Consider the following 137,866-nt stretch of genomic DNA (forward strand, 5'->3'; position numbering starts at 1 on the left):
CATATCGTGCATAGCACAGCCCTGATGTCGTGAGGAGGAAGAGGAGAGAATGTACTTGCCAGTAAGAGATTAGTGGATAAATTCTCCTGGCTTTGGGGAAACTTTCCCATCTGCAGTGTGAAATGCAGCTCACAGGAGGTTACTAGAGTTTGTTTGCTGGTGACGTGTTCTGTGACTCACCCTCCATCACGAGCCTGTGTCTGTCTGGGGAGAGAGAGAAAGCAAGGTACAAACCCCAGCCTTTGTCCCATTTTTGGCCCTCTGGAGCAGCCTTTGTCCCAGTTTTTGTGCCTGTGGAGCACAGCTGGGACTAAAAGGAGAGGTCTCCACCCAAGCCTGTTCTCAGCTCCCCCAAACTGAGCTGAACTCCCACTCGCCAGGGCAACATTTGTGAGGGAGAACACCCCCTCGACACAAACACCACTTCTTGGGGGGTGACTCAAATTGGGGGGCACTCCATTTTTACTCCCCTGTAAAAATGCCTACCCTGTCTACCGTTTGGAAGAACCTCAGGGGGTAGGACACACATTTGTGCAGAGCCTGGGTGCTGGGGGAAGCACTTGTTGAACAACCTGTGTGTTCCCATGAAGGACGAGGACAGATAACACCACTGGGACCTCCCAGCCTTGACTTCAGTGTCCTCCCGGTTCCTTTAAATAAATTTTCCTTGTGCCTGGAGTGTGGGGAATGGAGGGGGGGCCCTCAGGGTGAGGACAGGCCCTGCCCATGGGGGTGACTGAGCCCAGCTGGACCTTGGGCTGGGTGGTCACAGCTGGGATCGACACCCTGGAACCAGGACTGACATTCCCTCAGCTGGATTGAGGCCAGAACCAGTGATCTCTTTTTCTTTCTTTTTCTCTCTCTTTCTTTCTCTGTTTCTCTCTCTCTCTTTAATTAATCTCTTTCTCTCTCTCTTCCCTTTACCCCATATACCCCTTTATCCAAAACCCACTCCCAACTGCTTTATCCAGAACCCACTGTTCCTATAGCAGGTCAGGTACCAGCATACCAATTTCCATGCCAACTGTGTAGCTTACTGATACAACTTTGATTACTCGCGGCCCCTCTGACTTCCGAGCTTTTACCAGCCTTGGGTGTTCCCTCACCCTTAACGCAGGGTCACCCCATTTTTGGCGTCTCTTTTCTCTCACACAGACTTCCCGCCTCAGGAGCGCCGGGAGCAGGCGGCAATACCTGAGGGGGTGGGGGGGGCGGAGAAGGCGGGAAACTGAGGGGAAGGGGGGGGGGCGCGCCCGCGCCCCACGTGCCCCTCACGTGCCGCCCCCCCAGTACTCCCCCCCCTCCGGCGCGCGCCTCTGGCCCCGCCTCCGCAGCCAATGGGCGGTGCCGCCGCTCGCCCCGCCCCCTGCGCCGTGACGTGCGCGAGCCCCGGGAAGAGGCGGTGGCGGCGCGCGCGGCAGCGAGCGGGGACGAGCGGAGCGGCGGAGGAGGCAGCGGAGGCAGCGGCTCGGCCGCCCCTGAGGTGACGCTCCGCGGGCTGGCGGCCGCCCCGACCGCGGCACCGGCCACGGGAACGTGTCCGCGCCGTCCCGCCCCACCCCCGGGGAAAGCGGCTCCCGCAGCCGCTCGGGGCTGGGGTTCGGCGGAGGCGCGGGGGTGTGCGGGGAGGTAGCGGGGCAGGGGCTGGTTCGGAGCCTCGGCAGCGCTTTGGGCAGCTCCCAGCGGTGTCCTCGGATAAAAACCCTTTTCCTGCCGGCTGTCGTGCGCGTTGCGGATGAGCTGTGGAGTGACCTTAACTTTGTTTTGGTCGCTGTCCGGTTCGCTCTGCAGGTACCGAGGGTCCAGGTCTGCGAGATGCGGCTATGCCCGAGGGCCAGGAATTTTCGAAGGAAAACTTTAGAGAGATGAAACTCTTTGGGATAAGGTTGTTGTCTAGTTTGATTGGTATTGGAGGCAGGGGTTGGGAATTCGGTGATCTTGAAGGTCCCTTCCAGCCTAAACCATTTCATGATTCTTAGCTGTTCCTCACCGAGCTTTTTGAAATGCAAAGATGAACTGTAAAGTGTTGCTTTTCTCCCAAGGCATCTTCTGATTAATTATCAGTTTGTCCAAAGGGAAGGCGGAGAAGGTCAAGGTCTCTGAGCCCTTTGCGAGTACCGTAAATCAGGCGCCAGTGAAATCAGGGAGTTTCTGCTAGGAAATGTTAATGGGTTTGTAGCTCTACAAACTTCATCTGCACTTGTGGATGTCCTCAGAGTGGGGTGAAAGGAGTGTTTACTATTGTGAGGAGCGATTTCCTCTTGTGAGGGGGGTGGTGAACATCTTGGAGTTATCCTGGCATTGTGTCATGAATGTTTCGGTTCTAGTAGAGATGGGCGGGAAGGGCTGATGCCCTCGTTAGGTTCTGATGTGCTGATAATGGCTTAGGTACTGTAATGCTGCACCTCTGTTCATATGGGAACTAGACTAGGAAAATGTTTATTTTCATTGATTTCCCCTAGCAGACTTCGCGTTGCGGTGTGAAAAAAAGGCTGTGCTGTGATAACTTAGCCTATCTGAATTATTAACTCTTTAAGTTAATTGTTTTAAAGTTTATGCCACACATGACTTTTCCTTCCCCCCATTCCAAGATTGGTTATTTTTAGCTCCTTTCTGTTAAGCTTTCAGTTTGATACTGTAACCAATCTGCACCGGTGAGGAAGGAATGACTTCCTAAACTCTTGAAGAAGGTGAAAAGTGTCCTGAGACAAGAGTTAAACTTCTGGTCCTCTGTTTGAGCTGGAAAACTCACCCAGTTATTGATTTGTTGTTTGGTGGTGGCTGGTGTTTCTCCCCTGTATGCTGTGTAGCCTGAAAGGAGAACAGGAGACTCTCCTATTGGAGGGACAAACACAGGAAGTTGAGTTCTGAAAAGCTCTGGTCATAGTTTTATTTCCCTTTTGCAGATGTGCCAACCTCCTTATTCTGAGGTAATCCATCCTTAATTTGTTTTTTCACCAGTTCCTGAGTTTTCCTGGCCTGTCTGTAACAGCTCATATGTGCTGGTGCACGTATGCTGTTCACTAGCAGCTAAACACATCTGCTGCAGAGTTTGTGCCAAGATGAAAAATATATCAAGTTTGAAAATGTGGTTACATGCATGCCTGTGAGATCTTCTGGAAAAAATCTGCAAATTGTCCTTGATTGTAGCTACACTGCCAAGAGGTCCTTGAGATGAATTTTATGGAGAGTGTTCTGGGATAGCACTTTGTGACCAAATTAGAGTCTTTTTGTCCACTTCTCATTAGCTGAAAATTCTGTTTTCATCCTGCATGTGGTGCTTCAGGTGTTCCCTGCTGGCCACTCTGTCCTCAGCAGTGACCTTTGTCATTGGAACTGGTGTAGTTCAAACCTGATTCTCTTCCTGTTTTTCCTTGGTTTGTAACACAACCATTGTCTGGCCAAGCAGAACAGAAGGATCCATTGAGGAAGCTGCTCCTGCAGCAGCAGCTGAGAACTTGACAAGGAAGAGGCTTGGCTCAGGTCAAATATTGCTGGTGATTCCACAAAGTAATCCTGCCACAGCTCATGGAAGACAAGTTTTGGTGTCCACCTGGCTGTCAGAAAGAATTGCAAGGGCTTTTTGTAATTTTAAAGATTTTGAAAAAGCTTAAGTTATTTTAGGTAGTTATAAAATCTGTAGGGAAAAGAGGGTGGTGTAAGGAGATGTTTTGAGATGGTCGTAGGAACAAGTTTGGTAGGGAAACTTACTTGGTTACTTTGTTCCTGTACTGGTTGTGGTAAGGGAAAGGAAGTGTGTGTGATCAACAGTAAATGACTAATTGAAGTGTGTGCTGAATTTCCTTTATCCTCGCTCTGAATTCACAACGAAAGTCCAACTTTATGTAAATATATTATTGAACAATAAATGAGATTTTTGTCATCATTATTTCTCTCCTTTTCTGATCTAGCTAGGTCACCATGGCAGGTGATGATTGTGTAAGGAAGCGCCAGGCTGGCTCCACTGCAACCTCCAAGACCCCTGAGAATGAAGAAACACAGAGAAGACCTGAGAGTGAGAGGTCCTTTCAAAACTCAAGCAATGGTGAGACTCAGTGGCTCAGCACTGGTTGCATCTCTGGCATGTGATTTCCTTTCAGGTGCCCTTTTTACTCATGGCTGTGCCTCTTTGCTCCTTCATTTCTGTTTTTGTCTCTGGGAGGGCTGAAGGTGTCCCAGCTGTACCTCTTCAGCAGCAGGTGTGGGTTGTTTGGGGTGCTGTCCTGCAGAGCTTTCCCTCAGGAGCTGTGCACTGCAGTGCTTGCAGGGATCTAAAACAGTGATTAACTGTCACAGGAGGAAGAGATTCATTAGTGCTGCAAATGGTGCAAATGCCTCCTGGCAACACTTTTGAGTAATCCTGGTAAATGCTGGTTTTGGGACTTCATCTCATTTCCTTTACAACCTTTAAGTATGTGACTTCTCAAGATGGAAGAAAATGGTCTTTAACACAGCAGGCTAAGGTTCTGTGTCCACCTGACAGACAGACAGGTGGAGGTAGGGTGCACACAGAATGATGCTCTGGGATTCTGTTCATGTCAGGACAGCTGCCTTTCATTCAGACTAAATCTTGGCTACCAGAAAACTGAACAATGCACAGTTGTGTCTGTTAATTTGTTTTGTGATCACCTTAGAAGTTATGGGGTTAAAGTTGGCTTTGTGGAAGGATCAGTGCTGCCATGCCCTGCCCCTTGGGTTGCAGGGACAGTTGCATGGCACTATGAGTGGTTTTGCCTGTGACTCTCTGTAATTCCTGGTTTATGCTGTAGCACATTCCAGCCCGTGATAAGGAGGTTAGAGATGAAACTGCAGCTTGTTTCCTTTCTCTTTGTGAGGTAGATTAAGCAAAAAGCTAAAGTAGGTTATCACAATGTGCCATGTGAGTACAAGATCCAAAATCCTGGTGCCAGGGACTCAAGGAGATAATTCTCACTGATATGCTTCTGGATCTCATCACAATTTCAATAGTACTTCTTTCTACTGAAATGGAAGTTGGAGCACGTTTAAGTTTAGGACAAGTCAGATTTCTTATTGAAAATAAGATGCATTGGAGAGAAAGCCATCCCTCAAACTGCTTGGAGAACTGGGATTTTAAGATTTTGGTGGCACATAATTTTAATTGGATCAAATGGGACTGTATTAGAAAATTGCAGGGAGTTGGTCTCTACTGGAATACAGTGATGCTGCTACCACTTTAACCTTTTCATATGTGGAAACTCCTTAATTGTAATAAATGAAGGGTAAGTAATAAACAGAGCAGTGATAATTAGGACTTGATGGGTGGGTGTGTCTGTCTTTACAGGCCGTTCATTTTAACACCTCTGAGATGTGACAAAACCTCACTGCAGGTGAGATACTGTGAGTGTGGAGCAAACCAACATCTCGGGGTAGATCTCTTGAAAGTGTCCATGTGCCTGGTGGGTTGGCTTGGAACAGTGCAGTATGCTTTAAATCCCAGACAAACTGCAGTGAAGGACAGCAGGGAGAAATCCTGGTTAGCCAAGACCTGAGTGCATCTTACCTGCCAAGGTTGTTGCTGCCAGTTGAGCTGAGGTGTCACAAAGTGTTTCTTAGCTCAGTGACAACAGGAATAACACAGGGAGGTAGGAGGAATGAATCTGATGCCTCGAGGCATGGGAGAAAGATGGATCCCTCTGGTCAGGAATTCCTCTGTACAGGGGAGTTAAATCAGCAGCTCTGTGACCCAAAGGTTGAAGATTTATGAAGCTGAAGTGTTCCTGAGTTGCAGACAGTGGCCTCTTCAGGTACTCCAGGGTGCCTGTGTAACTAGGTAGGACTTTCATGACTGAGGTGGGAGAATTTCTCAGAAGCAGCAGGCATAGATGTTTTTTCTTTCTTTTGTCCTGGCCATTCTCTCCTGAATAGCTGTTTCTAAGGCATTAGTGCCGATGTGCACAAAGGCAGTGTGAGGCTAATGGTCTGCTGTCTGGCAACAGCTTTTTTGTATTGTAACAACTGAATGCTGGGTCTTGTGAGGAATTCTAGACAAAATCCATGTTTGTTGCAGTCAAGGGATTCTAGCCAAGCCAAGAATGTACAGAAGTAAATATTGTAGCATGTTTGTGGCAGTTATTGCCATAGAAAAACTAAATCTTTAACGTGATTACCCACCCTTGATCCTCTCTGATTATAGCAAACACAATCTGCTTTCTACAGTAACAGTGGAGGTGTCAAGGGCCAGCTGACTTGTTTCCAGAAGTGTGTGAACTTTCTACAGGAACTTTTGGGCCCTTAATCCTTTCTTTATTAAAACTCAAATCCATTGGCTGATCTGAAATTGCTTAGAGGAATAATTTTAATACATGTATTGGCTTTAGAGCTACAGTAGGTCTGACTCTTCCTTTTGTACAGTTGAGGTGATTTTGATTTTTTTTTCTTGGTTCTGCAGTGCTTCTGAACACTGTCTCATTGTTTGGGTTCTAAGAGTCAAATAGTTTTTACTCAGGTATGCCAAATTTTATAGAAGTGTGGAAAATACTCATAACTTGGAGATTGCCAGAAGATTTCTTCTGTGCCTTGATTTGTTTCTATCTTGTAATTATTCAGCCTGCAATTTCACTTTGACAGAGTAGCTGAACTTGAGTCTTCTACATCATTTCTCTTCCTTGAATTAGCTCCAGAGTTGTAATTAAGCAACTAATTTGGTCCTGGCTTAGAGTCAGCAGATGATCTAGGTGGCAATAATCCCCTGTCAAAAGCCAGGCTTCCTTAATAAGATTAGTCTTATATGTTTTCAGCAGGAAATACATAAAGAAATAGAAAACTGCTCTGCCTAATGGGATATTGGTATCAGACTGTACCAGTCACCTGGAATGAGCATAACAGAAACTGCATGGACAGATCTTAAAAGGCTAGAGAGGACATGGATCATGAGTGTGCACATGAGTGCCTCTAAAACGCTCAGATAGTGTGTTCAGAGCAGTAAAAAGGTGGGTTTGGAGTCTGTTCTTGTTTGCCCAGATATCAGGCAAGGACTGGAAGTGTCTCTGGAGGCTGATCTGCAAACAAGCTGTGTGGCATATCTGTTTGGTGTGAGCAAGCCTGACTGGTAATGCTGATCTTAGAAAAGGGCTGTTATCTTCCAGTGAGGTTACTATCGATCATCCCTGGTGCAAAAGTTCATGGTGATGCACAAACTGTGTGCCTACAGAGGGATGGAGGAGGAGAGAGCTCTCCAAGGGGGAGCAATTTGGAAAGATTTAGCCTTTGCTGTATGACTCACAGCAGTGAGTGTTCAGTGTTTCAACAGGCTGCTTCTTGTGGATTCAGCTGCTTGAATTGAGTATCTGGGATGTTTCTGAGAGATAGATCAAAAAGCTGTTTTGTCTAGGTGGATTCTGATAATTCTAGGGGCTGTCATGTTTTGGAAGCTGTGGTTTGGGTGAAGGCTCAGCAAGTTTCTTGTGAAGAGCCTGTGGACATGGTAGCATAATGTAGAGAATGCTGATTTTCCTTCCTGCTAGTGAACAGCCTGTTTGGGTTCCATGTCCCTGCAGAACTGAATTTTTAAGCTAAATGCTTGCCTCGCAGTGCAGTGACCTATGGCCTGTGAATTCTTTAAACAGATCATCTGAGTCTACTCATAACTTGCCTCTAATTGCTGAGTGGCCAAATAAATTACCATAAGTAAGAATAAGGGCTCATTAGCTCAAATTATTAATGTGTGTTGTATTGTAGCATTATGGAACTCCTCCCCTCTTTACAGTAGCCCTGCACTAGATTGGCTTTAATATTGCTTTGTTTCTGATAACATCTTCAGTGTTTTTGGAGAGGGAGCCTTTAAATCCAGGTGACTGACAATAATGAAATCCTTCTTTCTGCCTGTGTTGCTTTAACCTCTTGAATGGGAAGTTGTCTTATCAAGAAATGACAAAGCTGGGTTTTTATGGATCCCAAGCTGCAGCCCCAACATCATGTGAGTGATTCTCTGCTCTACCCATTTCAAATGTCACTTATCTGTAAAATGTGCAAGAGTGGGTTGAAAAAAGGACAACAAGATCCTTTAGAAGAGGTACTTTGTCAATCTTGTGAAATTTTAGTTGCTCAACTTCTCAACAATTAAGAAGCTTTCTCAATCTTCAGGTGATTTTTTTTTATTGGCTTGGTTTTCAGAGAGAAACAAAGCTTACAATTAAATTGTCTCTGTGATTCTTTTCTCCTGACTTTGGAACCTGCTTGGAATTCGGTCTGTATGGTGGACTCACATTCTAAAAGGATCAAGCTCAAGACCAGTGGGCCTCTAAAGATCTTGTTAATGTCCTTGCTGATGGCAAGGGAGCCCAAGACCATTAAATAAAAAACTTCTCCCTGTGAACAAAGCTCTTCCAAAGCAAGCCCTGCGTAAGCCTCCTGAAATTGGCCACTATTTCATACCAGTCTTCAAGACACCTTTCTCATGACTTTAAATATATTTTCTGTCTTCTTAAGGCATATCTCAACTTCTTTTAAATGCAAAGATGTGCTTCCTTGTATAGTGCTTCCTTGAGTCAATTTTTCTATAATGCTGTTGCAATCCCAAAGTGATACAGAGGGATCCAGGCTTCATTTGCAGGGTCAAAGGAAAGTGAAGATTTGGACTTCTCAGCAATGCACATTTCCTTTTAGACTCAAAATCATGTGATGAATCTCTTCTCCAGTGACCTGACAGGCCATAAGTGGTGTCTTGTGCAAGGGAAGTTGAGTGATTAAAGATGATGTGCTTTTTCTCTGGTATCTGCCTTGTGACACAGCTGGGTTTATGGGGTGATGCAATACAGCAGAATGGGTTGGTTTGGGGTGAGTTTTCTTCTACAGATGATTTTGTGTTGAGAAAGACAAGCTCACAGGTGAGTTTACTTTGTCATATGAGTTGTTGCTTAGACTGAAGCCATGGAGATCTTGATTTTAAAACCTATTAAAAGGTGCTGTGTTTCTAATCTTTTCTGTGCATGCACACTAGTATGAGGCCAACTAAACTGACAGGAGGACGCTTTAAATTCCAATTTAGCATTTACAGCATCAGCAGGTCAGAGATTATCCTCATTTCTTGTACAACCATTAAAGCTGGACATTTGGTATATGTAAAGCTATACCCAGTTTTAAGGCCTTGTAGTCTACAAGGGTGTTTTATTTCCAAAGTGAGCCATGTCTGGGTAGTTTTTAATGTGATCTTTAATTACTGAGGCTTCAAAGGCAAGATCTGACAGGACATATATGGTCAAAGAACTGGTTATTTGATTTTTAGCTTATCTTTAAAAGGAGATAATGCAATTCCTTAAGTCCCGTGTGTCCTGTTCTCTTTGGCTGTTGTTGGGTGGCTTCAAGCAAACTTGATATGATCTGGAAGATTGGCAGCTGAGTAAGGGACACAAATTCTTAGGTTTTTTGAAGGGAAAGGTTAGTTGTTCTTTGAGCTCAGCAGCTCTGTTCTGCTTTCTAGCAGGTCAGCACAAGGTGGTTCTTCCCGTGGTAGTAATAGAAGGAGTGGGCCAGGAATACAGTTGTGGAGTGGCACAGTGAGGGAGTAGAGCCCCTGAGAACATCTGAAGGGGATACAGTTCTGCTGCTTGTGAAACAGTTTATTTTTATTTTTTTTTAATATATTGAGGGAGAACCTATTTGAGACCAGCAAAGTGCATGAGGTGAGTGGGTCAAGGGTATCTTACATTCTTCTCAAATTGTTTTCCAAACTGCTGTTGTTCTGCAAATATAACAGCACAGTGAGCTTAAATGCTGAGGTGTTTGGTTGTTTTTTATTTTTGTCTTGGAGGTGAGATGCTTAGCAACAAGGAGTTCTGTTTTTGCAAAAATGGGTCTTGAATGCAGCCAAAATCAATGGTGTTAAGCAGTTTCCTTGTTTGTTGTTACATCAGAAGTCTGCTAAGTGATAGGCAGTTGTTGTTGGTCTGTCCTTAAATCTACAGCTTGTGTAGCAGATAGGAAAAAACATAATTCCTGCAGACAGACAAAAGTCCAAATTCCTGGTTGATCGGTGGGAAGGGGAATAAATGCTAACAACTGATCATAGCTGCACTGAAGATAAAGTTCCTTGTGTTGTTGTACTTTTTTCCAGTACTGGAATTGGAGTCACCTCTCAAGCAGGCCTACCTAAAATGCTTAAAGCCAGTTGCTCAAACAGGCTGACTGAGGCTCTTGAGCAGCACAGAAGCATTTCCTGCTCTGAAAATGAAACTGCTTTTTGTGTAGAGGCTGTGCTCATACAAGGCGGCCACGTTATGCATGGTGGTAGTGTTCTCACTCTGTTTTCTTGTCTCACAGCAGCACAACTTTGGCACCTCTACAGCAAATCTGTTAGCTCATGCTGCTCTGGAATCTTATTAGGGAATCACTTCAGTACCTTCTTTTTCTAAAAGTGGTAATGTTGTCTTAGAAACCAAACATGCAAGTTGTAATGCTGGCTGTGTGTTGGTGTGTAAGGTGGTGCTGCAGCTATAAATGCCAAAGGATAAGAACAAGGCAAGGTTTGCTGCTATCTTTTCACTCTGACTGGTATTTTAGGGGGATGGATGCTGCTGCTTCAATCTTGATTTTCCTTCATGTGCAAGACTCTCTGTTTTAAGTAACTTTATCTTCTGTGTTGTTGTTATTGGAGAAGTGAAACACCAGCTGGTGCTTGTCCTAAAACACAACTAGTCTGAAATGTCTGACCTGTGGGTGTTGTTCCTCTTGATGTCACAGAGGCATCTCTGTGTAGTTTTTAATGTGATGTGTAGTTTTTAATGTGAAAGAAAGGTGGCATTTGAGGGTTTACCTATTGGCCAATGGTGTTAGTAATGACAAAAGTTATATTGATGGCACAATGACATTATATTGATGGCATGTTAGACCTGACTGTTTACTTAAACAGTCAAACATATTAAGGAGTACAGTCACACTGATATCTGGCACTTCCCCTGGGGGATAAAAAGAGTGGGAATAGCCAGGTTTGAGCACAGGATAACTGTCCAACTTGCCATTCAGCCTGTCTTAGAGCTGATCATGGTATTTTACTAATAGCTGTGGCTGACTGCCTTGTCTGTTGGCACTGTAGAGGCCTCCAGACAAACTAAGCTTATGTCTGCTTAAGATAAAACCCTGATAAAAAAATCAGCACACTTGGAAATGACCTTCTAAGGGTCATTCTGATTGCTGCTTCAAGGCTGAATATGTTTAGGGACCTTGGAAAAATTTGCAGAGTTGCTAATGAAAAATAAAATCCAGCATGTTCTCAGCTGTTGACTGCCTTACAGTGCTGTGATCCTAAAATATGTGATTGTAGTTTATGAACTTCCTGCAGCTTTGATTTGACTTTAGTGGAACCCTATTAGAAGTCAGAAATGCTGTTGAAAAAATGGTGTCTGAACTACTGTATGCTGTGCTTTTTGTGTTTTCAGACATGCAACAAAAAATATTAAATATTTGCTTTCCTTCCTTAGGCTGGGTTGATGTGGACCACGTGGTAACAAGGAAAATGCAGCTCATAGCAGAAGCTGAGGTAAACACAATACTTGCTTGTGGTGGGGAGCAGGACAATTGACCCTGGAAGTCTTTTGGAGAGTCACTAGCCCTGGAACACAAATAGCCCTATTCAGTCCTAGATTGAGTGCAGTGACTTTTCCCCAGCCCTCTTTCTCTGTCCCACTTAGCACAAGAGGGGTGATCTTATGTAATGGGATTCTGTCTTACTTGACCCAATAGGTTGAAGTCCAAAGATAAGAATGAACTTTGAAACCTGTCAATAAAATGGAAATTGCCTTACCACTAACTTTTTGCAGTGTGATGATTAGCCAGCCTGCTTGCATATTGAGCCTTTAAAATGCTCTGTGTCCTGCTATCCATTGAATAAAGGGCAGCATGGAGCCTGCACCCCTCAGCTTCTGCTGCCCTGGCTGTGGAGATGACCTTCCTGAGCTTTGGTCTCATTCTTTTTGTCAGTGAACAATATCCTCATAGAAAATAGCACTGGGTGTTTCTGGCACCATCTGCATCTGTGTGGGCTGCCTTTGTCTTAGGTTATATTAAGGTGATTTATGCCCAAATTAAATGAAATTGGCTAACGATGAACTGCACCCTCCTTGTTAACCATTGTTTGTGGCACCTGTGTTCTTCAGGGCAAATTGCCCTGCACTCTTGCATAATTTTATTGCAGAAAATTCTGTGGTAAATCTGAAGTAATCTAATTGTGCCAGCTTGACGTGAATAGTAGGGAGTGGATACTTAGAGAAAAATACCTTGGACCTTTGAAATATTTTCCTGTTTCACTTTTTTTTTCCTTTTTCTCCCTACCTTTATAGGTGGTGTGTCATTTATAAGAGACATAACTAAGGTTGTATTTAAATAGTCTTTTCCAAAAGGCGTGCTGCTTTTTTTGCTGAAACTCCTTAAATTCAGCCCTTTAGAGGGGTAGTCAGCTCAGAATTTTATTTTGGACGTTGTCTTATCCTGTTTCTCCTTACTGAGAACAGGAGATCAAGCCTGGTAACTTCTCTGCAGACAGAACAGTTGTTGTTAATCACTGTTGGCAGTGGGTGTTTGCAGGAGAAGGCTTTCACTGTAAAGCACACAAGTAGCTTTGGAAGTTCCAGGAGCACTAGCTGGTTGCAAACGGACAACTTGACCTTGGATTTCTTTCTTCAGGAGTGTCTCTTGTTCCTTTTTTTTTTTTTTTCTGTTTACCACCTTTGAGACACGATTCACAGAAAGAGTTTTCTTACCCACAAAGAGAATCCTAGAAAACCAGTGGTGTTTTAATTGCTGAAGTTTCTCCCGAAACACAGGGAGTTCAGATTTAAAGCTTTGAGTTATGCAGCTTGCAGATTTATTTCAGGTGCCTTAAGGCTGAGGGAAAAAAAAAACAAAACCAAAAACACCCTACTGCAAAATACCTGAGAATGCCTGGAGTGCTGGGCCCTTTTGTTGTGGGAACCACTGAACAGAGGCTTGGATTGCAGTTTACCTTTTCTGTGATGGGTATCTAAATTCTGGGCAGATGCTTGACTTGTGAAAAGCCTGGTCAAGGTATAAATGGGATTTGTAGGAGCTGGGTGTTACTCATGTATAGGAGGTGTTCAAGCATCTGCAGTCTAAAAGTCCAGTCTTTAATTCATTCTAAAGGGAGCTGAGAATGGTGTGTTCTTCACGAGGTCAGGGCTGGCAGGTGACAAAATTTACTAAATCTGTTGGAATGAGTATAGTTCTGGGGAGCTGTTGCAACTTTATAAGTAAAGGGTTACTTCCCTCAACTTTCTGACTTGCCATCAATTTTTTTATTATTGGCCATCTTCTGCTTTTGATGGCATAGCATTCTTTCAAGGGTTTTTGGATTGTAATTACAGTTAGTTACAATTACTGTAGGGTCTGTACTCTGGTTTGTATTTGATTTAATCTTTTAAGAACTCATGTCCTACTCTCCCAATCCAAACACATGCACATGTTGAAATCAGGCCTGGAGGGCTGTGTTAGGAGGAGGCGATCTCAGCAGAGTGCCAGTCAAATGGAAGAGGTACTTTAAGAAAATATCATCTCTAAAACCTCACTTGAGGAGAGATGAGGCTCAAAATGGGGAAACACTACTAAAAAAATACCTATTTTTTGATGGGAGTGAATAGTGCTTTGTTTAGCATGGAAACTTGACCCTCCAACAGAAGTAGGAATTTCTGTTTGACTTTTTGTAGGGATTTGTGCATGTATGCTGTAAAATTAGGCTGTACCAGAGAGCACCAGTGTCTTCTGTTACAGGTTATTTCACAAGTACCCAATATTTGTTTATATTTTTTCTCCTGTTTTGAAAGGAACAAGTTCATATCTCTTGCAGAGACAATCCTCTGCCTCCCAGGAAAGCAATATCTAAAAGTAGCCAGATCCTAAGAACTTTCTGAAGCACTGGGGAAGCTTATTTAGTCTATTCTGGAAGATGCCAAATAGGAGAAAAATGTTTTTTAAAGTTAAATATTAATCTGCTCCTTCTCCTACTCCAGCTTTTGTTTCAAGAGATCCTTCTGCATCTGACCACTATAAAATGGGAGGAATGTAGAATTCTGATCCACTGTGACCTCAGGGTCTTCTGCTTGTATGTGGTCTCCTTTCAGATTGTCTTGTGTTTTCTGCCAGAGAGTAAAACTTACTTGGCTCTTGTCACATTAAATAAGAGCATTTTGTAAGAATACATCATCTGTTAATGTATTTTATAGGATGGTGGAATAGTTTGGGTTGAAAAGGACCTTAAAGATCATCCTGTTCCACCTCCTGCCATGGGCAGGGACACCTTCCACTACCCCAGATTGCTCCAAGCCAAATCCAGCCTGGTCTTGGACACTTCAGGGATCCAGGGGCAGCCACAGCTTCTCTGGGCACCCTGTGCCAGGGCCTCATCATCCTCACAGGGAAGAATTTTTTCCTAACATCTGATTTAAACTTACCCTCTGCCAGTTTGAAGTCATCACCTCTTGTCCTGTCACTGCAGTTCCTCATGAAGAGTCCTTCTCCAACTTCCCTATAGGTCCCCTTCAGACCCTGGCAGGTGCTGTGAGGTCTCCACACAACCCTCACACAACCCTCTTTCCTCCAGAAAGCTCCTTGAAAACAGTTTTGTTTTTTTCTTTTCAACCATCAAGATGAGTAGATAGGAGTTGGGAATTCGTATCTGGGATATCATGTAGGAAGACTTGCACCTTGAATCTGGAGGCAAACTGGAAAAATCCCAGGCAAAGGATGGTCAGACAAACATGGCTAATAAACACTTGCATTAAGGAAACAAAATATAATGTGCAATTAGATTTTAAATAATTTCTTGAAACTTGCCTTTTGCCTGTGCTGAAGGTAATGGCTGGCAGAGTGTTCAGGAGCTCAGGGGCTGGCTCTCAGCTCTGCTTCATCACTTGGCTCCATCACATTTAGTGTTTGAGGACCAAACATTAAGGAACTAAATTCTCAGAACTCTGATAAGTCTTCTGAAAGGCCAGAGCAATTCTGTGTTGAATCTGATGGAGAAAATAAATGTTGTTCAAAGTCCTCTGGCCTGAGGTGTGTGAACTGACCAGGCTAAGCCCCAGGTTATCCAAGTAGGCTCCAACTGTTGGTACATGGTACAGAAATGTTTTCTTGATGCCTTGCTCTGTCCTGCTCCAGGATAAAAAGGAATATAAATATTTTATGAAAATGTATCCAGCAAGGTAAACAGTTTGCTGCTGTGTTTTTACTCTGGCAGCAACTGAAGCCAGCTTTCATGAAGGAGGTGGACAGTCACTTCACAGAGTTTGTGAACAGTTTGGTGGCAAAATCAGCACTCCTGGATTCCTCATCTCCAGCCTCCCTTTTCCCAGCTTCCTGTGCAGAGAAGGAACTGCACAAAGCCAAGTAAGTTCCTTTTAAGCTGTTGCTATAACAAGGTTATGTTTCCTGGAAGCTTTATTTCCTTTTTTGGCTCAAATGTCAAACAAATATTCTTTGCTTGCAGGAATTCAAGGGCCCCTCCAGAACACGGGAAAATCTTTACTGCCAGGAGGTCCCTCTTGGAGTGAGTAACTTAATGTCATCAAAATAATTTCATCAAATTCACCGAAAATACCCTTGATAGCAAACTAATGAGCCTTTGCTTTGAGGTGCTTTCCCTGCCCACAGTCTTATGTTCAAATCCATGGGGATTAATCTGTTCAAGCTTCTCTCTTCCTGAAATATCTGTACTACATCTTGCAAATATAAACCTTAATTACAGCCATCTCAGTACCACTGGGATCATGGCTAATTATCCTTTGTCTGAGGATAAGCTGAGCAAGTGTGTCTGTGGCACCCCAGCTGTGCCTTAACTCTGGTGTCTCCCTCAGTGAGCTGTTTGAAGTGAGTCACATCAGGACAATCTACCACATGTTCATCGCCCTTCTCATCGTCTTCATCCTCAGTACACTTCTAGTAGACTTCATTGATGAAGGAAGGTAAGAATGCCTTGGAAAGGCAGGGGTAAGGGCTGGGAATAGCTCTTCCAGCACGCCAGATGCACATGAAACTGCAGAATGGTGCAGAAAGAAGGGGGAATTGTTCTTGGGGTGTTGCTGCAAGTGTGGGTTTCAACTTGGCATACTTAGAATATGTGCTGGAGTTCTTGTTGAGAGAGTATGACCATTCCAAATTGGAACTTTGGATATTAGGAAAACACTGCTAACTGTTGTGTTACAGGAGAGTTGTGGCCACGCAGTTCAGCCTAACGTGCTTAGTTCATCACGAGGCTGGCAAAAGGGAATGTGGAATGCTTTGGTTGAGTATCTTTAATGAAACAGCAGCTTTCAACTGCTTGTGTTGCTTGAAGAAGGACTCTGCTTAGAAAAACTTTAAATACTTCAGCAGTCCTTCCTCTGTGTGAAAATGACAGTTCTGGAACATTGTACTTGTACTCAAATAAAAATAGAACTTTGTTTTTCCTGGGGAAAAATCTCAAGGATGTTGGCAGAGCCTCTGCTAAGATAGTGCTTTGCAGGTAGCCAGTTGTGAATAAGATTGTGAAAGACTCCTTTTAGTATTTTGGCAAGCTGTATCTCATGTACACAAGTAGGATTACATGTTTATCTTGCTGATTATCTGCTCTTCAGTTTACAAAAAACCAAGAGCTGTATCTTGATTATAATCATTGTCCCTTTAGTCTAAGAACAGGCTTGTGTGCTATTGAATGTTGTTTAGCTGCTCCTTACTAGTGTATGGACATTGGGGGACAATGGGTATTTACCTTAAAATCAACTACGGCTGGATACCCTTACTACTTTAAAAATAATATCTATGGTTTTAGCTAGATCTGATAATTTGGATCCAGTTTGCAATTGAGCCTCCACCTGAGAAGGAATAACTTTTGTTGGTGTATTCTGTTCTATTATCTTCTCTGGTCTTAGTTTAGAAGAGCTTATGGTTGGAGTAAGCTCTGATGAGTGTGAGGCAGTAAAGTTGATCAACCTTTTGTTTATGTCCTTATGTTTTAAGCTTGATTAATGGACTAAAGCACCTGGTGCACACCAGTTGGTTTTATTTGGACTGACCTTCTAATGACCCTGAACCTTCTGGATAACTTCTAAACTGAATCTGTGTGGAATGCCCACAGAAAAGGATTAGACTAGCTTTGAGTGCTGCATGTTTAAATACCTCATGCCTATAGAGGCAGGGAAAAAGCCTCTTTAGGCTCAAACCCCTGGGAAGAGCTGAGTTTCAGTGCAGTGGTGATAATGTCCTGGGAGTGTTCCCCAAAAGCTCTCATGGACCCTTGTCCAGCAGTGGATTGTTCAGTCACGTGCTTGTTCTTGGGAGGATGAGCTTGAGCCTGCTCTTAAAGCACGTGCTGATCTTAGAGATATGCTTAAGCCCTGTGGGATTTGAAGGTAAGCTGTGCCTGCCAGCACTGATGGCATCAGTCCCTCTCTTCATTTCTGGGATACTTGAGTGTGGCCACTTGAAGCTGCCACAGACAGCCCTGAGCTGAAATTGCCACGGTTACTTCTATCCAGACTGTCAAACAGTTATGATGTGGAAGCTTTGTGTTTTGTGGCCACTTAGTGGAGTAGAAGTATTTCTAATCAAAGAATGGACACTCAAAAATTGTCTCTTTCCTTGTGCCTTCTAGGCTGGTCCTTGGATTTGATCTCCTGGTCTTTGTTTTTGGAAAGTTCCCAGTTGTCTTCTGTACTTGGCTGTGCATGTTCAGTGCCACAGTAGTTGTTCCATACAACCTTTTTGTGTGGTGGGCCCAAGGCTATTCCAGTTCCTCCCATCGTGCAATCCACTCTTTCTTCTATGGGATGCTGTTCACGCTCTTCCAAATAGCTGGGCTTGGGTTTGGACCAACCTATGTTGCTGTAGCCTATGCCCTGCCTCCAGCTTCCCGCTTCATTGTAATCCTGGAACAGGTAAGTCCCTACCCTGCATCCTCTGGATCCTAGGATACATTGAATTGCATTTTATTTTCAAAGTGGAAAGGGTCCTTTTTCCTAAAGAACTCAAATGTTGTTTTTATTCATTAAATTAAGCCAAGGCTGTGAATGCAGCCTCTGTGACTTGAGGACAGTTACATGCAGCAAATCTAATAAGAAAGAGTAGAGAATAAACTTCATTTTGACCTTGAAACCACTTATGGGTTTTTACCCAGTATTTAAGATTTTACTGTGGGTTTTACTGACATTCCATTTAATTCTGGTTGTCTTGTGGATAGTTAAGTGCTTAAAACCAATTTTAAGAACATGTTGTGCCATAGTCTACAAGGAAGCTGTCATGTTCCTCTTTAAAAAAACAAAACTCAAAAAAGCAAGTATATGGTCAAGAAGCGGTTCCTGTTGGCATTTCTGTTCTCAAGAAGTAAATTTCTTGGCTCTGTAATCAGGACTTGTTTGGAAGTGGAATTTTTTTGGTGAGGGGAACTGAAAAGTGCAGGAATGATCGTCTGTTCAGTCCATCAGGTTAAAACAAGGTTGGTTAAAACAAGGGATGAGTTTAAAGAATTAACTTTGGACTGGCCCTACTTTTGGTTCTTAAGTATTAGAACAAAATTAAAAGAAAAACCTGCTTGACAGCTGTGGACTGTTTATGTCGGGCACCACCTTATACCCAGGTAATGATAATTGCTGTTCAACACAGGTAACTTCAAGGACACACCTAGACTCTGAAACATCCTGGCCTGCTGAAATGGAGAGGGGTTTCTCTTCAATTTTAAATTAATGTTAGCTGATGAGTGACTTGCTGGTGTTATTCAGTCCTTGTGAATGTGGTGGTCCTGCAAGTGTAGATGAGATGTGTTTTGATTCTCCTGAGCCATAGTTGCTGCTGCATGTTTCCCCTTGCAGAGTTTGGAATTCATGTCAGTTAAACAGGCTTGTGGGTGGAGGAAGCAGTGCTTTGCTTGTAAAAGGGCTAAATGGGAAAGAAACGAAGATGTTGAAGGTGTTGCTGTAAAGTGCTTGATCCAATCTTCCCTGGAAGGTTGTGAAAATGAGAGCACTGAGCTGCTCTTGTCTTGGCCTTTCAGGTTCGTCTTGTTATGAAGGCTCATTCCTTCATCCGGGAGAACGTACCCAGAGTCCTGTCCTCAGTGAAGGACAAGTCTGGTGAGTAACTTGCCCTGCTCCATTTTATATAGCCAGCTCTAGCTCTCCTTCCATTGCTTTGAGCTGCTCTTATGAGCTGGAGAGGTGGGATTTGAATTGGTGACGTTGGATGGGGAAATTGAACGTTTTGCATCATAATTTCAGCCTGAACCTTTTCATTTGTTTTCAGTTATATTAGACAGTGAGCTAGACTGTAGTTCAGGTCTGAGTCCTCTCTGCATCTGAAGTCTTTGTTGTCCAGGATTCCCTATTTCTGCTTTTAGGAGTAAAAGTTGTCTAGATGTTGCCTGCAGACCTCCAGCTCAGTGCTCTAGTTGAAGTGACAGCAATCATAGAACAAAAGGCCTTTTAAGCAAGGCATGCTAGAGCTGATTGGACTGAACTCATGTCCTCATAGGACAGGAAATGTGATACCAAGGTGTTAGCAGATAATTTGGTTACCCTCACTTGCTAACTGTCCTTCATGCACACCATCTGAAAGGTCGAGTTTGTTTTATTCTCTGCAAATCCCATACCTTTAGCTCCAGACTGAGGTTTCTGAGGTGAGAAGGGTTCTGTTTTTTGAAAGGTTTCTGAGGTGAGAAGGGTTCTGTTTTTTGAAAGGTTTCTGAGGTGAGAAGGGTTCCGTTTTTTGAAAGGTTTCTGAGGTGAGAAGGGTTCTGTTTTTTGGGGGAAACTGAACTGTCAGTAAAAAGATTGCTTTTGCTTTTTATTTCCCCCTCTCTCCAGGCACAGTACATATTCCCAGAATCTCTCAGTACCTGTACTTCCTCTTTGCTCCAACCCTCATCTACAGAGACAACTATCCCAGGTAATGTGAGCAACCTCAGAACACTAAAGCAGTCTGAAAACTGAAGCCAACATTAGGCATCCCTCTGTGTGATCAATTTATAAGTTAGAGCTTTCACAAAGATGTGGTTAACCTGGCAAGGGCAGGACTGCTTATGGAGTTCTGCTTTTATTTCTTTGGGAAATTCACTTAAGTCAAACTAATTAAGAACTTGCTACAGATCATGTAGTGATAGACAGTTCCTGCAATAGGAACCTGTGTGTTTTATGTGGTGCTAATAAGCAGCCCTGTCTCTGAGTTTGAGGCTGAAGTCTTTGAGTGGGAACTCCCAGACTCTTCTGTGCATTGCTGGGTGGCACTTTGGCTGTGTGAAGTCAGCAGTCCTTCAAACAACTGTCTGCAGATCCCCACCTCCTACAGAACTGTACAGTGTTGCCCTCCAGATACCTTCCCATTTATGGAATTGCTGGAGTTCTGATGTAGTTGAAAGTGAGGAACCAGCAATTTGGGCAGACATACCTTGGATATCTGAAGATTAAGAATTCTGGAATTCAGAAGCCATTTTTTTTCAGAGAATACATCAGTAAAATTGTAAAATCCTTCAGGTAATTGAAGGGAGGGATTTGCTGCTTTGAGGTCCTATTTAGCTATGCTATCCTGTTCTTTTTCCTAGGAATCCCACAATAAGATGGGGCTATGTAGCTACCAAATTTGCACAGGTGAGTGGTGCAGTTTTCTGCAGAATACACTCTTGGAGATCATCTAAGATGTGTTGCTCAACAGCTCTCTTTGGCATTAAATCACTCTACTTGGCATGGCCTTACCAATAAAGAATACTTTTCAGTGACTAACAAACTGTGATCTTGCTGCCAAAGAAAGAAAAAAAAATTAAATCTTTGCTTAAACAAGCTTTCAGATTAAAAAAACTCTGTGTGTGTGTAGAGCAATACCTATGCCCTCTTTCTTCACCCTGATTGTAGTGCAGGGGCACAACTTCTTCTCTGCAGTTATTCAAAGCAATTTTGAAATAATGAGGCCTGAGGTCCAAATCCCCAGTGCTTATTTAGTTCAAGATTGAGTGGTTCTCCACATTTGTGGCCATGAGGTCCAGTAGCTTCTTGTGGATGTGTTTCCAAGTAATGGATTTGTGTGACTGAAACTTTTGCTGTAACACAATGCATTTATGGTTTAAAAAGCAAAACAATTAAGAAAAAAAAGGCATCATGAACAGGCCTTTGGCTGCTTGCTGTTGGACAAAGAGGACAGAGCACATACCTGCCTTACATCCAAGTATTTCAACATTGGCATTTTGACTTCAACATCCACAACATCAGTTCATGAGTCAGAGAAAGCCTGAGGTGCTTTGGCCTGCAAACGTCAACTTTGGAATAAAATAAAAATTAGCTTTAATATTGAATTTAACTACAGTAAGTATTTTTCAATTATTTCTGCCCTTGCCTTGGATGAAGATCAAGGGTATTTTCCCCACTTTGGCAGTGGCATGGATTTTTTGTGTCAAAACGTGTGAGTTGATAGGACTGGGCAAAACTGACAGCTGCTGTAGTAGAATAGAGAAGTTGATTTTGCTGCTGCCTGTTCAGTGTGCTCCAGCAATTGCTGTGGCTTTCTTTCTGCCTGGATCCTTGGGGAGGTTTATTGGCAGCTATGTAAAATAAATTATTTGGGCTTGTGTTGGCAGCTGCCGTTCTCTCCTAGAGCTGGCAGGTGGTGATGTGTTAATTGTGTGTTCCAGTTATGAAGTCAGGTTTTTGGGGTATTTTTATTCCAGGTGCTTGGCTCACTTTTCTATGCCTACTACATCTTTGTGAGACTCTGCATTCCTCAGTTTCGCAACAGTAGTCAGGAAACCTTCAACCTTCGAGGGCTGGTCCTCTGTATCTTCAACTCCATCCTGCCAGGTAAGGCCCAGATCCCTGAGTGACTCTCATCTTTGTGGAAGGCAGAAGTGCTTCATTTGAGATGCATTCATGACAGGCAGAGATCAACAAAGGAGATCTTGTGAGCAGACTGCAGCATTAAGGGGTAAAACTTCAAAATCAGCAGTACAAAATAAAAGCTGGGTTTGAATTTAACTAGCTTCAAATCGAGCTGCAGGCTCTGGGACAGCCTTGCTTCACCCTCTGGGGCAAGCAGGGCCTGGTGTGGTGAGAAACTGAAATATTGTTGTGCTACCTGTACAAAAGAGTAGAGCCCATCTGTGTCAGTGCCTATAAAGAACAGTTTTTGGCTGTGTTAGGTGCTCTTGCTTGTGGCTGAGAGCAAACACTGCCAAACTGGTGTGGCTGTTCCTTGTTTCCAGGTGTCCTGATTCTCTTCCTGGTGTTCTTTGCGTTCCTTCACTGTTGGCTGAACGCGTTTGCCGAGATGCTGCGCTTTGCAGACAGGATGTTCTACAAGGTGAGAAGCAGGAGCTGTAGTTTATAAAGCTTCTGAACGTCATTGTCATAATGAAAAAAAAAAGGAGGAAACTGAAGATTGTTTTACCAAACAAAGCAACCATGGGATTTTGCTTGGTTTATGTTGTTAAGGCTTAAGTTTGTTGCTGTGCTGTCGAACAGATTTGGTTTCTGTTGGCAGTCTGAGTTGCTTTAAAGTGAAACACCCTGTGCACAAACAGAAGCAGCCACCAGACCTACCCAATAGCTCCATTAGCTTTCTTTTTGTTCTTTTATCAAGTCAGCCACTGCAGTTTGGGATAAAACCAGGCCTTGATACTCCAAGTAGAATGTTGGAAGCGTGATGGAAAGCTTGGTCAAATTATGTTAGCTTGGTATTATTTTGCTGAATATTTTTCAATTTGATATCCTAGAAAAGCCCTCTAGAATGTTTTATAGTTAATTAGATTTATAGTCTTTCCATTGTGCTTTCAGGACTGGTGGAATTCCACATCCTATGCAAACTACTACAGAACCTGGAATGTGGTAGTACATGACTGGCTCTATTACTATGCCTACAGGGACTTCCTTTGGGTGAGTAACAAGCTGATGTATTCTTTTGTTAATTAAACATTCAATTACTGGGCAAAATGGTACATTTGTCAAGATGCAGCATCCCTTTCTGTTTAGAAGCATAAAAATGTTTTGTGTCACCTGTTGTGGGGAGCCGCTGTGCTTTTAGAGAGATCCATTGCTCATTTCCAAGTCCTTAATGTGTGCAAAACGTGGGGCTGAGATGTAGGAATGCAGAGACTGCCTCAGCAGTCAGAACCCATGTTGCACTGTTTCCATGAGCTCTGGTAGGTATTTAATGAGTGGGCTCAGCACAAGTGCTAATGCAGAAATGTACCTGAAGAGAAATCCCTAAAGCCCAAGGTGCTCTGCAAGGTACTTTGCATTTCACACATGCCTCTTGGCTGGAGGAGAACCTTCTTAGCTCAGGGAAGAACATTCACTGTGTTGCAACAACCAAACAAAAACCACAGCAGAGTAGCTCCTAATACTTGGCATTCTTGTCTCTCCCAGTTTTTTGGGAAGAAGTTCAGAGCAGCAGCCATGCTGTCTGTCTTCACCGTGTCAGCTGCTGTGCACGAGTATGTCCTCAGCATCTGCTTTGGCTTCTTCTATCCAGTTCTCTTCTGCCTGTTTTCATGCTTTGGAGGTAAGCTCCAAGGAAGAGAGTGTGGGAGTGGCTGTGGGGTGTGTGGCTTTTTTTAGAGAAGCATGCTTTGTGCTTTTGATAATGATGCCAGCTGTTCCCTCAGCACTAACACAGTGTTGTTGCCCAAGGGTTGCAATTGTGAGTCCAAGCTTTGTGAATGGATTTTTGCAGCTCAGGAGATACACACCTATATACACACAGAGGGTTTGGAAGCCTGGGGCTTAGATGATCAAGGTCTTGGTGATGAGGAAGAGGGATCTATGTTATACACTGCTGTTCCTGTGGCACTGCACAGAGTTTAACAGCACTGCTTCCTCTTTGCCAAGCTGTAGTTGAATCACTGTGTCAGCAGCTTGTCAGTCTTCCTCTATTCACAGTATAAGGAAACTATTAGTTCACTACTGCAGTGAGGAAGAGTGTGGGAAATGGATTTATGATGGCATGAATTATAGTATCTGTTTTGTCTCACCCTTCTCATGAGACTGAAAATAGAATAAAAGTTTTTAAAACACCTCTGTTACCTCACCTCTGGGTCAGAAAAGAGTATAATCTAACAGAAGAGCCCATTTAGAAGTCAGAGCTCTTGGATTTCTTTTTGTGTTTTAGAGGGCTCTAATAACAGAAATAATGTTGATTCCCCCCAGAGGCACACAGCTTCTTGGCAAAGTTATTGGAAGTAAATGTGAGAATCAGCTCAGAAGTAAATGTGAGAATCAGCTCAGAGTATTTGCTCTATTGCCAAGGATAATCAGATTTTCATGCAGCAGCCTTGTTGTTCCAGAGATGAAGTGAAAGGAGGGGAAGATCCAGTAAAATCAGTTGATCTTTGATTCTTGAATCTTGAGTTTGTTTCTGAATAATTCTTCTCATTCCTCCCCTTTTCAGTGGTCTTCAACTTCACCCTGAATGACCGTCGGAAAGGGCCTTTCTGGAATGTGATCATGTGGACCTCCCTGTTCCTGGGCCAAGGTGTCATCATCTGCCTCTACAGCCAGGAGTGGTACGCCCGCCAGTACTGCCCCACGGAAAATGTGAGTGCCTGCTTATTCCCCTGGGATAACCAGCTCTGGGAGTGGCTGTCCTGTCTTGCTGTGCACGAAGAGTGGAAGTTAAAGGGCATGAACCTTTCTGGCAGTGTGCTACATCCATTCTTTAGGAGTTATTTAGCCTAGAGGCTGCCTAACAGAAGTGTGTTCAGTAATGCTCCTTCTGTGATTGGTAGGATTTCACTGCTTGAAACTGAGGGTGGTGTTAGCCCATTTCTGAGGATATGCTAGAACTCATTTAGGCTGTGGCAATGGAACTGCAGCACTTGGCCAGTGAAATCAGGAGAAACTTTTGTAGAAGGCCCACAGAAACTGTGCCAGTTGTGCCTCTCCCAGGCTAGAGTGGGTGGTGGTGAGAAGTGGTTACCTGTAGATAGTTTGGGGTTTGGGTGCTGTTTTCTCTGACTCATTCTCTTGGTATCAGGTGCTGTTCTAGACAAAACTTCCCACTGTCCCAGCTGATTTCAGTTTTAACCAAAGGTATCCTTTGGCAGCCTCTATTTTAAGTTTGATTCTCCTCAATTAAGAGTTTGCCATCATTAATTACTTGGCTTCTTGATACAGCAGGCTACTAGGCACAGTGTTTACCTGATGTAACAGAACTTGTGGCTGCGCTTACACTTCCAGACACCTGCTTAGTGAAGGCAAGAACAGGGTTTTAGGGTGCAGAAATGTGGTTTGGTCTTTCCTGTTAGAGAAGTTTGATTTCAGCAGCTTGTACCACAGCTGGAGCTGTTGGCTTGTGACTAATTTACTGCCTCTCCATGTTTTGCAGCCCACATTCTTGGACTATTTAAAGCCACGCTCATGGTCCTGCCATGTGAAGATGTGAAAATGGGGTGCTCTGGCCATGACATCACAGAAAAACAGAGGTGTCCTCCAAGTATTTGGACCAATGATCTAACTTACTACAGACTTTTTCTAAGGGAAGTTGGGCCTCCTCATTATTGGGGAGAAACTGTAATTTTTTTAAACATTGCTGGAGCAAACCAGTTGACCTGGATTGCAACAGACTTCAAAGGCAGCATCTCTAACATGCTGTCCCACTTTGAGCCATTTCCATGCCAGTAAAACATTGAGCTGAAGGTGGAGTCTACTGGAATCCTACTCATCCAGGGATCCCCCTCAAGTTGCTGCTTTTCTGGACAAGAGGCAAGCTAGTCAGATTTGCTGGTAGCTCATTGTTGGTATCCGTCCATCTTTCTTAGCCATCATTTGCAATTATTTTTTTCTCCTTTTTGGTAATGGGATGTCTACAAAACTTCTGTTCTTCATGATCCTGCCTGCCACTGTGACATGGACAAGTGGCAGAGCAACAGGGTGTTTACCTCCTTGCTCTGAAGATGGCCAAAGTTTTCCTGGCTGGCTTCAAACTGCATCCTGTGTATGCCAACAGATATAAAATGGGCAGAGGAAGAGGGATTGTCGCTGTGCTGAGTCAGGTTCAGAAGCAGGGCATGGTGTGTGCAGTCTTTATTTGACTTTTTACACCAAAAATTTGTTTCTCTGTATTCATTTAGTTCCCAACTGCCTTACAGCATTTTTGTTCTCTGAAGGCCCTTGTGACTTGAGGAGTACTTTTTCTTCTTGTTCTTCCTTTCTCCTGTTCTAGGTAATCAGTTCTTTTAACATGATTAACTTGTAAAAGAGCTTTTCCTTTAATTTGGCAGGTGCTTTAAGGTACACAGGTTCTTAAGGGTTTCTTTACTAAAAAAACTTGAAATAATATGACCAAACTCTAAGAAAATGGGATGAATTTTACAGGTACAGAGCATGATCTTGTTTGAAATGCCATGTGCAGTTCAGTGTGCCAGCACACCTTGCCCATTGGAGAAGTACTGGAGAAGTTTTAGTGCTGCTGGGGATTGGCCCAGAGCTGCTTTGTCACCTTCCTGTGTCTGCCCTGACATCAGAGGGGGCTTCAGGTGGAGATCAGCCACCTGGGTACTGCCCTCTTGGTGAAGAGGTAGGACATCCTCCCACACACACCAATAAAGACAGGGGCCCTGTGTGAGTTTGGTGTTTCCATAGCAATGGATCAGAGTTCCTTCAGCTCCCTTGTTCTGTCAGGTGCTAAACAGAACAGGGAACTTGCAGAGTGTCTGGGTACAGATGACTCCAGTTTAACTGGAACTGTAGTTCCCATTACTGGAGACTGGGTCACCTGATGGACATATTTTAACTGTGGTGAAAAGGGTCACCTGATAGAGATACCAGAACTTTGGTGACAAATATGTTAGAATTACTCAAATGTTATCAGAAACTGCCAATGAAGAACAGCATATCCTTACTACCTACAGCCCTGGGGATTTCATACCAGCAGTATTGGGACCATTGGTGGACTTGTCTCCCAAGCCTCTTCAGCCTCTCCTTTGGGCTTCTGTTTTCACTAACCTCAGTCAGAAGTAATTTCATGAAAGCTAGGGAATACTTCAACTCCTTCAAGTCTTCAGTAAGAAGGAATCATGCTCTTGAGAAAGGACATTTTACCAGGTCAAATTTGCCAAATAGTGTTTCTGTGTGAGGTTCTCATCTGACAACACTTCCTGCTAAAAATTGTTTGAAACTGAAGTAATTTCAGAGGAGCTATATGCTCAAATTTGGCAGTATTCATACATAAAATCCTGAGAATTAAATGGATTACTTTATCATCATTCAGATTGAGTAATCTGAAATCTTTCACCATACCTTTTGTGGGAGGAGAGAATAGAAGTTCTGGAACAACTAAGCTTCCTTATTGAGAAAACGGTCAAAAATACAAAAAAAAAACCCACCTTTTGGCCAAACAGCTTTTTCACCTGTACAGGATGAGATTCAGTCCAATTCTTTTTTGTTTGGTGCTCAGAACACTTACAGAGGTAACTGCACTCAGAGGGTGGGATGGATTAGGGACTTGATTTGCTATCTTGAAACCTGTGGCAGGTCTTGATACAGTTTCAGTGTTTTCAAAAAGAGACCAAAGGATGGCACTTTGTGCCCTGTTTTGGTGTTTCCCTCACACCTGGCACTGTTGTGTGCCCAGAAGGAATATCAGCATTTACGGTGTCAGCATCATCACTGTTTGAAGCCTGAGGGCTTGAGCATCTGGCAAGCTAAAGGCAACCAGAAAGGGATGCTCAGCTGTTGGAACTAGTCTTAGTTTTTGACAAGTTGAGGTTTTCAGCCTTGTAGATCAAGGCATCTGGCAACCATGCTGTCAGGGCATTAACAATTTGGATTACTTTCAATTTTGTGGGGTTTTTTAATTGCTTTTGAATGTGGGCTTATTTTCATTTTTCTCAAGAGTGCTGGAGGGGAAATACTAAGTCTTTTGCACGTTGCTTATTTAATTAAAAGTCAATTGCACCACGTTTGAGTTTCTTAGACTGCAAATGCCAGAGCACTTGACCAGAACAGTGCAATGTTCTGGTCAGTGGTGAGGATGTGAAGGTTCCCAACCTGCCCTTTACAAGCTCTTAATATAATGTAATATAATATATACTGTTTTCTGTGGTTCTTTCCAACACAAGAACTGTGCAGCTTGCTTCCATGGTAACTCCCTGAGTTGTGAGGTGGGAAACCTCCAGCTTTGGAATGGCAGCCAGTACAGCTGCAGCTTCTTGCTCAATAACCTCATGAAAATCAATGTTACTCCATCAAAATGCGTCCTGGGGTTTTCATGCAGAAAACTGTTTGTTCCTGGGAAGACCAAAGCTCTGTGGAGTGCTCATGCCTAGTTTGTTCTTTCTGTTGGGGTGTGTGGCTGCCAGCTGTGGGGGTGAAGCAGTCCTGGGTCTGAGCTGTAAACTGCTGTCACAGGAGAATACAGAGTGCAGTGTGTGCTGTGCTGGGAGCTGGGGGAGTTCCTGCTGGCTTTGTTCAGTATGATGTTGTGTGGATTGCACCTGGCCTACCTGCTGAAGGCAAACTCAACTGGTTGAGCTCCTGCTTCTGAATGCACACATGCCAGAGGGACAGCAGATTCCAGGAGTTCATGTGCTCTGCAGCCTCAGAACCAGCTCCCCACAGACCTCCCAGCCAGCCTGGCCTTTGTCCCTTCTCCAGGTGCCCCCAGCCACGGTGGCCCATCCCTGGCTGTGGCAGGGGACACCCCAGCCTTGGCCCTGGCGCTGGCACCAGCTATTCCATGATGTAATCTGTACATGTTCTGTCACATACAAGAGCTGTTTATAATCTACTGTATTACAGCAGTTAAAAAAATATTTTGTTATTAGGGGAAGAAAGGAAATGGCTTTGGCCTGGTTTTTTTTTTTCTCTGAGGGGTCTGGTTTGGGGGGAGTTACAAGAGGGCACAGAGGATGGGATTGGGAGCAGTGTAAGACAGGTGAGGTTTCTCTCCTGGGAAAGGTGGCTGCTGTGGGGAGATGAAGGAAGGGAAGCCTGAAGCTGCCTGTGCCTACAGCTGTGTCCTGGGTGGGGCTGTAAGTGTCTGTTACTTTCCAAGTACAGGGAGGGGAGGGGGATGGAGACATTAATGCCATAGCAGACCCAGGCTTAGAGCCACCAGGCATGATCACAGGATGGTAGAGGAGAGATCTTGGTTGGGTGTGTGGGGAGAAACTTTTACACAAGCCCTTCTTGAGGTCTTGGAAACCAGTATGAAATGTCCAAGGTAAAACACCAGGTGAGAAGGGAAGTTAGGGTTTTCTAAACTTTGTATCATCACTGAGAGGGGAAAGGATATCCTTGATGTGCAGGACAGGAGCACAGGGAAGGAAGGAGTCAATAGCTCCAGGAACAGACCAGAGTTTCTCACCTTTCCTGATCAAATTGGAGCAGCTGCCAAATGTGTATCATGTTGGTGACTTCTGCCTTTACTTTGGGCCTGAAAAGAGTTTGTGAGCCAAGAACTTAATGTGATATTTTTCCAGCTGTGTACCACATGCTCCAAAGTCCTGTCTGTGTCCTTAAACTGTAACAGCTACAGAACAAGGCCATTAATCTTCCCATTCTTTGGTGGGAATATCAAGTATTGCCAAAGAGGCACGAGATGGAAAACAAAACTTCTGTCAAGATTTTTTTTTTTTTGCAATTTTTTGTATTTTCTTTCCAAGGAACCATTTGCACAACAAGACAAGAAACTACCTGTCAGGGCTACTCCTAGATCTTACCTACACCCACAAACATGTATCTGAAAGCAAAGAAATGTAATTACTGTAATTAAAACCTACAGTACAGGGATGGAGCTGATAAGGAGAATGCTTATAAATGCTTCATAGCAGAAGCATTTATAAAAACTTACACAATTGACAAGGCTGGTGGGGGAGAAAGGCTTCAGAAGAGAATTCATGGGGATTATGAGACCAATGGAAATATATTTCTTTTTCATTAGTAAGATACACCTCCAAGAAGAAAAAGTGGTGAGATTAATAATTGGTGACAAATACCATTAAATCTCTGGCCCAGTAAGATCTATGAAAGAAGCAGTGGTGCTTTAGGCAGCTTGTAGGTGGAAACCAAGTAAGTGCCCCTTGGGAGGGTACAGCAAAGCACTGGGGGCTCCTGAACAGATGCACAGTGTCTGGTGTAAGGGGGGTTTCCACAATAAATAAGAGCAAAAAAAACCCCAACCCTATGAAGTACAAATGTGGGTTTAATTCTGCTACTGGATTCATTACTGCAAATTTTCTTGGCTAAGCATTAAAAAAAAAAAAAAAATCCATTCACCATGCCTACACATGGAATGCCTGTTCCTGGACCAAAAGGCAATGGATAGAAGATGAGAGGAACCATAAGGTGAGGACTTGTCAGGTAGCTCTGGGCTGGAGGCTGTGGGGTTCTGCATTTGTCTCTCCATCCCTCCAGCTTCCATTTAGTAATGGGATCTTTCCCTGCATTACATTTTGTATTTTTGTATGCAATTGCTGGTGTTTTAGGGCACTCCCAACTCTGCAGGAAACTGACTGCTAGCAGTCCACCAGAAGGAAAATGGCTTTACAGACACACAGACTGAAGTTGATTTAGAGCATCCCTTAGTGTCCATGCACCTGGAGCTTTATCTCCCACAGGTAACTTGTCCTAGGCTTCACCAAAGACCTAACAACCACTAAACATGGGATTAGCTGCCTGTGGTTTAGATTGCCTGTGGTTTAGATGCTGCTTTGGGGTAAGGGACTGCCAGGAAGTTTGCCACAGCTTTTCTCAGGCCTATGTTTGATCATCAGTTTTGCTCTCTCTTCTGACCAGCAGAGTAAATGCTGTTGAAGTGGTTCTGATGTGTTATTCTCCAGAAATCCCCAAGCTGAGGGATACCTCCAGGGTGCTTAACCACATCAGGCATTTTCTTTCTCTCTGGCAACTCATTTTGTTCCAGAGGAGGTTTCCAAAGCCTGACCTGTACTCGTGCTTCTCTCCACAGCCCAGGGTACTTACAGTCCCCACAAACCACCAGAGCCCCCAGGGGGTTTTGGGGTGAGTGTTTCCATCTCCTGTCTTTTTTCTGTGTAGAATAGTCTTCTCTAGGGCATGTGTTTGTTCCCTGGGCAAAAAGTTTGCTGACCTCCTAAGATAAATTTCTCCTATATTGCATCACTTTGCTGACCACACTATTTGACTCAGATTTGAAGTGCTACCTTCCACTCCCTGCAAACATGCTCAGAAACGCCCTGTGCTGTGTCATTCCCTTGCTGAGGTTTTGTCCACACTGGTTTCTTTAGCCTCAAGAAGTAACAACACAGAGCTTGTTTAGATGGTCACCCTGACCTCTCCCACTCCCTGACACGTTTCTTGCTCAATAGTGACAGCCACGTGTGCCTTGTCTGCAGAGCTGCCTGCAAATGCGAGATCGGCTTTGGCATTATCCTAATCGCTGGAGCAAATTCAGGTACCTGACAGACCATCCTGTCAGTTTGATGGGTGCTGGAAGGTTGGCAAAGAAGGGATAAGGAGCCCAGGGCAGTGGAAAGACAGAACTGGGAACACACAGCAAGGTCTCTCCCCTGGTCTCTTCTGGTAGGTGGCTGGTGCTGCTGATGTGGCTGGATGAATGGACCAGCTGTCTCCTGTTGGGCCAAGAGATCTGAGGGAAAGACATTTTGGGATTAATAAACAAAAGAGTTGCTAAATTACAACTTCTTAGAACCATCTTTCCAAAGGATGCCAGGCTGGCAGGGATGCTCTGTGATCCATGATTAAGAAAAGAAGCTCTCCTGGCTTTAATTGACTTAGCAGGGACTAGCTTTACACTTCTTTGTACATAAGAGAAGTTTAACAGCGCTAGGAGGGGAGGAATGTTTTGGTTTGTAGGCAATAGGGTATTGGCAGCAGACTGAAAAATGCTCTTTGGCCAAGCACAGGCAGTGCAAGCTTAATCTGCCTAAAAAACATGATCTCATCCATCTTTCTTGACCCAAGGGAGGGAGCTCAGGCTGAGTGCAGACTGGTGCATGGTTTAGGTTGCAGTAAGGGAGTGCTGGGCTGCTGCAGAGTCACACTCCCATCAGTGCTGTATTCAGCTGTTTCTCTGGGTCTATCACTAGCTGGGAGAAGGAACAGCCTCATACATGTGTCCCAGTGTTACCCTGATCCTAAAACTCATCAGCCTCCCTAGCACAGTTCAGAGCTGGCTGTTTCCATCTGCTTTCAGATGTAGATTGTTTCTGTCAGGTTCTGAATCATGTAGTGGGAGAGATAAAAGCAGAGTGAAAAACACTATATGAGCTTCCCTCCCCCAGCTGCCAAACCTGTGTCCTCTTTGGGAGAGAACCAGGAGTATGTGCACATCTTTCATGTTTCTCCAAGGGTATCAAGTGACAGGACAAGGGGGAATGGCTTCAAACTGAAAGACAGTAGGTTCAGGTTAGATATTAGAAAGAAGCTCTTCCCTGCGAGGGTGGTGAGGCACTGGCACAGGTTGCCCAGAGAAGCTGTAGCTGCCCCATTCTTGGAAGAGTCCTTGACTCTAACAGAGTTTTTCCTCAGCTCTCATCCCTTCTTTCCCTCTGCTTTAGCTACTCTCTGATGATGAAAAGGCACTGGATGAAATCCTACAAGACTTCAAGGAGTTGATAAATGCAAGATTTTGGGGGTTGAACATATTATCAAACAGTGTTTGAACTGTGTAAGCTGAGTCCCAGGGGGCATCTAAGTTTACCAGTTCAGTTTCGTTCACCAGTCTGAACAAAACCACTTCAGCTCAAACCTTTTGTGCTGAAGCTCAAGAGTCTCCACATGAGAAGTTATGATTGACCAACGCCATAGTTCAGGCAGTGCATTAAACTCAGTCCCATTTGAGCACTATCTGATCAAAAGCTCTGGTGACTGATAAATTACATTAATCTGTAGAAATGCTCAGAACTGTCACCAGCAGATTTCAATTTATTGTGCTTCCTACTCACTGTAGCATCTTTATGCTCATGGATTCCTCATACTTCTCTTACCTGATTTCCATCACCTTTCTGTCACAGCCAAAGGCTGGTCCAGCTTTTAGGGGCACAGCAGGCTTGAGCTCTTCTTTCAGATGCTAAAAGCAGACCTAGAGCAGTAGGGAGGCATTGTCTCCATGGCAGCCTACCCTGGAAGAAACAAACCAAAGGGCATGTAAATTACTGAGAATCCAGTAGAAGGAAAAGTGGGGGGAATGGTAAGGCATGACCAGTTTTGCAGCTCAGTCTTTACTTGGCCTTGTCAGGAAAGTAGCAGGTAATAAAGGACCAGTTGTGTACTGGCCTTTTCCAAAGCTAAAGTATGATCCCCAGATATGTGCTGGGAATCAAGAGCATTCCAATGATAAACTCCAAGAAACCTGATCTGCAGTCACAGGTGAAAAGAATTCCTGTAATTTTAAATGTAATACAGTGCAAAGAACATGCAATGCAGATATAACACGGGGAAGTCATATGTTCAGTGGGAGAGTGTGTGGTTTGTGATTATGTAGATGATTTATGGAAAAGAAACTAAAAGGAAAGGATGGATATTTAAAATGTAGAGTAAAACATCTCTTTGAAGATCATTAACCAAGCAGCACTCTCTGAGAGTAATATTTTTTTTACCTTATCAGTAATGCAAAGTTATCTTCATTTAGATACTGAATTGTCCTGATAATAAAGTATGTCAATAAATGTTTTCTTTGTTTATCATCTTTATCATCTACTTATCTTTATCAAATTTATCATCTACTGTGTAAGATAACAAACAATTGTTGAGTAATTTGCAACTAACCTTCTCAACCTTTGCCTCTGCAAGACCTTGACTTGTTCCTGATTTCCAAACTGTTTCATTTCTGCTGGTTTATTTTAATCATCTTATTTCCTTTATTCAGACTAAAACTAAATTGCACATGTGTTACTCAGGTTTGCTGAGCTGCTTCTCATATTGTCATCTTATTCTTTCACTCAGGGTTATCCTGTCCTTTTCCCTGCATTAGCTTATGCTACATGCCATATTTCAGCCTACAACAGGAGATGAGACAGCTAAAGGAAAGAAATAAGTTGTTGTCCTAAGAAAGGGAGAGCAAGATGAAGGAATGGGGCCAGAATTGGCCAGACAGCAGCATAGCAAAAGGTTAACAGCAGATTGTCATAGTTAGCCATGGTCTGAGCACAGGCACAGCATGGATATCTGATCCAAAATTGCTTCAGCTAGTGGAGCCCAGAAAAAGAAATCTTAGCTCATTTTCACAAAGACTTTGGGAGCTGGGCCACAGGCAAGGTATTCTCTTGATCCATACAAGGCAAGGAGTTTTGAATGGCCTGGGTTCATTTTTGCATTGTAATGTAATGAATGGCCTTTCAGCAGAAAACACAAGGTATCCTTTCTCTTTACATGGCTCTTTGGTGAGAAACAGTGAAAATGAGAGAGATTATAAAGAATAGGTAAGAGACAATACTGAGAACATGGTAATTTTGTCCTGTAAGGCAAGAGCACTCAGTTACCTGAAGTATTTATTACCTTCTATGATCCAATTACCTGGTCTCAAGCAGAATGTGACAGAAATACAAATGTTTTGATGACAAGGATGGGAGAGGGAGAGAGAACAATGACAGATGAGATTGTTTTAGAAAGGACATGTAAGAAAGTACTTACAGGAAATTTAAAAGGTTTGTCTTGAGGTCTGAGCTTTTGTTCAGTCTTCCTTGATCACTTCTTAAAGCCTTCACAGAGTACCCTCATTGTGAGAACAAGGTGTGGTTTTACCCTGAAATTTGCGCTTGGGACTAGAGTGACTTCTCCAGTGAACTTCATTTAGGTCTCTCTTTTCTTGGGCTTTAATGAAGTGCTAAGATCAATGTAATGACACAAAGAGCCTTCTGAAAGTTAGCTGCTATTTAGTAAGGATGACAAAATACTTGTAAGGGGTAATATAGCCAAACCCCATGCAAGTGTTCCCAAGTGACTGTCCTCCCTCATCCCATGCCCTCATGGCACCTGCCTTATCTTTCCTGCTGCACAGCAGGAAAACTTAAACAAAAATCACTCCTACTGCTTCTCTTTGGCCTCCTGATAATTCAAAAGTAATGCCTGGTTGTGGAGCTCCCATTGTGCATTCTAAAGAGTTTCATCCTACAGAGGGTAAATGACTCCATTTCTTACCAGTCTGGACATCCCAACTCTGCTTCATTGCATTTCTCCTAAACCAGAGAATTTAACCTGCCCTACTCCACAGCTGTGCAGAGGGGGAACCAAGCCATGCATTAAAATCATGCATGGGTCATCAAAATCACTGAAACACAAAAGGATTGTCCTTCCCACCATGTGCTTAATGTGCCAACTTTGCTACAAGATGTCACAGAGACCAAGACCTCCCCAGGACTTTAACTAAGGTTAAACATTGGCTATCAAGAGCAGGCATTGTTACATCTCAAGCATATTCCCCAAGAAACAGGGAATATTCATCAGCATGGCTAGATAAGTGAATGAACAAGTAATTTACTGCCTCATCCAGGCATTTTGCACATCTGCATCACCTGCATCATTGAAGAATGTGATTGTGACTGCAAGGCTCTTTTAAAAAGAATTATATTAAGTCTTTGTGCAATGAGGGAGCCAAATCTGCCAAGACAAGAAGTCGGGGCTTTGCATCAAGCCTATTTTCTTCCAGCAGCTTTGTATCCAGTGTTTATTAAACAGCTCATTCTTAATCCTGAGTGTAACCAGCTCCCACATAGGCTGTTCATCCCTCTTGGCATCCCTCACAGAATCCAGTTTTATTTTTGTTGGCTGAAGGAATTACAATTAAAGGTTGTATTTTCTTCCCCTGCAGGCACAGCTAGGTTTTTAACAGCACTGGGAAGAAATATTCAAGGTGTGAAAGTTGAAGTGAGGTTTTGGCATGCACAAAGCCAAGCTCCCAGTATTTTATCACAAGATTCCTGCCTGACTGGCCCAGGTGGATGCAGTGAGGAGCTGTACAGGCTCCAGCCCATTGCAGGAAGCTGAGAGTGATGATAAACCACACTTCTTGTAAGACAGAGGTGTTAATTGGATCTGGGCTGGCCTTGTACAGAAAACTGCACCTGCAAAATGTCCTTTTGTGAGGCTTCTGGTGCAGTGGGATAAACGTGATCAGCTGAAGTGTTAAAGTGATTGGTGACTGCCTTTCATTTGCTTTGGTTTGGCAACCCCTGTGGAAACAGTTGGAGATTTCAATATCCTTCCTGGAACACCCCCATCTCCCTCAGAACTGCCACCTGCTTTGGAAATCTTGACATTTGAAAAAAAACCCACCAAAATGAGTGATTCATACAGAGTCAGATATGTGGGGGCATATTCTTCTCCGTGGTGCTCCATTGTCTTTGGTAAATATCATCAAGAAATAAATAATTTGCAGAGCACATCCATAATGTGTATGTGCAAGATTCCTTGTGAGTGCCAGGTTTGCCCACAACCAGAGCATTAACAAAAAAGCCTGTGTCAGGTTTCCAGCATATGGTGTGCTTAAATATACTGGGGGGTTTTGAGCTGGGAAGCAAAAGATATCTTTGAGACAGGAGATCCTTCAGGTCTGGAGGTCATTTTGCTTCTGGGTTTAGGGCTTTCTTTGGTGGTACCTGGGGATTTTTTGTCAGATCCAACAGTGCGTTCTATTTTTGAATTAATGATGTTCTTCCCGAAAAAGGAAGCACAAGACTCCAGTTGCTAGGGATAAGAGCCTTCTATCTAGAATCCAGTCTTTCCTTTGGTCTCCCTCTGGCCAGAGCACAGTTGTGAAGACACTTGTTTCTATTTCGATACTTTCTTTCCTGTTTGAGTTGTGGTTTTTGTCTGCCAGCCAAAGGAGCAGAGGAGAGCTCCTCTAAAAGTAGCTGCAAGGTCTGCTGTACAGTGCATGAGCACAAATTTATTGTTTCACCCTTAGTAAGAATTTCCTCTGGAATAACACTGATGTTTCCTGTTCAGAGAGCAGCAGGGCCTGCTGGCTCTCTGTGGTTTAATTTCCTTCTCCTAAGGCTGTAGATTCCTAGGAAGTGTTTCTCTAGGGTTGCAGTGTAGTGTGTGACTTTTGGTTTGTTGCTGAATTCTGGATATGAGAACATGGCTGATAAACAGCATATGATCCTAAACAAGAGCTGGGAGAAGGGTAGATCCATAGCTGGAAAATATGTGTTTTTAATGAATATGGAAGAAAAAAATGGTACAAATAAACATTTCTGTCATTGGACCAGTTTGCAAATTGAATGAGGTAGGACATTGATTTATGTGAAATACACTGACTTCAGATTACTTAGCAAGACCAGTTGTTCATTAGTGGTTTTAGGTTTGCTCTGATGCTCTGTGCAGGTGATTGAGCTGCACAGAAAACTGGTCCTGTGGCTGGTGGGTTTGCTGTGATGTGACAGCAGACTGCTTGTCCTCTGAGTGTCTCAGTTTTACCACCCTCCTAGATCAGCTCCCCATGATGCATGATGGCTTTTCCTTCACCATTGAGGTGGATTTTTGCTGCAGTCCTGGAGCTTGCCTTGCCCAGGAGATCAGGCTGAGCTGATTTAATTCCTTATGTGGAAGGATGTTTGAGACTGCCTATGACAATGGGCTGCATTACATAGATGGCTGGCCTGGCATTAGTCTGCTTTCATGAAAAATCAGGTTGCTTTCAGATGACAAGGAAATGGAATTAGATTTATTGTCTAGGATAATTTGTTCCCATTGATTCTGAACTCAGTCCCAAGGCAGAGTGATGTTGTTCTTGACTCCAGTGTACAGCCAGTGCTGCAGCTTTCATGCTGCTTCTCTTTTTCCTGCTGCTGATGTAATGTTAAGTAATTGGCCTTTTCATTTGTGTTTAGAAATATCTACAGCCAGGACTCCCTAGGTGGCTGGAGTTTAAGTCTAGATAGATGCAAGAGAAAGTCAGACACCAGCTGGCTTTGCCTAGGTTGTTTGCATGGACAAATGGAGGACATCACTAACCTGATCCTGACGGTGCCTTACAGGAATTGCAACTAAAGCTGAACTTCAGGGACTTTAAGGACTATAATTTCTTCAACTCAAGAACAGTTTGCAGGTGAAGATGCCAACAACAATAGGAAATCCATAACAGAGAAAGAAAGATTAGAAGTAGAAGAGGAAGATGCTATTATGCAGGTGACTGTAGTAGATGCAATGTGCTACTTTCCAGCAGGACCTTTTTGTTTATTACTCACAGTATGTGATGTGACATGTGGCCCTACAACTGCCCTGAATGCCACTAGGCCAGTGGTATTTCCTACTTTTTTCTTTTTTCCTTTTCTCTTATTTCCTTTTCTCTTATTTCCTTTTCTCTTTCAGCAGCAGCCAGGTGCTGGTATGAATTTTCTGACCAAGGGCAGCAGTTCTGCATGCCAGTGGAAGATGCAGGAGCATTTCTTTATGGATTTGATTTGTTTTACAGATATAAGTCCCTGGAAATCACAATTACCTTCCAAGGCTTAGAGCAGGAGCCTCTCAAGAGTTACTTTTACTGAAAAATCATAGTTGAAAGCTGACTTATGCCTGTTGGACCCTGTAAGGAGCTGCTTCTTTCTGTTCTCCAAATATTTTGGTAAGTGTTTTGAGGTTTCTTTTGCTCCTGGTCGAGCTACAGCCTTCTCCAACCTCTGTAACCCAGTGATTACACCAGCAATCCAAGACTATGAGGCAGTGAGATTTTCATATCTGCATCAGAAAAGGATTTTAGTCTGTTTTTAATGCCAAGATTCATTCAGTGCCTGACCTGGCCTCTGGTTTTCCATGTTTTGCTGACACAGAGCTCTAGCCTGGGTTGGGACTGTGAGCTGAGATACTGGCATGAAACCAGGCACACACTGCTGATGAAATGTGGCATTGTTGGTTTCACATTCACTTAAACAAAGGTTTTTCCCTTTCCAGCCAGAGGGAGGTGGCTGCCAACAAGTCCTCCACTTCCTTTTCTCAGGAAGACTTTGAAGTCCTGGCAGCCCTGGAACATCTGCAAGTGCAGCTGCTCTGAGTACTGGTCCTGTGCTGGAGGCCTGAGCAGGGCAGGGTTTCATTTCAGGCAGGTGCTTATTTTGTCTGAGAGCTTGCATTAACCAGGGAAACCCCATCTCATTAGCCCTGTTAATAGAACTGACTCTGCTCTGTTTTTATCCTCTCACAGTGAAGATCAGCATCTCACCCTCTGCTAGCAAACACTGAGTTTTATAATTAATTAAATTTGCAAGGTTTACATAGATGTGCCATAAAATCCTTTGTAAATCTTTTAATAATGCCCTTCTCTGAAATCATAAACATGTTTTATAGAGTCAGCCAGTCCCACTGGACTCTTCAGCTCTCCAGATCTTTCTCTTGGGTCTCCTGACAGCAGCTCCTTAGATTTCATGTTTTTGCATTGACTTTGCCTCTGTGTTTCAAAGAAACAGAGATCCGTGCTCAGAATACAGAGGAAAGATTTGAAGGTCTTGAAGAGAAGCAGGAAGAAGCTCTGCAGGGAATCAAGAGCTAGAGAGCAAGCTGGAGAAAGACAAGGAAGGCATCCAAAAAGCAACAAACAAGAAAAGGCAAAGTCAATATAATCAATATTCTGAACCTTTTTCCAGATTTGGAAACTGAAGCAATCTTTGAGGACACTTCACTTATCTAACCCTAATGCAGAACCTTCTCCTGCTGGACACATCCTGGGGTTTTGTCTCAACTCTGTCAGTGGTCAAGCAAAGAGGCTTTTAACGTGATTCTAGATCAGGGCAGAAAAAAACTGCTGAACATGGTCTGGTTTGGAGAGAAACTAATTTTGATTTTGACATGTAACGTAGGGTCTATATCTAGGAGATGACTGTAATTGGCATAATGCTCCTTGTGAGTGAGTACTCCCTGTGACAGTCAAGAAGATCTGTTTAGGATCACTGATTTTGGATTAGAAAGAAATTATGTTCCAGAGGCCTCAGATCTTTTGTGTTTATAGCATGACACTCTTGCTTTCTCTAGGAGGTATTTGAACAGTGCTTACCTACTGCTTACCTACTGTTCTTGCCCATATGGTGTGGCAGTGAGTTCCTTAGGTCACAAGCCTATTAGGCATGAAAGCATTTCCTTGTGTTCTTTCTTAACTATATCCACAAGATTTAAATGTGGAGAAGGAGAAAGAGTGGTAATTAAAATTTCTTCCCTTAGTCCTTTAGTGTATCTTGTCCCTTTGACTTCAGAATGAGAGGAAGGCTGACTTGTTTATTAAGGATGTGATATCTTGAGCATATTTTAAGTCTGTGGTATTTTTAATGGCTTTGGCTTGCTGTTTTTCCTTTCTGAAAAATTTCCAAGAAAATATCTCAGAAGTCATGGCCTGCTCAAGTCCCAAAGCTTCTACCTCTGGCCAGCCCAAGAGATCCATAAAAAGCAAACACTGAAGAACAGCAATGACTGAGTAGTGTCTTAGTGCTCATTCCTAGTGGCATTTCACCCTGATCCATTGCTGTTACTCCTTACCTACTACCCTGACATGTCTCTGCCATTTCAGCATTTATGCTGTTCTTCTTCCTGCCTCTGCCATTTCCACAAGTGTCTTGCTTGTCCTCTGCCTCCTCCCACAGTTCTGTAGTTTGTCATCCTTGTAAAACAATTGCTACTTCAAACTTCTACTAAACACACCTCTCTTGCTTGTGACCCTCCTGTTGGCACTCATCAATCTCTTCTTGCTGCTTTATTTCATTCTGTCTCATCCGTGTTGGATCATGCAAGCAAGTTGTTTGCAGCTCTTCCCTCTCATATCAAGAGGGTTTTTTACCTCAGTGCCAGCATGGCCTGGTTATGTATCTGATAGTGAGTACCCTCTTCATCCTCTGAGCTTCAGATGATTCAGCTACCAGCTGTCTGACTGATTAGGAGGAAAATGTACAAGAATTGGGATGACTGCAATTTGACCCATTCTCAGCTTGGAAGAGCAGGCAGTGAAAGTCTCAGGAATCACACTGCCGCAGACAACACCTGCTAACTCCCTCAGAGTAAATTCTCCCTTGGAAACTTCTTCTATCACTAATCCTTAAGTACATTTTTAAACTAGGTTTTCCTTCTGAGAGGCTTTTGAGCATAGTATCTCCAGGTGGTAAAATGACAAGTTTTTGCTGGCTCTGTACATGTAAAAGAGAGAAGATCCTGCTGGAACAAGGCATGCTTTTTGGAACTGAGGATGCTCTTAGCTATAATTTGCCTTTCTGTAAGAAAGTTTGAAAAACCCATGCCTGGCTTCTGCAGATTCAAGTGCAAACAGGGTGATGGGTGTGCCCTGACATAGTGCTGTGTGTCTCGTGACATCAGTTCTTGGGCCAAGTGTTGTTCCTTTGAGACTTTATCTGTAAAGCTGTTGGTCCTTCCTGTGCCAATGATCTTGGTGGGGATGGATCATTTTACACGGAGTTAGAAATGCAGCCAAAGAAATGTCCAGAGAAAGGATCAGCTGTAGCTCACTCTGTAATGTTAGGCCCTTTTGCCCTTATGTCCTTGAGGTTGGGAAAGAAGGGCCTATTCCAGCAGCATGAGAAATAAGCAGAACCAGCTTTAGAGGAGTAACTGCACAGCTCATGTTCCCCAGTGGAAGATGACAGAGCCGTTCAACTTCCCGGAGCTAATTTTCTGTGAGCAGATCACTCCTGAGATGTATCACAGCCACACCAGCAGGAGCCACAGTGATCCTGCTGCCCCCTCCCCTGGGAGGGTTACAGTGGCAAACGATGTAACTGGGAGGTTACACTTGCAGGTCAGGTGCTTGTGTGGTCACTTCCGAGTTCAGAGGGGGATTTTTCTCACTCCCACCCACTTGTAAGAGGGCTGGTTGGCCAGCTGTCCTTGTAAAAATGCTGGCAAATATTTGTAGACTGTGGAGCAGTCATGGGAGCAGTTAGAGTTACCAGCAGGCAAAGAGCTGTGAATAAATGAAAATTCAAGAGTGAGCGACTGGCTGAGTATCCCCTGCTAGGCACCGGCATCATGACCAGCAATGTGGGCCAATTAAAAGAAAGGCAACAAAGCGCCCTCTATCTTGACCTGTACAGGACACCAACAGCAGAACAGTGGTGCTGGGAATGGCTGTGCAGGGAGATCTGCTTTGAAGCAAGGGGAGATACTGTAGGTCAAGTAAAAGGGCAGGAGCAGAGCTGACACCCACATAAAGGGCACCAGGATCAGAAAACCTGAGTGCAGGGATATTTCCTTTGACAGTGCGTCAGATTTTTGCCAAGGGAAAGGACTGTAGGTTCCTGTAGGTTCCTGGCCATTTCAAACAGCTGTAGGCAGGAAAGATGGAGTTTTGTGGCTTCTAGGATTTTTGAGAACTCTCTCTGCTTTCTGTGTGTGAAAATTACCAAGGCAGCTGCCTGCGGGCAAAGGTGTTTCGGTTCCCGAGACTCTCAGCCAGTGGTGCGGGATTCCCCTTGTCAGCCCAGGGGGCGTTGGTTAAACTGGTCACCTCACACTAACGTTTTTAAGTGCCCACGAGCTCAGACGTTGTCCTGCCTCACCACCCTGTGGAAGCGAGCAGCAGCACAGCCTTTCCCCTGCACAGCAGATGTGCCCGGCAGGGAAGCACCAAGCTTTAAAAGCTGCCCTCTCACCTTCTTCCTTTTCGTCCTACTTCAGAACTAGGGCTAAACGCCTAGTTATGGGGATGTACGTGGTGGTAAATGAAATCCCATATCCAGGACACCACAAGGACCTTTCCCTCCTTACAGGATGGCAGCACCCAGCATCCTGCCTGGATGCTGTTCCCCCACGGATTGTCATGCTCCCACTCCCACCTGTCTGCTTTGTGGATGGGGCACATGTAAGGACATAGGGGAAGGTCTGTCCTTCCTTGCAAGGTGATGGGGCAAGATGGATCACACCCCATGATGTGAGCCAGGCTGTAACATGTCAAGGTGCATCTGGCTCTGTGGAGGGGAAGGGAGACACCCCACTTCCCTCAATCCCCTGCTCACACACTTGCCAGGCCTGCTCCTGGCACACCACATTTGTTCTTTTCCAAAACAAGTAGAGGCTTTTTCCATGTACAATCCACTTTATATTGCAGGCCTGGGCTGCTTTCCCTCCTGCCTCTAGGTCAGAACCTGATGGTTGGCCAGCCTTCTTGCTCCTTTCCGAGCAGGAGCAAGGTGGGAACCATTTCTCTCAGAGCATGGGTGAGTCCTTCTTGTCTTTTGGATTTTCTGGGAGCTTTGTGGTGTCTGTAAGGAGGCTGCTCACAGCTGGAGAGCTGTGGGTAGCTGGAGAGACCAGGTTCATGGCATCCAGAGGCAAGGGCAAGATGAAAGCAGCAGGTTTCTCTGTGGTAAGGGAGTGCAGTGCATGGAGATAACGGAGCTGAGCAGCAGCTGGAGCACTGGACAGGATCTCAGCTGCCATCCGCAGGGACTCGGAAGCAGCCTTTTCCCCCTCTGCAGCGATCACCTACCAAGCAGGGGAAGAAGGAAGGCTCTGTGAGGCTGGGAGTGAGGGGGCACAGACTGCTTGGTACAGAGGAAGATTTCCTTGATGAAATTTTCGGGGTCAGTGTGATTATAACATTCCTGCTCCTTGAAGATCACAGCATGTACTAACCTCTTGGCATTGCCAGAAGTCTGGAAGCTCATGTCTAGATGTTTTTACCAGGCCCCTCAGAGCTCACAACTGAGCTCCCCTTGTTAGATAGACTCAGCTCTTGTTCAGGAATTAAAGGAAACACCTCAACCCAGAGCTGTGTGCCTGTGTGGCACACACAGGACCCTCAAACCAGAGGTGGGAAAGGGAGGAGGAATGCTTTGGAAGGAGATGAGAAGATTCAGATGTTGGCATACCCGCACTTTGGCCTGTCTCTGGGCCTCTGCTTCCACAGCCAGGGACTGCCGGAGTTCAGCAGGCAGCTGCACGTTGTTGCTGTGGTAGTAAAGACAGGCATTAGCTGGGCTCTTGGCTCTCCTGGCAGCACTGGATGGTCAGTCTGAGGCTTGGGATGGGCTCACTCAGTCTCTGCAGAGCAGCTCATTCCTATTCTTTGTCCCTGGGTGTCCCTCTTTGCGTGTCTCACTTCAGCCTTCTATCTCCATTCCCAACCTTCTCTTTCAGCCTGGTTTTCTAGTGACCAGGCATGATCACCAGCCAGCAGGGAGATCTCTTTGTGTCTCTGAGGCTCATAGTTTAAGCTCACTCTTTGTGAGGCAGCAGAGACTCCACTAGGAGACAGCTTTCAAGACAGGCACAGGAATGTTCTGTTCACAGATTTATTCATTCACTGCTTGGCTCTCTCTTCCATGTCCCTCTCTGTGATCAGTGTGTCCCACCCTTCTGCACAGACTTGAGTGATGAGCCCATCCCTACCAGGGCTGAGCCCCCAGGGCCTTTGATCTAGAGTGGGACATGGAGAGTTCAGTGCCTTGCTGGGCCTTTTGGGCTACCAGAATTGGGTGCAAACTCTGCCTGCAGCAGCAGTGAAAGGCTGATGAGATCCCAGCTAAGGATCCTGCTCTGGCTGTCAGGGCAGGAGAAAGAACAGATATGGAAATTTTACATGAGGCAGAGGCTGAAAAGGGCAGGGAAAATAGGAGCGTGGGAGGTGAGGCTCTACCTTGTGCAGAACACCTGCAGGGAGAGAGCCAGAGGCAAAGCAGGAAGAGGAGCAGGCAACAGCAAACAGCACAGGACAGGTACTTGCAAAAGGAGAGAGAATTCCCTTCTACCAGCATTTCCTACCTACATTTCTATTCTCTCCACTTTGATCCCCCAGCAGCCTGTGACTGCATCCAAAGCCACCTGTGAAGACAAATGTTTTTGGAGCATGGGGAGAACAGCAGACCTGGCCTAGGCCCTTACAGGGAGCAACACAGGGCAGGGATTTAATTGCAGGAATGTAAGGCAGATTTATCAGGTTCAGTGTGCTACTGGGCAAGGCCCCTCAAAAATAAAATTACTGCCCTCACTTCCCATTTGTGTTAACCCCAGGGGTTTAGGGTGATTTAACTGGAGTCCACACTGATTCCCAGTGTGGAAGCCTTCTTCAAACCAGTGTCTGTGACTCTGAGGGAGTGGCCACCTGAGCTTCTTGTGGAGCCTCAAATCACCCTTTGCTTTGCCCTCTCCCTCCCCACGGAAGCACCTTTATCTCCTGGCTGATGTTCTTCCTCTCCAGCAGAAGCTCAGAGAAGGCTTGGTGTGCCAGGAGGCGCTTGGTGGTGGTCTGCACCAGCAGCTGGATGGCACTGGAGATGCTGGTCAGCGTGGTCAGGAGAAGAGAGGCGTTTTCCAGCCGGTAGTAGCAGACAGCATCTATCTCCAAAGTAACCATGTCTTTGGTCACCACCTAAGTAGAAGACATTAGGGGAGATGGAGCTGGTTCTGGCAACTCTAAGGTAGCACAGAAAAGAAAAGCACACAACTGAGAGAATGATGAAGACTGGCTGAATGGTTAAGTCTTTGTAGCTTCCACCTCTGCTACTGACTGATCTTGGGCAAACTAGAGGTTACTTTGAGATGTTTTTACAAACTTTTCTTGGCAAGGATGAAGGTTGGAAGCATAAGATTTAACATTTAAAAGATACCAAAATTAATATAGAGAGGGGGTGTCAGCCATACCTGATGGAAGGGGATCTCTAGGGTTTTGAGGCGGAGGTCTATCTTGTGATAGGTGTCCAAACAGGGAAGGAAAAAGAAAAGGCCTTTGGGAGGAAGAGAAAGACATCAGGTTCATCATCAGAACTACAAAATTACCTCTGCTGTTTTGGAGAACAGGAGAGGGTTCAGCATGCAGAACTACAAAAGAACAGCAATACATAGACTCAAACTTTCAGGCTGTTTCTCTGATGGAAAAGGCATCAGAAACTACTGGCCCTTAAAAGGAAGAGAACAAAATCCATCAAATCTCCTGTCTGGCCATGTCTGCTTGGAGGGCCCCAGCATGTGAGCTCTGGTAAGGCATGCAGAAGAGGAGCAGTGTGGCTGGGGGGAGCTCAGTAAACACCTCACCGGGTCCTTTGGCTCTGCCAGGAAGGAGGTGGCCCAGTCGGAAAACAATGGCTCTCTCATACTCCCGCACCACCTGCAGAGGGAAACAAATCCAGGCTGCAGAGGAAGAAGTAGGACTGGGGAAAGCAGCCTGACCAGCATGGGAGGAAGTTTATTCTGGAAAAGCCCTGAAAAGGGAGGATTTCAGTGCTTGTGGCATCACCTGTCACTGAGTCACTTTACCCTTTGCCCAGAACTGCTGGCCAGCCTTGTATATGAGCAGCCCTGTGACAGACAGAGATATGGGGAGAGCAGCCCATGTTAGACCCACCCAGAGTTTCCCAAGAGGATCCAGCATTTTGCTTCCCTATAGCCTGACCAAACTTAAATAACCCAAGTTAAAATGTTCCACATTGTTTGTTTCCCTCCAAGGCAAACATGCTCATCCTAAGAGCTAAGCAGCAATACTAACATTGTTGTTGATAACAAGACAAATGTGAAATTTCCTGAGAAGCGGGAATCAAATGCCTACAAGTGCCTACTTGTAGCCATGCTATAAATCTGAATAAAAATGAGAGGAAGAGGGAAAATCTACTATTAACTGAGAGATCAATCTCTCTTAAAATTTTTAAATTTAAAGCCTATTTACCCTGCTGCTGTAATGCAGCCATGTCTGGGCTAGGTAGGCTGAGGGATGTGTCTGAAAGTGAACACACTTGCAATTTGTTTTAAAAAAATTGCAAGTTTTCCTTCCTGCTGGTATTTCAGCAGGAATATTTGATAGGCAATGGTAGGACCCCTGTGCTGTAGCAACATGTGATAAAGGACAAATCAAAACTAATGATGAGTTGAAGAGGTATAAATAGGGGCCTTTTACCAAAAAACGCTTTATGCTCATGTCTAACAAAGGCTGAATCAGTGTGTGACATCCAGATCAGGCACCAAATCCTGAGAGGCCCCATGGCAATTCTCACCTTCATGCAGAACCAGACAGAAATGGGGAAGGTCAGTATGATGAACAGGAAAGACAAGATGGTCAAAAGCCACTCACAGACACCCAGACCAGGAGACTTTACACCTGGGGAGAAATCCAACAGGACTATGTTAGAAGAGGACTGCTCCCAAAATACTGATAGCCTGACAAGTGCCTGCACACATCAGCTTCACTGCTGTGGTTTGCCTGGACTCATTGTAAATGAACCACTTGGCTCTGGAGTTGAGTTAAGGAACACTCCCTGCTCCAGATTGCCAGGAGTAGCAAGGATGGATGGACAGATTTTCTCTGCTTTACTGGCAAAAACTGAGCCATGCTTCTCCATGGTTGCTTGACTAGAAAGCAGACTTCATCTTGAAGAATTGGGCCTACAAAGCAGGGTTGAAAGGCTTGGAATGGGCAGCTTTGCCGAGCTGGCATCCCTGAAGTTTATCTGGAAAGATGAGCTAAAGACAAAGATCACAAATGAGAGAGAGCTTTAAACATGCACAGCCTGAAGTGCCCTTCTCTATTAGAGTATTTCAGGTTGTTTTGGAATAGGATTTTAGCTGCATCCCAGTTCCCATATGCCTCTGGCGCCAGTGAAATCTTCCCGTGTTCTAAGAAGTCACCTCAAGGTGCTGGAGGGTGGCTGGCATGGTCAGCCCAGATTATTATTACTTTCTACATCTCCCCAAAGTGAGTGTGGGTCATCTTGCTCTGGCTGCCCTTTGTTGTGCTCCTGTCTGAGGGAAAAATTGACAGGTATGACATGAAAACAGATGGAGCCAGGAAGTGGATCAGGATTTCCAGCTGTGAAGTTAGCACCCTTCCCATTTTTAATCCCTTCCAACCCTTCCATCCCTGCTCCTCTGCCTTTGAAATATTTTATAGAAACATCTGGTCCTGAGGGAGCTTCAGATCCCAAGAACCTGTGTAGTCACTAGAGCTCCTAAGCTCTGCCCAATAGCTATAATTCCTGTAATGGAGGCAGAAAGATGAAGCTTGTTCCCAGGGAGTCAGGAGCAAGTCTGAACCTTGGTGTCACTCTGGGGCAGCAGAGGTGCTAGCAGGGAAGAGCACAAGTGGTGCTGCCTCTTGTAATGGACACCTGCCATGCCTGTGGTGATGCTGGGTCGAAACAGGCCCAGTTGTATTGCCAAAAGGATCACACTGCTCCCTTCTATTGTAGCAGGCTGGGAATGTGCCTAACGAGCACGTGGAGAGGAGCTGCTCTTAAAGGTTACCCAGCAGGTGAGGGGAAGTGTCACCTCAAGGGCAGTTCTTCCCTGCAGCAAGGTCCTTGGGCTATGAGCTGGCAGGAAGGCCAATGCCATCCACCTAAGGGAGGCCAAGCAAGAAAAGGAAGAGACCAGAGCATGAACAGAACTGGGGAGTAGCAAGCTGAAGCGTGAAAGATGCTTGGAATGTAACTGCTTGTATCCAGGTTCACTGCTTTGCTGGATGGTGCTAATAAGCCTGCAGAAGCTGGCTGGGAGGCTAGCTGGAGTCTCCCATATCCTGTCCTGAGGATAACCACACCTGTGCATGGTGTGATGGTGTGATAACACCATGCAGAGAGCAGAGTCACGCTGTGACCCACGCAGCACCAAAGAGCCCAGAGTTTTCCAACCCCTTCCCTTCTTTAAGCCATACCTTCCTCTTGCTGCTCACTATCCAGCAATGCCATTGCCTCCATTTCTTCATCAGACACCACATCATCCACGTCCACCACCGTGGAGGTGTGCACCCTACCATCGCTCCCCGCAGTGCTCTTGGTCTCCTTGGCTTTCTCCTGCTTCACATCTCCCTTCCCTTTGCCAGCTTCTCTGCTGCTCTCTCTCTTGTCTCGTTTGCTCTGTGCAGCCGGGGACTCTCGGCGTCTTCTCTGGGGCTCCCTGGAAGAGCTCCGAGCCCTCTTCTCCATCCTCATCCCTGCCCAGGAGCACACAGCTGCCCGGGGCTAGGATGAGGACGTGCCCAAATTTATTGCTGCAGGCAGGGGAGGAGAGAAGGGGAGGTGCCACATCAAGGAGGCTCATTTCAAGTTCATCACAGGCTTGTCAGGCATAATGGACAGTGAAGTGAGCAAGCTGCTTCCAGCTGCTCTGCTCTCAGCATGCACTGCTGTGGAGATGGGAAGGAAAGTTAGACCTGGACAAGGTGGACCCCAGGAGGATATTCTATTTGCATCTCTGCTTTTGGAAATAAAATGCAATCAGAAGCATTACGGTGATTTTTAGTAGATAGTTTCTGCAAAGCTGTTGAAAAGCAACCTAAAAGTAACTGTTAGGCATGTGGTCCAAAAGATACCAAAAGGTGAGAGTGGTCCAGAACAGACACCAGGGTGAAAAGCCTTTGCTGGTGAGGCCAGGGACTTACTCAGGAGTGGATGGAGAGGGTGTTGTGGTGAACATTTGGGTAAGTACCATCTCACACTGCTCTGCTCTCCAGAAGTCCTTTGGCTGGCACTGAGAAGGGACATTGGCAGCAATCCCCCTTTCTCTGGGGTCACATTTTAGCAAGGAGGGAAAGTAACTGGTCCCAGCTTTCCTGAATGGGTGTTAATATGAGAGCCATCACAGAGTTAGAGCTGTTGAATTGTAAATTGCCAAAAGAGTTTGTGCCTAAATGCTTCCCTAGTTTTCCACAGCAGGAGCGTAGCAGAGCAAACATAGGAGAATTCTCTTTTCATGCTGCTCAGCCTGTGCTGACTTCTGCAGAAACCTGTGGAAGAAACACTAAAAAGTCGCCAACTGTATTAAAGAAATCAGCACCTGGCTAGAAATTACACTATAGAAAGAAAGATACATCTGGGACATAAAGCAGGGCAGGGCTGAGCTCAGGGATTCCAGTCCCTGCTGTGGAGGAGTGGCTGGGGGGAGCTGGGACAGCTGGGGAGGTGCTGATCTTGTTTTTCCACAGATTCCTGTTTTATTGGAGACTTGTGCTCCACCTGGAGTCAGGATATTGCAGGCAGGGAGGGCAGGAGCAGCAGCTGCCTGCTTTCTCTGCAGTGCTGGGTGCTGTGTCAGCAGGTCAGCAGGGAAGTGATGGATGGAAAGGGGTAAAGGCAGAGAAAAGTTGGGTGTAAATTGGGTGTAATTAATAATTTTATACTGTGTATATTCTTTGGAAGTGCTCCAGAAACCCTTTTTGTTTATCAAAACACTTTTTGTTTATCACTTGGCCAACATGGGACTGGCAGAGATGATCTCCAGCTGCTGAAAAGGCAGGTGGTGTTTTAAGCAGCAAAAGGCAGCTCAGGTCTGGTTTTGGATTCCAGTTGGTGTCTTGTCAAAAGACCCTGGCATGTTTAACACCTTCAAACCTGCAACATGCTGGTTTTGTCTGATGTTTTATTCAACCAGTGGGTACTGACTCCACCATGCCTGGCAGATGTTTCGTTGCTAACTTTTGAAACAAGGAGATTTTTTGAGAGTGCATGCTGATGAGTGTCCCAAAATTTACAGGTTCAGCTCCTGTTTTAGTCTGAAAAGTACTCCTGTGTGGAAATCAGCTTTGCAGTTGAGGGGGTTTGTCAGATATCTGTGAGCCCTTAGGAAACAGCCATTGCACCACCCCTCTTTAACTACGGTCTGTGACCTCTGGAAAGTCAATGTCTCCTCTGTGGATTTTCCTCTCAGATGGGACTGAAAAAAATACAAGGCTCCTCTTAATAACCACATCTGGTTTTAAATATTGTTATGTTGAAGGAACTGGTCCTGTTCAGTGTGTGGCTCTTTCCTAACGTGCTTTTTGTGTCTCCACTGCGTGTTTTCCTCTTAGATGGGACAAAAAAAATATACAGATTCCTTACAATACAAGACTCCTCTTACAAAATACAAGACTCTTCTTAATAACAGTAGGACATGGAGGTTCTGGAGCAAGTCCAGAGAAGGGCAATGGAGGTGGGGAAGGGTGTGGAGCAAAAGCCTGATGAGGGGTAGCTGAGGGAGCTCTTGGGAACTCCAGAAAAGGAGGCTCAGGTGAGACCTTACCACCCTCTACAACCACAATCACGGCAGGGTGTAGCCAGGTCAGGCAATCAGAGACAGGACAAGAGGACATAGTCCCCAGCTGCACCTGGAGAGGTTTGAGTGGACTAGGGAGAAATTTCTTCACGGCAAGGAGTGGTTAGACATTGGAACAGGCCTGCCCAGGGAGGTGGGGACATCACCTGAAGGTGTTTAAGGAAAGACTGGACATAGCACTCGGTGCTCTGGTCTGGCTGACGTCGTGGTGTTGGGTCGAACCCGATCATCTCAGAGATCTTCTCCAATCGTTTCTCGTTTTGGTTTTGGTTTTTTGTTTGTTGGGGGTTTTTTGGTTTGTTTTTTTTTTTTTTTTGCCGGTCCGAGGCAGCGGAAAGCCCATCCCACCTCAGCGCTGAGGGCGGTGCCGACCACTCCCCCTCAGCGGCGCAGCGATGGCGGCCCTGGCCGGCGTGAGGGGGGCGAGGAGTGGCCCCGCCCCGCCCTCACGGCCCAAAGGCGGGAAAGGCGCCGCGCAGGCGCACGGCGAGGCCGGAGCGATGGCGCCGTGCGTGTGGGAGCGGGGCGTCCCGGCATGGGCTGAGGGGAGCGGGGATGTCTGTGGGGACAGAGATCCTGAGGGGCGAACCCCCGCGCTGGGGGTTACTGGGGTTTCTGGCCGTGGGTGGGGTGTCCTCGGGCAGCGGTGTGGACGTGCAGGGTGTCTGCGCTGGCAGAGGTTTAATGGTGCATTAAACTCCAGGGGTGCTGGCAGGTGAATACAGGGGTTGTTCGTGAACCTGCGCGTGGTTACGAATAGCTGTGGTACAAGTTGTTATCTGCTCGCTTGTGTTCCCCTTTAGCACAGAGGCGTCGAAGCAGCAGGCGCAGCTTATGGAGGTGCTGAAGAAGGAGGTGAGGGCCATGCTGATCGCTGCCAAGGCGGGCTTGACGCCGGAGCAGCTGGAGGAGCAGTACATGGCCATGGTCTGCAAACCTCTCCCTCTGCGTGACCTGGGCTTCCAGTCCACCCTGGAGCTGGTGACACAAATGCCTGAAGTTGTCCAAATCTGTTCTTCTAAGAATGGTGCTTTAATCCTCAAAGGTGAGGTTTTGTTTCCAAATGGGTGGAGGAGTTGTTTGGAACCTCATACTGGAGTGAAGTGATGTTCAGATGTGCAGAACTGTATGTCACATATTTGTTAATCTGTTTCTCATACAACTCTGGTTAATTTTTTGTCTTTTATATTTCTTCTTATATTTTGATCTGTCTTTTAACACTTTGGTACTCTTCTCTCTTCAAAAAACCATGCTTCTAGTTATTTTTGTACACTTTTTCACTCTGCACTTAGTTTAGAAACTGAGATAATATTTCCTTGTGTGTACACTAGAACTGGTACGTATCACTTTTTCCTGTAAATCCAAGCTACAGCAGGAGCCAAAACCAGGGATGGGGCCTCTTGAGAGAAGCTGTGAAGGTTTCTGTACCTGACCCCATAGGAAGCTTAGCCTGTATCAAATAACCTTTTTAATTTTCTTTGGGGAAGTGTTGTGACAACAAATGGCAGTTACCAGGAGTTGATTGGGAAGGGTGAAATGGTTGGGGGGCTTTTTGAGTGCTACAGTAACACAAGAAAAAGTTGTTTGGAAGCTTGTAAAAGACCTGGGCTGAGGAAGGAGGGACCTGACCAGGAAGACCTTTGGGCAGAGGGTGTTCTGTAGTGAGAGTTTACTGTGATTCTGCTTTCCCAGCAAAACTCTCAGCAGCTTGGTTTTTGTTTGTTATCCTGCATCCAAGAATTTGACCTGCCTTCCTGCCTGGTCTGAATTTCTAGGGATAAGGGTGCAAACTGGTTGCTGGCTTTTAAAAATAGTTCAGTCCAGTTTGCAAAGGGCAAGGTTGCTGGAAATCAGCCATGGTTTAGTGTGATTGCTTTTGAAGGAGACAAGTGCTTCTGGAAGGGGTGTGGAGAAGAGGAGCTTTGCCAGTGTAGAGCTTTTAACAGTTCATTGTTCTGGTTGTCTGTTTATTTCTTTCTGTTGCAGCCATTGCAGATGACTCCACCAAAGGGATTGCCAGACTGGTTGCCAACCAGAAAGTAAAGTCACGCAAGGCATCAAAGAAAACTGCTGCGAAGGCAAATTCTACTTTTCCCACTAAAAACTCTAAGAATCCACAGAGTTTCCATACTCTGAGTGCTGGGACTCCTGTCCTGCCAGCAGTGGTGAAGGCTGAGCTGCAGGACCTGCTGAGCTCCTCACCACTTCTGCTGGCAGACTTGGACAAGGCTTTCCTCAGACGCTTTGGCCGGGCGTTCCAGTACAGGCAGTACGGATTTTTGTCCATGTTTGAAGTCCTCAGGAGCATGTCTGATTCCATTGCTGTTGAGCAAACAAAGGCAGGTTCCTTGCTGGTCCTGAGGAAGTACTTGGCAAGCAAGATAGAACAGCAAGAGGTACCTCAAAGTGAGGCTGAGGAAGAAGAGATGCCTCAAAGTGAAGCTGAGGAGGAAGAGGGGCCTCGAGGTGAGGCTCAGGAAGAAAAGGTGCCTCAAGATGAGGCTCAGAAAGAGGAGGTGCTGCAAGGTGAGGTGGTATGTTTAAATGAAAGCACCTAGCTCTTCCAAGCTCTGTGGCCAAGCAGCTGCCTTTCAAGTTTCTGTTGCTGCATTTCCAGTTGCTGCAGAAGTCCTGATTCCCCTTGGCTTTGGCACAGAAGGGCTGTTGAGTGCTACAGGGCAGTTGTCCTGGTAGCAGAGAATTTCCAGGAAGGTTTTTGGCCCTGTTTTGTGGTGTGAGGTGAAAGGAGGGCTGATTAGCCCATTCAGAGTATGGACTTGCTGAATGTGTGTGTAGGACTGGAATTTCTAGTCATTCCAGTGATAGGTGAAAAAGGGTCTTCTCAATGTCTGCTCTGCAGGCTGGTAAAGCTTTTGCCATACACTTTTTGAGACTGAAGATTTGGCACTGGCCTGAAAGGCATGGCTACAGTGTTCCACAAAAGAGACAGCACTGCAGATACCCTCATCATTCCCATAAAACCTATGGGAGAGGGTGGATAATCACATACAGTTCCTCCCAAATTCACAGCTTTTCCAGGGAAAATACATTTTAACATTATTCTAGCAATGGATTTTAACCTTCAGCTTGCTTACAAGAGCAAGTGATTCTTGTTTTGTTTTAACTTGCTGACAGTGAATCCTCATTAATGTGTTCACTGTGAATGCTGCAAGTATTGAGTAAAACAACACTAATGCTTTCAGACTTCCATTTTTTTATGTTTTCCATTTCTGCTTAATATGCAACACTGTATCAGCCCAACAAAGAATAACAGCCAAATTATTGTCTTTGCAGCAGCATCTGCAGCTGAGGTGCCTTCTTTGGAACCCACCTGTAAGACAAAGAGCTGCTACCAGGCAGCAGCTCTGATGGATTCAGAGCCAGTGCAAACACAAGCAGTAGATTCGGGTGATCACCTCAAACAGGTAAGTGGCTGGACAAATGATCTGTAGATTTTTCATGTCTGTTTCAAGGGGTGATACTCTTTTTACTATCTTTGTTTCTGTTGAGTTTGCAATGTTGAGGCACCACTGCTTCCAGACATTTGTTTTAGATGTCTCTGGAGGCAGCTAGACTCACAGTTACCTGGTGGATAGCTTTATGTGCCATCCAAAGTCAGTCTTTTTCTGGTCTCCTTCTGATCTTGAGGCCTATCAGATCATCCAGGCCAGTTAAGTGTTATCTTTCTCACTTACAAGAGTGGTGATACCTTTTGATATAGTTACTTGTAACTGGACTTTGATAACTTCGTTGTGAGACCAGTTGTGTGAAATTTCCCCTGCTGCTCTTGCCAGGGCTTCAGTGTCAGCCAGTTTGACAGAGCTGGGGAGTGTTCCTCAGTGACTTTGATTCCTGCAGTCTCAAGTCTGCTATTTGGTAGGAAATGATCATTATTTTGTTTTGTTTAGCAGTGTGGGTTTAGAAGGGGCTGGAAAATAGCGGTGCAGAGGCTTTGAACTGCCAAATCTTTTTGGAAGAATTTATTTGTTCCTCCTTTATTTTTTTTTCTTTTGAGTACCTTTAGGCCTTCTTTTTCTCAGGAAAATCCTCCTGCTTAGAGTTGTTTCCTCTGCCAAGCTTGTCTTGTGGCTATACCCAGCTGTACAATTGGAGCTCAGAGGTAGGGAAAGAATCCCAAGGGTTCTTCCTGACTTCGGTGTTTTGTGTTCTAATGAGCTTGGAAGCCTGCAGCTAGGAGTTGGACTTTGTGTAGCACTTGAGAGATTTTTGGCAGTCTGTTCTGATCCTTTAAAGAGATTTTAGTTTGGTGTGATGAGGTCCACAAGGAATTTCCCTGGGTCAAACCACAAGTCTGATTGTGTGAAGGCAATGAAAGAGAGGGTATGGTCTAGGTAGCCCCAGATTTTTGTTCCTAGGTATTGCAGACCATTTAATGATCCTGGCAAGACAAGATTTGCAAGATGTTTGTACAACTCCTGTTTGTTATGAAACACCAGGTGTGCTGTGTTGTTTTTAAAAAGCTCTAAAGAGGAGGAAAGCAGTTTAGAATGTGTTTGTTTGAGTGTGTAGTGGACATTTGTTCATCAGAATGCTGCAAGGTAGAGGGGAACGATGCAGCCTGATCCCTGCCCTGCTGCCAGGTATCCTGGAAGTGTTTTCAGGGTCAGATGGGGCACAAGGGCTGAGTCCATCTGCTCAGTTCCAAGAAGGATAAAGAAGACAGAGCTGCTGCTCTCAGGAGCTTTTTCTTGCTGCCCTGACAGAAGGAGAAGTGTCACTCACACCACTCTTGGCAGCTGCCAGTCCAGCTTGGAACAAGGAGTCAGCCTCTCTTGCAAGTCATGCCTCTTACAAAGCCTGATTTTACATTGTGTACACTTGCTTTATCTCTTTATAGCTTTGTTGCATTTTGTGAGCTTCTTTTCAAGTGCACATCCCCTAAGTCTTTCAAATAAATGTCTGTTGTCACTAACAATATGTGAGCAAGCATATAAAGCTCATGTGTGCCCTTAACAACCTGACCTGAAGAGCTTTATCAGAGCAAAATTGGCACTTAAAAATGCCACCATTTACAGGGACTACATAGAGGAAATCTGTGAAATTTGTAAGGGGTTTTTAGAGGTGATGCTGCTGCTCAGGCAGAATTCCCTCAGTTGCTCTGAGACTCAAAAATGTTAACTCACTGTTTAACTCAAAGGTTTTAGTCAAAATTTCTAGCTCCAAAAAAATGGAGGGCTTTACTCAGTCTGCAGAAGGAGAGACCAGGGAAGTGGTCACAGCACCAAGCCAGAACTCAAGAAACATTTGGAAAATCCTCTGAGGCACATGGTGGGATTCTTGGGGTGGTCCTTTGCAGCTCTAGGAGCTGGACTTTGATGATTCTTGTGGGTGCCTTCTAACTCAGAATATTCTATGATTATATCATCTGCATCTCTACAAAGTGATTAAGAGAGCCACTATTGCAAAACCCCATTGTTTGCAGATGAATTTAGAAATAAGCAACAAGGAGTGTGCTGGAATATGAATTACCCGCACTTTGCCTGATGTTTGATGCAGTGATAATTTGTACTGTGCTCACAATAAGTAAAATTGAAGTGGTTTTGACTTTAATCATTGGAGAAGTGCTGTCTGCTGGCACAAAGGAAAGCTCTTGAGGCAGTGAAAGTAGTTGATGTTGGATTGAGGCTCCCATCTATACTACTTCAAGCGAAATAATGTTTTCAGCAGTTAGAATAATGAAAAATTGAAAGCTGTTTGAACAGTTCACTTGTACAGATGTGTCTAAAGTGAGAAAAGAACAGAAATTGTAGATTTTGACTGATTTTGTCTTTGGGAAGTAGCTCTAGTGTGAAAGTGGGATGCATTCATGTCTTCTGTCACTTGGGAATTGTTTTCAGATAGTTTTGCTGGTTCAACCATGTACTTTTTCATGGTCATGGAATATAGAAATAATGCCTTTTCAGTAAAATCCAGCAAAAAGGTGGGTTGGGTTTGAGGTTTGATTTTGTTTTGCTTTTTAGGCAGTAGTCATTCACTACTTTTGTCTAAATATGTGTTCTGACTTCAATTCCTCTCCTTTATTCCTTGCAGGAGTATGAGCAAGGTATTTTTGTTGCACAGGGAAATTTTTCATCCAAGTTTGCCCAATTTGTTGTGATTTTCTGCTACTCAGTAATTCACAAGTCCCCAGGAAAGCAGAACTATTTTTTAAATTAATGGGAAGGCCAATTATGTGTGTTCAGTGCATGATGAGACATCTGAGTGCCACCTCCCCTTATCCCCTTGTAGCATCAAGGTCTTGAGCAGTTTCCACCGACTCCAGAAATCCCTCCAGATGCTGTTCAGGACAGAAGCCTTTGCAGTTTGCCTCCTCTGAGGAGAAGGTGCTTGGTGGGAGTCATTGTGGAATTCGTCGTCTCTCCCAGCCAGTTCTACATCCACGTCTGCAGCACAGAAGCATCCTATAAACTGCAGGATCTGATGTTTGAGATGAGGTGGGAGCATGCTATGGCAGTGTTGGTGCTGAGGGAGCAGGGCACCCAGCATTGCTGATGGTCTCTGCTGGCTTCCTGGCTTGGTACAGAGATGCTGGTGCTGTACCCAAAATGTGCATCCTTTTAAGCAGCAAGCACTAAGTGTGGTCACCAGCAGCTGCTGTGGTTTGTCTGTGTCCCAGCAGTTCTGAACTTTGTAAGCCTGGAAGGGTTATGGAAAGGAACTTGGAGGGTTCCTGCCTTGTCTGTGCAGCTGTTGTTAATATGCTCAGTTAAGGCTTTTACTTCCACCTCCAACACTGCACCTGGGCCAGTACTGCAGAACCTGGTTCATGAGAAATGCTGATATGTCAAGGTAATGGTAAAAAAGTAATGATTAGGATGGCTCTGTTTAGCCTCTGATTAATCCCCATTAATTAACTTTTTGTTGGACCCCAAGAGTATCATTCAAATGTTGAAATTTTGGGGTTACAATTTGATTCTTATTTCAGTTTTAAGTGTGGCAGAACAGAGATATATAAAGGGTCTGTTAAAACAACTCCTGAAAATTCATATCATGGGGGCTTTAAAAAGTCAGGATTCTTTTGATGCCCCATATATTTCTCCTTGTCCATCTCCTGCATCCTCCTAAGGCTGGTTTCTCACTGTCATCTTTTACAGACACGTTTACTCACATAAAGTTGCTTCTGATAAATACATCATGCCTGAGTCTGCAGTGAGGCCTGGGCAGCTCTGCTGTGTCATGGTCTCCAAGTGGTGGTACCGTGTCATCATCCACCGTGTCATCAATGACCAGGAGGTAGAGGTGTTCTGTGCAGACTATGGACACCTCCAGATTGTCCAGAAGTCTTGGCTGAGATTCCTCAAGTAAGTGAATTGCACATGGGCAGCAGAATTGCAGAGCAGCTGAGGTTGGATTAGGTTTCTGGAGGTCATCCTGTCCAAGCTCCCTAGAACAGGCTGCCTAGGACCATGCTGAGATGGTTTTCCAATGTTTCCAAGGATGACAATTCCATGACCTCTCTGGGCAACCCATTCCAGTGCTTGGTCACTCTCCTGGTAAAAATGACACTTTCCAGCTGGTCCACACTGGGCTGATACTTGGTGTTCTTCCCCAAGTGCAGAACTTGGTTGAACTTTGTGAGGTTCCTGTCTGTACATTTCTTTATCCTGGATGGCAACCTGACCCTCTAGGGCATCAGCCACTCCTGCCAGTTTTGTGTCATCAGCAGACTGAGGGTAGACTCTCCCCTATCCCCCAGGTTGATAATGAAGACATAGAGCAATACTGGGCCCAGCACTGGCCCCTGGGGTACACTGCTAAATCCTTTCCTGTCATTCTTCAGTCTGTCCTCTTGCTGCTGTCTGTCACCTCAGAGCAAGCTCCCTAATGCTCCTTCCTGGGTTGCATGAATGGATACAAACATTCTCCTGAAGGCACATCCCCCAGGTAGCAATGTCAGAGGTCCATTTTCTCTGCACTTCAGCACATTTTCCATATTTGTGTCTTCCCCCTCGTTTGCCTCTCCTCATGCCTGGCTGTTGGCATTCTTTGGTTCAAAATTAATGGTTCTCTATCTGTAACTTTGTCTCCACAAGGGGTTTTGATGGGAACGTGCTTGGGCCAGGGAATGAATAAGGGACCATTTGTTATTGCTGGTTTTGCTGTGCCAATTCTCTGGATATGGAGTGTTTTCTAAAGTTGCTGTTGGGTTTGTCATGAGAGCACAATCCAATGTATGCTTCTGCATTCCTAAACTGGTAGTAAAACCAGAAGAGGAGGAAGTTCTGCTCTTCTGCTGCTTGATCCCTGCTTTTGCTGTAATGGTTTTGCTTTGTATTTTAGGTGGCACTACTTGAAGCTCCCTGCTCAGGCCATCCCGTGTTCCTTGGCATGGGTAAAACCTGTGGAGGTGGGTGTCCATGTGCAGTTTTGTTTATTGACATATGTAGAGGAGTTATCAAGTAGAGGTTGCCTATTTCTCCTGCCAAGGGCAAACATTTGGATGAAGTCAGGTCCTGTTGATATTTACAGCAGAATTAGTGCTGTTATGTTCAGCAGAGTGTGCTGGATGAGTGTCTGCTTTACAGGCAATCACCCTTTCTGTGCTTTCCTTGCCATCAGAGCATTCTTGCTTATATTCCTGCAGAAACAGATGGCTACTGTGAAGCAGCACAGCCAACATTTTCCTCTCCCTGCCAGTAGTTCCCCAAGGTCCTTCTGAAGCCTTGGTAGCTCCAAACCTCTGTTTTAAAAACTTACTCTGTAACAGAGCTTTAAGTGAGTTGGTTAGATGCACAGCCAGAGTTATAGAGGTCATAAGAAAGTTTCTCTGTGATGGGAAACTTCTTGGTGAAGAAGCCTTAGAAGTACAATCTCTGAAGGAAAGCATGTGAGCAGAGTTGCTGCCTGTGTGTTTTTAAAGATGTTGCTTTTAAACAGTTTTTTCCCCTGGGTTTTGAGGGTTAATCACAGTTTTCCTTGTGGTGAGGCTTAGCAGCACCTTCCTAAATTTTGATACTTTTAATGTTTGTAAAGTCTTGTGATTCCAGGAATTAAAAAAGAATACCCAACAAACAACTGCATTTTAGGTAATTGGGATAAAATCACTGGTGAATGCCATGGAACTATGTTTGGAAGTAGGTATTTAGGGTGAAAAGGCATTCCCAGTGTAATGAGAATTGCAGGCAGCAATTTTGGGGTACTTTGGTTTAGTTTCATGCTGGGAAGCTTGTCTGCCTGACTTTCCTGTATTTGTCACTAGCCTGGCCTAGCTCAGTTGGCTTTTGACAAGTGCCCACCACAAGGAAAAGTCTCAAGTGTTGGATTTTGGTCTGTTTATGGTTACTTCACATTGTTTCCTCTTCAGGGTACATGGTCCAGTGCAGCAATTCTCCTGTTCAAGCATCTCTGTCGCTTCAAGGAGCTTGTGGGCATCGTGGATGAATACGTGGATGGTGTTCTGTACCTCTTCCTGTGTGACACATCCACCAAGGAGGATGTCTACTTCCACTCTGTCCTCAGGGATATGGGATATGCTGATGTCTGTGGGGAGAACATCCCTTCCCAGGTGAGGGAGGAGGCCAGTGCTGCTGAAAGGAAGGGGAAGGGAAGGATCCCTGCTTGGGTGCATGGGAAGATTCTTAATGGGAAGATTCTTACCTTGAAGCAAGTGGTTTTGTGAAGAGCAAAACTGGTATTCCCTGCTTTCCTGTAGCTTTTCATTATGTGACTGCATCCCAGAGTGTCTAACTCTGTTGAGAGCTTGCTTTTTGGTTAAGGTAGAGTCTGATGGTACAGCAGAGATGTTCTGTTTAGGAGAACAAACTGTTTTCAGCCTGTCTTCTAGCAATGGATCAAAAGTTGATATGGAAATTGTTTTGGTTTACAAACTGTCATATTTTGCCAGTGAAATGTACAGTGCTGGATGGCATAACCATGGTAATTGCCTATTGTCACACCTGTTGTAAGCCAGGATCATTTGTGCTTTAGGCTTACCTGTGGCATTGTTTGCATGTCTCAGCTCACTTCCAGTAAGAACTGTGTGGATTATGCAAACCCTTTGAAAGGTACTGCCATAATTTTATATTTCAGCAGAAAGCTGAGTATTACAGCCTGGAGTGCTTCTATCTGTTGTTGCAGAATGCATGTTCTGGCAGGATTAGATCCTGTGATGGTATTTTTGTATGGGTGGGCCAAATTTTGGGGGAGAGGGGCTTTGCTGAGAAATTTTGCTGCTAGCAAAAGTGGAGTTGGTTTTCTTGATAAGGCCATTTCTGCAAGAATTTGGAGCTAACTCTTGGGTGTTGTGCACCTTCACCCATTTGCTGACCTGTTAGAGATTTGCTGCATCCTTTTATTCTTTGTGGTAATTACAATGTAGAGTTTTTTACTGTTCTGGTGTGGTTTTTATTTGTTCTAGGAATTTGAGGAACTGAATCCTTCAGCCTTGTATGTTCAGCCCAGTGGAAAGCAGGGGAATGCTGAAGTGGTGGAGCCAGACCTTCGCTTGCAGCAGGAATCTCAAGATGCAGGCCGTGAAACAGCAACCTTGAAGCTGAATGGGGCTGAACTGTGACCAGGTGAGAGTTTGGCACAGCTGTCATTCCATGAAATCAGCTCCAGGGCTCAGCAGATGTGTCTTGTTTTAGTCCCCTGGAAGTTTTCTGTGGAGTTGGTTTTCTGCTTCTATAAAAAGCAAGCAGAAACATAAGATGAAAACTGTTATTTATGTGGACCATAAATACCTTTCTAGCTGCCTGTCCTCTGATCCCTTTGCAGACTTCAGGAGTCTGTGTGCTCTCTCTAACCTCCCACGTGTGCGCCAGAATTGTTCAGTTTGAGAACTCAGAGCAGTGCCAGGCTCTTGTGATCAGTTTGACTTGGCACTTCCGTGGTTTTGCACCCCTGAGAGGCAGGGGGTGTGTGTTTTCCTCTTAGGTCTCTGGGGTTTGGCCAAGGATGTGTAATAATTCAGGGTAGTAGTCTGTAAATGCAGGGAAAGTCCACAAGTGCTAGTGGTGAATATTTGCAGTAAAGGGTCTTGCTCATGCTAAGCTGACCTGAAAGGAAGTGATTTGCAGTCCTGGTTGTTGCTGGGGATAAGGTTCTGTACAGCTACAGGTTTGTTAACAAAATAACTCTAAAAGTGAATGTAAGCCTATGTGTGTGCTTTACACCTGGGGTTTCAGAGCATGCTCAAAGAGAAGCCCTTGGCTGTGTAACAGTTTGATCAGCTGCTGAACAGAGAGCTTAAGCAGGGAGTAAACCCCAGGTCTTGAGTGCAGTCTAGGGTAGTACCATTAGAAACACCAGGAGCACTTGTCTACAGGTGATCTCTCCTCTTTTCTGTGTTATTTAAACTGTACTATTTTCATGAGGCATTTTACTCCAGGCACCAAAACACCTCTCAAGCCAATGTCAGCTGTTGAAGTGTTCAGCAGTGGGGCTGCTCTGGGGCTGTTTCTGACACTGCTCTGAAAGAACAGTAAAAGCAAGTCTAATGCTAGTAACTTGTAAAGTACTCATTTTCTTTAGTTTTTTTTTCTAGGTTTTTTTTAGGTTTCTGTGCTAGAGAAACTCTGTGTAAGCTGTGTGTCTTGGATATTAATGTCCTTGCTCTGTCAGCTTATCAAATGAACTGAAAGACACAAACCATCCTGTTACTGTGTGTGTTTGGAAGAAGGTAATGTGGGGAAGACTGCAAATCTTGAGTTTGTGTTTCAAATGCAGGAATCTGGAGAGTTCCTTGCCTAGCTGACTAAAGCAAGATTCATAAATGTCAGACACAGGTGGTGATTTGAAGACTAGAGGAATGTAAATGCATCCTGTCCCTCAGTGGGAATGGTGTGGGTGGCAAGAAGAGATAAAAATCATCTTGTAGCCTTGTCCTAACACTCCTATTTTTTCCTCCATGTTTAACAGAGGTTTTCAGTGTGCTGCTGGTATCCAGCTGAGTAGTTGGCTAATTGGGCTCTAGTGATGCCTGTCTTGGCATCCTGTCAGCACTGAATTCCTGCTGCCCAGCCATCCTTGCTGCTGCAGGAGTGCCTCACAGTCCCCTTGTGCCCTGACAACTGAAGCAGCCTAGACTGCAAGTACCCAGTTTTTGACCAGCTGGGGTTGAATTGCTGCTTGTCTGTCATTTCACTAGTTATCTCCTTCATACTGAGCTAAAAAATACAAGCATCAGCTCTCATCTGTGGCTGAGACATGAGTGAGCATCCCTGAAATGTAAATTTAATTAGAATTCTTAAGCAAAAATGCAGAGGGGCTTCCTCTGACTCAGCTCCTGCCTCCTTGCAGAAACTCCCTCTGTCATTGCCATCACTGGTTCTGCCTGGGGCTGCTGAGAGATGAGACAGCTGTTAATTCTTTGCTAAGATAGAATGCCTTGTGTCTTGTAATAATCTATGGCTCCTTCCTGCTTGCTGTGGAGGAGAAGCTGCCCTTTGGCCAGGGGGACTGGGGGATTATTGTTGTGTAGTCTTGTTGTTCTGATTTTTCAATTATCCATTTGCTGACCTTCCACTTCTTTGAAAATTCTGAGATAATTAAGATCAGGGCAGCTAATGAGCTGAGTGTGCACTAATTGCACCCTCCCAATTTTTTTTTTTTTAACATACATTTGCAGACACCTCATTCTCTTGGAGAGTCCTCAGTGTCTGCTGTCTTAGTCAAGTCAGTGAAAAACCTTTACACCTCCTTTATTTACTCCAGGCAACCAGCAGAAATGAGACAAGATGACCCAGATCAGATAGAAAGTTTTTCCAGCAGGGCCCAACTTTGTGAAGCTGTCCATCCCTTTCATGCTGTGCCCCCTTGACACTATGAACAGATTCATCAGTCAAAATTGGTTGGCAGAAAGTTGAGCAGTCTGTTACTGTGCTGTGAGTTTGCAGCCCCTCTTGGGTATCCTGAGGCTGGTGCTGCTGGAACAGATGGAAATGTTGGTGTTTCTGTGGGCTGGAGATGCCACCATAATAAACAGCTGGATGCAATGTATTGGGTTGACCTTTGTGCAGCAAAATGGATTTCTGGTTGTTTAATGGGAGCAAAATGAATTGAGGGTTAGTTCTCTTATTGTTGGGTTTTGTTCTCTTGTCTAGGCTTTCTGCTGCTTGCATGCAGAAGTATTTGTTTCTCCACTCCAGTGTTCATTTCATACTGAGTCTCCCAGTCTCTCAGTCATAGGGAACTAAAGCATTTTGTAAACCCTGTGAGTTCCCTGGGTAGGTGCTTGTCTTCTATCTTCCAAATGATGGAAGAATTTACACCACCCATACAAGAGTTGCTCAGTTTACAAGGTGGATTAAGTGACTTGCCAAAGGCAGTGGCTCTTTATGCCTTGGAACTTTCTCTCTAGAGTTCCCTAGATAAAACCTACTGAATTCACATCTGATTTCCCACCTCTGGGGAAGTGGAGGTGGAGCAGCAGGAGGAGAGGGCTCCTTGCATTAAACCATGTCAGACTCATCAAACAGGTGTGCAGTAGCAAATCTTCTTTCCATGGCCTGGTGAAGTCCAGGCAAAAAGGATTTCAGTCTACACTGGAGCTCTTGGATTTGCTTGTGTAGCTTTGATCTTTCTTTTCTGTGTTCCTTTATGCAGATGAAGAAAGCAGGAAGACCAACACCTTCCCAGGAGTCTCATGGTTAGCCTCTGCCATGCTCTGGGCTCTGTGACCAAGGGCCACCTCAGGAACTGTGTGTCCCTCCTGCCCTGCTCTCTGCAGTGTTGGCAGCTGCACAATTGGCCACTTCCCATGCCTGCTTCAGTGGCTGCCCAGCCTGAGAAGGAAGGTGTGATAGGAGGGGACAAGCTGGAGCTGCTGCCAAGGAAGGCTGGCTGGAGCAGCACAGGCTCTCTGTATGACCCTGCTGTAGGGTTTTGTTTTTGTTTTTTTTTGTTCAGAAACGTTTAATCCCTTGAAAAAACCTGGAGTGTGGTATCTCAGGTGTGCCCAGCATGTGTGATAAATGTTAGTTTTACTTTCAGGTAAAAGTTTTTGTTGTACCAGTGGTGTACTGAGTTACTGCTCTTTAATATAATGGTTCAGGAGAACATCCAAGTGTCACATTGTGTTATGTATCCTTTAAGAGAGGGAAATTGGCTGCCCATCCCTCCTTCCTTCAGTGCATGAGCTGTTTTGGCATTGTGTGGGGATGTGATTTTGGTTTTTAATACAGTGGCTGCTCTACACACTCCTTGCTGTGAGAAGAGCTGAAGAAACCTCCTTCCCCAAGAAGAAGATGCTGTGATTTGTTGGCTGTCATGTGTACAAAGTGTCAGGAATCTCATCTTAAAGAAATGGAATAAAATCTGTAAGGAATCCAGTGAGAGAGAGCCTGAAGCTTGATGGTGTTTGTGTAGCTCCTTGCCTGTGGGGTTAACACCTAAAGGGTGTTAATGCAGAGAAAAGCTGGGAAAACAGAAGTGCCCTGGTTAGGAATGCTGGCATCCAGCTGCTTTTCTGGTACCTGGAGTGTTCCTCACATCTTCAGGGGCTTCAAGGGCCATTCTGTGCCCACCTGCAACCATGCCAGAGGGTTTCCTCTGCAAACCACCAAGAAAAGCTGAGTTAGACTAGCAGTAATACTGGAATGGGTAAAAGCCCAGCATAAGACATTTGTGGATTGGACTAGTTGATCTTTAAAGCTCTCTTCCAACCCAAACCATTGTATTATTCCTTCACTCTTTTTTTTTTTTTCAGCATTTAAGGGTGGTTTGGGATGTGAAACAGCTAAAAACCAAAACTCTGTGGCTGGTTAGAAAGCAGCTGCTGGGAAAGCTAATGAAGGAGATGGAAGGAGAATGCTGAGGAGCAGGGGCTGCCCAACCCTGTGGGGAGCTTCAGAGGTTTCCTGACTTCTGTGGTGCCACGTTTGGCACTCACTGTACATTTTTGTCATTCATCACTGAGCTTGCTCAGAGCTCACCCTCTGCTGCAGAACCCCCTTTTGGTTTCAGGGAGGTGACAGCTGGGGCCACAGTGGGGTGTCCTGAGAAGATCCCCAGATCCTCTTTTTACTTGGGCTGTCCTAGCAGTGCCAAGTGCCTCCTGCAAACTGACAGCAGGAAAATGGGGTGGTGAGTTTTGTGTCCCATGGAAAAGGGCTGGGCTTTGTGACCAGGGACCTGTGGCCCTGAGTGGGCTGCCACCTCCCAAAATTCCAAATGATACAGGATGTCTCCCAAACCCCATCTGCCACCTTCCTGTGAAGCCTTGTGAAGGCTGACCTAGAACAGAGACTAGATGGAATTAAAGAACGGAGTAGGGATTTATTAAGAGGTCTAAATAGATCCACCTTGGGCAGCACAACCCAGAATGGGTTCTGACACTTATAAAAGTATCAGAACTTATAAAACACTTTAATAAGTTCTGATCCATTTGCATATTGGAGTTAATTGTCCAATTACAGCTTTAGCCTATGAAGCCTCATCTTGTTTTTCTCTCTTCATTCCATGTTGTTTGTGCTCTTGGGCCTGAGATTTGGATCATTTGTCCTTGGTCCCCAGCTAGAGCAGGAATTGTTTTGTCTCCCTGCTCTGTGCACAGAGCTCACCATTTCCTAATATGAAGCCCAGACCCACACACTAAAGCAGAACAGAATCTGAAAAACATAAAAGCTCAAACCTGAGGCATCACCTGGGCTGCAGCAGGAGCCTGATCTCGGCAGAGCTGTCAGTGTGTCCCTGCTGCTGCTGGGTCACTGCTAGGTGGCAGCCGAGGCCAGTGCTCAGCAGCTCAGCTCCCTGCAGCTTCAAACTCCTCCGGGGGCCTGGGAGGGCCAGGGAGGTGAGGAGCTGAAGAACCTCCTGCTCAGTGGGCAGGTCCCTGTGCCCTGCAGGAGCTGCCTCTGTCCCACTCCCTGCCCCCTGGCCATGCAACTGGGAGCTTTGTGGATGGGTCTCCCAAGTGCTGTTTCAGGAAATTGAGAATGGGGAGATGCCGTGGGGTCTGGAAGGTGCTGTGTGAATACTGGGAGCTTACAGATGTACAGAAAGGTAGCAGCAAATTTGTGGGAGGGAGGCAGCAAGTGTCAAACAGTATCCCTGCTGCCATTTTGAGTATGGAGGGAGCATATTCTGGGCACATCACTCTTTTTGCACCCTGGGTAACTGTTGAAGGTGGGTTGCAGGGCTTTGCTGCTATTCCATGTATCTTTCCTCATGCTGATCAGGATTTCTTTTTTCTTTGAGGCTTTGCCATTCACATGTTGTCTGCTAGTGCTTGGTTAGTTTTCCATGCACTTTCAATCAAGATTAAAAAAAGGTAAAGATCTGAACCTTAACCCTGAGCCTGGACCCCCCCGCCCCCAGCACCTGAGGGATACAAAACCCACCTGGAGCTGCTCTCTGGCTCTGGGTGATCTGAGCTGCTCTTCCCAGCTGTGTGATGGCATCTCCCTTCCCAGAGCAGTTCAGCTCACATTCCTCATGCCCAGCAGGTCCCTGTTTGTACATTTGTTGCCTAAGGCAGTGGAAAAAAGAACAAAGATACCTCAGGGACTGGAAAGTGATGCTGCATTCATATCCTTGCTCTTGAGCACTGCTGCGTGCCAGTGCCAGGCGGTGGGGAAGGAGGGGTGGCTGTGCCAGGCACTGGGATAAACCTTGTCAATTTTTGGGGAACCCAAACCCACAGAGGTGTCTGATGGAAGGAGGAGGGTGCTCTGCTCTGCAACAACCCTGTCCCTGCAGGTGTCATGGCCCTCCTGGAGGGATCTGGAGTCATCCCCCTTCCTCCTCCTTGTGGAGCATCTTCATGGGGCACTGGGGAGCCTGGTGTGGATGTCCCTCATCCCAGGGTGTGCATGTAAAGGGGTCCTGCTCCTCCAAAGGAGCTTGGGGTGGAGCTGCTTTCCCCTCCTTTACCTCTGGCTTCCCCCTTCCCCATAGCTGTGCTGCCAGCAGAGGTGATCAACTCAGAGTCCCTGGGGAGAGGACCAAAATGTTTAGAGGAAATTAAAAATTGAAAGGCAACGCAGCTCTGCAGCTCTCCCTAAAAGCTGGGGTTAAGCCAAACAGCAGCAAGATGTGTGCTCCAGGGATTTGCTAATGGACTCGGGGACGGGAGGCTCCGGGGTCAGCCCTGGCAGGTGGAGGGAGCTGTGGGGCCGGTGGCGCTTCCCCTGCAGGGCTGGTGCGAAGCAGGGGCTGGAAAGGCCGAGCTCCTGTGGCTGGGGCCACGCATGTGACAGCAGAGCCACACCTGGGCCACCTCAAGAAGGAGCCAGGTACCCCTGGCACGTGTGTGGGTCTGGGAAGGGTGAGCAGCGGTGCTCCAGGCAGGGATTTTGGTTTTGGGGGGTGTTTATGGAAGAGTTTCTCCCGGCTGCCTGGCCGCAGTGGTAATCGGGTACTTTGAGTTTTAAACGGGATGTCAGGAAGGATTTGCCTGGCCAGGAGGATGGGAAGTGACAGCTCGCTTTGGGTGAGCAAAGTGCAGCAGAGGTGGCCAAACACCTCCGTGCCTCCCTCCCTCCCTCCCTCCCTCCCTCCCGGCGCTGCAGCCACAGGCGCGGAGCTCAGGTTCCTCTCCGGGCACACGGGTGGTCCCGGGCTGGCCCTGCAGTGGTCGCTGTGGCTGTGCCATCTCAGCGAGGGTGGCATTTCCAGATCGATGCCTCAGCCCAGCCCTCCCCACCCCTCTGCACTTCTGAGTCGAGCCATGCTTTGCAACGTGGGGTTCAGTCGAGAAAATCATTTGGGCTTGAAAACCAAAATTGAGTGCATCTGACCCTAAAAACATTTGTGGTTTTATTTTTAGATGAGTTTTTTTGAGATGGGAATTAAATCTTTTCCTTGTTTGGGGAGGATAAAAGTGCATTCAACCCTGCATCAGATTGTTTCACTTGACCCACAAGTAAATGCTTTTCTTTCCTCTGACCTGGAAGGCTTTCTTTTTCTTTCCATTTGGCAAGAAAAAGGGAAAAGCCAAATCTTGGTACAGGTCACTGCAAAATAAGGTTTGGAGCTGGAGCTTTTCAGCCTGAGCACTGTGCCAAGACCCATCAGCTCTTCCTGCTGATCCCTGGAGTGGCTCCCTTTTTCTTGCAGTAAAAAGCCCTGGTTTTGCCTTGCATTTTGCTGGGATAAAATGACTGCCAGGCAGGAGAGCAGCCTCTGGCTGCTGGGTTTTGGATGAGCAGAGATGGGGACTGATGGGGACAGTGCTTGTGCCTTGCTGGCCTTTTGGAGGACATCCCTGGGATGGCTCATGCAAGCTGGCCACCACTGCTTCTCTGCAAAGGCCCTTTGGGTGGCTTTGAGGGAAATGCCAAGATATTCCTGTGGCAGGAAGAAATGGGAAGGAAACATGGGGCAGCAATTCTGCTGGAGCAACCCTCAGAGGGAAATGTGTCAGTGTTGCCTTTTGGTTGGAGCAGGGCTGTGCTCTGGGGCTTGGTGCTGGCTGCAAGGATCTGTGCACACCCTGTCCCACAGAAACAGGGCTGTAGGTGCCCTCCTGAGCACCCCTTGCATCCAGGTGAGGTCTCCTGTCTTCTCTCCATCTTGGACCTAGCTGCTCAGGTGTTTCCAGTGTAAGTGGCAGCACTCCAAGCACAGCATTCAAAGGAGAGGGAGAAAGGAGGGAGCTCCTTGTGGATGCTGTGGAATGCTTTGACCTTGCAGGCAGCAAGAAGAAGGGGGGCAGATGGTGTGGGCTGTTCTGCATCCAAAGTTTAGGACCACTTGGAATTGGGAAACCCTTTCCTGGTGCTGCTGCAGGAGGGGAAGATTGGTTCCTTCCTACTGACAATGAGTTGGCAGGGCAAGTGCAGAGGGCTTGGGATGGACCAGGTTCCCCCTGGCCCCTGCTGCCCTCACCCTGCGTGGGCGGGCTCCTCATCCCCTCCCTGCTGCCAGGAGGTTTCTTTTCTGATTCAGCTCTTCCAGGGCAGAAGCTGATTGCAGAGGGGTTGTGATCTCACTTGTGCTTTTAATCCCACTGCTGTCAAGCTCCATTAGGAGGTTTGGCATCATCTCCCTACCTCTGGGGCTGGGCTGCCGTTTGCCCAGCCTGAAATGAGGACAAGTCTGGGCTATGCTGGAGCGAGCAGGGGCCGGGCAGCCAGGGATGCTTTAGGGGCCGTGGCTGCCCCCACTGCTCTCCCCAGCACCTCCAGACATAGGAAGGGGCTGCAAGAAGCGTGAGACCAGCTCATTGTGGTGGCCTGGCCGCTTTGGGAGCTGGATGGAGAGGAGCTGGGATGCCGGTGAGAGCCACTCCCCAGGCACCGAAGGTGCTCGGGAAGCTCTCAGTGCTGCAGCCTCAGCCCACGCGCTGCTCCAGCTGCATTCGGGTGACCCGGGGCCGACCTCCCCCCGCTGCTGCCGCACACGTGTGGCCGTGGCCGGGCTGCGTGCGGGGCCGGGCATCCCTGCCCTGCTGCTGCATGCGGAGGGGGAGCTGCTGGGCCGGGAGCTGGGGCTGAGCGTCCTTCCCAGCCTCACAAACCGGGCTGCACGGCTCGGCAGGGCGAGGGGAAGGTGCTGTCCCTCATCTCTGTCCTGGCCACCGATGCTCCGTGAGTAGCTCCCTGGATTTCCAAGCCCAGAGGCTGCAGGAGGCCATCCTAGGAGCAGCCTGGCTCATCATTGCTCTCCTGGGCTTGTTCTCAGCAGTTTTGAAGCTCTGTCTGTCCATGTGCTTGCAGTTACCCAGAAGGGAGCTGGCATATGAGCAGAACATGAGGAAGGGCAGGGAAGGTGGGAATGCAGAGAGCCAGAGCCATACAGGCTCCTGGGGGCTGTCTGGGTGGTCACTGGGGTAATGGCTCAATCTTCCCTGACCTCCCTCTCACCTGTGCCAAAGCAGAGTAGAGCCAGGCTTGGCAGCCCACGGCCAGGAGCAGCCAGTGCCAGGGTTTGGGCAGGCACTGCTGTCTTGATTATGGCCAGAATGTGACTTTGAAAGGCTCTTGTGCAGCCAGGAAGGTTGGGGAGAGCTCTGCTCCTTAAAGAAAGAGGGGAGGAAACCTTCCAGTGAAGGTCTTAGCCCTGCCCTGTGCTGGGGCTTAGGGGTGCTGGTTGGGGTTGGGGTAGCACCCCTGCACCCCTTGCTCCTCTCTGATGGCTCCTGAAGCTTGCCAGCATGAGCCTGGCTTCTTCCCTGTGGGTTTGTCCCATGCTGCCCTACCATGTGGATGGTCCCTGGGAGGATGTTCCAACCAAACCATGGAGCTTGTTCCTATGAGCCTGGAGGGGTGGTTGGTGTATGTGTGGTAAGGTCATGCTTGGCTGCAACGAGTTTATTTTCTGCTCTGTCTAAGCATCCCCCAAACTCCCCCTTTTGGGGCTGGGATGGGCTTTTCCCTGTGCCTGCTGCTGGCCCTGCTTGGAGCCACATGAACCACAAATCCCACTGGGCATGTTTTCCCTACCAAGCCAGTGCTGTGTCTGTGCCCACAGTGATTGATGGGCCTCTGCCAAGACAAGCAGGGCTGTGGCTTGGCAGGCACAGAGACCCTTCAGCAATCGATGCACCAAGGAAATCCCTGGCTCTCATGAGAGCCTCACCTCCCTGCAGCCCATCTCCCCTACCCAGGGGAGCACTGGAGCAGGGTAAAACCTCCTTGCTGGAGAGCCCCAGGTTGCTCATAAGGTGGGGCATTTCCTTCCTGGAGCCAGAAAAAGTGGTTCAGATCCATCAAATATTTAGGTTTCATGTTTGTGGGTGGGCAAAAGGAAAGCTGTGTCTCATGCCAGAGCTGTATCCATCAGTGATGGAAAGAGCATCAGCATTTTCCCCATGGGATCCCTGTGTAGGCTGGGAAAAACCCTGCCTCCTCACATGTGCTGGGCAAGGAGAGTGAAAATCAACAGGTTTTTTAATTTATCCAAGTTTTCTACAGGCACCACCATTCTCATAGCTGTCCCAGTGGATAGAGCTGGTGGTGCTGTCCCTTCCCCCTTTTTTATCCCAACTTGCCCAGACCCCATGTGAGGGAGCCTGTTCCCTTTGTGTGGCTCACTCTGTGTCTCCTGGGGAGGATGAACCTGGAGGAATGTGTTTACTCAGCTCAGCAAGCATCCCAGTTTTAGACTGAACAGTCCAAAATGTAATATGGGATATTTTCCCCACATCTGAACTATCTCAAGGTAAGGTAAGGTGCATCCTTAGCTCCTGGCAGGGTCTAGGAGCACACAGGTGAAGTAACCAGATTTTACCCTCCACAGCTTTATATCCTGTCCCTTGATCCTTCTGGACTTTTGAGCTTTTTCCCATGCCCCTGAGATGGAGAGACTGAGCCAGCTAAAGAGGGAAAGCAGCTCTTGCTCCCAGGCTGATGCTCTGGGAGTGCGAGGGGTTAATACTACCCTGCTGCCTAATGACAGCCCAAAGCTGTAAACCCCTACCCCGGGGGAACATCACTGCAGCTCTGGATGTAAAATACTCAAGCCTGAGCTTTAATGATATTTATCTTTGGGAAGGAGAAAGCATAACTCTTGGCTAACAATATTAGCCAAGGCTCGTTCTGTCTGTCCTGCAGCTCAGATGGATGGGCAGCTCTGTGTGCCCCATGTGTCCCTGTGCAGTGTGGGCAGCCCTGGTCCTCAGCACCCAGGCTGCAGTTCCTAGATAGCTGCAGTGATGGGTCAAGGCTCTCTTCTGGGCAATGCACCCTCCCTTCACCAGCTCCTGGGGGAAAACAACCACCTGCCCATTCAGAGGGTGTGCAGTCCCCCAAACACATCAGACTGGGGGGAATGCAGCCACACAGGGACCTTCCTGTGACACTGGTGCCTGGCTGTCTGTGATCCCTGGGTTGCAGGATGGGCACATCCCTCAGATAAGGGAGGTGCTGAATGTTCCTTGTGTGGCTGAGCTCATTTTCCAGTGTTTGTGCAGGCCAAAGCGAACCCACCGAGGTGTACCGTGGCTAATGACTGCACATCTGGCATGGGAAATGTGCTGTGCAGGGGGAGGCTGTGCATTATTAGCTCCCCTGAGCTCTCCCCAGAGAGCAGGCAGGCTTGGGAGCCTGTGGCCAAATGCTCCTGGGTGGGGATGAGAGGGATGAAAGTCCAGTGAAGGGTGAGGGTGTCACAGGATTGTGCTGGGACACTGTGACCTATGCATACACTCACCCCCCCAAGCAGAGACACAGAAACATGCTCTGGCTGATTCCTGAGGACCTTTCCATGTGTTAATCCCCCATTTTCAGCCCAGAATCCCTGATGTTGAGAGCACAAAGCAAATAGAGAGATTGAAACCTGTGAGGATCAGGCTAGATGCAGGTAAGGACAGAATTTGGCACTGTCAGGCCTTTTCTGATTGATACAGCAGCCTTGGGTTCTGCTAAAATGAAAATAAAAGCAAGATCTAGCACAGAATGAAATAAATTCTCCTGCCAGCAGCTGCAGGTTCAGCTCCTGAGCATCCTCCAGCATCAGCATTTTGGGCTGGTGGAAATGCTGGCCTGAACAGGAAGGAAATGATTGATGTGCTGGAGTGCAGGGGGGTGAGGTGTACCAAGGCAAGGGCACCCAGGAGCAGGGCTCTGCAGCAGGGCTGTGCACACACCTGGGCATCTCATGGGGTTTGCATGTGCAGATATTTTGGAAGAAGCACCTAAATTAAGGATTCACTGAGTTATTTACCTGAATGTTCATCCTCATGAATAAAGGTATGAAAGAGAAGTCTAGGGGCTTAGATTTTTTTACAACAGAGAAAAAGCCAGAAGGAACCAAAGGTATTTTATGGTTTTGTTTTAAAACTAGTCAGTGAAATCCTTTCCAGCATGGGAAAGATGGAATTTCATAAAACCCACAAGAACTTCCTGTCTGAATCAGGATTAGCAGCAACACTTACAAGGTTTAAAGTCAATTGTGCATGTGGGTACTGCAACATCTGAGGGTAGCAGAGGGTGAGAGTCTGGCAGGCTCATGATCCTTCTATTGCCAGGGTACCTGTGTACGTGGGGCCTGGCATGCTGAGCTGTTTGTGGTGAGCTGGCAGCAGCTGGTCCCGAGATGCCAACAAGGCAGGATGCTTTGCAGGTGCTTGGTGTTGCTCTTGCCCCAAAACAAACTGAAATAACTTGACAAGTATTTTGTATCAAGCTGCTGCTTGATTTGCCACTAGTGCTAACCTCAAACACTCTGAACATGCCAGCTGAGCCTCCCAAACCCTGTGTTTTATTTAAAACCACATCGACTGAAAACAAAAACTTCAGCTTTAATTTTCTTCCCTGTTGCGGAGCATCTGGCGCTCCTGTTTCTGAGCTTTTCCCAGCCACCACAAAGTGGGAATCCCACCTTCTCTGTTCTGTTTGGTCACCCATGCATTGCTTTAAAAAATAATGTAACAACAATAGGAAAGACAGCTTGAGGGGGAAAAAAATGAGACCAGCATAGGAATCAGGCGAGCTGATAACCTGCTCGCTGGAGCGATGCTGCTTCACACTGGCTTTGCTGTGATCTCCTGCAGTGCCTGCCAGCTTTGGGCCAGAGCCACAGGGCTGATGGGGGAGCATCATCTGAATCTGGGCAATCTCAGCTCTGTGTAAGCCAAGTGACTCTTTAAGCCCAAAGAAACTCTTTTCCATGTCCAGCCATGGAAATGGCAAAATGTCAGCTCCTGAATTAGCTGTAATAATGCCTCCCGTGGCCCTGGCAGCGCTTGCTGAGGAGAGAAGTGGCTCTCCCTGCAGCCTGGGCTGTCATCACCTCCTTGCATCCTGCCCAGAGCAGCCCAGGAAATGACTTTGTCACTTTTCCTGGCCTCCTCCTCCTCCTCCTCCTCCGTGCTCGCCTGGATGTGTCTAATTCCCATCCCTCCAGCAGCTCTGAAGCCCAGCTAACAGGAAAATGCATCTCTCCTACCCTGCGCAGAAACGCTCGGCGTGCTCCATGCTCCTCTGTATTTGCCAGCCCCCTTATGGGCTGGAGTGGATGATGTGGATTCCCCCACCAGCAGGGGAGTAGGGAGGCTGTCCCTGGCCGGGCTGAGTGCAGGTGTTTGTGTGTGCCACAGCAGCCCTGCATCCCACAGCAGCCCTGCATCCCACAGCCAGCAGGCACAGAGGGTAAGTGCTGTGGCAAGATCCACTTATCTGGCCTTTGCATTTCATAATTCATCCTGCCCTTTTGCTGAAGGCACAGAGCCCTCTGCATCCAAACGAGCGTTCATTTCCTCCTGCCTCGGCTCTGCTGCTGGATCCCGGGGAGCAATCAGCGGGTCGGGCTCCTGGCATCACAACCAGCAGCTGCAAGGGCTGGGCTGGAAGAACAGGGAGAGCAACCCGTGCCCAGCAGGATGCCCTGACAGACGGCAAGGTGACGGAGGAGAAGGTGAGTGGTGTTTTCTGCCCAGCTTTATAGCTTGCTCTGCAGGGAGGAAAAGTATCAGTGGTGTCTTGTCCTTAGGAACTGAAGCAAAGGAGAGTTTGACAGCCTCGCTGTAGCAGAGGTTCTGCATTGATCCCACCAAGCTGCACTGCCTTGCCATGGCTTTTGTGCCTTGTTGAGACCAAAATCAGAGAGAAACAGGCAAACACATGTTCTCCTGGCACAGCAATCCTCACACTCGCAGCGGTCAGCTTGTGGTGCAAGGCATGAGATTCAATTATCTTTATCGTAGCTCGCAGCAGTGAGCAGCTCTCTGCTTCCAAAGGCAATGCCAACTGCAAGCTGTACCTTCTCCAGCTTAAACTCTTGCTTTGGAGCTTCAAAGCTTCCCAGCAGCTGGAAACTCTTACTGGGGACAATATTGTTTATGTGTGTGTGGCTTCCCAGTGCCAGTATGGGCTTGGGGCACGCAGCAATGGGCTGAGCTTGCAGCTAAGCCAGCAGTGCCTCCAGCCTCACACTGGGGAGCCAGTGTCTGCTGAGAGATGTGTTTTACAGGGAGTCGTGGGGAGGGGAGGTTGTTCTGTCTGAAAAATGGTGGGCAGGCTTGGCATCCCCACCCCTGGGCCTGGCTCATCTCTGTGGTGTGTGATGGGTTTTTGTCCTGGCTGCAGAGGCAGAATAGTAGCTGGGACACGGTGAATGGATCAAGCCAGAGCCTCTGGACACCCAGCATGGGGCCGAGGCAGCGGTGACATCAGGAGACACTGTTAGGGATGGGGGTGCTCAGGGGACTGCAAGAGTGGCTTTGGGGTGCTTGGGGTGCTGCAGGACCGGGACATGGGGACGTTGCAGGGTTGACAGCGACCGAGGTGCTGCAGGGCTTGGCTTTGGGGGTAGCCTGAAGGTACCCAAGAGTTCGAGGGTGCTGCCAGTGCGTGCGCCCCCGGGAGAGGATTAGGCTTTGTGTGTGTAGAGTGGGTGTCCCCCCTTTATCCCCTACCGTGGGGCCGGGGGCGGTGCTGGGGGCGGCAGCTCCGGCCCCGACAAACTCCTCCCCCGCGGCCGGACCCGCCTGGGCGCTCCCGCTCCACCGCTCCGGTGATTATTCTTCCTCCTATTATTTATTATTCCCGCTGTTATTGCTCTTGCCCTCCTCCTCTTCCTCCGGCCCTCCCCCGCCGTCCCGGCCCGTCCCCGCCCCAGCCGCCGCCGCCGCCGCGCTCCGGACCCGCCGCCGCCGCCGCTCCTGCCCGGCCCGGGCGCCCAGGTAGGGCTCGGGCACCCCGCGCCCCCGCTCCGCGGCTCTCCAGGGGCGTCGGGGCCAGGGAAAGGCTCTGCCAGGGATGGGGGCTGCGATGGGAAGGGAGAAGCCCGAGTGGTGCGAGGCGCCGGGCACAACGGGCTGGGATGCTCGGGTGGGATGCTGCCAGCATCATCCTCCTCCCTGCATCCCGGGGCTGCTCCGGGTCCCTGCGCCACAGCTTCGTCTGGGCAAAGCTCCGGGGCTGGGGTGCCCTACAAGATCCTGACTCGTTTTCTCAGGGTTGTGTGGTCCAACTTAGCGCTGTGCTGGGTTTGCTCAGTCCCTGTGAACTCTGATGTCAGCCCGGGTGGATAGGACAGAGTTTTCCCATCTCTAAACCTACTTCTTTGCAGCCACTGGAAGTTTTGGAAGTCCCAAGCCAGGGGCTTAGCCTCCTGCTCCCTCTCCTGGGGCCCAAAGCTTTGCCATTCATCAAGGACATGTCAGCCCATCAAATCCCCAAGCTCACCACCAAACCTCTCCAGAGAAATGGTGGCTGCCTTTGCTGAAGTGGAGGAAATCAAATCCTTTTGTTTATTCCGAAGGATCTCTGTTTTATCTCTCATTGGGCTGCAGTAATTAAAGGAGACCTGTGCTTGAGCTATTTGCCTGGCTTTTGTTTTCTCTTAAGGTTATCCTGGAGGATTTTATTCCCTCCAAAAGGGCATGTGGAAACATTTAGTGTTTTCAGCTGTATTTCATTTGTGTACTATTGATTGTCTCTCCAGCTGAGAGATTTTCTAAGGGGTGGTGGAATATTCCACCCTGACAGAGGCTTGTGTTTCTGGGGCTGGTTTTTTCCCCTTTCCCCAGGATTTCCCCTTGCCTCCCTAAGCCTCAGAATTCCCTGTGATGCTGTTTGAAGGATACTGTGTGTTCTGGGGCTGCTGGTTGGCATTCAGCTTTGTTCCTGCAGGATCGAAAGGGTTCTAACCTGGGCTTTGCCAGGGGTTAGGAGAAAAGGCTTTTCCTAGGAAGGACTTTGTCACCTGTTGCAAGTCCAAGAGGGGAGAGCAGCAGTAGGCTGCCATTCTGGATGTGATGGTGAATATCAGATCAGTGAGTCTGATCCTATTCCAGCACCATCTCTGCTGGGATGTAAAATCCTTGTCCATCTCTTTCCAAAGTGCTGGATTTCAGCCTGGCCACAGGCCTGAGGGCAGCCAGTTCCAGAGACCTGCTTAGGAGACACAGCCCAGCCCTGCACTGTTCCAGCCCAAAAGACCCTTTGCAGGGTGGAAATCAGGTGTGAAGGATTTTCCACTTGGCAAACCCTCCTCTGTGGAGAAATGCAGAGCATCCTCCATCCATTTTGCATGGGCATTTTGGGTGCATGGACTCACAGGAGAGCTGGGCAGCTCTGTGTGTCTGCTGGGAGAGTCAGGATGGAGCATTGAGCTGCTCCCAGCTGGTGCAGGATCAACCAGCTTAGCCACGGACACAATAGGAGATATGCTCCTATTTCTGGGAGCTGCTTTGTGGTCATGCCTCAAATCTGACAGGCCCCAGGGCAAGTGGCAAACAGAAATAAGGTCAGGCTGTGGTGTTCTCTTTGTTCCCTGCCCCAGCTGCCTCCAACTTCTCCCCCTCCATCCTCCATCCCTGCTGCCCCCTATCCCTCCTGGCATCTCTGCCCTCCTAACCTTTGTTGTTGCTGCTTTCCCACCAGGATGAAATATTTACCGTGGCTCTGTTACCCTTGTTTTCTTGAAAACGAGTTTCACACTTCATTTGCAGGAGACATTTAGAGGCTTCACGTTGGGTTTTCCTGCTCGCTGGGTGTGTGTGGCAGTGTGTGCATGACCACCCCGGCCAGCCCCACTCCTGCCTGATGGGGCTGCTGAGGTGGAGCATCCTGAGTGATGGATGAGTCTGTAGCCCTGCTGGGTGATAAATCAACAAGGGGAAAAAAAAAAAGGGTCTGAAATCCAGCAAAGAGTTTAGCTCTGCAGGACTGGCTGGCCCGTGCCTGGTTGCATTGTGGCTCCTTGCTCTGCCTGGGTGCAGTGGGTGAAAGGAGTGTGAGTAGCAACTGCAGGTGAGCTTTTCCTGTAGCTTTATGGAAAAGTCAGTCCTGGACCTGATCCTGGAATGACTCTACTTGGATTTACCACAAACAGTGGGGTTTGGTTCAGATGCTGTGCCCTGTGTTTGACTCCAGAGCCAGCTGTGGCCCCAGCTTTCCCTGGTGTGTGCAGCCATGGGGCCGTGCTCCAGGATCCCAATGGACGGGCTGTCTCTGAGAGATGGATTCCTGGTGGCTGGGAAAGCAGAGCTGTGGCTGGGTGACCCTGTCCATCCCATGGGGTGTCTGTTTCCAGATGGGCTGTGCTCCCACAGCACACTGTCAGCATCGTTGTGGGTACTGTGGTGTCTGAACTGCAGAGCGGGGAAGAGGACCCGTGGCTTTCCCATCCCTGCATGGGGCAACTTTTCAGGAGGAGAGACCCTCAGGCTGATGTCAGTGGATTCACTCTGGTGAGAAGGGCAGGAGGGGCTTCCCAGCATGTGTCCTGAGGATGGGGGATTCTGGAGGTCACAGTGGCTGTATGCTCCTGTTTCCATGGATGGTGTGGCTGTCCCTGGGTCTGCAATCCCACTGGGAAGGATGAGGTACGTGGGCTCCTCATGGGTGGTGTCAGACTCCCTGGATTGCCAGTGGTGGGGTTTGGACTGGCTCCCCTCCAGGCTGGCTGGTTTCCAGCATGGCCACCTCGTGGTGCCCTCAGGATGGGAGGAGCAGCTCATCCCTGTGGCATGTCCAGCTGTCTGCCTTGGTAACCTGCAGTGGCTCCTGTGCAAATCCCACCTTGCTCCTGCTATGCTTCCTTGGAAGCCCAGGGGGAAGTTACAAACATTTGTGTTCCCAAGGCTAGAAAATGGTCAGCCAGAGGCCCTGGAGATGGGCATCCAAGCTCTGGACATCCAAGCTCTGGGCATCCAAGCTCTGGGCAAGTCACGTCTCCTCCCTGGAGCTCAGGGATGAGCAGCTGGTAGCAGCTGCCACATTGAGCAGACAGAGGCAAATGAAGAGAAGATCAGAGAGTTTTCTGGGTTGTTTTTTGGATCCTGATCACAAAGCCTCACTTCCAGACCCAGCAGCTGGCCCTGATGTCTGGCCCCAAAAAGAGACAGTCTGTCTGCCTTGTGCTTTCGGGGAGGCTCCGAGAGCCCTCCTGCCTGTAGTACTGGTACACGTGGGAGGCTCCTCTCTCTGTATTGCTGCCTGAATGCAATTAGGCTTTAATGAGTCATTAAAATAAATCTCTGTTTCTACTCCAAGCAAACATGCTGGGGGGATGCTGACAGTCGGAGCAGCAGGTCTTGCATCATGCAGAGGAAGAGGCTGCCCTTCCCCGTGCCTTCCTCCCCTGGGCTGGCACCCACCATCTCCCTTTCCCTTGGAAAAAAAGACATTTCCCAAGCACCATGCAGATTAGCAGCTACTGTGAGAGCAGGATTAGACTATAACCAGCCCTAGGGTTGGGTTTTTTGTTGGAGGAGCTGTGATCTGGGGGTTGTCTGTTCCCTGGTGCCAAAGGGCACCTGGCCAGCTGGAAGTGAGCAGAGATGTACCTGGTTTGTTAGAGATGTTGATGGCCATGTCCTGTTTAACCCTTACCTGGATCTGGTAGGCAGCTGGGAGAGATCTCAGCTGGCCCCATGGCTGGATGGAGATCATTGTGAAGCAAGCAGCAAAATGTGAAAGGGGAAGTGCAGTGATTCACCGACAAGCATCCATATAGTTTTCCTAACTGTAATATAAGTGGGATTTACAGACCTCCTGAGCCAAGAGGGGTGGTGGTGGCCCCTCACCTTATGGGCAAACACAAGGCTCATCTCCTGTCATTCCTCTTAACTGGTAAACAGTGCAATTACCCCTAATGATGTCTATGCTAATTGAATCCCTCCACAGTGGCTGTCTAGCTGGCACACTTGCAGGCAGGAGGGCAGATGCTGGTAGGACACAGAGGGACATCCCGTGCATGTCCCAGAGGAGCAGCACCCTTCAAACACCTGTCACTGTTTCAACTACAACTCCCCAGGCTGTGGGAGGGCACGGGTTAAACCCAGGGGGCGAGACAGAGAATTTATTTTGTGTTTTATTTTAGCAAAACACGTAAATTGGGTGACGCTGTGGCACAAGGGATCCGCCCTGGTGTGCCGTGCCAGGGGGACTGGAGCTGATGGGATTACAGAGGCTCCAGCCTCATCCAGAGCTTTTCCCCTGGGCTTTGCTTTCGGGAGCAGAGCTTGCTGCTGCTCCATGCAAAGGTTTTGCACAAGTTGTGTTTCATGTGGCAGGCTGGGAGGAACTGGGAGAGGGCATCAAGGACAGATCCGTGTGGGAACTGGGAAACCGGGGAAAGAGTTTTCATGGGAATGGTGGGAAGGGTGAGATGTCCAGGGCAAGAAGGGTGACAAAGAAGTGGTGCCTTGGAGGAGAAGTTGTCCTGGGGGTTGTTTCACAGAAAGCTGCTGAGAAACTGGCTTAATGAAAAAAAAAATCTTTGGAGAGAAACTCACTGCTCTGCTTGGCTGGATCCTGTTGGGGATGCTCTGTGGGGTTTCTCTGAACAATGCTTCTGGGATTGATGCTCCTCTTCCACTGTGCCTGGGATGAAGATGAGTTTGGTGTCCCTGAGTCCTGGTGGAATCACCCGCACTGGAGAGCAGAGCATGCACCTTCCTGTGGGGGAGGAGCAAGACAATCAAACCAGGGAGAAGATCCACAGAGTGTTTTTCCAGCCCCCAGGGAATGGAGGGATTTGGCTGAGGTCTTCGTGTCCTTGTCCTGACGGGAAGATCCCACTGGTGTGCAAGGTTGAAGGTTCTGTCTTGAAGCAATGAGGGTGCTGGAGAGACCTGCCCAGGGCTGGGAATGAACAGGGAGCATCCTTGGTGGGAGGCTGGCTCCATCACACTGCTGGGGAGAGCGCTGGGAATGCTGGCTGAGGCTGGGGAATACCTGTGCTGTGTTGGTGCCTTGCCACAGGGTTAAATCAGTCATGGGATACCCACAGCAGTGCCAGGTGCTGGAATCAGGGTGGAAGGAAATAACCTTTCCTGCTCCTTTTCAATCTCACAAGGATCCATGTCTTTTGCTGGATGTTGTAAGCACCCATTGTGACAGGGCAACATGGGGTGCAAGATCCAAGTCCTTGCTCTCCAGATCTGTGTCCTCCAGGGATCCACAGTGCAGCAGGATCCAGCCTGGGCTTTGGCTCTCCTCAGGCCGTGGCCATAGGCAGGGTCCCAAGCCTTTAGCACACGTGTGTGGGAAAATTCTGCAGCTTTTTGGCGAGGGTCAGTCTCACCTGGGCCACACCCAGCGTCCTGGCTCGCTGCCCTGCCGGCTGCTGCAGCTGCTCCTCACGGGGACGTGTGGGTGCTGGGAGGGACGGTGCCTGCAGCAGGGATGCTGGCCAGGTGCTGCCCGTGCGGATCTGACGTGCAGGATAATCTCACAAGCCTTCCTCTGTGTGCCCTGGCGTCATGCCACCGGTTTTGTCCCTGGTTATTTTGGGAGCAGGGCGCAGCAGCAGCTCCCCGGCACACGTTCCTGGCCTTGGCCACACGGGGCTTTTGCCAGGAGCTGCCCCGGGAGATGAGCCCTGTGGATATTCCCATCCTGCATCCCATTCTGGGCTGCCCATGTCTGACACCTTCCCTGTGCCCGAGGCTGCTCGCCACCCTCCCGGGACTGCATCCACCCGGGCTGAGCAAACACAGCGGGCAGGAGACGTGTGGGGGGATGAGGAGGGAGCTGCCATTCTCCAGCCTTGCTTTAAGGCGCCCTGCAATGAGGAGGAGCTGCAAATGGGGCTGTAATTATATAGAGACTTGCCTTGATCCAGGTGTAGCCCTGGCTGAGCCCACGGGTTGGTGTCTGTGTGTGTTTTTGGGGACAGGGTGGGGTGACAGTCCCTTCTGTGCCCCTCCATCGTATCCACGGCTGCAGTTAATCCACTCAGGCAGGCGAGAAGGGATCTGAATAGTCGCTTAAGGAGATAAAGGGCAGATGAGATGCCCAAGTAACGAGATACCAGGATAATCCGTGCCTGAGACGTCCCAGCCTGCAAAGCCGCCCTTCCTCCAGGAGTCTGAGGAGTGCTGAGAGGGCTCCCAGGGAGAGGAATGCCGATGTGCCAGCTGGTCCCAGGATGGGACCACGGCTGGTGCCAGCCCCGTGCCAGGGCTTCACACACCTGGACAGAGATCGGAGGAGCATGCTTGGTCCCTTGTGGCTGTAAAGAGAAATTGCTGTTGGCAGGGAAGGTCTCCTGGGCACCCACAGGGCAGGATGAGACGTGGTGTGGGAGGCAGTGATCCTGGGTGGGCAAGAAGGTGAATTTTGGTCGAGTTTGATGGCCAGAAGAAGGGATGTCCTGGGCTGGAGGATCAGGAGCACGGTGTTACAGCAGGAGTGCAGCCTTTCTGCCCACCTGGGAGCTGGGGTCTGGTTGGCAGCTTCCACCATTGAAGGTGATTGATTTTTATTTTTTTTTAATTGAGATTAATGTCTTGCCTTTTCCACAAAGCTTTTGCAAGAAAAGAGCTGGTTTCACATCCTTGGAATTTTGTCTTTCCCATCCCTGGGCTGGGAAGAGGCAGTGGAGAGCCTTGGGGAGCTGGTCCAAGTGGTGGAGGGAAAGTGAGGGCAGACTTGCAGCAGGGCAGAGAATTTTTGGTTTTGATGACTGACTGTGAGTCACTGGAGCCTCAGCTGGGGGACAGTGTCACCTCTGCAACCTGGCTGCCCTTGTGGTAGCTGGGAGTAGGGTGTTGGCTGCAGCAAAACTGCTGGGAAAAACCCACGTGGCCCAAGGCACCAAAGGCATCACAGCAGGAAAAAGCCTCAGGCAGGAAATGGGCCACATGAAACACCTTTTCTGCTGGGAAAAACCTTATATGGAGTTTTCTGCAGCAGGTAGAAATAAAAGTTTTCCCAATTGCTGCTGTGATTTCTGTCTGCAGGCTGGTTCAGACTCCAGTATAACTCCAGCAGAACCAGCAGCAGGTTCAGCTGATTTGGCTTCACAGTGTCCCAGGGGTTTTCCACCTGGGCAGGGAGCCTGGGGGCGAGCACTGGGCCCAGAGGGAGGCTCCTGGGGAGCTGCCAGCTGCATCCCACATTGCCATTGCCCTGGGTAAGATCTCCTTTGGCTCAGCTCGTTTGTGTGGTGGGGTCTCCTTGGCTCTGCCCCCTCATGGATTGGTTTGTCCCCTCGTGCTTTGCAGTACAGAGCACCTGACATGCAGGGAGTTTGGGGACCCCAGCCTTGCCTGAGCACCCATCCTGCCCCAGGGCTGGGGGTTTGATCCCCCTGAATCTTGCTGGGCTGGGTCTGAGTGGGGCAGGTCGCAGCTGCCTGGGAGCTGCCCTGTTGCCTGCTGCCATAATCTGTTTTGAAAAGGCAGCCCCTGATGCTGGTTTTTTCCAATTAGGCCCTGGGAGATGACTCTGGTGAGGCAGCGGCCGGGCTAATTTACCAGGCAGACATTTCATTGAATTATCCCATGAGCTGCAGAGCAAAACCAGGAGAGCAGAGCTTGGGTTGGGGCAGGACTTGTGGCAAGGTTTGGCATGATGCTCTTGGTGTATAAGCTCTTGGTGTCCCAGCCTGAACGTGCTCCCGAGCTCTGGTGTGAGTGCTTGACCCCTGCCGGGTGGCAGGGATGAGCAGAGGCTGCGGGGACACCCGGGCTGAGTAAGCATGGCAGGGTCTCAGCTGGGCTGGGAGTGCTGCTGGCTGGCAAAAACCTCGCCATGGACTTGCAAACCGTGTAAACCTGCTGTGGACGCCATTGAAGGAGAATAAATACAGAAGCCTGAGATGCTACTCGTTGCCAGAGTCACTTTTCAGGCCCTAACTTTGAGCCGTGAGGCGACATCAATTAAAGCAAATGTGTCTGCGCAGCCAGCGGCTCTGCCCGCCTGCCCGGAGGAGCTCGACAGAGTCACGGACCCGCCCTCCGCCCGCCCCGAGCGCCGGGGACACAGTGACAGCGCTCCGATCACCCCCCGAAAGGCAGGGAGTACGGTAACGCAGCCCTGCTCCTACAAATCCTGGTTTGATTCAAATGATTCGTGTGCCACAGGGTCCCCGTGCCCATCCCGAGGCACCCGGGAGCGGGTGAGCAGCGAGTGCCAAAGCATCTGCTCGACCTGGGATATTGAAATATTTCAACAACTCTCGACTCCCTTTTTAAGCCAGAAGGAGAAATGGGACTGTGCCTCGGGGAATTGGATTTGTGCATCCCCCTGGGATGCCTCTGTGTCCTATCCCACTCCAGGACAGCTCAGCTCACAGTGCAGCCTAGGATTTACAGGATCCTTTTACTGGGATGAAGTGGTGGAGCTGAGCCAGTGGAGCCCAAAAGCTCCTTTCCCAGCAGGTTGGGATGTGCTTGGGAAGGGTGGATGGAAAAGGGGTATAGGCTGGTTCCTAGTGGCAGAGATGTGAAAAGGCTGCTGTAGCTGTCCTGCCCCTTTCTGGACATACTTAACCTGTAATTCCCAAAACCCCAGTTACTCCTGAGGCTGTGGCTCCTGCTCCTTCCCTGGGAGGTGTGACATTCCCTTCTTCATCCATGCAGGAGAGAGATGTGGGCTAGAGAAAGCTATTTTGTAGGCACAAATGTGGTAGGAAATGAATTCTGGGCTGCTGGTGGGCTGGGTTTGGGGAAGGGGAGAAGGGCAGGGACTTCCTCCTCTTAAAAACACCCGCTCCAAAGAGAAGAGGAAAGGCAGCACTTCTCTTGTGCTTCATCTTTCCCTTTGTTTAACATTCACTATTTTAATAAGGAAGAGCTCAGTTCCTGAGCAGGGCTAGTGAAATGCTGACCCCAGCATTCCCAGAAATGGGAACACCAGAGATGGGGCATGAGGAGGCCCAGCTATCCTCTGAGACCCGAGTGTCTCAGAGGTGACCAAAATCACCCCAAGGCTAGTCCCTCCTTACCCAGGGTCATTCTCCAGCCCTGCCTGCTCACTCCAATCCTCGGGCTAATTGGATGCTGCTCTCTGAGCTCTAAATCAAATCACAGCTCCCATGAAATGAAGTTTTCTGGATATGAACAGCTGCCTGCATCATCCATCACCGCCCAGCTTGCGGCGTGTCCGTCTCGGGGTCATCAAAGGTCAGCGTTTGCCATTTTCAGCCACCAATTGCCACCTTTTCCCTGTTAAGGAAGGCACCTGGGGTGGTGACAACTGCACCGAAGGCTCCCTGTGTGTGTCCCTTCACACTCCTGGCAGTGGTTCAGGGTACAGTTTGGTAACAGGGAGCAGGAGCTGAGTGTGTTGGTCTCTATTATTAGCTCTGTGCTGGGTCTCCTGATGGATGGTGATGTTAGCTGGGTTATGGACATATTGATTTCTTTGGGGTTTTTTTATTCCTTTGTTTCATGTGTGAGAGCGGCTCAAGGAGGAAATCCAATGCCTGCCCGCCTTTGGCTTCCTACAAGAACTTCCCATGAGCTGAAAATCAATTTGTGGCAGGCAGGATGTGCAAACCACCACAGCAGAGTGAGGAGGGTGGGTGATTTTTGGGGAGGAGGGTTCCACACTGTGCCTGCTGGGACGTGCAGCAGAGAGGGGCCAGGGCAGAGTTGGGAAGGTGTCTCCTGGAAGCTGCCACCTCTCTCTGTCAATTAGGGCCGCGTGGTGAGCGGGTAATTAGATCTCCTCAGCTGCAACGGGCTGGCACTTGGGCCCTATCAATTATCCCTGCTCTGGACCAGGCACAGAGGGACACGGGGGCCAGTAATGAAATGTGGCTGTGCTGCTATTGGCGGGGGTGATGGGGCCATGGCTGCACCCACTTGTGAAAAATGCGTATTTTATGATTGGTTTTTCTCAAGTATTAAAATGAGTATTATATGTGTTATGTTAGAAAGTGATGCTGTATTAATTTTCTTATGTAGTGTGTTAAATGTAGTTTTAGGTTATAACATAATGTTAAAATAGAAACTATGCTATGTAAGATACTTTTTTTAAGAGAGGACTCACACTGAGATAGCAGCCACAGGACACCTGAATCTTTCAGAGAAAAAGAATTTATTGCTCTTTTATCGAGTTCTTCCCACCTCACTCAACCCTGAAGACACCATTAGGATTGAGAGGAAGAAGCTGACACTGGCCAGACAGAATCCTGTTTTTGAATGGAATTTATGCATCATGTATGAGGTGTATGAATATGAAACAGGCTGTTGTTTTTAAGGGTTAATCCTCTGTTAACGTGGGTCTTTTTTCGGGCTTATTTTGCCCAGAAAAGGTACCCAGACTGTCTGTAACTCTTTGTTTTTATTGTCTCATATTGTCCTAAATCCTAATTGTCCAAATTTTTATTACTCTAATTATATTACTATTTTTATAACCATTTTATTGCTATAAAAACTAAAATTTTAAAAACAAGTGTTTGGTGTTTTTCACATGCTTCTTGCTACAAGTCCCCAGTTTTGGTGAAATGGCAGATTTGGGGCATGGCATCATCCTTTCCTGGCAGTTTGCTTTACCCACCTTTGCAGCACCCACTTTTCCTGACAGCCTTCCTAAAAAAAACCAATTTATTTAGCCCCACTGCGGTGACAGAGGTGGCATTGGTGGGGAGGGGGACACTGGGCAGCCCCTTTGGGAAAGGGGACGAGCTGATGGTGGAGTTTTTCTCCTTGTTCTCCCTCCCAGGGCTGCTGAGTGTCCCCGTGGCCATGTGGTGCTGCCTGACCCCACTGTCCGGCCCAGGGCCAGTGTGACTGCGACATCCTGCCTGTCCTTTTCTGGGTGAGTGTCTGTGGGGTGGGGTGGAGGGGCATGGCAGGGCTCCTGGAGGGGATGGAGGAGAGATTTCCTTTCCCAGCGGCACCTAAAACATCAGCACGATGATGCATCCGCCTCCCTTGTAATAAATTTTAAAGGGGAAAAGGCCAAGTGCTGACTAAGCCAGGCCTGCACCCTGTTCCTGTAAAGCTTGGGAAATGCCTCCTTTCCCTGCTTCAAATTAGAGAAAATGACATGGGGGTGAAGCAGGGCTTCCTGCACATCCCAAATCAAGGCAAATTCTTGGGAAATGGGGAAAGGCAGGCAGGTGCAAGGGGAGCTGTCAGGCCGTGTCTAACCTCTCCCTCCACTTCTTGCAGGTCCAACGCCTCCGTCACTGAACGTGAGTATCCTCTGGGTGCCACGGCATGGGAATGGGGCTGGGGGCTGCTTGGTAAGTGCCTGACAGGCAGCCAGGGTGCAGTTTTTGGGCTCAGACCGTTGTGGAGTTCAGAGGCTCCCCTTTGGCTTTGCTTGGTGAAAAGTCCAGGTTTGTTCCTGCATTTTGAAGCAGAAACTGGATTTTCTGCCAGGAGGGTGGAAATCATCCCTTTTGGCTCAGTAAGGGTGAGGTTTTGCCAGTGGGCTGTGGGGTGTTTGACAAAGACCCCAAGCCAGAGCAGCAATAACACTGAGGGGATGCGATGCTGCATCTCAGGTGAGCTCTCACTAAGAGGAGGAGGAGAATAATATTGGATGATGCTTTTCCAGCTGAGGAGAGGAGAATGAGGATGCAATATTTTGGGATGGCTTGTGGGCATCACGTCCATGATGAGATGACAAAACCAGGGAAGGTGAGTTTTGTGTCCCTGCCTTGCAGAGTTTGATGGAGAATCGGTCGGATGACAGCGGGAACTGTTGTTATCACCGGGGGAATCCTAGCGACGGTGATCCTACTGTGCATCATTGCTGTACTCTGCTACTGTAGGCTACAGGTGAGTCCTCTGCCTTGCCACCCCCACCTTGCACTGGAACAGGCTCCCCAGGGCACTGGTCACAGCCCCAAGCCTCCCAGGGCTTAAGAGGTGCTTGGACAATGCTTTGAGGTACATGGTGTGATTTTTGGGCTGTCCTGTGCAGGGCCAGGAGTCGGACTCGATCCTTCTAGCTCGGGATATTTTAGCATTCTGTGCTCCCCAGGCCAAGGTGCTGCTGCAGGAAGGGTCTGGATGTTGGGGTTTTTTTGCCTGTGATGGCAGGGAGTTGAAACCTTCTATCCCCCCAAGGATGCTGCAGTTATGTCCTTCCCTCCCCTAGGTGTGGGGGGTACTGCCCTGAGGCTTTTGAGGCTCTGCAGCACTTGCTAATTGAGGTGCAGGCTTGGCTGGGTTTGCAATACCAGATGGAGATTTTTATATAATTTTTTTCCCCTTGTAAATTAACCGAGGAGGCTTTCAACAACGGCTAGCTACAACCTCCTGCTCTTTAAAAGTTAATGTGAAGTCTGTGCCATGCAGCAATGCCCGTGTGATGAAAAGCACAGCGCTTTCTTGGAGCAGTTTGCAGCCGGCAGGATGAAATACCTTCCCCTTGCAAACCTCACAGGGGGATGAGGGTGAGTTCCCCAGCAGGTGCCTCCTGCAGCACGCTCAGATCCAGGTTTTGTCTGGCTTCTGCCGCTTCCCAGGATGCAGGAATGATGGAGCAGATCAGCGAGAGGCCCCGGAGGGTTCCTCTGGCAGGGGGATGAGGGCAGTGGGGATGCGGCAGGGCTGCCCCACCGGCTGCTCCGCTTCTCCTCACACAACCCCTTCCCTCTCCTGCAGTACTACTGCTGCAAGAAAAATGACTCCGATGAGGAAGAGGAGGAGGAAGAGGGGGAGGAGGAGGAGGAGGAAGAGCCCGACCTGCCCACGCACTCGCACCTCGTCATGTGCAACGCCTGCAGCTCCCGCATGGTGGACGGGCAGGGCAGCCCCGCGCCGCCGCCCGGCGAGCTCAACCAGCACGGGGCTCACACGTACTGCCCGACGTGCTCCCCCTACGGCTCCCCCTTTTACATCCGGACTGCCGACATGGTGCGCAACGGGGGCGAGAGGGTCGCCTACACCCCCGCGTGCTACAAGGAGATGGGGCCGCCCCTCAACATGGCCTCCCTGCAAAGCTACACGGTGAGCCGCCACGGCCTCCTCCGCGACAGCTTCCCGAACCCGCGGGCCATCAGCACGGAGGTGTAGTCACCATAGCCACTAGCACACGGTGTCCCCGGCTGGCACCGGCTCCAAGGAAGGGGCTTTTCACTTGTTTTTGAGGAGAGGAGCCCGTAGGCCAGCCCGAGGCCAGCGCGGCCCTGCTGAGGCGCCCAGCACGGCTGAGCCTCGCGGGCCAGAGGCGAGTGAGACCTCAAAGGGCAGCGCTGAACCGGCCACCTCCGAACCCGTCATAAGTGTCATTATTATCTACTCTCTCTCCCAAAGGGACTTGTCTAACGAGGGCTATGTACAGTACAACCTAATTTAATTACCCCCGGCTCCCTGAGCCCAGTGAGGCCTTTGGTGTCCCTACGCAGCCAGTGGAGGTGATGCCTGCTGCCTCCGGCACACGGAGCAATGGACTAATCATCCAGGGCCAGCTGCCATCCCCATGAATCCCAGTGCCCAGCAGGGCATGGCAGTGCTCCTCAGCCATGGGGAAGTGAAGAAGGGAAGATCCAGGTCATCCTGCTCCCCTTGTACTGCGTCAGCTGCCGCTAGCAGTTTGCTTTTCTGTTCAAGTGTAAGATAGGGCACCGTCTCCCACCTGCTTCGGTCTTTGCACGTGCTGAAGAAGTTCAGGACATGAATTTAGGTCACTGCCGGGGGAGGCAAAGTTCCTCGCAAAAGAGCTCACCCATGCCAACAGGCACAGGCCAGTCCTTCTGTGGCCAAAGCCCCCACCTCTTCTACTCTTCACAAGCTTTCTTAGGAACAATTTTAACTTGGACCCATGAATATGGCAAGTTTTACTTATGGGAAGAATTGAATTCCTAAATAACCAGTTTTGGTCACCTTCAGCTTTCAAAGCCCCACCCTGACAGCTCCAACAGCTAGAGGAAGGTTGGCTTTAGGATGGATTTTGCTTTTGACAACAACAGCAGAGCCCACTGGCTCATGTCTTCTTTGCAGGGCACTCCCACTGGAGAATGATGTTCAGGTGGTTGGGGTCCCCCTGCTTTTGCTTCTGGAAGAAGAGGGTGCAAGACCCAAATGTGTCTTGAACATGTTGTGAACGTGGGTTCACAGGCACTGCAGCCGGCAATGACAGCCAGTGACTCTGCCTTTCTGCAAAAATGAATGTGGGAAAGTTTCTTCTTCCTCCATAAATCAAATTAGGTGAAAAATTACTAAAGGGATATCTCCATCATTCCCAGGCACTTCCATAGCAACCAGTGCAGTACTGCTCTGCTGAGCACTTCCCATTCACGGCAGGGAGGAGGGATGGGGACAGCAATGATCCCTGCGGATGCTGTTGGAGGCAATGGCAGGAAACCCTTGCCATGCCTTTGCAATATAGGGTAGGACTGCTCAGAAACGTGAGTGGTGGGATTTTATTTTCACCACTGCAATTTAGAAATGATCCCACTGCTCACAGAAGGATTTGGACTTGACCTCCCCGCTCACACACAGAAAAAGTAGGTCTCAGCACAAGGCACACAGTGCACCAGCCTCAAATATCCACACTACCAGGCAAAAGGCTGATGTACACACTGGACCTGCCCATGCCTTGGCACTTCTGATTGAAGAAAGGAGCCCAAACATCACAAAACATGGTGATGGTCGTTGTAACCAAACACGTTGCCCCAGCCTGCATTTTACACACACTTCTGAGGAAATGTTATGCACCATCTCCCCCACCTCAGCCCAAAAAGACATTGCATTTCCATTATCTGGAGACTCAGTCTGGCTGCATTGCTTTTAGAGTCTCTTTCCATTCTCCAAATAGTGATAGCAGGTTTTAATGTCCTCTCACATTAAGGGCAGGCAGGAGGGAAGATGAAAGTTACCAGCAGCAAAGCTCTCTGGATCCCACTGGTCAATAGTCTGTAGCTCCTACTGCCTCCCATCTAGGCAGTGCTTCTCCCTGGAAACATGGTCTGTAACTGGAAGAAAATCTTGGCTAACTTGATAAATCCCATTCTTTCCCACTAGAGCATCTGCTCAGCTAGGTCTCATCGTGCTGGGAGCCACGAGAAGTTAATGTGTCCCAGCATGGTCCCTGCCAGACAGCCCCATGATGCCATCCCCTTGGTGGGCGCAGAGCCAGCACATGGACACGGCGGCTCCTGGCATCCAACTCTACCTCTTGGCACACAGAAAGGCTTTCCACCACCATGGCAGTGCCATGACCTCCAGATGGTGGGGGTAACACACTTCTGGGGGTCACCCTTGTGGTAGAAGGAAGGCCACTCCACTGTCATCTTTGTCACAAGCAAATTAAGCGTGACCTGTTGCGGGCTAACGAGGCGCCAAGGCTGGGGAGGCAGTTCCAGAGCAGCCAGATGGCCAAGATGAGGGTTGGCCTTGCAGTCAACACACACCCTGGGTCTGGCATGGCTACAGGGAAATGGGTGAGTCTGGAAGGGCTGAAAACACAGGGGATGCGGCTGAGAATTAGAGGGTTTGGGAGCTGGTGGAAGAACAGGATGGGGTAGGGGCAGGGATCCCAGGTTTTTTTCCACTTCAGATTCCTCCTGTTACTATTCTCTGTCTTTGTTGTTCAGCTATGGGTCCAAATTCAATGTCAGAAATAAATGAGGACTTTGAAATACAAACCAGGAGTGGTTTCTGTTCTTTTGGCAGGCAACACCAAAAGGGCTTTATCCAGTGCTGCCTGGAAGCTCTACTGGTGCAAAGGATTTTTCCTCCCCACCCTTCCTGCTCCTGCTTTTGCTCCTCTTGTATCCCCTGCTCCTCCCTTGGCTCTGGCCTAGGCACATGCATCCCAAATCCACAGTTTTATAGTTTATTTCTTTATTGTGACACAATTTTTTGGTGCGTTTTGGCAGTTGCCCTTGTAGTAGGAAGCCTGCAGGGCAGAGCAGAGGGATGCTGCTGTCCCTGCCCTGCCGCAGGCTGGCCTCGGCACCCTCGGACACGGTGACAGCAGGGACAGGCTCTCCCAACTCACTCCTCAGTAGCTTTCTAGGCACTGATGGTTTGTCTTGTGTAAAACCCTCTCGGTGGAGAGGGAACAGTGATGACTAAGTCATAAAAATCCTTCCTTGCTGAGCAGGCTGCTCTACAGGGACTAGCTCCGCAGCCAGGCCGAGTGAGGTGGCTTCAAGTGGAAAGTCTGGGTTGAGGGGGCTGCTGCCCCTGAACTTGGAAGGAAAGTAGGGCCTGGCAGTGCTCAGGATGACTTGAGGCGACAGGACCAGCAGCAGGCCTTCCTGTAGTACCAGTGTGAGCACAGCTTCACCTTCAGCACCAGCACGCAGTTGGCCGTCGCTTTGTCTTCACAGACATCTTCTGGGGAGCAGAAGCACACACAGAAGGGGTTACAGAGGAGATGTGCTTCCCCAGCATGGACCTCAGGGACAAAGCCATGGGCTCCTCCACCTCCCTGCCCTCCCAGATGTACCTGGTGCCTCCGTGGGGCACGGCTGGAGTTGGCAGGTCTGCCTGGCCTCTGGCTTGGCAGCAGGGTCACAGCCCTGAGCCAGCGCCTCCCCCTGGTAGCACTTCACCTCCCGCAGTCGCACACCAGCGCCACACGTCTTGCTGCACTGTCGGGGTCAAGAAGCAGCAGAGAGAGCATGAGAGGCATTTTCTGTTTTTCTACAGCTCCCAAGTTCTTTGCTCTACTGAGGTCTCCTAGTCCCTGCTTTAGACCCCTGGTCTTGAGGAGGTTTGGGTCAAATGCCACACTGATGTCAAACTTACTCTCCCTTTTTTTTAGCTGGAGGAAAGCATCCCTGGGTTGGGGCAGAGCAAGGGTGAGTTTGCTTTTCATCTCTTTGCTGCAGCTCAGAACTATTTTTGTTTGGAGTGTTGATGCTGTGACAGAAAACTGAGAAAATGGCTGCTATAAGCCAGCCACAGCTCCCCAGTCTTCCCATACCCTAAATGTTCACCAGTTACTATTAAGGGAAAGAGGGATAGACAAAACATAGACTTCTGTCAGTGGAGCAGACATGGCTGTGTCCTGCATGCCTGGAGTGTGGTGCATCCTCTTCTTGAGGCAATAACCCCCATGCTCCAAGATTTTGTCCAGCTTGCATGTGCCTGTCTCTCATCCTGCTGCCTGTTCTGCAGAAGAGCAGAACTTGGGGTCCCATTGAGACTTGACAGATCCTTGGCAGAGCATAATTTGGGGTCCCATGCAGACTTGGCAGATCCTTGGCAGAGCAGGCTGCCAGAGAGCCTCAGCACACGTCCTGCTCCACCAACCAGGGCTACAAAGCCTCCCCTGCCCCTTGCCCACCACCCCCAGCCCTACCTGGGACCAGGAGGTGGTGAACCACGTTGAGCACGGCCTCCTGAAGCAGACAGCTTGTTCCTCAGGCTTTGGAGAGGTCTCACAGCGTTTCTCAGGGTACTCCCTGTACAGCCCGTTCTCCAGGCCCACGCACAGCACCAGCCGGGTCTTCACCCCTCGCCCACAGCTGGCATCGCACTGCGAGGGAACAGAGCAGCCTGGTGACAAATGATGCTCCAGCTTCAGGCTAGAGGGCATTCTGCTCAGAAGGAAGGCTTAATGCCTGTGCTAACACCAGTCTAACAGAGGGAAGTGCTGCCCAGGCCATTGGAGCAGGGACAGATGCTGGTAATTAGTGTTCAGCTGAGTTCACCTTGGCTGGCCTCGAGAGCAGCTACCACAGGGCGCCTGCAGCAGCCAAGCTAAGACTGCATGAGGCTGTTCCTGTCTTATTTTATGTGTAGCTCTGTTCTGAAAATCCAGATAGGAAATGCATGTAGCATCCTACATCTTGGAGCACTGCCAAGCTTTCTGTGGGCCCAAGGGGACCCAAGTGGTGCAGTGCAGGTGATGTGCACAGACAAGCACTGCTGAACTCAGAGCTATGCAGGCTGAGCTGGGAGGGCTCTCTCCCTCAAGACACCACCAGGAAAAGCAGCAGGAGGCAGGATCTGCTCCCTGATGCCCATGGAGGCAGTTGCCAGTTTGAGATTTCACTGCTTTGAGTTCTTTTTCACCACAGCAGCTGCCTTGCATCTGCCCTTAGTTGCCCTGAAAACTCAGAGCTCATCAGTGAAGAAACACAGCAAAGAAGCTGGCATAGGCAAAGGTGGAGAGCTCAGCTGGTCTTTCAGAGCTCTAATGAGTTTCACAGCCAGGTCACAGCTGAAAATGGCACTTCAGGACTGTGTGTGACCCACCTGGAGGGCTAGAGCAGGGGAGAGCTACAGAACTGCCAGGTTAAACCAGCCTGTGCTTGTTACTGGTGCTGGAGGAGGCTCAGCTGAATGCAGTCAGCAGCTATAAAGGGAGCAAAGTGAGAAGAGAGGCTTAGCCATATTGGAGGGAAGAGGGCTTGGCTGCTTCCCTTATTTCCTAGAAACCTTCTTCCTTAGTGCTATATGGATCCCTGTCTTGTTCAAGACTTCAAAGAAAAAGCCCAAGCCTCACAACTGACTCAATGTGTTTCATTGGATACTCTGGGATTTGGATCAGCATGTATGGCAAAGCATGAAGTCTTTTGGCCTTGAGCAACAGAAAGAGAGTAAAAAGATGTGCAGAGACTGAGTGTTGGGTGGAACAGAGCACCTGGACCACATTCACTGGACTGTAATCCCTGAAGCAAGTACGCTGTTATGGTCTGGATGTGAGTTCCAGCACAGGGATCTGGGCTGCGGTTCAGGTTTACCTCCAGCTGTTGTTTATCAGAGACGAGGCTGGTTTTGTTCAGATTTTCTCTTTACTGGTGGGAAACTCATGTCCTCTGTGGAGGTGAGTGAAGACGGCTCTGCTGAGGAGCCAGGTGGGAGAGCAGTTTCCTCAAGGTATTGCTGCCCTCCCGTGGAGCTCCTTGGGAAGGCAGCAAATGCCACAAACCTTGGGGTTTTTATGGGGTACGGCAGGGACAAGCTGGGATATTCACTACTCCTTCCCCCTTTCTCAAAGGAGCTGGGGCAAGGATACAGATCTATGTCTGGAGGTACAGCTGTGCTCTGCCAAGGGAACCAAGCTCCCACCGCATCCTGAGGGATATGGGGTGGAAAGGAGCTCTGAGGATGCAGGGCTGGGCTTGGCTTTACCTGCTCCCACTCCTGCTCCAGCCAGTGTGCGGGGCAGTTCTTGTCTCCACACGGGTGGACAGCCAGGGGCTTGGTGGCGGGGTCACACTGCGAGCTGGAGATCACCTTGCCCTCCAGGTTGCGACACGCGATGAAGCGGCTCATGCGCCCCTCGCCACACGAACCTGAGCACTTGGAGAGCAAAAGGCATTTAGACACATCAGACAGCAGGGAATTGGACAGGTCAGGGTTGGGGGTGCCAGTAGAGTTGAGTCCAGAGTCCAGCCCTGACACTGGGACTGTTGCACTGGATCCCAAGGGGCTTTAGAGGTTCATTTAGTCAGGGGCTTCCCTTCTCCAGGTGCCGTGAGCTTCCCAGATTATTGACTAGAGCCCAGCTCAGAGTTAACCAAAATATACAGCAAGGAGAGGCAAACCCAGAGGTTATTTTAGTTTCTGTAGCTTGGCCCTGCCCGAGGAGAGTCGACAGAGCTCTGCAGCAGATCTGCCCAGCCGCTCCCACCCTCCAGCCCGGCGCTGGGCGCCAGAGGCGCAGCGCAGCCGGACTCACGGGGCCCCAGTCGGAGGCGGTCCAGCGGCGGTCGCAGGGCGGGCCCGTGCACTCCTTCTCGCTGCTGGGCTTGCGGGACTCATCGCACAGCGGAGCCTCCACGGAGCAGCGCACCTCGCGTTTCATGGTCCCCGCCGTGCCGCACCGCGCCGAGCACTGCAAGGGACACCCCGAGTCAGCCCCGGCGCTCAGAGCACAGAACAAGGTGGGGAAGCGGCTGTGCCGCCTCCTGTTCTCCTTCTGCTGCTCTAGGAGGGAGGGGAAGGGCCCCAGCAGGGACAGAAAAAGGTGTGTCCGCCTCTGTGCCTGCCTTTACCTTTGCTGCTTGTTTATTTTGGGACTTAGAGCTCCCACACATCAATGGGCTGATGCTCAAACTGCTGTTCAAAGTCACTGGGCCACAACCAGAGCAATCAGTCAAAGGCACTGCAATGGGCTTTTAGTTTTTTTGTATCTCCATGGTACTGTTTCCCAATGGTCCCTCAGTTTGGATCCTCCAGAAGAGGAAGCTTCTTGCTGGCAGAGCTTTCACTTGGTTACTGTCCTGCTTTAGAAGTGACCTTAGAAAAGTTTTGCAATGGGCTTTGTCTGCTGAGTAGTGCCAGAACAGGGCAGCTACAGATAAAGGCACTCCTTGTGTGGAACCAGGGTGCAGTTGGCCAGGGGCTTCCTCAGCACCCAACACCTGCCAGCCACCTTCCTCCAGGCCCCCCCAGCCCTGGCTGCTCAGCTCTGGGAGCAAAGCTTACCTCAGACCACTCAGAGAGCTCCCACTGGGGCCCACAGGCCTTGTTCTTGCAGGCTTTCCTCTCCATGGGCCTGGCCAGCCCCGCTGCCTCGCAGAGGTCATCGTAGACAGAGCTGTCAAAGCCTGGTGCCAGCATCTTCCAGCAGCGCACGGTGCGGTACTGGGAGCCCTCGCCACAGGTCCGGGAGCACTCGCTCCACCGGCTGGTCTCCCACCTCCACAAGCAGAGAAGGCACAAAGGAACACCCAGGTAAGGGGGACCAGGGGCATGGGGTGGCAGAAACACAGGCTACACACCCAGGGCTCCCTCACCCAGCAGCTGCTGCTGTGGCTCTGCTCATCACATCTGAGTACATGTGGTTCTGGCCTTTAGCAGGCAATTCGGGTCCCAAATTCTTCCCCTCTTTTTGCTTACAAGGGAATGTGAGGTCTTCTTAGTTTAAGCATATCTTTCAGCCTAAAAATGGCTGTATGCCTTGAGCAGAAAGTGATCCTTAGAAAGATATCTCCCTGTGGACAGCTGATGTCACTTCCACTCACCTAGGCTGGCAGTCTCTCCCTGTGCAAAATTCGTGGGTAGGTTCTGGTCGGGTCAGGACGTCACAGTAGGATTCATCCACTTCCACTCCATCATAGCGCACACACATGGCATAGGAGGTGCTGATACCTGCTGGGCCAGCAACAGGTATGCTCAGCCATGCTCCATCAGAGCCAAGAGCCTCCTCCCACCAGCATTAAACAGCTGGAGTGCTCACTGCATCTGAAACTCTCCCTGCCATACAAAGAAATACCAGGATTCTCTCCCTCAACAGCCCAAAAGGACCTCACATGATCAGTCACCTGAAGCCAAACCTACCTGAAGTGCAGGTGGAGCTGCAGGGGGCATAAGCTGAGACTTTCCACCGATACATGTCAGCCAAGCTGATGTCGTCGTGGCCCACGGGGCTCACATCAAACTCATTGCTGTGGAAAAAGGAGGTGGTGTGAGCTAAAAATGAAAAAAATTGCTGCAAACATGAAATATAGGGACATTCTTCCTTGCTGTCTTTGAAGATGGAAAGAAAGCCAGTGTTTCTGCTTTCCATTTCCCCCACCTTGGGCAAGGCAGACCACTGATGAACAGAGAGTGCAAAGCCTTGATCCACCTCCCAAATTCAACTAGCAAGGAGGAAGCATCATCCATAGTGAGTCTTGTGTATATCATGGTTTGCCAACCACAGGGGTGCCCTCAGCCTCAGCTTGTACCTCGCCTCGAGGCATGATTTGAGTTGGAAAGGGAAGCTCAAGCAAGGTCCCTCTCATATCATATGATGTGGTGGGCAGAGTTCATATGTGGCTTGCCAGAAATATTTAAAAGCTGGTCCTCAGTCTCCTGCCAGATGTTTACAGAAGCTTATGTGCCCAGAAGAATGGGACAGGAAGGGTATGACATGATGGTATATGTGGATATGTGACATGCTGTGGATTCCTGGCCTTGTTTACAGCCATACCAGGCCCTTCAGCACCATTTAAATGGACCCTGAAATATGTTCCAGGAGCTCCATGTCAGGCCAGTTGTAACAATCAGTCCTTGGAGGAAGCACCTACAGCAGCTTCCATGGATAGACACTGGTGAGTGGGGGCATCAAGGACAGCAGGGGACTGGCTTGGCCCTCCCTCCCCAGCCAACCATGCCCAGGAAATCAGGTGCCACCTTTCAGTGCCAGGGGCTCGCAGAGGCTCTGCCTGGCTGGTGTTGGCGGTCGGGCTGGCCCCGAGCAGAGGGCTCTGCACAGATGCCATCGTGCTGGAGTTGGCTGCTTCCCCCTGGCTCCCAGCAAACACCTCCACCTTCAGGTCCTCCAGCGAGTTCTTGCGAGCCAGGGCTCTGTGGAGGCCCTGTGGCCGGTGGGGCCAGAGCCTGGCTGTGGAATTCCTTGGTGCCAGCCTGGCTGCCAGGGGCTGCAGCTCCCTGCAGAAGGCGGCGTTGTGGGGATCTCGGTGACAGAGGCGCCTGAAGAGACGGAGCCTGGAGGACGTCCCACGGCTCTTCTCTGACAGCTCAGGTCTCCTCATGCTGTAGGGCACAGCTGTGCTGATGGAGATTTGGTTGAACCTGAGAGCTGGAAATAAGAGACAAGCTTTAACTATATGGGATGGCTTGTATTTCAGTGTGTGGCTTTTAACAAGGCAAAAAAATTCAGTGTTCAGCCTAAAAATAAAAAATTTCTACCAGGGAGCATCAGCAGGCTTTAATTACCTCGGCCAAGCCCATACTCTGTCCACCCACTATTCTGGAGCCCCATTTAAGCTCCAGTCTGGACCTTCAGTCCTGGGCTGCACAATGCTGCACGTGTTCTTATTCCTGAATTGTTGTATGGCTCTCCTAGATCAGTCTCAGGTTTGACTTGTCCCCTGATGATCACTGGACTGTTGTCAGGCCCTATTGCTGTCACTGCCCTACCTGCCAAGCTCAGGAAACGAGTGAGTGCCCTGCCTAATCCATATTACAGGATCACAGAACCACAGAATGAACCAGATTGGAAAAGACCTTTGAGATCATCAAGTCCAACCTATGTCCTAACACCTCCTCATTGTGGCCTCCCTCTCACAGCCTCTCTTTCCCTCACAGAGCTACTGGCCCTTGCTGCTTCCTGAGAGTCTCCATCCCACTATTTACCATCCTTCCCTCCTGTTCACCCTGATGCTAAAGCCACCTGAGATTTCAAGAAGACCACTGCAAAATGTCTGCTTCCACTCAATACAATGGGGAAAGGAAAAACAAAGCAACCAACCCAACTCTGTTTCTCCACCAACTGCTGCTGCTTCCTCCTCCTCTTCCTCTCCTGCTGTGTTTGCATGGTAGACCTGTCTGATCTGAAAGTCATACTTCTCCTTCTCTTCACTTTGTTCCCAGCCCCAGTCCTGGGTCTGAGTGCTGGAGTTGGTCTGGAAGAAGTGCGAGGGACCAAAGTCTAAATCTTCTTGCCCTTCCCTTAGAGGAAGCTGTTCACTGGTGTCATCTGGTGACAGGGAGAGCCACGTGGCATTGAAGTCTGTCTGGGCAGCTCTGGAGTTGGCTGGAATGGGATGGCTCTGGCTGGTCACTGGTAGGTGGTTATAGAGAGGCCTGGCAAGAGCAGGGGCTGCAGTTCGGAGAGGCGGTGTCCGTGGCACAGTGTAGTCGTAAGTTATGTGAGGCATTTTCCCATTAAAGTTATAGTACTGGAGGAAATGGGGAAAGAAAACAAAACTGCTTTTATTTTAAGGGTATGAATTTCCCAAAAGCCTTTTCTAGCCACATCTGTTTGGTGATGTTTGTTAAGAGAAGACAGCATCCTCATAAATCCAAAAGGAAAGCCCCCACCCACCTGCTGGCTTCCTCAACCCCCCTACACCCAGGTTTGGCTTGGGAACAGGGTTCTACTCCTGTTATCTGAAGGAGGCAGGAAAGCCTAGAGCTGGTTCCCCACATACCATGGCATTCAGAGACTGGTTAGTGGGCCCATGAGCTATGATGTACTCCAGCCCATCCGAGTTCAGGCTCGAGGGCCGCCGGTACTTGAAGACGGTGCCGGCCACCCTGAAGTTCTGAGGGTTGTCAATGGCAGAGTTGCCGTTGAAGAAGAAATGTCCAGATTCATCAGCAAGTGCTTCAAAGAGAGAGAAAACAGACAAATGGGAGATTCTGCAGAACTCTGGCACTGAGGAGAGCAAAGAGCCCACAAATGAGGAAAGCCCAGCAGAAACAGAACCCCAGGCCCTGCCCATAGCAAATTTGGGTTCCAAATGTCTCTCCTGGCACTGGAGATGTGGTGGCCTTGGTTTTTGGAGGGATGAAGCTCCCATGTAGCTACCCTGGAGGAAATGCTCTCAGTAGCTCTCTCACAGCATAGGTGGGAGTGCAGAGAGCCTCCTCCCAGCTCCCAGACAGCTGAACTGGGGTCTCCACACCCATCCAGCTCCTCTGCTCACCCAGGATGTTTTCTGTTTTCCTGCGCTCAATGATGAGGATGTCTGTGGCACCAGCAGGGATGTTGGTGATGAACACGTAACCTGCGGAACAGAACAGAGCATGAGGAGACCCCCAGGGCAGAATAAAAAGGTCTGGGTGGGAAAAGCAGCTCATGGGACAAGTGTGTTTGTAGGGAGGCAGCACTGCCCTTCAGGAGCAGGGTGCCAAGGACCTAAATGCACATTGCACCAGTCTGTGAGCTCTCATCCCAGATCTCTGCAATCCCATTAACAGATCACCATTATGGATGTCAGTCTGAGCACTGCTGGGTTTGGAGTCGGGAAGGAGCTGCACAAGGAAACAGTCTGGCTCTGGGGGTGTGGATGAATGTGCTTTCACACTCTTTCTGGCAAGAGCACAGAAAAAAAGCTTAGTAGTGATCAGGGCTGATGCTGAACAGAGGGTGGAAAAAGAGCATAGGTCCCCTCAGCTCCTGACTCCATGGAATTTGTCTCAGGAGTAACATAAAAATTGACCTTTAAAGGGAGAGGAAATAAGAGGCTTTTAAAGTTGCATGGTTTGGCAGTTTGTCTTTCCCGCTGGAAACGCAGGTCCTGTCTGTTCTGTAAGATATTATGAGGGCTGGAATGGGAGCCCAAAACTGTACCCATACTGCTACAAGGGGTAGGACCATTACCCCTGCCCTGGAAAGGGGCCTGAGTGCTTTTCTAGGCTGCTCTTTGTAGGGAGTGAGGCAAATTGGTGAAACAATATCAGTGTGAAATGTTGTTCCAAAACATCCTCAAACCACAGTTCGTTAATTACTAATGAGCATACCACAGTCCATTCCTGCTGTGGTTGGAGGACAGGGCCATCAGGCTGCAGGGAACCTCAGCCCAATTTCAGAGGGGTCTGTCCCTCCCTCAGCTGTGCCAGCCACAGGACTGGGGAAAGCAGGAGATTAAATGCAGCTTGAAAAAATGCTGTGACCCTCATCATAGCTTAAGTTTCAGATGAACACGTAGCACAAATAAAAGAAGATTCATTGATCTCTTCACATTATCTGAGGTGGGAAAGATGCCAAAATCAATAGGAACAAATAGATCCCCAGCTGCTTCCTATTCTAAACAGGTGAAGGGAAACCTTACCAGCCTAATATAGAGCACATCAAACCAATCTCCTCTGATGATTAAGTCAGAAGGACAGAACACAGGCGTTTAAGCAGGGCTGGTGGCACTCCTCAACTTTTTCCACCAAGCAGCTGGGAAAGCTCCTACCCACATTCAAGCCAGTCCCCCTCCATGCCAGCTGGTGGTGAGAAGTAGCAGGTGAAGTCTCCAGACTGGTAGCAGGGAGTACCTATCTGTGAGATTGCCTTTCGGAAGGTGCCCGAGACACGGTGGCAAGTGCTGCCGTCCCCTCCACACACCCTGCATCTGTCCATGGTCCGGGGCGAGTACAGGCTCCCATCGCACCCAACTGGCTGCAAAGGACAAAACAAGAGAGGGTTTCCTGGGCCAGCTTATCTCCACAGGGACAGGATCTTATCCTGTGTGCTCCTCTGGGGAGGTTCTGGGGGGTAGTAATGAATGAATCCAATGCAAGGCCTCTGTTTCAATTCGCCTTGGCTTTGCCATGACCAGGAGGTCCAGCCATGCAAGTAAAATCCCAGTTTCTCTACTGCTTCCTCCCAGGGCCTCACCTCACACTTCCCATTGATGCAGACCCCTTGGTAGGTCCTGTCCTTGCAGGAGGTACCATCCTGTGCTCGGGCCATCAGCTGCCTCTCTCCACTGCGGGTGGTGCACTGGAGGTCACAGGGCTTGTTGGAGATACTGGTGTAGTCATCTGCAGGGACAGAGGCACAGGGTCACCAGGCAGCTCAAGGTGCCCAGAGATGGGCAGTGAGGAGGGGACCTGCCCCTTGTCCCTGCTGATGGTTTGATGTCACCCTGGATGATCCTGCCACTTGCAATGACACCCCAAGGCCACGGATTTTACAGTAGCGAAGGGGTCACGGTATGAGGCTGCACTGAGGACTGTGCCAAGCAGAAATATTTCCTGCTGGCAAACCCTCTTCCTTGCCATGCCCTTGTAGTGCCATCACTGTGCCCAACATGGGAATGTGCATCAGCAGATCCCAGGCCACACATAAATGCACAGGAGCACAAAAAGGGCTGTAAGAGGGGCACTGACTGTGTGGGCTGGTGGCCAGCTCTGCCCCGTTCACCTGAGCAGCTGCAGATGTTCCATGTCCCCTTGGCAGCTAATGGAAAAACAGGTGAGTCCAGAAACAGGGTAATATCTCAGGTGAACTCAGTCTGGGCCTCAAGGGACAACTGGACACCCATGTGAAGTCACTGTGTGGGAAATGGATGAGCAGCCTGTTCAGAGCAACCCAGAGCAGCCAGGAGCATCCATTCCTTGTCCCCTTGCACCTTACTTTACTGTGCCCCAGGAGATTCTGTGGGTGTTTTCAACCCTCACCCCTGGTGTGAAGTTGTGAAAACCCACCTGGATAGAGGGGCATCCAGTGGTAATAGTGCTTCCCAAAGGCTTTGGCATTGAAGCTGGAGCACTGCTGCTGTTTGAAGCTTGCTGTGTTGGCTGGGCAGGGCTATGGAAGGAATAAATGCAATCAAAAAGCTCCCTAGCTCACAGCCATTCTTGTGACAGCTGCTTGTCCCTGCTCCATCCTTGCAGGATGAAAATGCCCTGTCCAGCCTGGAAGGAATTGGTGATGGGCTTGGAGGTCCCCTAAGGGAGGCAGAAAGGCCAGGCCTCATTGCAAGGGCCTCTCAAACAGCTGCATTTAACAGCCCTGCAAAAATTCCTTCCAGCAATGGGAAAAGCAGCAACAAGAAAAGCACACTGGAAAAACTTCATCCCTCCCCTCACCCCACAACAAATATCCTTTTACATCCTTTTGTCCTATCTCCCAGTCCCAAAGAACAGAGCCCATCTCCCACATCCTCAAAGGCACACCATCCACCACCCCAGGAGAGGATCATATCCCTTGTCTCCATCCTCTGAGGGACCAATCCCACCCCCAGTGCTGGTGATTTTGCAGCTCCAAGTAGGACCCCCTGAGTCCCACACCCCCAATAAGGACCAGGCAGAATTGGAAGTGGTTCTCACCTGCTGCTGGCACAGTTGGTAGTGCTTGGCTTGACCAACACACATGGTGCTGTTTGTTCCCTGAGGCATCTGGAGCCTGAAAAGCAGAAGTTTCCTGACATGAGCTGGAGGTCTGTGAAGTACCCAGGTACTGAGGATGACACAGGAGTCAGGCCTGACTTAAGTGGGAGGAACAAGGCAGGTGTTTCATCAGAGCTCTCTGGATCTGGACTGGCCAACATCTCCTCTGAAACACATCTTCAGTGCTTTTGGGTGGGCTGTGTGGGATTTTAGGCTGTTCTTGTTTTGGGGTAGGTTGAGCAGACAGGGAGCACTTGCAGTATTGGCACCCCTGTGTCATTCATCTCTGAGCTCCAGAAGGGCTGATGTGACCAAAAGACAACAGAACCTGATGGTCCATCCCTCCTATGGATGTGCCCAGGATTTGCAGTGACTGGGGGAGGTGATTTCAGAATCCACTGTGCCATAGGCAGAGATGGTGCCTGTCAGGCCACCCCAACAGATTATCAGAGAAGGCTTGGTACAGGTGATGAGCCAAACCCATAGGAATTTCTCAACACTTGAATCTTTCACTCTGGCCAGCGTGAGCTCTGCCAGAGATACTGGGCTGATGCAAAGACAGAAAAAATTCTTGAAAGCTGTGCAGATGTATGGAGAGTGGCTGAAACCACAGGTTAAGGCAAAGCAGTAATGATCTGCAAAATAATTTCGGCAGTGTGTAAAGATCTGGAGCAGACAATGTGTAAACAGCACTGGGAACTGAGGATACAAGATCACCATAAGCACATTCAGGCTGGCCTGGTGGAGGTACAGCAGCTGTCCCTCCAGAGCAATGCTCTACATGACACAGGCAGAGCCTACATTTGCAGGAAGACTTCAAAAGTACCATGCCTTTCAGAAGCAGAGGCTTCCTGCAGACTCAGGCAGAAATTGTTTCAAGGCCATACCTGGCTCACACTTAAGCCATTCACCTTGAAGCTGCAAAAACCTTTGGGCTGGGATTTCTCTCTTTTTTTTTTTTAATTCAGATTTGATGCCTGGACTAAAACACCACAGCAAACCCTTCCCTCCCCAGCTGTGGAGTCAAGGATAAAGCTGGCATCAAATGCAGAGAAAAATCTCTCTTCTGGAAGCAGGCAAAGGGCAGAAGGGCTGCTCTGGCTGTAGGGGTGCAGGACAGCCCCAGGCTCCCTCCCTGTGCTGTTCCCCACTGCTTTCCCAGGGTGCTGGAGAGGAGCAGCAGCAGCAGAGACATCCAGGGAGGCCACAGCCAGAGGGAAGGTCCTACAGCACATCTGGACCCTCACCATGCTGTCAGCCAGCTCACCAAAAAGAAGTTTTCTGCTGCAGGAAGGAGGGCAGGCCGGGGGCCCTGCTCTGAGTTGCTCTGCTCAGCAGTGCATTCACGCAGAAGGGAGAGCTGGCTGTGCTGCAGGGTGCCTGCTCTCATTAACAGCCCACCAGCCTGGGGCAGCAGGGTACAGAGCTGCTGGGGGACCAGGAGGAGGAGGGGGAATTGGTGGCAAGGTAGCCCAGAGAGGACAGCAGAAGTTCAGGCAGCTGCAGTTCCCCTGCTCTCCCCAGTCCCACAAACCCAATCCCACTGATCCCAGCACTGCTACAGCTGCAGGGGACAAATGCAGATGCTGCCAGGTGACAGCCAGATAAATGACAGAGGGGAAAAAACTTGCCAGCTCTGCAGGGAATAAAGAGGGGAAATTGCTGAGATGTGGCTGAGCTGGCTGCTGCCAGCAGTAAATCAAGTCCCCATAAGGTGTCTGGCAGCATGTGCCCACATCCTGAGCACAGGAACTGGCCACAGCAGCCATGGCAGTGAAGGTTTGTGAGGGAAAGAAGAGGAACAGGGCCAGTCCATAACCCTGTCACCTTCAGGACTCCAAGAGAGGACCAAACCCTTGCTCCCCATCAGGTAAGTCAAGCTGAGTGGGTGCCATAGGGAACCTGTCACCTGCCCTCTGCAGCGCGCTCCTCCCGTCACCGCTGCCCGCACACGACAGCTGCCTTCCTTCCCCAGAGGCCACAGAGGAGGGAATGGCTGGCCCTGCACACCCAGGAGGCTCAGCCCCACAGCACAGCTCTGGGGCACCCCATTGCCCTGGCCAGGGGCTCAGGCTGGCCCCAGCTCACCTCTGTGTCAGGCAGTGCCTCTCCCGGGACGCGACTCCCCCTCCGCAGGAGCGCGAGCAGGTGGACCAGGAGCTCCACTCTCCCCACCACTTGGTGACTTCTTCATCCCAGGTGCCAGCTCCATCTGCTGCCTCACTACTGTCCTGACAGAAACAGAGCATTGTTAGCTGGAGAACCTGGCTCCTCACCACCAAAGGCAGCTGTCCTGTCACCTCCTGAAGGTGGGACAAACTCAGGGTCTGATCCTCTGGGGCCACACCAGGATCTCAAAATCAGAACTTCCCTCCAGGACTGAGTTCTGCATGGGAAGCAGGATGCCTTGGGGTCTCATGGGATGGAGAAGGGCTGTAGGGCTGGACATATGTGGCAGAAAGAGCAGCTGCAGCCTGGCCCCACAGCATCAGTCCCAGCACAGCTCACACCTGGCTCAGGAGAGAAGAGGAAGAGCTGCAGCTCTTGACCATGCCAGGGAGCTGGGACTACTCTGGTGTCAATCCTCAGAGCTGCATTTCCATGAATAACCTTCCCTTTGTGACTAAAGCAGCTCAGATCCAGGCTCCTCATCCCCCAATAATCTTCAAGGGAGCTTCAGAAGCAGAGCCTCTCCCCACAAACCTCACTATGTTCAGAGGAGGAATGCTCCCTCTCCCAGCACACCTTTCTGGGTCTCAGCCTTTAAATTTGGCAGACCTGAGCTCCTCTGGCCCCAGCAGGGTCCTTGCAGTAGGCTGCTGTTGGCTGTGCCTCCACAATTCCCAGCAGGTAAGCAATTCTCTGGTTTAGTTGGGTTTTTTTTCCTGGCAGTATTTTCCTGTTTAGTGTCTGATGGTCTAAAAGCTCCCAGGGACTTTGGCAAACTTGCCTGAGCAAGAACTAATCTGCTGTTCAGTGAAACACAGCTGTGAGTAGTGTTGAATGCAGCCCTGAGTTTAACACAGGACAGCGACTGGAAGGGATTTATCCAGCTAAAATGCCAAGTGTTTAAATATTAATGGACAAAAATTAATACTCTGTGTGTGTCAAGTGTGCTTTCTTAAAGCAAGGGCTCAGGGAAGTTGTATCAGTGCTACTGGTAGCAAAACATGCTGGGTTTACTTGGTCCTGTTGTAAACAACCTTCTGCAAAGCAGAACTGATGGATGGGAGAGAAAACTCTGCAGGGTTTGCTCATCTCTAAATGTGCTCTGCTCACTGCTTGGGCTGTCTCTTGGCTTTTATGCTCTTTCAGGGTGTAGTAAAGCCAAAGTGCTCTTCATTTTGTCGTGTAATTCCTGCCTGAGAACTTGTGTTTCCTCAGTGCCTGCCAACAGAACAGCCTCTGGGCAGAGGAGATGCAGCTGCTTTATGCAAATGGTTTTAAGTTGTAACTTAAATGGTTGCAATGTGCACAGTGCCTCTTTCTGAAGGCCAACTCTGCTGCAAAAAAGCACTGTGTTACCTGATGCTTTGCTCTCCAGTGATTGCAAGAGCTGATTTCAAAAACGAGATAACAAAACTCTTTGTTGTACTTCAGTGTTCTGGCTGGAGCTGACAGGGACCAAATGCTGTGGCCAGCAGCTGAGCTGCTCATTAGGAAAGTGAAATTAAAACAAACAGACGTGTTTTCAAAAATACCTTTTTCTCTTCTTCCAAACTATCATCATAACCAATTTCCTATGAGAATTTTTGTCTTGCTGTGTATTATCAGACTGTAAATGGAAATTCTGACTATGCAGCTTCCACACTTACGAAGGAAATAAACCAAAAGCCTCTCATTGTAAGGGATTTTCAGCTAAAATCTTTCCCTGACCACTCCTATGCTGCTTTGTGACACATTTTTCAAGGCTGGGGTGGAAGAGCTCTTCACAGCTGTCAGGAAGGAGAATTCCAGTGATTTATCTGGTGGCTGAGTGGAGAGCTCAGCACAAAATTGATTCTCCCATAGCTGGAGGAAAAGCCAAAGCTGGTGTCTTACCCCTTCCATGAGGCACATGGGCTGCCTGGACAGAAGATAAAAACATGAGACTGACAGACAGAAGATAAAAACATGAGACTGACAGAAGATAAAAACATGAGTAGCTGTAACCTACAAGGCAGCCCTGCCCTGAGGATCTTGTGATCCCAACACATGAGAAGGGGCAGGAGGAGAAGAGGTGAAGTGAAATCATCTGCTCTGTGTATCTACCCCAGATACAAAGCAGGGTTTGTGTGTTTGGAATGGTGAGAAGCCGCAGGCTCCTTTCCAGGGGTCCTGCTCTTGGGGTGCTTTGCCTGGGTGCAAGGAGATCAGGGATGTGGGGGCACAGCTGAGGTTTGGGGCAGGTGAGCATCCCTGCCTTTGTGAGCTTCTTTCTGTGAGAAATGGGATAGGACACATCTCTGCACTGCACCTCAGTGACAGGATGAAGATTTATTGAAAGATGCTGGTCAGGGAGATTTGTTCTTTTAATAGAAAGTGTTCTCCCATATCCATAATCCCTGCTCCTGCTTCCTCTCTGTGTTGGAGGAATCAATCACTTTTTAAGTAGATTGATTTGGCTCTCAGGTTTTCCATGACCAAGCTCCCTTGCCAGACCTTCCTTAGGAGCATTTATTTTCTTGTGTAAGCAAGGACAATGCTGAGCTGTCCCCTTGGCCATGTCCCTTATGGCTTGACTGCATCTGAGTCCTAGGCCTGGACTAGGAGTGGGAACTTCAGGTACTTGGAGCTGGAGCAGCTGGTTCCAATCTGTGCTGAATTTATTGTATTGTCAGAAATAAGTCTGCACTGACCACAAGACACAAATGGTTCTTGTTTTTAATTGAAGATATATACATTTTCCAAAAGTCTAGATAATAAATTAAGGACTGTGGGACAGACTCCAGATTAGATTAACTCCCAGCTTCAGTTTCCCAAGCCTCTCAACAAATCCCAAGAGTGAATTCTGGACAAATGAATCCCCCTCCCCACCTACTTCTCACAGAGGGAGAAATAAAAGGGGCTGAATTTTGAACTCTTTTGCACTGTCCTGGTTATGGGAGATGCTGGAGCTGCTCTAATTTGCACTCTGCTGCAGAATCATGGAAAAGGAGCAGGCTAGAAACACCAGAGCACAGGAGATGCACGTGGCTCCAGCCAAGAGCTCTGCCTAGAGGAGACCTGATTCCTTAGGTGATGTGAATTTCCATCCCTAGAAAAGACAGACCATATTCCAGCTCAGCCAGGTGCTCCCCACAAGAATTCCCCCGAGGTCCTTGTGGTTTGGCACCTGGTGGTTGCAGAGCTGCAGCTTTTCCTCTCTGAGGCTGACCAAGGAATTCCTGTGCCTGCACACCTGTGCTGGAGGCCATGGCAGGGCTGCCCTCCCATCCCCTCGCTGGGGGAGCAGAGCTGGCAGCCCCAACCTGCAGGGAACTCTTCCAGGATAAAATGCCTGTCTCCAGCCTTGCCACTATCACAGGAACACCACTCTCCAAGCCAGTGCTACTGAAAGCTCTTTCTGCCCAAGCCAAGGCCCAGCAGCTGCTTCCCCTCTCCCCCCTGCCAAACAAAGGCTGCCACAAGCAAAAAATGCTTCAGCCCTGCACAGAAGGGTGGGCCTGGCCTGACGTCCTATCGGATTTCCAGGCGGCCTTTCTGAAGTTTAAAGGGATAAAATAAATTCTCCACTGCCTCTCTGTCATGCCCTGGATCAGCTCAGAGCTACTCTGGCTTTCCCAGAGACCTGGGAACGACTGCAATTACCGTGTCGGTGGCCCAGTCCCCCGTGTTGCTCATTGTTGTGCCTAATCTTGAGATTCATTAGAGCCTGGCTCCTGGGAAAAAAAGCTGTCTGGGAAGAGAGACCACAAACATGCCTCCTTAATAGAGGAGCTGGGGAAAAGGCTCTCTCTGCAGCCTTGAGGGCTGGGCCACCACTGAAGGGCACAGTAGCTGTCGTAAAATGTTCTGCTCAACCCTGTGTAGGACAACTCAAAACAGCAGCTGAAAATGAAATAAATTCTTCCCAGACCTTTTCTGAGGCTGTTAACTCTATGTCCTCTACCAAAAATTTCCACAATCCCTTTACTGAAGGGCTCCTCTCTACAGCAAACCCACACCACTTACTGAAATACTAAGTAGCTTCAGATGTCTGAATGCCTGGAATGAACGGCAGATTATTATCTGGGAATGAATGACCGTGTTCAGCGCCCCTGGTTTGGGTTCCCCATCTCATTCTCTGACTAAAGCTGTGGTGATACACTCCACCAGAGCCCTGAGAAAAAACAATAGCAGTTGCAATTATGCCCCGATGTTTCACAAAAGAATTGGGGTTTGTATAAAGCTATTTCTCATCCTGTCATTGTTTTACACTATTTGTGTAGACTAAATAGTCTGTGTGAGAGATTCAATACTGGAAGCAGACACAAACCCAAATTTTCCCTAGAAAAGCTGAAGCAAGGTACCTGAGGAGTTTTTCATAGGGGCAGGTATCCGAGGTAAAACAAGCAATGCAGAATAATTTTTAAGGGATCAGGAAGAACAGTAATCTGTGGGAAAATGGAAGGGGATCCTTGTTGAGGATGTGGAATTGCAGCAGATAAGTAACAAAAATCTGGACATGTAATGAGGCACAGATGAAAAGCAAATTAGAAAAACAGTGAACAGAAGTCAGTGGAGAAACGACCAAGTTCTGTTCATAATCCTGCCATGACAGAAAGTTCACAGGCAAGTGCTGCACGTCATAACAAAACACTGGGTCCGAGTCAGTTAGGCCATTCCCTGCAAGCAGGACAATTCTCTTATCCTGGGGCAAGCTGCTAGAAAGGATGGAAAACTGGGAAGGGAGAGGAGGGAGTGAACATGAGACACTTCTATCACCAGGGTTTGCAGAGGCATTGAATGCAGTTAGGAAGGAAGTTAGTTGGGAAGTTGCTTGCCCAAACTGTGGATTGAGGTTTTCTGACACTCTTTGTAAAATGTTTTATGTGGACAACGGGAGGGCAGGAGGAGCCACAGGTGAGTTCCCCAGTGGGCATTTTGTGTGCTGCCTTGTAGTAGAGACCAACAACAATCAGTACCAGCCACCGGGACAATTCACAGCACATCATCTGTGATCAGAGGGCTCCGTGGGGAGCAAGGGAACCTTCAGGGCAGAGCTGGTGTGTGTTTATGCTGGGGAGCCCTCTTCCCACCTGGGGATGCCCTTGTCTGAGGTGTTGTGCAAACACAGCTGCTGGGGCAGGGAGTGCACACGTGTTGATGGAGCAGTCCATCCTGGTCAGTCCCGAATGAAGGATTTCACATCTGTTTAGCTTGACCTGGCTTGCTCTGCCTGAAGCTTCCGATTTAGCCCTGCAGCTCAGGGTAAACAGAACAGGCAGCAGATGTGCAGGGAGGTAAAAGCAAAGTGGGAATGAGACACTTGAGCTTCAAAATTAAGACAAACCCCAGAACAGGAGACACTGCTGCTCCTCAAACCTGAGTTATCCCCAGTAAATCTGCAGTGTCTGGTCTTCTCTGTGTCTAAAACGGCTCATGTGGGATTGCTTTATCCCAGCCATGAGTCTGGGGGTGGGAAACACAGCCCAGAACCCTCTTCCTTTAGCAAAGCAGAATTCCTTAGGCAGCAAAGAAATCCGGCCGGGTTCCCCTCGAGGAAACGGGAGCGCCGAGGCACAATGCGGGCAGTGACCCGCGGAGGCAGGGGCACTGCGGCGCCCCGCGAAGCCGGCATTCCTGCCGGGAACACGGATTTCTGCCCGCCCTGCCACGGGCACGGGGGCCGTTCACCCCGGCTGGGCCTCGGGAAGGAGACGGGACAGGCACGGGGGTCTCGGTGCTGCGGTGAAACAAGTGCCACGGGAGGAGGGCCGGGCTGAGGGCTCCTTTGTGGTGCGGAGAAGAGATGAGGGCAGCTCGGGGCGCTGATGCCTGGACAGGCTCCCCATGGTTAGTGGGGAAAGCATCTGCCCAAAGCCGTGCTCGGGGTGGCGGGGAGGACAGGGAAGGGGGAAATCTGTTTGTTTCCAGCCCTAAGTTTGAGCCAGCCTCCTGCTAGGGACGAACGTGGAGGGATGGACGTGGTGGGCAGCTTCGGGCGAACCCCCAGGCAGGGGAAGGCGCCGCGCCCCCGTGGTCCCTCTGGTGATGCTGGGACCCTCTTGGTGCATCCTCACACCCCCATCAGCCTTTTGTTAGTGCCAGGCACGGCAAGCGGGCAAAGCTCCTGGGGTCACCCTGGGGGACAGGCGACGGAACCCCCTTGCCGAGCAGCGCGGGAGGGAAGCGCGGGGATCCCGGAGCTCGGGAACCTGAAACCTGCGGGGAAGGGCGAGGGGCCGCGGCTCGGAGCCCTCTGCGTCCGTCCCTGCCCCGCCGCGGCTCCCCGAGGGGAGGGAGGACGGGAGGGAAGGAAGGCAGGAGGGAGCGAGGGAGGGAGGCTCGGCGCTTACCTTATCGCCGAGGGGGGCGGCGGCGCGGAGGAGGAGGAGGAGGATGAGGAGGAGGAGGCGGCGGGGAGCGGCGGCCATGCCGCGCTGCTGCTGCCGCTGCCGCGGAGGAGGAGGCGGCTCGGCGGCCCCACCAGCGGCGGCTGCGGGCGCGGCGGGGCCCGCGGAGCGCGGCCCGGCATGGCTGGGGGAGTTAATGACTTTACAACCTGCCGGGTGGCGGGCGGCGACCCGCGGCGCGGCCGCTCGGCGGGGGAGGGATGGAGGGATGGGGTTGGGATGGGGATGGGATGGGGATGGGATGGGATGGGATGGGATGGGATGGGATGGGATGGGGATGGGGGCCGGGCGCTCCTCGGGCCCCGCCGCGCCCCGCCTGCCCCTCGCACCGCCCTGCTGCCGCCCCCCCGGGCTCGGAGCTCTCTCGGCGCTCTGTGCGATCCTTTCCGAGCCCCCGCGGCCGCCCCGGCACCGAGAGGCCCCTGCGGAGCCACCCGCGCTGCCCCTCGCTCTCGAGCGGAGCGCTCCGCTCGTTTCCTCACGCACAAAACTCTTTTGCTGCCCGATTCCTCCTTCCTGCCCTCTGGAGGCAAGCTCTGCCTGCCAGGGGATCCCTCTGCCCGGGCTGGAGGAGCCTGTGCTCCGTGCTGGGACAGAGCACAGCATCCCCCAGGACACGGGAGCTGCTCTTGCTGTGGTGGTTGAGTCACAGAATCCTAGAATGGTTTGGGTTGGAAAGGACTTTAAAGACCACCTTGTTCCACCCCCTGCCACAGGCAGGGACACCTTCCACTATCCCAGGTTACTCCAAGCCCTGTCCAACCTGGTCTTGGCACTTCCAGGGATGGGGCAGCCACAGCTTCTCTGGGCACCCTGTGCCAGGGCCTGCCCACCCTCACAGGGAAGAATTTCTTCCCAATATCCCATCTCATCCTGCCCTCTGACAGTTTCACCCCATTCCCCCTTGTCCTGTCATTCCATGCCCTTATAAAACCATCTCTCTCCCTCCCTCTCTTTTCCAGCTCCTTTAGGCACTGGAAGAGGCTCCGATCTCTTGCCCTCTCCTTTCTGGGTTGCCGTGCTGGTGGTCAGAAGGCAGCTTTCGGCAGGGAGCTGCCAGTGGCCGTGCTGGCACAGCTGGGCCCTCCGGAGCTGCCTGCTGTGATCCACAGGCTGTGCAGAAATGGCATCAGGTGTCCCCGGCCGGGGTGGGCAGCGGCGGCTGCTGCCTGCCAGATGTGCTGTGTTTAGTGCGGGAGGCGACCGGGTCCTCAGCGCTCCCTCACCCAGGGTTTCAGCCCCCAGGTGGAGGGAGGAGAGGGAAAGACAGGGATGTCAGCAGGGGGACTCCTGATCAAAGCTGTCTGCCGGCAGGGAGGGGATAGGGGAGGAGGGGGCGATCTGCTTCTGACCCAGCCGGGGAAAATGAGAAGCACTGACAAAGAACACGGTTGTGCCTACAAAAGCAGGGAGGGGAGAAAAGCTTCAGCCAGCTCCTGGCGGTCCTGCCCTGCTGCAGCCCCGTGTCATGTTCCTCCAGAGCCAGCTCCTGCCCCACAGATAAGAAAAATTGTGGAGGGGCACGGAGGTGGGGGAGAGGCTGTGCCTAAGCAGAGAAAGGGGCTGGCTGGCTCCAGCTGAGCGAGTTTCAGCAGTTTCAGCTCAGTTTCAGTGCGTCTGATCTTCCTGAGCCCCTGTCCAAAGCAGTGTCCGAGAGCAGCCCTGGCAGGCAGGGGGAGGCTCTGCAGCACGGATGGTTTGCAGAGCGGGATCTGCCTGTGAGGCTCTGCGGGAGCCTGATGGGGCAAATCCAGGTGGCCCCCGGTGCTCTCCCCTCCAGGGCCCCTCCGTGCCCCTCTCTCCTGACCCTTCTTGCTAGTCCTGCTTTCATCTCCTTTCATCACTCCTGAGCCTCCTGTGCTCACAGGGGTGATACAAGTGCAGTGTGGAAGGCAGAAGGACGGTGTTTAAAATGTTGCTTTTGTCATTTCACATCCTGAATTCGGGCAATGTGGCTGTTTCCTCGAGGTGCAGAGGAGGTTTTGAGTACTCTCAGCCAGTGTGGGAACAAGGGTATGGGAGATAAGCGTTCCCTTGTAGTCTTGAGACACTCCCAACATTAACCTGTGTCTGGGAAGGTTTGGTAACACAAGTGATTAAATACATCTTAAATCTTGTTAACAAAGCCACCAAAACCTCCTCCCAGCCTCCTAATAACTTCCAATCCAATTCTCTCATTTTTTTCCCTACTATCTTTATTCAGACCATAAACTAAAGGTGCCACTTTCCAATTGGGCCAGCTGGTTCTGCTGTGGGATAAGTTCTGTGTGAGCAGACTGAGGCATGTGCAGCAGCCCTCTGTGGATTCAGCTCTGCCCTCACAAGGGGCTTTCCCCTTTTTGCTTTCCAGTTTCACATGTCCTGTTAACAGAGAGCAGGTATGTACTGCCACCAGGCAGTGTTTAAAGGATTCAGGAGTTTGAGGATCTCCCCTGTGGTAGCGCCCATGGTTTCATCCCAGCTGTCTCTCCATAGCCAGTGTTTTCCATTATGGGATGCCAATCCTGTTTGGGACTGATTCACACTCATCCCCTGCCCTCTGGAAGTCTCCTGGGATTATTTGAACCTCTTGTTTCATTGAATTTGGTTCCATCAGCCAACAGTTTCCTAAAAAACCTTCCAAACACAATCAGAAGGGGAACCACAGGCCTCTGGAATGGAGAAGCTGTGCTCGTGGCTGCTGTTGCATCAGGTCCTGATGCATTCTGCTCCCAACTCACCTGTCACAGGCAGCAGCTGCCTTCTCATGGGGATGGTCTTGGGATCATAATTATAGAGGTTGAGAGTTAAGAAAGATGCATGTGAGACTGGCCTGGTGTGGAGAGGTCTGCAGGCACCTCTTTATTTCCCTGTGTGTGCTCCTGCTGCTGCCCAGCCTGCTGGAGGGAGCCTGGTGCTTGTCCCAGAGCAGGAACAATTGGACTTTTCTCTCCCTGTGAGGAGGAACTGTTGCAGACATCTTTTCATGAAAATTCCTTTCCTTAAGATTTTTCCTCCTGAGAAGCTGAGAAGCTTCAAGAACAAAATGTAACCAATGGTTATCTGCTGCTGTGGAATGCAACAGGTGCATCTGGAATTGGCCCATGTTGGATGTTTGTAATTAATGGCCAATCACAGTCAGCTGGCTCAGACTCTCTGTCCAAGACAGATGCTTTTGTTATCATTCTTAGCCAGCCTTCTGAAGAAACCTTTTCTTCTATTATTTTAGTATAGTTTTAATGTAATATATATAATAAAATAACAAATCAAGCCTTCTGAAACATGGAGTCAGATCCTCATCTCTTCCCTGATCCAAGAACCCCTGTGAACACCATCACAGAGGAACCTGTGTGATTCAGGCACTCTGCAGACACAAGTTTTACCCAGGACTGTGGCTGATCCTTGTTTCTTCTGCTCTGAGCAGCCCTAAGGATTCGGCTCTGTTACCACAGAGATCAGGGGATTCCTTCAGCTCAAGCTGTCATTGTCTGGCCAGGTCTGTCCCTGTGGACATTGCCATGTCCTGGTTTTTGTTGCCCAGAGGGGTCCCTGGGCTGCTGGGGCAGGGGATGGAGCAGATCTCAAAGGATTGTGAGCTGTGTGAGCTGTTTCCATCCTTTGTGCTCTGCTGTCCTGGTACCTCTGCGCTGGCTCTTAGAGGATCCTCAGCTCTTGAGTGCCCTCAGGAGGGATCTGCAGAGCCTCTCCTCAGCCTCAGCACAGTCCAGCTACAGCAGAGAGAGGCCAGGGGGATGCCTGCCATGGCTCAGCCCCCTCCCTCTGTGGGGAACACACTTTTAAGCTGCATTCTTTGAGCCTTTTCATGGATCCATGTCCCACAGGCTGTGGCCAAGCTCCTTTGTGTGATTCATTGTACAGCTGCTTCCCCTGCAGAGGCTGAGGTGGGAAATAAAAACAGCTTCCAGCTCCCAATATCTGCAAATCTCAATTACAATGGAGGTTTTGTGGGCCAGAAAGTGGCCCCCGAGGGAGCAGCCCTGCGGAGGGTTAAGCTGCAGATGAGCTCACAGGAGAGATGTGGCAGAACTGGGTTCACTCCTCCTCCTCTTTGTGCCCTGCCTTCTTCCAGCTCCAGCCCGTGCTGGTGCAAAAAGGTGAGAAGGGATGTGGCAGGAATGTCCCTGTGCCAGGGGCAGGGGTGCTGCAGGCAGCTCAGGGTGATGTGCCACACCTGGCCACCACTGGCTGAGGGTGGCAAAGCTGCATCAGCTCCAGGACAGCAGCACATTCACAGGGATAATCAGCACTGATTTCGTGGTGGAGCAGACCAGGCTGGCATTCCAGGACTGGTTTTGCCCCTGAGTTGTGCTCCTGTGTAATTTTCAAGGTGATTTTTAGGATTGTTGAACACCTCGTGGCAACACATCCTTTCCTGCAGAGACTGGAACTCAAAAAAACCCCACCAGTGCACCTTTCTGCCTCTGAGTTTGTTCAGCTGCTCCCTTTGGACTCAGTTTTGGATTCATTTGCAAGACTTAAAAAAGCAGCCTGGTGTTTGCATCAAAAACCAGTGCTTTTTGCATAAAAACCCAGCATTGCTATACCTGGGGACACTGGATTTTCATGTAAATCTTTGGTGTAAGATCAAATCTCCTCTGGCATCAAACAGGAGATGGGAGATGTTTACTTCTGGCAATCAATCACGTGGACATCCATGTGAAGGCAGGTGCCATTGCTACGGCTATTGTTGTCAGGGGACTGAAGAAAATCCAAACTAACAGGGTAAATCCTTTCTTTCCCAGACCTCTCTCTGTTTAGGCTAGAGCTGGGCAAAATAATTCATCACAAAAGTAAAAGTTTGAGTGTGCTGAAGTGGTGGAATATCAAGTGGAACCAATCAGTTGAAATGAGAAATATTTGCTTTTAGTATTTCTGAAACATTTCTGTTGTCAGTGGATTTCAGTTTTATTTATTATCATTAAATATTATGCAAACCCCAGTGTACTTCAGCCTGGGTTGAATCCAGCAGCTCTTTGGGGGTTTGTTTTTAATTTTGCCTCGGTTGAAAAAGCTGCAAATATTTGCCCCAAACAACTGAGAAAAACGTTGTTAAGAGTTTTTCCAGGAAAAGCAAATATTCACTTTGTTTGCACAGCTACAGCCCTGACCTAAGTTAAACTTTGCCTAATATGATGATCTCTTTAGCTTAATGAAAACAGCTGAGAAAAAAAGAATGGAATACAGACTCCAGTCTCACTTTGCTGGCTTCTTTCACAATGTCACCATTTATTTTTAAATAGAAATCCTGTTCCAGAAGCAAGCAGATATTTGTCTTTAGAAGGCCATAAAAATATCTCTGTATTGGAAGAACTCAGGTGGGTGACACTTTCAGCAATGGCGAGTTGCCTTTGCATACCTGGGTTATGCATTGCAAACACAGTATGCAAAATGGAGAGAGAGAACATTAAAATACAGATTTCCACCAAAATATTGGCATAGCATGATTAATGCTCTGCTGGTCCTTAGATCAACACCCTGCAGAGCAGGATAGTGCTTTCCCTCACCAAAGTAGTGTACAGCAATAGAAAAGAGGGAGAGGAGGAAGCAATCTGTATCTCGTATCAAACCATGCCCTGGGCTCCAGCAGGTGGTTCTCACGTTTAGCCCAGTGTTTATCACAGTTAAAACCCCTGTGGTATCTTGTCTTCACATCCCCAACCAACCAAAAAGTCTGTTCTTTGGTCAGAACATGAACAAATAACCCTCCCTCTTCCTTCATTTTGTCCCCTCCTCCAATTAAGGGCCACTAAGGTCCTGGGACAGGTCAAGGCACATGGCAGGGGGAAAGAGAGACAGACTGTGGTTTTTAGGGTGCAGGGCTGCACCTCCTTGAGCCCTTGGTGGGGCAGATGAGCAAGGCACTGTTGGCAGGAGACCCATCCAACACCAGGGTCCAGCTGCTGTAAGGAGCACCCTGGTGTGCAGCTGCTAAAAACCAGCATGGTGCTGTGGATTTGTTCTTTTTGGACACAGAGCCTGGCTCTGCAAGGCCACATCTGCTACAGCTGCTCCTTCTGCACAGGCACATGGGGCTGGCCCCTGGGGCTGCCCTTGGGTTATAAAAAATTCTTTAACCTGCACCTGCCCCTCCAGGTGTTCCTGAGTTGGCTGCCCTGCCCCACAGCACCTGCAAAAACACAGTGTGGAGAAACCACAGTGCTTCCAGGACTTGGATTTCCCTTCCTAGAATGCAGAAGAGGAGGCAAGGAAAGAAACTAATCTGCTTTGTCAAGGAATTTTAGTGTTAATGGCAGAGATTTGGTCTTTACCAGCTAACCCAGCTCTGCTCCTACTTGCTTTGGCAGATGCCAGAGCTCCATCTGCCTGGCAGGGAGGCAAATGTACCCTTGGAGGGCAAGGACCTGGTGTGCTACACTACATGGTTTGAAATACCAATGTTAACATCTACATTCATCAACAGAAGTCACCTGGGGAGAGGCTGGGACAGGCTGCCAGCCCTGCACACAGACCAGAGATCCAGGTGAAGAACAATCTGTTGTGTGGGACCAAAGCATCAGCCTGAGGAGAGAGTCACAGCCTTTGTGTGGTAAAGGGATAGAGTGGACTTGTTTTAGAGAGAGGAAGCATTACATTACATTGTATTGTTCATTTTTTCACCTGTGTAATCCCTTGAGGCTTCACACTATCACTGTGGCAGCAACTGTTTCACTGCTCTCTGGTTCTGGAGCTTGATCTCTGGCACGTGGGATATCCTCATGGGATCCCTGCCATTACGGTAGTGTTCAAGTGCTGACAACTGGAATTTCTGCTAATTGATGTTTAGGGGATCTCTGAATTGCAGGTTTGTTTGAGGATCTGGGCTTTGCCTGGTGTCAATCAGGCTGTGCCAGTGGGACACTACTGGGACTGACGGGTCACACCCTTGACTGGCAAACTGCTTTTCTTTTTGAAGCATGCCTTCAGAAGGTTGGGCCTTGAGGAATTTGACCTTTCTGTGTTCCAGCAGCTCCCTGGATAAAATATATTGTGAGACTGATGTACACAACTTTAGCAAGCTGAGGGGCAAGGAGAGATTAAAGAACTGCTGAATCCCAGCATCTTTCTGTCATACTAATCGTGAACATTATTTGTCTATTTCTTGATAGAAATGCTCCCTGCCAGGCAGTGTTTCTATCAAGAAATACAGTCAGACTGTGTCTGACTATCAAAACACTACCTATTTTCCCTCCTGCCTCCCCACATGTTGATGTTCTCCTGTGGAACTCTAAAACACCCCCTGTTCCCATCTCCCAGAAAGAAGTGTGTGTATCACCTCCAGGACTCAGCTTCCCAAATATCCTGGATCAACTTGTACCTGTCAAACTCTTCCCAGGAACCTACAAGAAACAAACCAAAGAGAAGTAACACCAGTTGTGCCTGTAGAGGCCACCCAGGAGCATCTTTCCAACCCTCCTCGGGGCTCTGGCCACTTTTGTCCCTAGGCTTTGGCATAGCAGCCCCCCTCCTCGATGGTCTGCACGGGGTGAATGGGTAGGACCAGGTGGGAGATGCGGCTCCACAGCCCGCTCAGCTTGTCCGAGTCCATGCGGTCGTAGGAGCCGGGGCTCCTGGCGCTGGTGAACTTGGCCCAGAGGAAGTCACGGACCCTCTCCTCCAGCTGCTGGAGGCTGATGTGGCTGTCCAGCACGTCCTCCTCCAGCAGCACCGTCAGCAGCAGGGCCACGTCCTTGAAGGCGGCGCTCTCGTGGTCGCAGTACTTGTAGAAGATGAGGGTGGCCCCGGCGGGCAGCAGCTCGAAGCGGTGAACCACCGCGGCCCGGCTGCCCGCCTGGAACGCCGCGCTCAGCTCCGAGTCCACCTGCAGCTTGGCCTGGTCGCTGTGGAGCCTGCCTTTGTCCCTGCCCTCGACGTGCACCGTGCTGCCGTGCAGGGCGGCCGAGTAGCAGTCGGCCAGGCGGGCGCCGAGGCAGCGCAGGGTGCGCTCGCCGCGGCGCGCGGCCGTGAGGATGATGATGGCCGGCTGCGTGGGCCGCGACGCGTTCAGGTGCTTGCGCAGGAACTTGCGCCCGCGAAGCCACAGCTCGGGGCTCTGGCCCGGGAAGCTGTGCTGCAGCTGGTCAAACTGGGACTGGAATGCCTCCACCGTGGGGTTCCTGCGGGGCTGCTGGGAGCTGGAGGTGGGGCTGCCGAAGCAGAATATGCAGAAGCCCAGCACTGTGAGGCCCAGGATGAAGAGCCCTGATCAGCAGGGAGAGACACAACATGGGGAACAGGAGTCAGTCCCAAGTGACCCGCAGTGACATGCTGGAAAGTAGCTACAATGGCTATTTCTCCCCTCTCAGAGCTTCCCCCTGCACTAGGAAAGTGGAGCAAGTTGGGCAGGAAAGGTGAAAGGGCTGCTGGCTCCCACTCCAATGTGCCAGGTGTGGGGGCTGCAGCTCCAGGGATGAGGGCAAGGATTGTGCAAACCTTCCTGAGGAAATTGCAGCTGCCCACAAGCTCTTTTCCCCTTCCTCTGTTTTTTTTAGGTTTGTGGCTGTTCAGAGCACCACATATGGAGGTGTCTGACCCAGGTAAAGTGCTGCTTTCACTGCCCTCCTCCATGCTATGAGTGAACAAAGGCCACCGTGCTTCTGCTCAGAAAACAGAAGGTCCAGACACAATGCCTTGTGTCCCTCTCCATAGCAAAGCAGAGTCTCCTTCTAACAGGAGGAATGTGTTGATGCAGATCAGCATCAGTGTTCCTGCTTAGAGCCCCAGGACAGAGCAGGGCTGGGGAGGGGGACCCTCAGCACAGCAGCCCCCCCAGACCTCCCAGGGCACTCACAGCATGATGAGCACAATATGCCAGCTTTTGAGGCTGAAGAGCTGGAGGGGAAGCTGCCACTATAGGCTTGAACTGAGCCTGTATTTAAGGGGATGTTTTTTCTTTCAAACCCTCAGAAGAGGCTGTGAAAGGTCTCGAGAGAGAAGAGTAATTAAATGTGCTTTATTACTTGCTCCTGGAGGATCAGTGCCTTCTGGTCGATGAGTAACATGCAAGGGAAGCTTCTTTTCCTCACCTTTCCACAGGAGGGACTTTTTGGCCTTCTCCTGCTCTGTGTTTTGGGTGGTGATGTTCTGCAGGGAAGACAGAGTCTCTGGGTTTGGGGCTGTGTCCCCTGCAACAGGAAAAAAGAAATGAGCCACTCAGTGCTGAGGGAACAGGTAAATGGCTGTAGTAAGCAAAGCAGGAGGAAACACTGCTTTGGGTTAATACTGCCCCGAGTCTTGGCTCTCTCCTCTTGGACTGGGCAAGGAGAAAGACAATGTAGAGTGCAATGTGGCTTCATACCTTTCACAGCACAACAGGAGCAAAGGCAAGAGAAAGAGAGAAGCCAATTAATTTCTTATACCTTGTGACTCCAGGGAAGTGAAAATGGCTATGAGAGCTCTCATCCCATTGTTCTAGTGCCTGTGGGAAATGTAGGAAGTGGAAGAGCAGCAGTGTGCAGCCACCAGCTCACCTTTTGGTCTTTTCCTTAACGTGCCTTGGGACTCGCTCTCCTGTGTTTCCTGCCCTCTGGGTGCCTCTGGCTCCCAGTCTGGGAGAGTGGCACTGCTGCTCTTCTCTGCCAAGTGGCCCCTGGGGACATCTTCCACACCAGTCACATCCAGAGGTGTCATTTCACTGCCAGAGCCCCGTGCCTTGCTTGTTGACGAGACATCTTCCTCTGCTTTGCAGAGACTTTCATGGTGCCCAGTTGTCTCCTGGTGCTCCCGTGTTTCCTGGTGGACAGGGCTGTCTCCTTTGCTTTCCACATTCTCATGGCCCAGCCCAGCTGTGGGGAATAAAATTCACAGACCTACACTTCGTCTCTTTTAGCCCAAGAACCAACAACCCTTTCTCCTGCTCTGCCTCCTCTAAGCCAAGGCCCAAGTTATCAGGCCCAAGGGTGGGGAGAGACTCACCTTCATCCAAGTCCTGTTTTTCCAGGGGTCTTTCTGAGACACCTTCTCTTGTCTTGTCAGATTCTTCTGGCAACACTTCAATTTCCTGGGCAGGTTTCTCCTCTAGTGTGGGACCAGCTGAACCCAGGAGTGTTGTCTCTCCCCCATCAGCAGCTGATTCACACACTGAAGAGTCCTCCTCTGGTTTACAGGATGTCTCAGGCCACCTGCCTGTCCCTTGGTGCCCAGGTGTTTCCTGGGTGGGCTCTTGGTGCACAGGACACTCTGCTGTGCTCCCCACCTCACCCTGGGCTGGTCCAGCTGGTGGGATCAGAGTTCACAAGCCCAGTGAGCCACACAGGAGTGAAGAATGCCCAGTGCTTTACCATCACCCACACAACTCCCAGTTCTGGCACTGCAGAAACATTTACCCCCAGTGAGACAGGAGAGAACAGAGTGACCAGAGGCGAGAAAACTCTTGGGTTGAGATCCAGACAGCTGAGTGAAGGGAAGGAGGGAATCAGGATGCAAAGGCATCACTCACCATCTCCTACAAGCAGACTGATGCCAGGCCAGTCTCCCAGAATGGCCACCTTGGAAGCCACCCCCTTTCTCCCTTTCTGTCTTTGCCCCATTTTTTTGTTACTGAGCATGGTGCTACATTGTGTTCAACAACTCTTTTCCCACCTTGGGTCCCTGCCCAATCTTCTGCACACCCCAGGGTATTTGCTGGGCAGGGACAGAAAGCCTTGATGCTGTGTTCATCAAAAGCCAAAACACTGCTCTGTTTCCAACAATTTTTTCTCTCTAAGTCCACAAATCCAAGCCACAGACCTTACAGCTGCCTTGCTAAAGCTAACTCAATTCCAGCTTGTGTCCTAGGTGGGATGGGCAGGCAATTCCTTCCTTCAATGGTAAAATATGTTACCACATCTTTCACAGATAGTGGGTTGTCACAGATAGCAATGGATTTGAAGAATTCCTAAGGCTGTTGTTGAGTACAGTTATGCCAATGCACTTCAAGCATCTGTCTAAATGTAAATGATAATTCTCATGCTCTGTGTTTCTGTGCTGGAGCTGCTCTCCCAAAGAGCTATGGCAACATTTAATTAGAAACAAACACTGGAGCATAATTCAATAGAGAGATCCTGCAACTGAACAGTGTTTGTGACATATTCTGACTCTCACAGAACCAAAGTGCAGCTCAAATTTCAGGCACTTCTTGTGAAAAATTGCTTATGAATGATCAAGCACTACATAAATGATTATGCTATAATTAGAATAAACACTGATTAAAAGGGCGAGGAACTCCCTTCTAATTTGAAAACAGAGAAAAGGCTGCACTTGTCACCTGTCAGAACATGATTTTTACATTCTTTGTTGCTGATTATTACAGTGACACTTCTGACTATCTAGGACAGACCTGAGCTGGTGATGGCATCACTTTATCACTGACACACTCATAGGTACCAGTCATAACAAGGCTCCCACATAATGTAAGTACATGGTAGAAACAGAAACATGAAGAACTTGGAGATATCCTGCTGTTCAAGCTGGGCACAAACTGCTCCCTGCCCTGCCTCTTCCAGAGTTTTTCCAGCCAGAGGTGGTGGAAAACTGGCTCATTATTTAAGCATCTGCAGATGGGAAGCACCAGGATGTAGGGAAGAAAGCTCTTCCAGTCTGGATCTCTCTCTTCAGCATTCCTTGTGTTGCCACCTTGGGACACAGAATCTAAACCTGTTGCAGATCAGAATCTAAAACTGAAAGTAACTTGTTCATCTTTCACCCTTTAAAAACTGATGGCAACTTACTTTCCTCAGCCTGGAAAAGATGGGATTCTTTTACTGGTTTATTTTTCTTCTGCACAGGTTTCTCATGCCACTGGCAGCAAAGGGATTTTCCTAGCAGATGGAGCAAGCAAAGGATTCACTTACCTCCAAGAAGATCCACGCTTGGAATCTCTTCCATTTTCCTTTTCCCCTGGAGCTCTGGCTTCTGCACGGTTTGGTTTCACTTTCTCCGACGTTGACAGGGAGCTGTATCTCCCTGCTGTTCCGGAGGCTGACCGAGTCCTGCCCTCTTCACAGCCACCATCCCGTCCTGCTCCGGCCAATTCCAACTACACGCCCACAAACCTGATAAGCAGAAACACCGTGAATCACGGTGGGGGAGGCTCCTCCTCCGTGATTCCCAAGGTGAAAATGGGAGGATATGAACCTTCAGCCCGTGGGCTGTCAGCTATCTTGCTTCCCGTCAGTGCAGGGGTTAATGCAAACCGCATTTATCTTGGGACACGCCAGGGGGGTGAGGCACTGCTGTCTCATCCCCACGGACGCCAGGCCGGAGTCTGGGGCTCGGCAGGCTGCCCCGGGAGCTTTTGGGCAGCTGGTAGCTCGCAGCCAGGCGGGCACGGAGCGATGACCCTGCTGCTCCTGTCCTTCCCCCGCCTGCCTCCAGCGTGTCGGATCGGGAGGCGATCGGGCAGAACCACCCCGCGGGGCCGGAGCCGCAGCCTGAGCCCTGCACGCCCCCAGCCATGATTCCCCCCGGCTAAAGCCCTTTGGGACAGGGCACAGACGGAGCCGGGCTCGCCGGTGTTATCCCGAGCACAACTTCCCGAGCACAACTAAGCGGATGGAAAACTCCCAAGAAACTTTCCCCGCTTGGAGAGCGGTCCGTGCGGTTTTCCGTACAGGAATCTCCAGCCCAGCCTCCGAAAGCAGCAGCTTTTCGGGGGCCCCTCGCCCCCTAGCAGTGTCTCCACACACGGTTCGGGGCTATGGGGTGCAGTCGCTGCCCCGGCGCTCGTCCCTCCCCTCCCTGTTCCCGATGCCGACGCTCCGGCAGGAGAAGGAAATCAGCAGAACAAAGTGGAGCCGCTTACCCAGGCAGGTTCGGAGCCGGTCAGGGCGGCGATCAGGAGCAAAGAGGCGGCAGGAGGAGGCCAGCGCTGGCCTTTCCCCTTGCCCTCCGTCCCAGAGGCCCTTTGGTGGCAGGACACCAGCGCACACCCTGAATCCTCCGCTGGAAACGTGACGGTGAACCCTGACCTTCCCTGGCTCCCGGCTGCCTGCTGGGAGCTGTAGTTTTCCTTCCCGCAGTCATTCTCGGGAGCCTTCAGGAAACGGGAACTTCCTTTTTTTGGCCGTGTTTCCGCGACTCTGTGGCTGTGCGCTTTTTTTTCAGGCGCTCTGCATGACTGGCGCGTTCCTGCATTCAGTAACAGTGTTGCGGATTTGAAGCAAGGAAACGATAGTGAAAGGAGGGAACTGGTTTGCGAGTTGATTTAGGAAAAGTACTACAAGAAAAGTCACCCAAACACATAAGCAGCAAAGCCCAGCCGCTGGAAATGTCACGGTTCCAGTGCAGGGAGGCTGGGGAGGATGTGACATGGAGGATCTTCAGCATCAGCCTGGGGGAAAGGGATGCGGAGCCCACCCAGCGTCCCCAGAAGTGGGGAGAGGCTGCAAAGCAGGGAAAGGTCTGAGAGTGTCTGAGTCAGCCCTTGGCCTCATTTAGGCAATGCTTTTCCCAAAAAAATCCTACTCTAACTCGTGGTGCCTGCACAGTGGCATGTATAGGCATGGGTATGTTCCAACTCCTTCCCTATTCCCCCTGCCCAGGACATGTTTCATGGAAAGCAGCAGCAGGGAGCACTCCAGGGGAAAGGCAGCAGCGCAGGGAGCAGCAGAGCAGAGACAGCAATGCCCCTGGAACTCTGCTTGCTGCCTTTTCATCAGCATCCTCAGAGGAGCCCAGCAGCAAATGGCTGAGACAAAACACAGGGAAAGGCAAACACAGTGCTGGAAAGGAGGGGGCACTGAGTGGCTGGGACTCCTCAGTCTGGGGAGCAGAGGGCTGAAAGGGGAGATGGGACTAATGTGTTTGTTTTGTTTCAATTCGACTAAATCCTCTCCTAAACTAGTACTGGAGGCACTTGTAAAACAGGTAAGAGGTTGGGTTCAAATGGGAAGGAAAAAATACTTCTTTATGCTGGCCCAGGGGGCACAGAGGCAGTGTCAGAGGGGTCAATAAAATGTGTGTGCCATGTTACCTGGGGTGTCAGCATGTGCACAGGCATCAACACTGACACTGCTCATGTCAGGAAGGTGGTGAGAAGGTGAGGTGTGCTGGCCACTACACCTCATTTCTGACAGTGTCTACCTCTGTCACCCACAGAGCTGGGAGGGGACAGTGGCCGTGGCAGACTCAGCACATTCCCTTGTCATGACCAGCCTCTCACCAGGGGCAGCAGAAGCTGTAAAACCAGAATGGAAAAGCAGGAAGGAAAAAGTCAGCGTGGCTGACTCACAGCGGCCAAGGTCACCTTGAGGGCCCTGCTCCTGGCTGCCATCAGTCTCACACCACGACTTGATCTCCCTCAGTAAGGAACAGCCCAGGAACAGCAGAGAGGAGCTGCAGGTGGCAAGGGCTTCATGGAAATCCAGGCATTTTCTATCCCTCTGTCCCTAAAACCATCCAGTCCCTTCAACACAGTGTTTGGGGCTGAGGGGCCGCCCTTTCCATGGAAGCACAAGTGTCATGAAACTGGTGGTAAGTGTGTGACAAAATTGGGGTCATTTCAGCCTCTCCAGGTTGAGAACCTGGTTCCCAAAAAATCGTTTGGCAGGAAAATTAACTGGCTGGCCTAGGCCATGAAGTAATCACAAAACAGTTGCAAAAAGGGATCTTGCCATTGTTGTGTTGATTTTTTTTCCTGATGTGGTATTTGTCACATCCTCTTTAATTTTTGCTTTAGAAAACAATGCTCAATGTGTGTGTTCTGCTTTTAGGACTGAAAAGAATGACAATATTTACTGCTGGTACAATGGGAGGTATCTCACAAATTATCTCACAAATATTCACTTGCTTTTGGGTGAAACTGCAACATTTATAGTGTGTTAGTAAAGAATTTAGGGTATTTTTTGTTTTGAAATCTTTGTACAGAGAAGACAGGCACAGGAGTGCAGGCTGAATGGCACTTCCCTCACCCAGCCGTCCTGCTGGATTGCATAAAGTGCCAGACTCTTCTCAGGGACAGGACAAGGAGCAGTGGCCATAAACTAAACCACAAGAAGTTCCACCTCAACATGAGGAAGAATTTCTTTACATTGAGGGTGGCAGAGCACTGGGAAAGGCTGCCCGAGGAGGGCATGAGGACTCCCTCTCTGGAGACATTCCAAACCCGCCTGGATGTGTTCCTGTGACCTGCTCCAGGTGACTCTGCCTTGCCTGGGGGGTTGGACTGGATGATCTCCAGAGGTTACTTCCAACCAGAACAATTCTGTGATTCTGCAAATTTGTAAAAGGGTCTCTATTTACTTAGCAACTAATTTCCAAGCTGGTCTTGAGCTGCTAAGGAGGGAGTCTAGAGGAGACCTTGTAGTCCCAAAAAATTGTATCTTGAAAACTTCCAGCCATAGAAACTCTCCCACATGCCTGGGTAAAAAAGCTTTATCAAGAATGCAATCAAACACATTTGAAAAGCCCAGTTTACCAGTAATTAATCAGAACAAACGGGTAAGAAAAGCGAAATGCCTAGTGAGATATTCCAGATGTGATTCACCAAAACGATTCCCACTCTAAGGAACAGAGTAGTGCAACGTTATCAGTGCCAGAGGATCTCATGTCCCCCGAAGTACCTCCAAGTTTCCCTTCTCTGCTACTCAGCTGCTAGTTGTGCTTATTTTACAGGCTTTTCTGCCTCCGAGAAATGCAAAACCGGCCTTGTTGCGATCGGTTCGCACATAGAAAATAACGCGGTGGGGAGCGGAGGCGCCGGGCCCGGGCTGCCCTCAGGGGCCGCGCCCGTCCCGCATTTTTTTCACTGGGGGGCAGCAGCCGCGGGGCCGCCGGGCGGGCGTTGCAGGGGCCGCTCCCGCCGGGCCCGGGCCCGATCCCGATCCGGGCGCCGCTGCGGGTCCCGCGGGCGGTGCCGGGGCCATGGCGGACCGGCCGCGCTACCACGTGACGCCGCGGCGGCCGCTCCGCGCGCGGGCGGAAGCGGCGGGCGCGGGTCCCGCCCCGCGGGAAGTGAGGCCCGCGGAGCCGCCCCCGCCGCCGCGGGAAGGCGGCAGCTGCAGGCCCGAGCAGGCGGCGGCGGGCGGACGGGGAAGAGGACGGGGCAGGGGACGGGGCCGAGGTAGGCGGCGCGGCGCGGCGGCGGGCGGCATGGTGGGCAGCGGCGACGAGGAGGCGGCTCCGCCGGACGGCCCCGGCATGGCTCCGCCGGACGGCCCCGGGCTGAAGCGGCGGCGGAAGAGCCCCCGGCTGGCGGCGGCGCGGCCGGAGGAGCTCGGGGACGAGATGGACAGCGCGGCCCTGCAGGGTGAGCGGCGCGGGCGGGCGCAGCGGCCCGCGGTGGATCAGGTGGTTGAGGGCGCGGTGGGGCGGCGCGAAGCGGGGCGGGCGGGAGGGCGCCGTGTGGTTCCCCCCCGGGGGTGCTGGGACGGGACCGCGCCGCTGGAAACGTCCCGGTGAGCCTGGTGTTCCTGGAAGGCTCTCAGGCCCGTGGGCTTGAGCTGAGTGTCCGGCTGTGCCCCTCACCCGTGTCTCGTTTCAGGGGACGAGCATCACTTCGGGACCCCAGACTCCCTGACGCGGCCCCCTATAAAAGCGTACAGATCGCCAGGTAGGCTCCGATCCCAGAGCTGCGGAGGGGCTGGGATGACCCACGCTCAGGGAAATGTGAATTATTGGGCTCTAGCTCCTCGGCAGGTGTTACCGTGGCACACAGGTGATGAAATCCCGCTGTGACTCTTACCCCACAGACGAGGGATGGGAGGAGAAGCGATCCTTTGCAGCAGGGCACGCCGAAACCCTCAGGTGGCTGTTTTTTTCCTAGGGCATCACTTGGAACAGTACTTTACCACAGCATCCAAATTTTACTGACACTGCTTGCTTTTGAAAGGCAGGATTTAAATAAGGTGTGCTGAGCTGCAGAATCGATCCCTCAGTGGCTGTGCTCCATACTGGGAGCAGTATTGTTTATGAGGAAATGCAAAACTGGGGTTTTCCTTCCTTTGAAACACCATGGATGCTCTGGGACCTGCTCCTGGACACTGGACTGGACAAGCTGATGTGTTAGCACTGTGTGGCAGCCACTTGTGGCTTTATCGATGAAACTTGTGTCTTTCTCCAAGCTATAGAAACATGCTAACTTAGTGTAACATAGCCATGTGGCTTTAGCCCATCATTCCCCCAGGAAGCTATGATTAAATTGTATTTCCTTCCTCTTTTCTCTCTTTTGGAGTGTGGCAGTGCTCAGGGATGCATTGGGCTAGCTGAGACTGTTCTCCATTCACATCTGTGTTTTTGTCACCAAGAATTGTCTGCCTGTATTCTGCTCCAGAAGCAGAATTTCCAGGAGGCATGGGAAAAAAAAATCTTGTTTTGAAGAAGGTTATGAGTATTTCTTTAGGCAAGTACAGAGGTTTGTCTATGAAAAGAGCTTTTGCTCCCACATGGTGGCTAACAGGGTATAATAGGCTCAGTGTTTTAAATGTGGCTGTGCTGTTCCAGGAGGTGCAGCTGAAGGTTGGGTTTTTAATTAGATGGCTCTAAAAATGAGGCTCCTCTCCCTCCCAGCCTCCCCAGCTCTTAGCAGCTGTATTGGATTATAGGCACAACAGGTGTAAAAGTATGATAACAGACTCTAATTGTTTATATAGAAGCAGAGGATTAGTTTCCCCCCCCATCTGTAGACGTGCCGTATTTTGCTTTTCCTGCAGAGTTTATGGGATGATCTGTGAGGCAGGGGAATAAGCAGGCTGGGTTGTTGGGGGAGCATTATTGTCCTGCTTCCCTGAGAACAGAACAGAAGCAAAAGCACACCTTGAGAAACTGGTTCCTGGCTCCTACTAAGAGGTTTTAAATACAGGTTAGGCATCTTGCCTGGGGAGCTGGAAAGCTTTAAGAGCTTTAAGAAGAGCTTGCAGAGTTTTAAGAGCCTAAAACCTCCTGCCTTGAATCAGGGCAGCTTCTAGATCAGTGAGCTGAAGATACATGCTAGCAATCTCCATGGAAGTTGTCTTACATTGACCTTTCTTTTCTACAACTTCTGAGAAGTCTCTGTAACACAAAAAATAGTGATTGATACCAGGAAGGGGAGAGGAATTAAGAGCAGGGACTGCCTGAGTAGCCCTCTTTAGATTCATAGATATTTTTGTCTTCTGGTCACAATTACTAGGGAGATTTTCCTTGTAAAATCTGGGTACGTAGTGAAATATTATGGATATGTAGTTTGGCATTCCTGAAAATAATTTAGTGAGGAGCTTTGTGGGAGATCAGTCACTTAACAGCTTTTTAAGATGAATTTAAAACATTGGGGCCCCATTAAGTGTGTGCAAATACTTAACTGTTGCACTTGTGACTTACCATAGTTTAAAACTTACAGCTTTTTCCCATTTTTTGTGGTTTGGATGGGTCTGGTGGTTTTATTTTTCTCCTTAGTATGTTTGACATACACTGGTGTGTGAAACTGCCAGAGCACATTAGAAAAAGGCTGTTTCCTTAGTTGAAGTAAAATTACTAAACACTAGGTGGCAAGCTGTGCACTGCCCTTGGCATGTGGTAAAAGAGCTACAGAAACACACTGAACCCCAGCAGGATTAAAGAGTAAAAGGGCCCAGAGTGTGTCAGAAAAAAATAACACATTGTATTCTTCCCTCTGCTGATGCTTGGTAGCTGTGCCACAATCTCTGTTCCCCAACTGTTCTACAGCTTTTTATTCTATACCTGAGCTTTTTCTTGTCAGCCCCTTGGTTCTGGGGTTGCATTTTATCCTTTCTTGCATTTGGTTTCCCAGCCCTGACCTTTGCTCTGTGACCTCTGATATCCTACAGGGTTTACTCTTTCTAGTTAGTGGCATATCAGCTAGGCTGGGTTTCACAGCTGAATGGCTCTGTAATTTGGCAAAGAGCTGAAAAATGTTGATTTATATTCTTCCCACCTACCTGAGGGGTGAAATTAAGTTGCTGTTATGGATTAGGAGAGAATGAGACCTAACTAAAGGATGGCTTGGACTCCATTAAAAGGGAACTTATTTTCTATATTTGCTTCTGTCTCTTTTCCCCTCTGGCCAATGCTGCATAAGAAAGACAGCACAATTATTGTTTGTAAGTTGAGCTCCCAAAGCTGTGGGGAAAACTCTCTATACTCCCATGGTGTTTACACTGAATCCCCTTAGTGTAAGAAATTTCTTGGCTCCTAATATTCATGTTTTTAAGCCAAGAACTCCTAAATTTTTTTAAAGAAGCGTGTGGTGGTGTAGATAGCTGTATTTCTAGTGAACTCAAATTTACTTATTTATTACTTAAATTATAAGCATTTCAAGTCTTAGTTGCTTTTTGTTGCCTTTTGAGAGAGTAACTTTTGGGAGTTCACAGCTTGGAAAATCACTGATTTAGGTCATGGATGTTCCAAAACTACAACTTGGTCCTTCAGATTTATGATCTTGCCAATCCTCTTTTTATTCTTTTTTTGCTCCTGACAGGTGGTACTACAGTTTACTTTGAAGAGAATACAGTAAAGGAAAATGCAAAGGCTCATGATAGTAACAGAACTGAGAAACCAACCATTTCTGCACCATTAAAAGGTAACAGCTTTTATTAGTACTTCTTCCATGGTGTAACAAATGGTTGCTTAAATGTACTAAAATGACAATCATTCAGTTTTTTTAGAAAAGGGGGAGTTTTTGAGTTGAAATCTGAATGGATGAAAAAGGGTTTCTTTAAAAAAAAGAAGTTTCAGTGTGTACTCCTGCCTGAGCCAAAGTAAAACTGGTTATAATAGGATGATGATCTGCTTGGGTGGAAAACCTTAAAGTTCAAGAAAAGGCAGATTTCAACTTTGATAAATATCCAACTGTGTGGTTTTTGAAAAGCAAAACGGAAAGAAGTTTTTTCCTTGCTTCAAAAAAGGCCTTATGAGAGTGGATCTTTAATTGCCTCAGGCAAGGAAAACTAAAACTCTTCATTTTCTAAAGAGGTGAATTATCTTTGACTTCAGCAGAGGGAGTGACTACACCAAGTAATTTCAAGGTGAAGGGAGCACTCTGCTCATTGCTCAGAGATTTTTCTCCATGTGTATTGCAAAAGCAATGGGGAGATACAGTGAGAAAAAAATGGGATTATTTTTAGCCACAGAAGGAAGTTACGTGTCTTTTTAAAAGAAGCCATAAGAAGAATGATTTGTCATGTTGGCAAAAGCCTTGGGATGAAGGGCCAAATTAAGCCCTTTCTAATAGATAACAGTAACTTTCTCCAGCTCAGAGAGGTCCAAGAGGCTGTGCCTATGCTGCAGGCTTGGTTTGGCAGCACAGCAAACCAAGCCAGCTCCTGCCCTGATAAGCCTTGAGGATTTCATAGAAAGAGCCAGAAGCATGTGTGGCTGGTCTGTCCTATTCTGACCTCTGATGTGGTGACTGAGTTCTTCCATTTGTGCTTTGCTTTCAGAAATAAAGGCTGACTTCCTTGAGAGAAATCAAGAGTGCTACTCAACTTCTGCACCACAGAGTAAGTAAAACAGGAGAACCTCGTCTCTCCCTGTCATTAGATGAAAAGGACAGAGTTATTTTCCTTTCCTCTGCTTCTGGTTTTTCTTGTGCCCTGGGACACTGTCTGGGAAGATGGCCATGCACTCAGGAGGCAGATTCAAACAGAAACTGGAGAAGGCAGCATATTCCAGTCAGAGCCTCTCTGAGGTTATTCAGCTTGCTGATCACAGAAAATGCTCCACTTTCTCTTTCATTTTTCTTTTTGGAGTTGACTCATGGGACAGTAAGTGCAGAGCATGGAGTAGAGGCATTGTGGGGTAAGCTGAGGAGGGGAACAAAACCTTCACCTTTTGGTGGCAGTGAATGTTATTGTACACAAACCTTCCCTTTTATCCTTTCCCTCAGAAGTGATGGCTTGCTGTGCTGTGATTGAATTAGTTGTTCTATATTCCTGAAAAGGAGCAGCATTTTTTCTTTGCTGGCAAAATCCAGTCTGCTCATCTAATGACTCCCAGTGTTTCAGACTTTTGGGGGATTTTTTGGGTTTGCCTTTTTTTTTTTTTTTTTTTCTTCCTGTTGGAAGAGTACTTGAAAGAAAATGTTCTGAATTCTTTGTAAAATCTTGATCCTTGTTTCTATCCTCAACAGGTTTAGATACAGATAAACAAAGTTTTGTAAATCAGATTTCAGTCTGAACAACCTGCAGGGGTTGCTTGGGGTTTTGTTTCTTTTTGGTTTTGTTGTTTGTTTTGTTTTTTTTAAAACCATGGTGCTATCAGGAAGAGAAGTTCATCTTGTGGTAGCTGCACATCTGTGAAATGCCTTTGAGAAATGAATTGATGCAGAGAGTTCTATCTTGTCTGGTAGTTCCACTTTTTTGTGCCACTCCAGGTGCTGCAAGAGTGTTTAGTTGTGTGTAGGGTGAAGAACTTTGCATGATCACTTAAAACTCTGAAATCTTTAAGGTGTTTGCAGAAGTTAGACTTTTTGAATTAAGCAAGACAAAATTTACTGGGCCTTTGTGCAAATTGTGTTGTAAATAATGCACAATTCTTAGGCAGAGTAGGATTTGGTTTTAGACTGTTCATTGAATTATTTTTTCCTTTAGTGCATGAGTTACAGCTGTCATCTAAATATGAAACCTGCTCTGTGCAAGCAGAGCTGCACTGTGATGCATTACAGAATTGAGGGGATTTTGAGCTGTTAACTCTTAGAAGATTGAGATAAGCTTAGCCAGGACAAGCTCCACGGCTGTGCCCTTTTGGGGTAGGGGGTTGAAATTACAGAATAGGGCAGTTCATTAAGCCAGTTAAGCCCCAGCTTAAACCAGAGCTGCTTTTAGCACCTTCTGCAATTGCATTCATACAGAAACAAGGTTATGGAGTTTATTTCAGTGTCTCTAAATAACTACTGCAGGGTATGTTTGTTCAATTTATTCTCAATAGTGCCATTGACAGTGTCCTGATTTGGTTATATATTAAAGAGCCTTCAGCTTTGAACCAGTTGCTGTTCAGCAAGGAGCCATAAATTCTCCTGTCTTTTTAATTAACTGGCTAAACATAGAAAACATGCTGACCAAAAATTGCACAGTATATATTCATACTGCTCTCTTGGGAAAGTTGTTCATAACACTTTTTGGATAATGCCTCTTGTACTTTGCTGTCTGAGCCCATTTAAATAGACCAAAAGTATATTTTGAAGTTGAAAGCTTGCACTTTGCTTTAAAAGCATAACTCATCCCAAGAAACTCACTGCTGATGAAGCAGGCCTCCAACCCAATCTACATGGAGAGGGAAAAGAAGACTGGGCATTTAACAGATTGCTTTGTTTTTCCTGTTTAGGTCTTGCATTATGTTGTTTATCTAGTGTGTCCATTAATTAAGTTTCCAGTTTTACACCTCTCAAATTCTTGAGCAAAATCAGGAAACTTAACTGGGACATGGGATCCTTGTGCAGAAAATAACAGCTTATTAAATCTCTTCCATTTTATTACCTTGTACTTGAAATGGAGTTTTATTTGCATAATTCTTCAAGAGTTGGAAATCTTTGGGGGTGATTTGTGGTAGGCTGGGGACTTGTGCTTTCTAGGCAAGGTCATGAGGATGCCTTGGGGGCTGGCATTTGGCAAAGGGCAGAGATTGAGATTTGCTCTGACAGTTGAGTGAAACTTCTCAGGCTGGTGACAGTGGTGAAGGTGTCATTTTCCTTGTTCAAGATGATTCTGTTGAGCACAAGGGGGAGAATGATCTGGATCTGGAAAGGAACTGAAAACCCTGAACTTGACCCTGCCCCACCTGGGGATGAGGTGACAGCCTCACCTTTGTTCCAGTTTAGCAGGACTGGCTTTGGTTCAATAGGGTGCTTTGTTACCCTTCCTGTAAGCTTTGTGGAATTTTGCATGTAAAAGTTTTTGTTGAAAATAATGCAGTTTGGTGATTTCAACTCCCTGCTGGAAGACTGGTCTTAATTGTTGTCTTGGTGTTCTTCTCACATTCCTTTCTTAATCTCTTAACAGGCAGAAGTAAATCTCGGTATCAGTCCAGTACAGAGAAGCAGTCACAGCCTTTGGCCAAAAGTAAGACTTCTGCTTTCACTTCTGTTTCATCCTTGGGTAACATTTAACCATTTTTATACCTTTCCAAGTATTTCAGTTCCTGGGAGTTGGTGTTAAGCTGAAGGTCCTTGCTAGAACAGATGATTTGCTTGCTGGGATACGTCATCAGCATGAAGGAAGGAAGGGTGTTGTATAATGGACAACATTTGCACCTGAATTTGAGGTCTTTTATCTGTAATGTTTACAAGATTAAGACTGAGGCAGGCTAGTGGTGGTGTTATTTAACCATTGCTGTGTTGCTGTCCTGATAAAAGTTGGGGTGTAAAAGGGGGACAAGAGGAATGCAGTTCTTCCTGTTTCCAGGAAGATTGGCGTGTTTTGTCACTCATTTCACTGGGAACAGAATCCTTTTGCTTGCAATGCATGAAACAAGTGTTAATTTAACTGTTCAAATATGAAACCAAATCAAAATTTCTGATATTTGATGTACATTGTTTGCTGTGTGTACTTTGTGAAGCTCACTGATCCAAAGGCCACAATGTTCTCTGATAGTGTTGACCACCAGTGTTTGAGATGCAAAAATTGCTGCAGGAACTATTTTTATCCTAAGAAAATAGGAAAGAAAAATAACACAGAAACCATTCTGGTGCAGCCAGATTTCTGTAGCATCTTTTCTGCAGGCCGTAAATGTAGGAGAAGCTTTGACCTTTTTCAGAACCATTTTAAGCTCTTACTTTGGATTTTATTAAAGTGAATGGAATAGTGATGAACTTTAAGAGCTCCTTTTTCAGAAGAAGGTCTAATTTAGTCTCATTCAATGTGGGAATATGTAAAAATGTTCTTTTTTTTAATGTTGTCACTTCACAAAGTGGCTTGAGTTCAAAACTGTGTTCTCTGTTTTGTGGTTTGGTTTTTTTAACTAGATGATCTTTTCTGTGCTCTTCAACTACTGTACCTGTATTGAGAATGGGGTGATTTCACTGTTTTTTCTTTCACTTGTTGACTTCTGATGCCTTTTAAAACATTGTTTTCTTCTTGTTTGCTCCATCTCTCTATAGATGACAGTCAATCACAGAATGGATTTCACAAGATGTGGACTTTGTTACTGGTTCTGTTAATTTGTGTCCCACTGCTTTATGTCCTGTGGAGTCGAATTCAAGGTGGAACCTCCTCAAGGAGAGATGCTGAAATTCTGCAAGAGTTTCGGGCCCGGATGGAGAAACTAAAAAATACTTACCAAAGCCAGGACCCCAGACTGTGGAGAAAAGCCCGTGTGTCCCTTGAGAAACGTCTGAACTCTTCCCATGTGCATCTGGAGCCTGCTATCCTGCTGCTCACAGCTGGCCAGGAAGCTGAGAAGGCCCTGAGGTGCCTGAGCAACGAGATTGCCAATGCTTTTGCCTCATCCCAGAACGCCACCACAATCAGCATCGACGGGGCGGACAAGGCTGTGCTGGACAGTGACGTTGTCAAGCTGGAGGTGGACACAGAGCTCAGCTCTGCGTTCAGTGAAGGCAAGAAGGTGGCAGTGGTGCATCGATTTGAGTCACTGCCTGCAGGCTCCACCCTTATCTTTTACAAGTACTGTGACCATGAGAATGCAGCGTTTAAGGACGTGGCCCTTGTGCTGACAGTTCTGCTGGACGAGCAGTCGCTCAGAAAGAGCCTCACCTTTCAAGAAGTGGAGGAGAAAGTCCGGGATTTCCTCTGGGCAAAGTTCACCAGTTCAGATGTTCCTAGTTCTTACAATGGCATGGACACAGATAAGCTGAGTGGACTGTGGAGCCGGATATCTCATCTTGTGTTGCCTGTTTGGCCTGAAAAGGGCCTCCCTCTGGAGGGGTGCACGTAAAAGTTGCTGGAGAGCACTTGGGAAAGGAGGAAGACACAAAATGTGTGTTGCAAGGCAGAACAGGGAAGAACTCTTAGTGTGGCTGCTGAGCTCAGGCAGCAGCAAACCCAGTTCTTTCTGTGCAGAGCCTTTCCACCAAGTGGCAGAGTTGTTTCTGCCAAAGTAACTGGGACTTCTCTAAGTAAACTACAGAGTGTAAGCAAGGAACTTGTTGGTTGTTGGTAAATTGCATTCAGCCTTGGTATCCTGGAGCTGAACATTTGCTGTGCCTCAGTTCAGAGTCACCCATCTGCCTCTGAACCTGTGTTGAAGCACTGTTGGCTTTGCTGGGAGGATCCTCCTCTGGTGGTGCATAAAGCTGGTATCACATTTGACAAGGTAACAATGTAAAGCTATCACCTTCATCTCCCACAATTGCTTACTTCTAACATAAGAAATAAACTGAAAATGATGATTAAGTGATGTGAGTCTAAGCACAAGCTTCTTCCTGATCCATTGGATCACAACATAGGTGTCAGCTATCTCTGGCCACTTGCAGAAGTAGCAAAACTGCTTGAAAGATCTGTGACCTGTAGAGAACCTTTCAGCAAGCATTTCTTCCTTAAATGAGCCTGCCCCAAACAGTTCTGGGGAGAGAGAAAAGATGAGGTACAAAGGTTGCT

At 48.6% G+C, this 137,866-nt stretch overlaps 7 protein-coding genes across 9 annotated transcripts in view; 4 read left to right on the plus strand and 3 right to left on the minus strand.

Annotated features, from left to right (window-relative positions):
* Positions 1 to 1,382: 1,382 nt before the first annotated feature.
* Positions 1,383 to 28,002, plus strand: SOAT1 (sterol O-acyltransferase 1). 2 transcript variants are annotated; one of them, XM_066555990.1, is made up of 16 exons: positions 1,383 to 1,483; positions 3,912 to 4,045; positions 11,436 to 11,494; positions 15,206 to 15,354; positions 15,455 to 15,514; positions 15,822 to 15,929; positions 17,597 to 17,879; positions 18,992 to 19,070; positions 19,800 to 19,881; positions 20,534 to 20,579; positions 21,650 to 21,779; positions 22,181 to 22,278; positions 22,752 to 22,850; positions 23,343 to 23,478; positions 24,364 to 24,509; positions 25,300 to 28,002. In XM_066555990.1, exons 2-16 carry the CDS (start codon positions 3,922 to 3,924, stop codon positions 25,354 to 25,356), a joined length of 1,656 nt encoding a protein of 551 aa, XP_066412087.1. In that variant the 5' UTR covers positions 1,383 to 1,483; positions 3,912 to 3,921; the 3' UTR covers positions 25,357 to 28,002. The 2 variants fall into 2 exon arrangements, with proteins under 2 accessions (XP_066412087.1, XP_066412088.1); XM_066555991.1 differs by lacking the exon at positions 11,436 to 11,494.
* A 15,050-nt stretch (positions 28,003 to 43,052) lies between these two features.
* Positions 43,053 to 48,763, minus strand: NPHS2 (NPHS2 stomatin family member, podocin). The gene is made up of 8 exons (XM_066555917.1): positions 48,487 to 48,763; positions 46,832 to 46,935; positions 45,879 to 45,951; positions 45,489 to 45,571; positions 45,013 to 45,216; positions 44,614 to 44,669; positions 43,718 to 43,796; positions 43,053 to 43,331 (listed from the first exon to the last, which is right to left on the minus strand). The coding sequence occupies exons 1-8, from the start codon at positions 48,761 to 48,763 to the stop codon at positions 43,053 to 43,055; spliced, it is 1,155 nt and encodes a 384-aa protein (XP_066412014.1).
* Positions 48,764 to 51,259: 2,496 nt separating this feature from the next.
* TDRD5 (tudor domain containing 5) lies at positions 51,260 to 64,617 on the plus strand. The gene is made up of 10 exons (XM_066555200.1): positions 51,260 to 51,372; positions 51,668 to 51,909; positions 52,851 to 53,300; positions 54,162 to 54,289; positions 57,114 to 57,319; positions 57,980 to 58,186; positions 59,166 to 59,232; positions 60,190 to 60,390; positions 61,243 to 61,402; positions 64,431 to 64,617. Exons 1-9 carry the CDS (start codon positions 51,260 to 51,262, stop codon positions 61,396 to 61,398), a joined length of 1,770 nt encoding a protein of 589 aa, XP_066411297.1. The 3' UTR covers positions 61,399 to 61,402; positions 64,431 to 64,617.
* A 23,472-nt stretch (positions 64,618 to 88,089) lies between these two features.
* LOC136560186 (protein FAM163A-like) lies at positions 88,090 to 91,935 on the plus strand. Its single transcript, XM_066555894.1, has 2 exons — positions 88,090 to 88,182; positions 89,014 to 91,935. Exons 1-2 carry the CDS (start codon positions 88,090 to 88,092, stop codon positions 89,422 to 89,424), a joined length of 504 nt encoding a protein of 167 aa, XP_066411991.1. The 3' UTR covers positions 89,425 to 91,935.
* A 244-nt stretch (positions 91,936 to 92,179) lies between these two features.
* LOC136559805 (ADAMTS-like protein 2) lies at positions 92,180 to 112,531 on the minus strand. Its single transcript, XM_066555201.1, has 19 exons — positions 112,353 to 112,531; positions 107,914 to 107,938; positions 105,961 to 106,103; positions 103,813 to 103,888; positions 103,189 to 103,291; positions 102,377 to 102,522; positions 102,034 to 102,157; positions 100,695 to 100,775; positions 100,197 to 100,372; positions 99,515 to 99,944; positions 98,434 to 98,842; positions 97,597 to 97,703; positions 97,281 to 97,407; positions 96,742 to 96,955; positions 95,993 to 96,148; positions 95,443 to 95,613; positions 93,665 to 93,841; positions 92,807 to 92,951; positions 92,180 to 92,694 (listed from the first exon to the last, which is right to left on the minus strand). The coding sequence occupies exons 1-19, from the start codon at positions 112,529 to 112,531 to the stop codon at positions 92,576 to 92,578; spliced, it is 3,108 nt and encodes a 1,035-aa protein (XP_066411298.1). The 3' UTR covers positions 92,180 to 92,575.
* A 5,084-nt stretch (positions 112,532 to 117,615) lies between these two features.
* Positions 117,616 to 125,295, minus strand: LOC136560015 (torsin-1A-interacting protein 2-like). Of its 2 annotated transcripts, none has more exons than XM_066555611.1 (6): positions 125,188 to 125,295; positions 124,238 to 124,438; positions 122,322 to 122,621; positions 121,877 to 122,191; positions 121,433 to 121,531; positions 117,616 to 120,608 (listed from the first exon to the last, which is right to left on the minus strand). In XM_066555611.1, the coding sequence occupies exons 2-6, from the start codon at positions 124,269 to 124,271 to the stop codon at positions 119,848 to 119,850; spliced, it is 1,509 nt and encodes a 502-aa protein (XP_066411708.1). In that variant the 5' UTR covers positions 124,272 to 124,438; positions 125,188 to 125,295; the 3' UTR covers positions 117,616 to 119,847. The 2 variants fall into 2 exon arrangements, with proteins under 2 accessions (XP_066411708.1, XP_066411707.1); XM_066555610.1 differs by having other exon boundaries at positions 121,367 to 121,531.
* A 3,161-nt stretch (positions 125,296 to 128,456) lies between these two features.
* Positions 128,457 to 137,866, plus strand: part of LOC136559936 (torsin-1A-interacting protein 1-like) — a 10,495-nt gene continuing 1,085 nt past the window's right edge. The window contains exons 1-6 of the mRNA XM_066555472.1: positions 128,457 to 128,631; positions 128,866 to 128,934; positions 131,797 to 131,898; positions 132,758 to 132,817; positions 135,314 to 135,373; positions 136,411 to 137,866. The exon at positions 136,411 to 137,866 is cut by the window's right edge and continues 1,085 nt beyond it. Of these exons, the coding sequence (XP_066411569.1) occupies positions 128,475 to 128,631; positions 128,866 to 128,934; positions 131,797 to 131,898; positions 132,758 to 132,817; positions 135,314 to 135,373; positions 136,411 to 137,204 (1,242 nt within the window). The 5' untranslated portion in view covers positions 128,457 to 128,474 and the 3' untranslated portion in view covers positions 137,205 to 137,866. The remainder of the gene's footprint in view (positions 128,632 to 128,865; positions 128,935 to 131,796; positions 131,899 to 132,757; positions 132,818 to 135,313; positions 135,374 to 136,410) is intronic.

Source organism: Molothrus aeneus, chromosome 9, assembly GCF_037042795.1.
Source record: "Molothrus aeneus isolate 106 chromosome 9, BPBGC_Maene_1.0, whole genome shotgun sequence".
NCBI classification, from domain to species: domain Eukaryota; kingdom Metazoa; phylum Chordata; class Aves; order Passeriformes; family Icteridae; genus Molothrus; species Molothrus aeneus.

Bases quoted from the DNA above. Each gene is read 5' to 3' on its own strand.
- TDRD5 (XM_066555200.1), top strand. From the start codon at position 51,260: ATGGCGGCCCTGGCCGGCGTGAGGGGGGCGAGGAGTGGCCCCGCCCCG. The intron at 51,373-51,667 runs GTGCGTGTGGGA...GTTCCCCTTTAG, and splicing joins GAGGCCGGAGCGATGGCGCC to CACAGAGGCGTCGAAGCAGC. The intron at 60,391-61,242 runs GTGAGGGAGGAG...TATTTGTTCTAG, and splicing joins GGGAGAACATCCCTTCCCAG to GAATTTGAGGAACTGAATCC.
- LOC136559805 (XM_066555201.1), bottom strand. From the start codon at position 112,531: ATGCCGGGCCGCGCTCCGCGGGCCCCGCCGCGCCCGCAGCCGCCGCTG. The intron at 106,104-107,913 runs GTAAGACACCAG...TGTTTCTGTCAG, and splicing joins CCATGTGCCTCATGGAAGGG to GACAGTAGTGAGGCAGCAGA. The intron at 93,842-95,442 runs GTAAAGCCAAGC...GTTCCCTCGCAG, and splicing joins TGGAGCAGGAGTGGGAGCAG to TGCGATGCCAGCTGTGGGCG.
- NPHS2 (XM_066555917.1), bottom strand. From the start codon at position 48,763: ATGAGGATGGAGAAGAGGGCTCGGAGCTCTTCCAGGGAGCCCCAGAGA. The intron at 45,572-45,878 runs GTGAGGTGTTTA...TTCCTCCCAAAG, and splicing joins TGGCAGAGCCAAAGGACCCG to GCCTTTTCTTTTTCCTTCCC. The intron at 43,797-44,613 runs GTAGGTAGGAAA...TTACTACCACAG, and splicing joins AAAGTGGAGAGAATAGAAAT to CAACAACGTGCAGCTGCCTG.
- LOC136560186 (XM_066555894.1), top strand. From the start codon at position 88,090: ATGACAGCGGGAACTGTTGTTATCACCGGGGGAATCCTAGCGACGGTG. The intron at 88,183-89,013 runs GTGAGTCCTCTG...CCTCTCCTGCAG, and splicing joins TCTGCTACTGTAGGCTACAG to TACTACTGCTGCAAGAAAAA.
- SOAT1 (XM_066555990.1), top strand. From the start codon at position 3,922: ATGGCAGGTGATGATTGTGTAAGGAAGCGCCAGGCTGGCTCCACTGCA. The intron at 19,071-19,799 runs GTGAGTAACTTG...CCCTCTCTCCAG, and splicing joins CTCAGTGAAGGACAAGTCTG to GCACAGTACATATTCCCAGA. The intron at 24,510-25,299 runs GTGAGTGCCTGC...CATGTTTTGCAG, and splicing joins AGTACTGCCCCACGGAAAAT to CCCACATTCTTGGACTATTT.
- LOC136560015 (XM_066555610.1), bottom strand. From the start codon at position 124,271: ATGGAAGAGATTCCAAGCGTGGATCTTCTTGGAG. The intron at 122,192-122,321 runs GTGAGTCTCTCC...TATTCCCCACAG, and splicing joins AAAACAGGACTTGGATGAAG to CTGGGCTGGGCCATGAGAAT. The intron at 120,609-121,366 runs GTAATAAAGCAC...CCTGCTGATCAG, and splicing joins CACTGATCCTCCAGGAGCAA to GGCTCTTCATCCTGGGCCTC.